This window comes from Ceratotherium simum, chromosome 23, assembly GCF_057802395.1.
Source record: "Ceratotherium simum simum isolate JZ-2026a chromosome 23, ASM5780239v1, whole genome shotgun sequence".
Taxonomy (NCBI): Eukaryota; Metazoa; Chordata; class Mammalia; order Perissodactyla; family Rhinocerotidae; genus Ceratotherium; species Ceratotherium simum.
This window is the reverse complement of record NC_141922.1, coordinates 43,293,874-43,437,114: the sequence shown is the minus strand read 5'-3', so window position 1 is coordinate 43,437,114 and position 143,241 is coordinate 43,293,874. Positions and strand designations below refer to the sequence as shown.

Sequence of the window (143,241 nt, the reverse complement as noted above, 5' to 3'; positions counted from 1 at the left end):
TGTAGCCATCCTAGGGGGTGCCATGTGGTATAGCATTGTGGTTTAAATCCACATTTCCATCATGGCTAATGCTGTTGAGCATCTTTTCGTGTGCTTACTAGCCATTTGTATATCTTCTTTGGAGTAATGTTTATTCAAATTCCCAAAGGAATTGACTTTCTTTGACAACTTCTCATTTCCTGCTGCTTTGTTGCTTTGGCTTGGCCCATTCCTGAATCTGGGTCATGGGATCTTTTCAGCTTAAACTCCCATTTACTAGTTGCCTTGATCTATTATTACTTATTTCAAATTTCTGAGAGAGGGAATCTGGCCCAGCTTGAGTTTTGGGACTAGGCCATTGGCCAGTCTAATAACAATAAACTTACTGAGCATTTACTTTGTGCTGGTCAGTATGCCCTGTGTTTTGACATAATTCTTTCGTTTAATCTTTTAACAACTTTGTAATTAATATTATTATGACCATTTTACAGATAAGGGTTATACAACAAGTAAATGTTGTAACTGATATTTAAAGCTAGATTTGCTCTCTTGGCTGGCTTCTGGCATTTACCCTGGACTTAAGGAAACTGGGGGTCTAGGAGATGGGGACTTCTTTGGCAGAACTGAGCCACAACTTCAGCCAGAAGCGGCCCCAGATTATTCTCAGCTGTGTAAGCTTTGTTCAAAAAAAAAACAAAAACCGAAGCCAAGAGACCACGCGATAGCTGCTGACGTGAGGGCTCAATGCGGCAATTCTAGAGCCTTCACGCCCTCTGAGAGCGGGCTGCAGTGTGCAGAGGGCCCCCTGCCCGGCGTCTGGGCTACTGCAGCAAGGATGGGCACACCTGGGAAGCGGCCCCGGGTGGGTGGACTGCATTGAGACCATGTCTCCGGAGTCGGTTCCGCTGGGAAGCATTCCGACCTTGGTGAGCATTTAGAGGAGAATACTGCTTGGCACCATTTATGGAAACCGAGTTGACAAAGGGATGGGAAGCCCGCGCCGGTCCCCAGCGAACACCTGCAGACGCGGGGTCGCGAACTGCTGGGGCAGCCACTGGCGAGGGGGCGTGGCCCTACGCCGATCGCGGGGAGTGGATGGGCTGCCGAGGCTCGCGGGCGGAGTCCTCCCCCGGCGCCCGCCGGCTCCGGCTGCCCCGCGGCGGACCGCGGCTCTGGGCTGCTGCCCCCGGGCCATGGGCCGTGGGTTTCGGCGGCTGGCGCTGCTCTGCCTGCTTCTGCCCCTGGGCACGGGAAGAAGGGAGAGGGCGAGCCTTGGGGACGGCAGGGTCCGCCGCGGGTCGGCGGCCCGAGGCGTCCTGGAGTTCTGCGGGCGATGCTCGCGCCCTTTCTTTGGGTCTCTACCAGAGGCGACAAAGTTCGCACGCGTTGTTTCTGATTTTATGGGGGCGATGCAAGTAGCCAGAAGTTTGGGGCGTAGCTACAAATACAAATGGAGTGCAGCGCCCGGGTCCCCCCGGCCCGGGCGCTCTGCGGTGCTGACTCTGCCCGAGGGGTCAGGAACCCGCGCTCTTCTATGCGCTCATTCGTTGTGACCCTCTCCCGGACTCGCCTAGTAGAGCTGGTCTTCTCTGAGGCTAACTCCGCTACAGATACTTAGAACTGCAGGGGCGATGGAAGGTCGGGGGTATGAGGTCTTGATTCCCTTAAATCAGTGTTCTTGAAGTTTTCTAATTGTGGGAGTGGGGGAGATTTGGCGCCTGCGTGGGAGCCAGGAAGGACCTGACGAAGATTTCAAGGCGCCCTGATGGAAATTAGAGGCAAACCTGGGCAAGAGACGCAGCCGAAAGGTAGGTCGAAGCCAAGTGTAGCCGTAGAGTGTAGACAGAGGGCGCCTCTGCCGGGGGAAGGTCTGGGGGCTCTGCCCGCCAGCTCTCTGGTTGCGCCCTGGAGTGAGGTCCGGAGTCAGGCTTTGCGATGCCCGAAGTTACGCTGTTTTGGAGAGCTGTCGGTACAGTACATTCTTCTTTTCTTTCAGGACACCAGGAGGTAAATGCTGCTTTGCTCACTAATTCAGGCTGACAGTAGCTGCGTCATTTTGGTGATTCTAGTTGCACGATTTTTAAAGGTGCCCAAAGTATTTGCGTGGGAACTGCAGTGTGTAGAGATACTAAGGAGGGTCACGTCATATTCATAGGCTTACAGGGTGGCGGGGAGGTGGGGGGAGTGTAGCCCGTATTGAGAAGTTGCCTGAAGTTTCATTCAATCAGTAAATGTTTATAGAGTGCCAGTTATATGCCAGGAGCCTGTTGTTGGGGCCAGAGGCAGGCTGCCCCAAAATATCCCATAATGGCATATTGATTATTTTGAATTAAGTTACTTAAGAAACAACCAATGCAAAAAGGGCATTTGACCCTCCTCTTTCTGTTGCCCCTGAAAGCAGGAAACAAATCTGCAATGTGAAATGTGCACTTCCTGCATCCTCATCACCAGAGCTGGAGAAGTAAGGGCCGAGAAGGCTGCATAAACAAACTTTGTTACTTCTTTACCAATATTTACTGCCCCAAACCCAAACTCTTTCTTACTAATTAAGCACCTAAACCTAAGTTTCTTTGTCCTGTCAAATCCTCACAAATTTATTGTCTCTTTGTCTAAAAAGATATAGAAACTGCCTGCTTTGTTCACTCTGAGCATCATTTTTTATAATCACCTGTGTGCCCATATTAAATTGGTTTTTCTCCTGTTAATCTGGTCTTGGGTCAATTTTATTATTAGTTCAGCCATAAGAAGTCAAGAGGGGTAGAGAGGGGTATTTTCCCCCTTCCCGGACACTGCAAAGGTGAATACTCACTTAAATTTCCTGAGAGCAGGGCTGTCCTGGTTCCCACTGTATAGCCTGACACAGAGTAAGTCTCAGTAAGTAATTACTGAAGGACAGAAGCAGGGAGGAAGGAAGAAAAGTGCTATTCCTGGTTCTTCTAGTCTGATGAAGAAGACAAATGTATAAATGAATCATGAATACGTCGTAGTAGGACATTCATACATCAGAACCATTAATATATTCTGATAAGGGCTATCTGGAAGAGCAAGGAGAGAGGTCCTAATTTTGCTGAAACTTCCTTTCAGCCACATGAGGAAGGTACCCAGAGTAGAGGATGAACAGGAATTTGACGAGAGGGACAGAGATTTTTAGTACAAGGAATAGTTTCTTTTTTAAAAAAAAATCTCTTTCTCTCTTTTTTTTTTAAGAAGGAATGGTTTTTATGTAAAATTGTTGAGGCATAAACCAGATAAAGGGCTTTTAATTTATATATATAATATAAATATATAAATAAATAAATATATACATATTTCCTCTTGTTATTCCAAGAGGTTTTTAAATAGTTTACATAAATATAATAGCACAAGATAAATGTAACTTTAAATAAGTGGGGGAGGAGGTCAAAATAGGGAAATGAGGATGTAGGAAGAGTTAGGTTATATAAGTGGTTTGGCTCAGAGAATGGACAAAGGAGTAGTAAGGGGAGAGGAGTGAGAGAAGGCTGCGTATGACGTGAGAAGGGGTCACACACACGCATGAATGCAGGTTTTAAAAAATGCTGAAAAAGGAAGAAGGTCTACAGTGAACAGGAATGTGCCAAGGTCCGTTTCCTGTTTTGATATTGTACTACAGCCCTAGGAGATGTCACCATTGGGAGAAGCTGGGTGAAGGGTACCGGGGAATCTTTGTATTATTTTTGTAACTTCCTGTGAGTCTATTATTATTTCAAGATAAAAAGTTTTATTTAAAAAAACTGTAGGGCTTATGGAAGAAGTACGGCTGGGACACAATCCTCAAAAACTTCATCAGTGACATTTTTTTAAAAAAGAGATAATAAAAACGGTAGCACAGTTTTACACATGTTAAGTGGTTACACAATTTATAAGTACTACAATAAATATGACACTTTACATTGAAAAGAAAGTATAATTTAACTCGCCTCCAGCTCTGCTTGTTGATACTGTTAGCTTAAGTATAATATGCAATGTTCGATTACAGTATATGCCATTCAAAGATGCCTTTTTTGTTCTGGAACTCCTCTTTTCCTTACCACCACCACCACCCCCCCCCAACACACACACTTCTGTTCCCTCAGCTTCTGCTTTTCCATTAACTCTTTTGGGAACTCACAATATGATGCCCATTGACTAATGCCCTTTGGTCCCGAAACCATTATTCAAGATGTGTCCCATGGCCCTGTCCCCATGTGTGAAGAGAACAGTGCCTACAACTGTTGCTTTTACTCCCCACAATTAGTCAGTTGCCAGTTGGTATAAACCAAAAAGTGTAGAAATCAGCCAGTCACATTCAACTGGAGCGGTTGTCCTTGTTTGTAGAGCTCCTGCTGGCTGTTTCCACTGTCATTTTAATCACCCTAAACGTGCCTGACTTGAACAGAATTACAGTCAGCGCTAGGTCCATCCTTTTGGCCATACTTTAAAGCTATTGTGGCATAATGTGACACAGTGAGGCTGTCTTGACATGAGTACAGCCATGTTTGGCCGCTCCATTGACCTACAGCCACCAGCACAAAAAGAAATACAAAGCTGCTTTCTGTGTGGTGGGAACTGGCCTTTCTCCCACGGAGAGAGTTGCAAGTTGTAACATTTCAAGGCTCTTGGAGCGTCATAGCCCGGAATGGACTGGCCATCTGTGCCGGGCTGAGACAATAACCAAAGAGAACAGTGCACGTACACAATTACTGGGCTGGGACGTTAGCCAGGGGGCTCAGTGCACGTACGCCACTGATAACCATTTGTGCATGGAAACACTAAATGCTTGCTCTGCAAACTCTGTAATTGCTTACTCTGAAAATTACTGATGGTATAAAAACTGCTGGAAACTAAGCCCCGGTGAGAGTTCCACCTGTGGAAGGGACACCTTGCCCAGGACGTGTGATCCTTGCCCAGCCGCGTCGATTGACAGGGCTCTCCCGGCAGTGGGGCGTGGATGTTGTGAGTAACTGATTTGATGTGAAGTAATTGATTTGATATGAAGTAATTGATTTGATGTGTTCTCTTTTCGGTCAACCTGGTGTTTCTCTTTCCGGTTGATTTGTGTCATTTCTCTTCAGCTGATGTGGGTGTTTTCCCTTTCCAGTCGGGCTGATGTTTTTTTTCCCTCTTAATATTTGACCTATTTGGATCTGTTTGCAGACTGTTGCCTTTACTATCCTCTATATAATAAAATATACCTTCGGTCCATTTGTTTGGAGTGGAAAGTGTCTTTTACGTCTCCGATCGAATCCCCGAACCTCTTATAACATAATTGGCGCTGTGAGCAGGATTCGATTAAGGAGATGCCTTTCCTATTCAAACGAAAGGTAACTGAAGCCAAGGTGGAAGGGATTCCAGGATGGGAGGACCCTCCCTTTTGCACTCTGGCTGGGGAGTGGGCTCATAGGTCAGGGTTATGTGAAGCTTGGGATGCTCGTCTGCGACGATTTGAACCATTGGATGTGACCAAAGCTTTGCAGACGGTGGAAAGGAAAGCGAAAGATGATGTTTCTTTTTTGGCACGGCGAGGTTGGTGTTTGTTGACTGCTTATCGCCGGGCTATAGAAGATAGGGATAAGATACAGACAGAGAAGGCACTCTCGGAAAAAGAAAATTTAGATTTGCAGTCTCGCTTGGCTATGATTCAATGTCAATATCTTGCACTGGGAGATCAGGCTCGTAACTACCAAGCTATAGCAGAAAAGGCTGCTGTGAGAGTTGCCAAATATAAATATAGAAAGAGGAGAGGAAAGGTAAATGAACGAAAAGTTCATATGGCCATAGCATCGGCCGGTCCTAAGTGGGACCCGGACACATGGGATGGTGATATCTGGGATGATGATTCTGAAACTGATTATGAGGAAGAGGAAAAACCGCCCAAACGCACAGAGGCACGTCCTCTTCGCCGGCGGCGGATGGAAATGGATGGTAATCATCCTGTAAGGAAAGATGTGATTGAGGATTTTAACCAACAAGAAATTTCTGATATTTTAGCCCGGGCTACACAAAAGCCTGGAGAAGCCATCATAACCTGGCTTGTTCGCCTATATGATATGGGCGCTACAGGAATTAATCTGGATGCAGGAGATGCTTTTAAATTTGTAATTTTGTCCAATGATCCAGTAATACGGGGAGCTTTCAGAGACTGGAGCATGAATGCTCACCCCCCAAATGATCGTGGACAAGACACTGATGGTACAACTTTATTGGCTCTTGCAGTAAAAGGAGCTCAAGATAAATACCCCACGGATGATATGTGGCCAGACACTAATAGACCCTGGTATACTTTAAAAGATTGTGTCCAAAAGATGAGAGAAGAAACCATGAAACGGGCTGTGTTTCTGGGGTGTGGTGAAGCTTTAAATGAAATGACTTTAAGTGTCCAGGTGCAAAACAAGTTGATAAAAACTGCACCTCCGGCATACAAACAAATAATTACAACCCTTCTCATGAATGAAACTGAAAGCCCTATATCAACACTTGCAGATAAGATTATGCAGCTAGCAGACTTGGGAGACTGGCAGACAACTGAAAACTCTCCAAGAAGAGAAAAAAGAGAAACATTCGTTAAAAAAGATAAAATAACTCGAGGTGATATGTTTTTGGCCCTACTCCAGGCAGGAGTACCTAAAGACCAGATTGATGGAGTTGACACTAGAGAATTATGGAAACTATATAAAGAAAAAGGGCTGAATGTAAAACAAGTGAACAGAAGGGACAGTATAGAGAATGCTTCCAACCCAGTGCCTACTGCACCTAGTGCACCACCTCCTCCCTTGGATCCTCTTCTTGCTGACTTATGTGATTGAGGGGAAGGCCAAACCTCTGTATCGATTAGTGCCACTATAAGAAAAGATATTAGACCACATGTACCAATTAAAATATTTTGGAAGAATGGATCTACAGCTAGTGTGAAGGCACTTGTAGATACAGGGGCAGAGGCCACCCTTATCTATGGGAATCCAACTAAGTTTCAAGGTACATCAATTCTGATAACTGGATTGGGAGGAAAAGAAATCCAGGCAGTTACCACTAATCTTTCTATGCAAATTGGGCAACTACCCCGGCACACATATCTAGTTATGATTGTACCAATACCAGAATATATAATTGGGATTGATATTCTAAAAGGATTGACATTAAATTTGGCTGATGGACAATACCAATTTGCTATTAGAGCTTTGTCTTTTCATATTAATGCTGTAATTGTGGGATGTTTGCATCATGAAGTAGAAATTCCACCTGCCACGCAAGTGATCAAAGACAGTATCGCATCCCTGGAGGACAACAAGAAATATCTGAGACCATAGAAGATTATTTGGCTGTAAAAGTCCTTCGCAGAGTAACTACAGCCTGGAATAATCCTATCTGGCCTGTTAAAAAAGGTGATGGGACATGGAGAATGACTGTAGATTACAGAGAGCTCAACAAAGTGACTCCGGCTATTCAAGCGGCCGTCCCTGATTTGATTACTCTTATAGAAAAAGTGCAATGTTATCCAGGCACTTGGTATGCAGTCATAGACTTGGCTAATGCCTTTTTCACCATACCTATACCTAAAAGTGTCCAAGAACAGTTTGCTTTCACGTGGCTGGGACAACAATATACCTTTACTAGACTTCCTCAGGGATATGTGCATAGTCCCACTATCTGCCATCGACAGGTTGCTGAGACATTGGCAAAGGTACCTGCTTCTGATGATGTCCAAATAGTACATTATATAGATGATATTATGATCCAAGGAAATGAAGAAGAAAAGGTACAACAACAGTTAGAAAAAGTAATGGACACACTTGAGGTGGATGGATGGAAAACTAATCCAGCTAAAATTCAGGGCCCGAGTTCAAATGTTAAATTTTTGGGAGTACTTTGGAATAATGGAAAACAAGAAATTTTACCTAAAGCCAGACAAAAGATATTAGATTTTGCAGCACCTCGTAAGAAAAAGGAAGCACAAAAATTTATTGGATTATTTGGATTTTGGAGGGCACATATTCCACATTTAAGTCGGCTCCTTGCACCTTTATATAAAGTTACCAGGAAAAAATATGAATTTGAATGGGGAATGGAACAAAAAGAAGCTTTTGAAGCAGCCAAGCATGCTATTCAGACTGCTTTAGATCTATGGCCAATTAAACCGGGACCCATTGAGTTACAGGTAGATGTCATTGATCAGTATGCCAGCTGGAGTCTATGGCAAAAACAAGGTGCCCGACGTTATCCTCTGGGATTTTGGAGTCGCAAGCTTCCCTGTTCCAGTGAAAGATATAGTCCTTTTGAAAAACAGTTGTTAGCCTGCTACTGGTCTCTAATAGACTCAGAAAGCCTTACCCTGGGACATGAGGTAATTATGCGACCTCAAATACCCATCATGCAATGGATTCATAGCATGCCTGTTACTCATAAAATTGGACAAGCACAAGAATTTAATATTATCAAATGGAAATGGTATATTCAAGACCGGGCCAAACCTGGCCCAAAGGGGTTGTCTCTATTGCATGAACAAGTGTCTCAATATAGCAGTGAGCCAACTGTGTCACCTAAGACTGATATAACAGAATCTCCTGTTAAATGGGGTGCCTCATATGATCAATTGACTGAAGAACAACAAAACCATACGTGGTTTACAGATGGTTCTGCCAAAATGATATCAAGCTCACGGAACTGGAAAGCAGTTGCCTATAACCCATCCACCCAACAAACAATTGTCACCACCGGAGATAATATGAGTAGCCAATATGCTGAACTCTATGCGGTGTATCAGGCACTTCAACAAGAACAGGGGCAACAATGTCATATATATACTGATTCGTGGGCAGTGGCACAAGGTTTGACAACGTGGATGCCACAATGGAAAAAACATGATTGGAAAATTAATGGGGAAAGAAATTATGGGAAGACATATGGTTATGGTGTCAAAACACTATTGTCACTGTATTTCATGTTGATGCTCACAGTTCTTTAATTTCTGCAGAACGAAAGCATAATTCTCATGCTAATCAGCTGGTGCAGATTCGTGCAACGCACAACCCAGGCTTAGCACAATGGGTCCACGAAAAGAGTGGACACTTGGGAGAACAAGCGTCATACAGGTGGGCACAACAAAGGGGAATCCTTGTCACTCACGATGATATTGCCACTGCAGTACAACAGTGTCAGTTATGCCAACAGTTAAATAAACGGGGAGTTCCACACCCCTACCAAGGTCATATCCAAAAGGGATTATTTCCCACCCATACCTGGCAAATAGATTTTATTGGACCATTGCCAAATTCTTGTGGATATACTTATGCCTGCACTGCTGTTGATACATATTCTGGTTATTTATTGGCTATACCAGCTAAAGTGGCCACCCAACAGAGTGCCATAAAGTTATTAGATATAATCAAGTTATATTATGGAACACCAAGGCAAATTCAGAGTGACAATGGTTCCCACTTTACAGGTAAGTTGATTCAAACCTATACCAAGGAAAATTATATAGAATGGATTTATCATATACCTTATTACCCCCAAGCTGCAGGCCTCATAGAACGAATGAAGGGATTGCTTAAACAACAATTGAGGAAACTCGGTCATGGCTCATTAAAGGGGTGGCACAACCATCTAAGTACTGCTCTAAATATGTTAAATAACAGGCCACTAGGCCCTAATGAGACTCCTCTGTCAAGGTTGTTACCAGCAAAGATTACAGAAGTGGCAGCCGCCACCCATGAGTTTATGACCTTAACCTATTGGCTCCTGACTCAGTCTGCTAAACCGCCTTTTCGTGCCACGGCCGAAGCGGCTGGATTAGATTTATCTACTGTTCATTCTATTCAATTGCCCCCTAAGAAGCAGTCTATAGTCCCTACTGGGATAGGGGTACAATTTCCCAAAAATACCTTTGGTTTGTTAAAAGGACGCTCTGGACTGGCAGCAAAAGGTATTGATGTACTAGGAGGAGTTATTGATCCAGATTACCAAGGAGAAATAAAATTTATATTATATAATGGTAGTGACACAGTACTAACTGTAGAGTCTGGGGAACGAGTGGGACAATTATTGGTGCTTCCCCTCCTGACTCCAAATGTGTCACAAGGACAACCTCCAAGTGAATTAACTAAAAGAGGAATGCAAGGATTTGGGTCTACAGATGGATGGAAACCTGGAGCAAAGGTGTGGGTGACACATCCACCCAATGCGGCTCCACGTGCCGCAGAAGTAGTGGCCCAAGGGCCCACTGCAACGCTCATAGTAATGTATCCAGGAAATGAACAATTATATCATGTTCCTAAAAATTCTGTTTCTTTGCGTGAATAGATATTCCTGCTGTGTTTGCTATGCTGTGCTGCACTTCCATGTCTGCTGCAGACCTACATGCCAACTAATGTCTCCGTAGGACAGCCTTTGACCCTGCACTGCTGGACCAACTGCTCTACACCAGTGGGACCTATAACCTGGACTATGAATGGCCGAGAAATTTGGTCTCAGAAACATCAAGCAATCTCTCAGTATAAGCCTATATCTGACCAGTCACGGAGAACTAGTTATAATTTCTCTATTACCCTGCCTTCTGCTACCCTCCGTGATGGGGGCTGGTCTGGACTTCTGCAAGCTAATTTGTTAGGCCTAAGTGTTATCTTATCTAATGTTATCTTTGATGCTGTACATGATTTGCAAGATCAAGTTAATAACATTTCATATTCTAAGGGGTTGTTTGATTGGTTACCTTGGGGTTTGGGTCCTTTATTGCGAGATAGTTTTATAATTATTGTAGTCATTGGATTTTGGATTCTTGGATGTGCCTTATGTACTTGCGTACAAAGTTCATTGTCTGTGCATATGGTGTCTTATGGTTAATGGAGACGGCCACGGCCGAATATGTCTTGACATGAGTACAGCCATGTTTGGCCGCTCCATTGACCTACAGCCACCAGCACAAAAAGAAATACAAAGCTGCTTTCTGTGTGGTGGGAACTGGCCTTTTCCCCGGGACTGGCCTTTCTCCCACAGAGAGTTGCAAGTTGTAACATTTCAAGGCTCTTGGAGCGTCCTGGCCCGGAATGGACTGGCCATCTGTGCCGGGCTAAGACGATAACCAAAGAGAACAATGCACGTGCGCAACTACTGGGCTGGGTCGTTAGCCAGGGGGCTCAGTGCACGTATGCCACTGATAACCATTTTGTGCATGGAAACACTAAATGCTTGCTCTGCAAACTCTGTAATTGCTTACTCTGAAAATTACTGATGGTATAAAAACTGCTGGAAACTGAGACCCGGGGAGAGTTCCACCTGTGGAAGGGACACCTTGCCCAGGACGTGTGATCCTTGCCCAGCCGCGTCGATTGACAGGACTCTCCCGGCAGTGGGGCGTGGATGTTGTGAGTAACTGATTTGATGTGAAGTAATTGATTTGATGTGTAGTAAGTGATTTGATGTGTTCTCTTTTCGGTCAACCTGGTGTTTCTCTTTCTGGTTGATTTGTGTCATTTCTCTTCAGCCGATGTGGGTGTTTTCCCTTTCCAGTCGGGCTGATGTTTTTTCCCTCTTAATATTTGACCTATTTGGATCTGTTTGCAGACTATCGCCTTTACTATCCTCTATGTAATAAAATATACCTTCAGTCCATTTGTTTGGAGTGGAAAGTGTCTTTTACATCTCCGATCGAATCCCCGAACCTCTCATAACAGAGGCAAACATATGTTTTTAAGTGTACTTTCTTGATAGTTCTGGTTCTGTAGAAAGCTTAATTTCTCGGTTGCCAATTTGGGGAAGGCACAGGGTCTGGGTGGAGGTGTGTTTCTTTTTGGAGAGGGTGCGTGCTAGTCTGATGTCCACTGTTTGTTTTTTCAGATTCTTAGGTTCTAAATGCTAAGTATGCAGAGATTTATAGCTGCAAGGGTAACTTTATTGCACATACTTAGCTCCTCACACGAGCTGTGGCCAGGAGAAATGGTTCTGTGGTTTAGGAAGTTCAGCCTCCCATGTTGTCAGCCCCTGAATTTGAGGTCACAGCCTGGATTGTCCACATGGGTTGAAGGGAGGAAGTCAAGGTATGTGACCTTTGGAGTCAGATTATGGGTTTGGGTGTTTCTTTAAAAATCTCAGGAAGTGGCTTTTTAAAAAATTTTGCAGAAGTGGGCAGGCTGCTTTTAATTCTGCATGCACTTACAGTGAAAGAAAAATAATGCTGAGTGTTGATTGTTTCTGGTTGCTCTCACTAGGGACGAGTCCCATTGCAGTAATCACAACAATGTTAACATACACGAGACTGAGCAAGCTCTGTGCAGCCCGCCCTGTCAGCTTTATGTGCTTAATCTCCTTAATCCTCCACACAGTCCTGCGGTGGATGGTTTTAGGAGAGATGAGATGCTTTCCCCAGGGTCACAGATCCCTACCACCTTCCTCTCCAAACATACACTTTTATCTGGGCACTTTCTCTTTGGCTTCTCTTGTAAGAAAAGGTTTCCAAGGAGTTTAACTTGTGGTCAAAGCTTAATTTAAAAAAAAACAAAACCTTTTTTGAAGGGAGCAACAACAGCCAATATTTTCCCTAGAGTATTAAAGTTGGCTGTTGAAGTGTGCTACTAGAGGTTCTCGTTTCCTGGTACTCTCATGCTTTTATTTGGGTGAGCCTTAGGAAAAACTTTGTGTGGAGGGATTGATTCTTGGGAAATTTGTCTTCACCCCTTATTTCCCCCTTTACAGTCTCCCATTCGAGCAGGTAGCAGGATGCATGATGCATTCTTTGGTGGGGTGGGGAGGGCACTGGGCGATTCTCCCAGTCAGGGAGACGCCTGCTTTGTGCTAGGTCTGGAGGAGGGCAGAGCCTTGCCTGGCTGAGTGGAACACTGGTAGGGACACTCTGCTTGGCACGGATGCCACAGAGCCAAGAGCTCATGTGGGCTGGAATGAGACAGACATCATGTTAAGACCCAAAGCTTGACACTCCCCTTGGAAGGTGAGTGGGAGCCCCAGGAATGACTGGGGTTACATCTTCTGCGAGCCTGATGGGATGGAGTCTAGAGTCAGATGTTACATCGAGTGAGACAGAGATTCATACCGGTTATATGGGTAGACTTTTGTAGAATATGTGAAATTAAATCAAACTTCTTTTAGAAGTCCTACTCTAATCACTGTGAAATAGCCAAAGTTGAATTACCTAGCCTCATGCAGAAGGAGAGATCTTTGTCCTTGAAGGGAGGTGTAGAGTTCAATTCATTAGTTTACGCTCCCATTATGTTCAAAAGTTGGTGCAGTGGGCAACACAAGAATGTTAACCAAGTCGGCAGGAGGCGGGGGATGGGAGGGAGCAGGTAGGAACTCATTTTTCTGGGAACTTACTTGTGCCAGGCACTTAGCCTCACGTCCCACGTTGTGAAGTAGGTAGTGATACTTGTGTTTTACAGATGAGGAGACAGGGGGCTCAGAGAGAGCTTGCCCGGGTCTAAAGAACTGGTCACGAGGGTGGTGGGATTTGACGCACAAGCCGTGCTTGCTGCCCTCGCGGAGTTTATGCTGTAACTCTGGGGTTGGACATTTACGGTGGAAACAGAGACTGATTTTGCAGCCTCAGTTAACCATGTGTGGTAAAGGCCCTGGCCCGCTTCTCCTCCTCCTCATTGCCTCCTCTCTGAAGTCTTCCCCCACTCTCAGATAGCAGTCTGTTCTTTGCTGCATGTTATAGGTTGAAATGTGTCTCCCAAAAAGATATATTGAAATCCTAACCTGTGAATGTGAGCTTATTTGGAAAGTCTTTACAGATGTAGTCAAGCTAGGATGAGGATATTAGGGTGGGCCCTATTCCAGTATGGCTGGGGTCCTTATAAGAGCAGAAGGCCACGTGAGGACGCAGAGACACACAGGGAGAAGGCCATGTGAAGAGAGAGACAGATTGGGCGTGATGTGTTCACAAGCCAAGGAACACCAAGGATTGCTGGTCATTACCAGAAACTAGGCAAGAGGCATGGATCAGATTCTCCCTCCGAGCACTCAAAAAGAATCAACCCTCCCTGCCCACGCCTTGATTTTGGACATCTAGCCTCTGGAATTGTGAGAGAATAAATTTCTGTTGTTTTAAGCCATTCAGTTTATGGTATTTTGTTACAGTGGCACTGGGAAACTAATACACTGCATTCCCATAGCAATTGGTAACGTGAGGCCCTTCACACATTTTCTTGTAACTGAAGGCTCATCTATCTCTCCCTTGGCTAGCCTGTGAGCTGAATTGGTCTTCAGGTGGTGTGAGGGTCTTCCCTCAGTCCTGTAATCAGAGACTTTAAGCCTCATTTCACCTGTGGCCCTGAATAAAATGGCAAAAACTAAGGCTCCTCTCAAGGCTAATGCCTTCCAAGGGGACTGGGGGTAAGGATACCAAGGAGCAGGAGGTGGAGGAAGTGAGCCCCAGCGTGTGGGTGCTGTTGGCCCCTTTCTGGCTTCTTTGGCCCTGAGAGTGGGAGCAGAGGGTAGGCTGTGGCCGGCGCTGGGCTGGTGGGCATCGTGGGGGTGCCTGCAAGACCATCTGTTACCGGCTGCACTCGAGGTGCCTGTGAAATGGGGCCAGGGTATGTATGCACGTTTATTTATTTTTTTTATTTATTTTCCCCCCAAAGCCCCAGTAGATAGTTGTATGTCATAGCTGCATATCCTTCTAGTTGCTGTATGTGGGACACGGCCTCAGCATGGCTGGAGAAGCAGTGTGTCGGTGTGCGCCAGGGATCCGAACCCGGGCCGCCAGCAGCGGAGTGCACGCACTTAACCGCTAAGCCACAGGGCCGGCCCTGTATGCACGTTTAAACTCGGCCAGAGGAAAGGTACATGAAATTGTTTAGGTCCTGCCCATCTTCCAAACACTTGGCCCTACCTGTGGGTTTCAGTGTTGGACAACAGGTTTTTAAGCTTTCTATGTGACTTGAAAAGATGTTTGGGGAGCTAAGGACTGATTTGTAAGAGGACTATCACTACTGGAGTGAAATAAAAAGTTCTGCTTTTCCATTAAAAATCATGACTGAAGACTGGAGCAATAGAGAGAAATGTACGCGTGCTCAAGTTACACACCTGTTCAGGAAAAGTACATGAATGAAACCCTGGAAGCGTTTCCCCAGGACAGCAGTGGTGGTTTTCATGTAGGGGAGTGTGTTTGCCCTCTCCTTGATTGATTGCGCACCTGCTAGTGACAGGCACAGCCCTATGCCAGGGCACAAGGTTTACGTGCAAGCAAAAGACAGTGAGTGAATGGACTTTTAGAGCTCCTGGTCCACAGGAAGGTGATGGGAGAAGAGGGATATGAAACGAATATGAATAAAAACCATCATTAATGTAATGGAGTAAATGCAGGATTCTCTGCAAGTGTAATGGTGGGGAGGGGTGCATGACCTAGTTAGGACAGAAAAGGGTCCCCAAGGAAGGAGCTTTGGGGCTGAGATCTGAAGGATGGGTAGGACTTCCTGACAGAGGAGCTTCCTCTATTTCTGGTGCATTTTTGCTGTTCTAGCCTGTCCAATGAAGCAGTTATCTGTAGGCAGACAGTGTTTAGATTTATAGTGTGATGCTGGTGTTTGTAAATGATAACCAATAACCATGACCTAGCTGGTATGGGAAAGAGGGCCACCAGTGCCATTTCACTCTCCCTGAATGCTCTGTAGGAGGAGTTGAACGCTGATACAATTGTGTTCTGAGAATTTTGATGTTTTGGTTTGGGATAGGTTTATTTGAAGTCAAGGATTTCCTTCCATTATACCTTTATAATTTGAGGTTCTGATCTTATTTAAAAACCAAACTGTTAAGTTAAAATATAAATAAAAAGGAGACATTTGGTTTCTTCCCCTTCTGTGATACCGGAAAGCAGTGCATGGTGGGTCAGTACACCAGGCTCCCTGTCAATGTGGGAATTCAGTGTCACCCAGGACTGCTGGGCCGTGTGCTCAGCAGAGGTCAGCTATATCCCAGTTCTTGGAGAAGAATTTGGAGGCTGGATTTTAATAGTTGTGTGAAGGACAACAGACAAATTAGCATGGGAGTGGGAGTCCCTGTCCCTTTCCGAAGGTGATGGAAGGTGAGCATCTTCAGAAGAGCACCTTTCAGAGGGTGAGCACTTTCTCACCACGTGAGAGAGCCTATTCTGAGAGCCATGTTTTCTCCTGTGTATATTTCTGTCTTACCAATGCTGTATGATGTATATGAACAGATTTATTTAACAGATTTAAAGGTCAGGACCCTTTGGTTGCAAGTGACAGAAATTGAGCTTAGATTTGCTTGAGCAAAAAAGAAAGGTATTTGTTTTTGTAATAGGGAATTCTGAAATGGAAATGCCTGCAGGGAGATTTGGATCCAGAGTTTCCACCAGTGTTTTCAGGACTCTTCCGCCCTCCCTCAATTTCTCAGTCTGTTACCACTGCCTGGCTTCATGCTCAGTCAGGCTTTCTCCACATCATAGCCAGGTGTCTCCTGGAGCTCCCAATTCTAGGGAAGGAGGGAACATCTTTCCTAAGAGCCCCTGGAAAAGTCCAGAGAGTGGAGTGCTTGGCCAGGCCTAGGCATTTGCCTTCCCCTACACTGGTTGTCAGAAAAAAAAGACTAAATTTATAAACAGTAAGTCACTTTCCAGACTTTCGTGACCTTTGCATTTAAAAAATATATATTTGGGGGATTGACATTGCCAACTTTTTATTTTGGTACACAAGGACACTAGAAAAGATAACCATCATGTTTTATCAATATCATTTTGTAAGAGAAAGAATATTTTAACTCTGAAAAAGGAAAAATATATAATTGATACTGGCTCAATACAGGGTTGACGTAAGGGAAGCCATATTGTAGTGGGGAAACCATATTGTAACTTAGAATGACCTCTGACTAACTCTGGATTTCATGGCCCCTCACAGCTGCTATAAGTTGATAACTTTGTTCTTTTGAGTTCCTTAGGAATGTGATGTGATGACCCCCGGGCAGGAGTCTATGCTGATAGCCATCATTAATGACAACTGAAAGATCAGGGTAGAGGGCATTGCTCCGGTCTCTGATGCATATCAAGTAAAACAAAAGACTATCAGGAACTAAGACCAGATGTCTGCCCCCACCCTGAGACCAGATGCCTCCCCCACTCGGAGACCAGCCCCCTATATAACTGGCCTGTAGTCTTTGTTCTGTAAGATGGTTCTTTGAGACATTAGTTGGCCATCTTCCCCCTTGCTAGCAAGCTGTAATAAATAGCCCTTTCTTTTCTACCATCTTGCCTCTTGACGATTGGCTTTTGTCTTGGGACGAGCAGATCGTGCCCTTTGTGCAGTAACATAATCTCAGAGTTTTAAAAATTAATATCATCCATGTCTTTTTAAACATGCTCACACTTTCCTCTATCTTCTTGAACATATGGAATATAATTATAACAAGTGTTTCAATGTCATCGTCTATTAATTCTATCACCTGTGTCTTTTCTGGTCTGTTTCTATTGATGAAAAATTGATATTTTTCTCTTCATCATGGGAGGCATTTTCCTGCTGCTTTGAATGCAGAGTGATTTCTGATTGGATGCCATATCTCCCAGCTGAGGCTGATCCACACCGATGATACTGCCCATCAAGTTCTCTTGGTTTGGCATAGACTGAAAAAACTGTGAAGTAAGTGACACGTAAAGAAAATAAATTTGAATTTTTAAATCCTACTCAGTTTGAGAAGTACAATTATTTTTTACCATTTTAATAATTTTTAAGGGTACAGTTCAGTGACATTAAGTACATTTACATTATTATGCAAGAAATACAATTTTAAGAGTAGCAAGCCCTTTATTTTATATGACTAAAAAAATTCAAACATCAGATTTAAGCAATAAGCACAAATAATAAAAGTACACTTTGGTTTTAATTTATAGCCACTTTAAGTAACAAGCAAAAGAGACAGCAGGACACAGAGCCTAATCAAAAAAAGAAAAGGAAGGGGAGACAACAGAGGGTTGGAGAGGGAAGAACTGACCTAGCAGGGAAGGTGAAGGAGGGTCGTGAAGCACATGTTAGATGAAATTATTGGCACAAAATACCCATAACCATTCTATAGATAAGAGAGATAAGGTGAGTTTTACCTGAGCCAAACTGAGGATTATAATCCTGGAAGGCAGCTTCCACAAAGGAAGAAAGTGTTCCAGGGAAGCATGGTTTTCAATACAGTCTTATACCTTTTTAGAACAAAGTACATACATTAATCATGTCCAGGATACATATTAATCAAAGTTTCAAAGAGGTATTCAGTTACAAATTAGCAGGTCAACATGACCCTGATGTCCTGGAAAGCGATCTTATCTTCAAGAGTACTAGTATGGGCGTTAGCGATACTGGAGGCTTAGGAGGGGAAGTATGCATTCTTATCTTTAAAAAGTGCATACTTTTACTTTGAGATAATGTTTAGTGCATTCTTTAATGGTTAAAGCAGATATACAATGTATGTTTGATAGACCATAAGTCAGGCTTCTTTAGTTCAAGCTGAATCAGTTTTGAACCAGAATAGCTACCCCATATACCTCAATATGTGAAAATCTCTTGTCAAGATCAAGCACTGGTTCTCCAACTTGGCTGCACATTGGAATTACCTGGGGAATTTTTTAAAATACTGATGGCTCAGGAGCTTGAAAGTCACCACTCGGTCCTAACAACAAGTAAAAAGCTGAACAAGCTGGAAAATCAACAACGCTTCTTAGATCCGTAAGAGATGTTTTGTAAGTGAGCAGAAGTGAGGCCATCTTGTTACACTAAATGGCCCCAGCCCCTCCTCTGTGTGACTACTCGCTGTGCTGCATGTACTCCAAAAAGTTCACATGCTCTCCTGATTTATGGCCTCCACTTACGTATGTACTCCCCAACAGCTTGATAAATTAAAAACTTTGTTCTATGAGTTTCTCTCCAGGAACAGGCTGACCACAGGCAGGAAACACACCTACAAGGTATCCATCACAGCTGACAGAAGAATGGAACAATGCGATGCCTGGAGCCTGTCATGCTTGGAGACCAACCTCCCTGGACCCCCTACTTACTGCCCATTTTCCCTATATAACTGCCTCAAGATTCTGTAATCTTTGAAGATGGGTTTTTGAGACATTAGTCACCTGTCTTCCGATTTGCCAGCTAATCTCATTAAACTTTGGTTCTCAATCTCTAACTCATTGTGATTAATTGGCTCAGATCGCGGCAAGCAGAGCAAGCCCATTGCTCAGTATCAGTGAGGTCACAGACCAAAGTACTGTTCCCAAAATTGGAGAGACCAACAGGCCAGGAAAATACACAGAATCACAACCTACCTGAGCAGAAACTCAAGAGGTGACACCTCACCCGGGAACCAGTGCAGGGGTAGGAAAATCTGAACTATAATTGATGAATTGCTGGAAGCTCAGAGTAGACAATTCTGAGAATTAAAAATTTCAGGTGGACCCAGCCATGAGGGGCCCACACACTTTTGTGAGTTTTACCTCCAGGAGCTCGACAAGGTTCCCACAGTAAATATCAGACAAAAATCCCCTTGTGCTTTTGTGCTTTTGGCAAGGGCAGGGGAAAAGAAACCGTTTTGAAATACAACAGAGCACTCTGTTTTTCTGAACAAGGTCTGCCCTCAGGAGAAACTGTTTAACCAGAGTTTAACAGCTGGGTTTTATCAGAGCCTAACTGACCAGGGAGAAGGGAAATACCCAACCCCAGTCCACTCGAGCCATCCTGTGCCACCTAAGTGGGGGAAAAGTGAGAAGCACTTGTGAAGTTCACAGTCCAGGGGCATAGGCTCACTAAAAGACTGAGAGACCCAATCATAGTCTACAGAATGCTTATGCCCCCACACTCACCTCACCACCACATTGCTAAAGGCCTGTTTATAGCAATTCCTTTTACCTAGTAGATTATGCCTGCCTATCAAGAAAAAACTGCACGACACAGAGCCAGCCCTGATGGCCTAGTGGTTAAAGTTCTGCAGGCTCTGCTTCAGCAGCCCGGGTTCAGTTCCTGGGCATGGAACCACACCACTTGTCTGTCAGTAACCATGCTGTGGTGGTGGCTCACATAGAAGAACTAAAAGGACATGTAACTAAAGTATACAACTATATACTGGGGCTTTAAAAAAAAAAGAAAAAGAAAAAATTACACAACGTACTAAAAGGCAAACAACACAGTTTGAAGAGGCAGAGCAAGCATCAGAACCAGACATGGCAGGGATGTTGGAATTATCTGACCAGGAACTTAAAGCAACTATGATTAATATGCTAAGGGATCTAATGGATAAAGTAGACAGCATGAGGCCAGCCCCGTGGCTTAGCGGTTAAGTGCGTGCGCTCCGCTGCTGGCGGCCCGGGTTCGGATCCCGGCCGTGCACCGACGCACCACTTCTCCGGCCATGCTGAGGCCGCGTCCCACATACAGCAACTAGAAGGGTGTGCAGCTATGACATACAACTATCTACTGGGGCTTTGGGGGGAAAAAATAAATAAATAAAATCTTTAAAAAAAATAAATAAATAAAGTAGACAGCATGTAAGAACAGATGAGCAATGTAAGCAGAGAGACTGAAATCCTAAGAAAGAACCAAAAGAAATGCTAGAGATAAAAACACTGTGACAGAAATGGAGAATGCCTTTGATGGGCTTATTAGTAGACTGGACATGGCTAAGGAAAGAATCACTGATCTTGAGAATACATCAATTGAAACCTCCAAAATATACAAAGAATTTTGAAAACAAACAACTCAATTAAAAAATGGACCACCAAAGATCTTAGACTTCACCAAAGAAGATATACAGTTGGCAAATAAGCGTATGAAAAGATGCTCCACATCATAAGTCATCAAGTAAACGCAAATTAAAACAACAACGAGATACCACTGCATTCCTATTAGAATGGCCTGAACCTGGAACTCTGACAACACCAAATGCTGGCGAGGATGTGGAGCAACAGGAACGCTCATCCATTGTTGGTGGGAAGGGTACAGCACTGTGGAAGACAGTTTGGCGGTTTCTTATATAACTAAACACACTCTTACCATACAGCTTCTTTCAACAAAGAGTTAAAAACTTACATCCACACAAAACCTGCACAGAGCGGCTTTATTCGTAATTGCCAAAACTTGGAAGCAACCAAGATGTCCTTCAGTAGGTGAATGGATAAATAAACTGTGGTCCATCTAGACAATGGAATATTATTCAGTGCTAAAAATAAGCTGTTAAGCCATGAAAAGATACAGAGGAACCTTAAATATGTATTACTAAGTACAAGAAGCTGATCTGAAAAGGCTACATACTGTATAAGTCCAGCTACACGACATCCTGGAAAAGGCAAAACTATGGGGACAGTAAAAAGATTGGTGGTTGCTGGGGATTGGGGGCGAGAAATAAGGAAGGATGAATAAGCAGAGCACACAGGATTTTTAGGACAGTGCAACTACTCTGTATGATACTATAATGATGAACACATGGCATTATACATTTGTCCAAACCCATAGAATGTACAGCACCAGGAGAGAACCCTAATGTAACTATGAACTTTGGGTGATAATGATGTGTCATTGTAGGTTCATCAACTGTAACCAATGTACCACTGTGGTGGAGGATGTTGATAATGCGGAAGGCTATGCATGTGTCAGAGCAGGAGGTACATGGGAAACCTCTGTACCTTCCCAATTTTGCTATGAACCTAAAACTTCTCTAAAAAAAATAAAGTCTAAAAAAAAAATACTGATGGCTCCATTCTACATGCTGAGATTTTGACTTAACCTAAGCACTAGGAGTCATAAAATCTCCCCAGGTGATTCTAATGTGCATCAAAATTTGAGACCCACCACTATAATATATGCATCAGAATCACCTGGAGAGTTTGTTGCAACACAGCTCATTGGGCTCCATGCACAAACTTTCTGATTCAGTAGGTCTGGGAGGGCGTGCGGTCTTAAAATTTGTACTTCTAGCAAGTTCTCAGGTGATGCTAATGATGCCAGTCCAGGAACAACACTTTGAGAACCACTCACTGTATTAGAGTAATGCCAGTTAACTATTTTTTCTACCCAATTGCTCCTACGTCACACACCAACCCCCTGATAACTAGCAGATGACTCTCTTAATTGAGTTGTATCACCCAGGAAGAGTACATTCAGTCTAGGAAAGCTGTGTCATGAATAAGGCTCTGTTTCAAAGTAGGGAGAAAAATTAGGAAAAGACATTGGGAACATTTTTCCTCATTTATTTCTCATAAGGTGAGTGTAAGGGTTGGGTAATGCTGGGACAATGGAAGGGTGAGGCTGAGAAAGCGTCACTCCCTTTGAGTTGGTCAGTCCAGGAACCAACTCCATCACCCAAAGGTTTTCTCTTAAATTGCATTCTTCAAGGAACACAGACTGATTTCTGCCCTGCTGAACACGTTCTATAATTTCCACATTCCATGGTAATAAGAGTCGGGTATGGTGCAGTGCTACAGCCACACACTTGGGTGACATGGCTGTGATTCCATGGTGCCCATTTCACTATCCTCTGAAACATTTCAGCGATGCTCAGGAGCAATTCCTTTCTTTAAATCTAAAATCACTTTTTGCTAGAGAATGAAGTTGTGGAGTTAAAGTGTGTTTTATTAGTTGGCTCATTTGCTTTCATCAGGTCTGTCAAAATGCTTGCAGGAAATCAAAACTCAAGAGACCAGTGTTGTGTTTATTAGGCCAAGAGGAAAAGTTGTAAAACCAGTTTTCTGATTTGACAATATAATAATGCTGAGAAACAGTCTTTGTGTAGTTTTACATTAACACAAATTTATTTCATCAAGTTTTCATTTTCCTCTCCAGGAAAACTAGAAATCAAATTAACACGACTGTATTTGTTATCGATGTTTATGTAATGAATTACCCCAAAACTTAGTGTCTTAAAAACATAAACGTTATCTCATAGTCTGTGTGGGTCAGGAATTTGATAGTGGCTTAGCTGGGTGTTTCTGGCTCAGGATCTCTCATGAAGCAGGGACAACAGTCATGAAAGGCTTGACTGGGACTGGAGGGTCTTCTTCCCAAATGGCTCGCTCACATGACCGTGGGCAGGAAGCCTCGGTTCCTCACCATGTGAGTCTCTTCCAGGGACTGCTGGAATGTTGTCAAAATTGACTGTAGTGGAGCCATTTTAAAATGGAATCAGAGCTGCCTTTCCAGAGAAACTGCCTTGCTATGTTGAACCTTGGACAGGGCCAACCCTTTGGACTGGGCCAAAATGGCAGTTGTTTCACAAGCAATTGTTTGAGAAGTCAGTGGGAGAATGGACATCCTGATCACAAAGACTGAGCATCGAGGACTTTTTGAAGATAGAATCAATAGTCAATGTTTAGCCAAGCCTAGCTCTCTGCCTCTAACTCCAATTAAAATTCTTTGTAATACAACCTCCCTTCTTTGCCTTTAAAAGCCCCTGACGTTTACTCCCTAGTGGGACACTATTTGGGTTTCTACCTGAACCTGTGCTCCCTGAATTGCAATTCTTGAGACCCTCAAATAAACTTTTTGCTTCTCTTGCCGTTTATGCCTCTTATTCATTGACAGTGTCCTTCACAACATGCCCAGCGCTGAATCTGGGAGTGAAGTCTGAGTCCCTGGTTCTCCAGAGGAGAGTTGGGGTGCTGTGGCCAAAGAAAGTTCAGTGGCTATTGGGCATCAAAAATGACCAGTACTCATGCCAGTCTTTCTCTTTGTACTGCAGGCATCTAGCATAGCAGGTAGCACATTGCAGACATTCGGGAAATGTCTTTTGAACTACATATAAGCCCTGCCCTTCGGGAGACCAAATCTGGAGGAGATGACGAGTAAACATACATTTTAAATACAGTGTGGTAAGTACTCTGATAGAGGAGGCTGTGGAAGCACAGGATGGGGCTCGTGACACAGGCCAGTGGGGAGAGGATCAGAAGAAGCCATATCTGAGCTGAGTCTTAAAGTCAGCCTCGTGGTAGTGATGTGTGCTCCAGCAAAGGGCCATGAGGATGAGAGAGGGTGGCACCACTGGAAAGCTGGAGGGAGGTCCGCGTGGCTGAAGCAGGATATAAGGAGTGGGGACCATGGCAAGACCAGAGATCAAAGAGATGGGCCAGATCTGACAGGCCTTGCATGCCTGGTTGGGGACTTTGTATTCAAAGCGATCTGAATAATATTAGAGAAAGATCTATGCTGGCTGGATTCAAGGAGAGTGGGGATGTGTGAAAATGAAGGCAAATGAACCAGTGAGCTGGTCATTGAAGCACCTGGGTCACATAGGATAAGGGCTTTAACTGAGGCAGAGGTAGCAGCATTGGGGCTGAAGACAAGGGACAAGAGTAGAGAAAGAGTAGAGAAGAAAATCTGTCCAGTCTGGTGTGGCAGATACTGCTGATTGTCTCCTAACTCCTGTTCTCCTCTTCTTGCTTTAGAATAGAATAATACCTCTGAGTATTTTACCTAGGCACATGGTTACCCAGAATCCTGACTACATTTCCCAGCCTCCCTCACAGGCAGGTGCAGCAGCCATGTGACTAGGTACTGGCTGGTGGGATGTGAGAGGAAGTGGTGTGTGCAACTTCTAGTGTGTCCTTAAATGAAGTGGGGTGTCCCCTTCTGTGTCCCATCCCTCTTTCTTTCCTTTTTTTAAAAAATTAATTATTGAGGTCATATTGGCTTATAACACTGTGTAAATTTCAGGTGTACATTATTATATTTCAGCTTCTGTATAGACTGCATCATGTTCACTACCAATAGTCTAGTTATTATCCATCACCATGCATATGAGCCCCTTTACCCCTTTCACCCTCCTCCCACCCCCTTCCCCTCTGGTAACCACCAATCTGCTCTCCTTATCTATGTGTTTATCTTCCACGTATGAGTGAAATCATATAGTATTTGTCTTTCTCTGTCTGACTTATTTCGCTTAGCATAATACCCTCAAGGTCCATCCATGTTGTCACAAATGGGATGATTTTGTCTTTTTCATGGCTGAGTAGTATTCCATTGTATATACCACATCTTCTTTATCCACTCATCTGTTGATGGGCACTTGGGTTGCTTCCAAGTCTTGGCTATTGTGAATAATGCTGCCATGAACATAGGGGTGCATATATCTTTTTGATTAGTGATTTTATGTTCATTGGATAAATACCCAGTAGTGGGATAGCTGGATCATATGGTATTTCTATTTTTAATTTTTTGGGAATTCTCCCTACTGTTTTCCATAGTGCCTGCACCAGTTTACATTCCCACCAGTAGCATATGAGGGTTCCATTTCTCCACATCCTCTCCAACACTTGTTATTTCTTGTCTTTTTTAATTATAGCCATTCTGATGGGTGTGAGGTGGTATTTCATTGTAGTTTTGATTTGCATTTCCCTAATATTAAGTGATGTTGAACATCTTTGAAAATGTTCCATGTGTACTTGAGAAAAATGTGTATTCTGCTGTTTTTGGAGGGAATGTTCTATATAGATTTATTAGTCTATCCATTCTAGTGTTTCATTTAAGGCCACTGTTTCCTGGTTGACTTTCTGTCTGGATGATCTATTCATTGATGTAAACAGGATGTTCAAGTCTCCTACTATTATTGTGTTGCTGTCATTTCTCCCTTTAGGTCTGTTAATAGATGCTTTATATACTTTAGTGCTCCTGTGTTAGGTGCACCAAATATACAGGTTATATATTAATAAGTGTTATATATTCTTGGTGGAATATCTCTTTTATCATTATATAATGTCCATCTTTGTCTCTTGTTTTTTTTTTTTTTTTGTCCTGAAGTCTGTTTTATCTTATATAAGTATGGCTATACCCACTTTCTTTTGCTTGCCATTTACTTGGAATATCATCTTCCATCCCTTCACTCTAAGCCTGTGTTTGTCTTTAGAGCTGAGATGTGTTTCTTGGAGACAGCATATTGTTGGGTCTTATTTTTTAATCCAGCCAGCCACTCTGCATCTTTTGATTGGTGAATTCAATCCATTTACATTTAGAGTGATTATTGATATGTGCAGGCTTAATACTGCCATTTTATCTTTTGTATTTTGGTTGGTCTGTATTTCCACTGTTTCTTTTTCCTTGTATTTCTGTCTACCATTTCAGTTTGGTGGTTTTCTGTGATGTTTTTCTTAATTTTCTCTTTGTTTATGATTTGTGACTCTGCTCTGATTTTTTTGTTTTGTGTTTACCATGAGGTTTGTATAAAAGATCTCATAGATGAGATAGTCCTTTTTCTGACATAGTCTCTTATCTCCATTAGCCTATGCAGGTTTTGTCTTTTTCCTCTTCCTCTTTTATGTTTTTGTTGTCAGAAAGTATTTGTTTTTTGTGTTGTGAGTGTGTGATCAAATTGAAGTAATTATTTTTGGTGCTTTCTTTCCCTGTATCCTTTATGTTATAATTAAGTGTTTATCAACCTGTTCTGATATAGAGGTGCAATTTTCTGAGTCTGTCTATTTATCACCTTGTAAATCTTTGCTTTTTTCTTTCAAGTAGGAGGGCCCTTTTTTGTGTGTGTGTGTGTGTGTGTGAGGAAGATCAGCCCTGAGCTAACATCCATGCTAATCCTCCTCTTTTTGCTGAGGAAGACCGGCTCTGGGCTAACATCTATTGCCAATCCTCCTCCTTTTCTTTTCCCCAAAGCCCCAGTAGATAGTTGTATGTCATAGTTGCACATCTTTCTAGTTGCTGTATGTGGGACGCGGCCTCAGCATGGCGGGAGAAGTGGTGTGTCAGTGTGCACCCGGGATCCAAACCCAGGCCGCCAGTAGCGGAGCGCACGCACTTAACCACTAAGCCAGGGGGCCGGCTCAGGAGGGCCCCTTTCAACATTTCTTTTAAGGCAGGTCTAGTGGTGATGAACCCCATCAGCTTTTGTGTGCCTGGGAAAGCTTTTATTTCTCATCATATCTGTAGGATAATTTCGCCGAATAGAGTATTCTTGGCTGATAGTTTTTGTCTTCAAGTATTTTGAATATATCATTCCACTTTCTCCTTGCCTGTAGGGTTTCTGCTGAGAAATCCTCTGCAAGCCTGGTGAGGGTTCTTTTGTAGGTTATTTTCTTCACTCTAGATGCCCTTAATATTCTTTCTTTGTCATTGACTTTTTTTTTTTTTGGTGAGGAAGATTGGCCCTGAGCTAACATCCGTTGCCAACCCTCCTCTTTTTGCTGAGGAAGATTAGTCCTGAGCTAACGTCTGTACCCATCTTCCTCTTCCTCTATTTTGTATATGGGATGCCGCCACAGCATGGCTTGATGAGTGGTGCATATGTTATTTTTCCTAATTGAGTCATATATTTCTCATAGAATTTCTTCATTTTTTAAAAAATCTTAATCCTCTCACCTCATCCACCTGAAACATTTCTAGATTTCTATCTTTGAGCTCACAAATTCTCTCTTCTATACTGTCTGCTCTATTTTTAATGCTTTCCACGTTATTTTTCATCTCATTAGTTGTGTTCTTCATCTCCAGAATTTCTGGGTTTTTTTAGAGTTTCAATCTCTTTGGTGAAGTACTCCTTCTGTTCTTTAATTTTATTCCTAAGCGCATTGAACTGCCTTTCTGAGTTTTCTTGTAACTTGTTGAGTTTCTTCATGACAGCTATTTTGAATTCTCTGTCAGTTAGATTGTAATCTTCTGTGACTTCAGGTTTGGTTTCTGGAGAGTTGTCATTTTCTTTCTGTTCTTCCATGTTACTATAGTTCTTCATTGTACTTGATGAGTTGATCCTCTGCCGGTACATTTGTTGTAGTAAACACCTTTTTTACTTGAGTATGGCTTTGCTTACTTTGGTTCTGAGCTTCTTCTGGTTGCGTTTGAGAGCCTACACTTTCCGCCCTCCACTGCCTCTGCTGGAGGTGTCGTCAGTGCCCTCCTTGTTCCACTTGTGCCTCTGAGGTTGCCAGTGCCTTGCTGTTTATGATGTTGTTGCAGTCTCAGGTGTTGCCACTGGGGTCACCAGACTGTGCCCACTTCTGCTGCTTCCAGGGTTGCCTGGGTCTCATGTTCCTCCGCTGGCTCTCTGCAGGCTCTCCACAGGCTGGGATGCTGTTGCTCCACGAACCACCTGTGTTGCTGCTCCTGAGTTGTCTGGGGGTGCTGGCTGCACCACTGCCAGGGGCGCTGGGTTCACGGGTGTTGCTGTCACTGTTGGGGGCCCAGGGACCCGGGGACTTGTATGCAGCCCCTGTTGCTGGTGGAGCCAATGTCAGGGGTGCCACCACTGGGGGCCGGGTCACTGATTCTGCTGTGGTTCCTGAAGCCTCTTGTTGCAGGTTCCACCTGCTACCACTGCTGTTGGGCAGAGACTAAGTAGGGAGAAGTTGCTGCTGCCCACTGGAGCAGACTCTGGTCTCTGGCACTAGCAGGTTTGTTTTGAAAACTCAGATCAGGGCACCCCACCCCAGCCGGGAAAATCTGAGTTTTGTATACTGTCCCCACTGTTGAAAAGATGGGGCCGCTGCCAGGGGAGAGGGAGAGGGTACACATACCAGATCTGCTGGGGGAGGGACAGGGACCAAGCCATGCCTGCTGTTTTGGCTCCCACAATCCTTGTTGGCAGGCAGGCACACTGGATCCCCTGGGGGACAGTCTGTGCCTGTTGTTTCTACCCCTGCAGCATCCACTTGCAGGCATGAGTGCCGGTGTGAGGATCCGCACCCTGGATCGTTGCTGCCAGGGGTGGGGGAGGGCTGCTCCCCTAGTTCCACCACCTCCTGGGGGTCCAGTTCACCCACCTTCAGATGTATAGATGCATGGATCTTGAGGCATCCTGTTGTGCTGTGTAGGGAGTCGTCTGTTGGTCAATGGATATCTGACTGGTTGTAACTTAGAGAGGAGAGAAAAAGGGAATAACTCACTCCACCACGATGCTGATGTCACTCCCCATCCCTCTTTCTGCTAGTTGGAATGTGAACAGGATGGTTGGAGATGAAACAGCCATCCTTCACCATGAGGTGAATACCACATGCTGAGGATAGCAGAGGTACAAAGACGAAAGGAGCCTGGGCTTCTGACATATTACCTCTGGGCATCTTTCCTAAGAGAGTTAAATGATATTGTGTTGATTGATTCTTGTTGTTTTTGGATTTTCTGTCATTCACAGCTGAACTTACTCCTAATTAATAAACTTGGGAAGGACCCACATCATTTATATATCTGACTTCCTATTTTGAAAGGAAACTCTTGAAACCATTTTAAATAGAGACAAATCTGCTATTTTAAAATGTTTGAGAGGGAATTTTCCTATGAAATCTCTTTTGCTTTCCAGTGTTGATTTTTAACAAATGTTTGATGTAAAGTGCTTAATACAGTGCCTGGCACATGGTCAGTGTAATTAATGTGAAATGAAATCACTGTCTGGAAGAGATATCTGCAGCATTACTCACAACAGCTAAGACATGGACACAATCTAAGTGTCCATCATATGGTGTATATATATATATGTATATGTATATGTATGTATGTATACACAATGGAATATTATTCAGCCATAAAAAAGAAGGAAATCCTGCCATTTTTCACAACATGAATGGACCTTGAGGACATTATGCTAAGTGGAATAAGTCACAGAAAGAAAGACATATAGTGTATGATCTTACTTATGTGGAATCTTAAAAAGTCAAACTCATAGAAACAGAGAGTGGAATGGTGGTTGCCAGGGACTGAGGGGTGGGAGAAATAAGGAAATGTTGGCCAAAGGGTACAAACTTTCAGTTAGAAGATGAATAAATTCTGGGGATCTAACGCACAGAATAGTGACTGTAGTTAACAATGCTGTATTGTATACTTGAAATTTGCTAAGAAGGTAAATCTTAAATGTTCTCACCACTCGCACAAAAGGTAACTCTATGAGCTGACGACCTGTGTTAACTAACCTTATTGTGGTAATCATTTCACAATATATATGTGTATCAAATCATCACATTGTACACTTTAAATTTATACAATTTTATTTGTCAATTATACCTCACTCAAGCTGGAGAAAAAAACCCTAGCATGATGTAACTGAGAAGAACCCACAGAAAATAAACATATATGTATTTTGCATTTCCAAGACTCTTCTATTGCACTGTCTCTAAATATTAATTAAATGTTTTTGTTTTCAAAAAAAACAAAACCACTGTGAAAACTGCTGAAGAGTAGGAAAGTTGTGATTAGCACCTGTGATTCCACAACTAAACTCATCCTTGTTAAGTCTGTGGAGATGGTTTATCCCAGGGTCTGACTTCCTCTTGAAGGGGGCAAAGGATGATTTAAAGTGAATGGCTTCTCCGGCACCATTGCCACCACTGGCCATTGCTTTCCTGGAACTAGGAGTGTGTGGTGGGCTCTAGGCCCCTGACAAGCGCAGCAGTAGAGGCCCGATTGCATCCGTCTGCATCTCGGTGGGTTCCAGGCCACCAGGGTTATGAATGTGACTTACAGTGTGTTTGCTCCAGAAAGCACACCGGAAGGAGACATAAGTGTAGCTGTCAAGATCCCCGAAGGAAACAGAAGGCACACTCAAATAGTTAATTGAAGAGAGGTGTGGGCGGCCCTAAGGGACCCACAGAGGATGGGGAAGTCCCCAGGGCTGTCACTGATAGCCCTGAAGAGGCAAGGAGAGAAGGAGGGGTGGAGGGGTGTTATCGGAATCTGGGGAGAACTGCAGCCTGGAAGAGGGGCCACTAGACAGGAGCCACTGCACAAAGTGAGGCACCACTGGAAGGGGGTGCAGTGGTGGTGGGCGGGGAGTGAGTATCTGACCTCTCCCCTGTCCTCTCCTCCTCCCGCCAGTGCCTCCCATTGGCTGAATCTAACTGGGAGCCAAAAACAAGGGGACTCCAGTTCTATAGTCCATAGAAATCAGCCTCTTGGCGTGCTGGGTGGGACAGAGAAGAGTGGAGAACGAATCTGTAGGGGCAGATGGAAAATAGTTGGCTCTATGAGTGAAAGCCAGAGTTCAAGATGAACGCTAAGTTTTTAGTAAGCAGTATGAAGTCATGCGATAGTTTAGGAAACAGTCTAATGTTGCATCCAAGGTCAGAGGACATCCAAATAATAAATTATTTATTTCTATTTCAAGATGTGGCACATTGAATAACTTTTTTAAAAATTTCAAATGTCTTTTTAAAGTAAATAACTCACTTTAATAAAAGCAAGGGCTTTGGAATCAGACATAGTTTTGAATCCCAGCTGCATCATTTCCTAGCCGCATGACCTTGGGAAAGCTCGACCCAGGGCCAAGAAGGGCACATGGGAGGCCACACGGGTGACTTCTCCTGGCAGCCCTGAGCAGCTCTGCCCTGTCTCCCCTGAACATAGCCCCTCTGGCCCCAAAACTCCAGTCCTCTCCAAGAGCAGTCATCAGTCAACTTGCGTTAGCCACTCTCCTTGTAAGCCCCTCTGGGAGGTCAATAGCCCAGGGTTTTTGCTGAGTCTTCAAGGCCTGTCATAAAAAGCAGCGCCCCCCATCTCATCCCTCCTGCTCCACTGGCAGTCAACTTTAACCACTTCTGCTCTTAGTAATTTTGGTGGTTGCACCCTCTGGCCTGTCGCAGGTCGTGATGCACCTCACGGATGATAATGACTACAGCCCAGGTTTCCAGCAGTCCATCTGCAGCCAGGAGAACATCCCAGAGCCCATCTCTACTGGAAAGTTCTTTGCTTCCAAGCAAAACCTTCTTTCATTTTAAGTGTTTTATTACCAGTCATTGTAGAGAAAAAATTGGAGGAAGCAAACCTATCAACTATGTCGTCCTTAGTCAAGTGATGGGCTGGTGGGGAAGAGGAGGAAGTCAGAGCTAGATGGGACTGTGACTGGGAGAATGGAAGGCAGCAGTGGGAGGGCATACCTAGAGGCTGACTGAGGATTGATTGATGCAGGCTGGTAGAGGAAGTGGTCTAGTGCTGTGAATGGCCCGAAGTGGCCAAGGATTCAAGGCAGCGGGACTCCTAGCCTCAAGTGGCTGCCCATCCTGTTGTGGCCTGGGCCCTGCCCTTGCCTGGGGATGGTAAATGTCGTGCTCTTATCAGACATTCATTCATTCATTCATTCAGCCAATTACTGCTCTTGTGCCTCTGCCAGGCCCTGGGCTTGGTGTGGGGTAGGTGTGGGTGGGCATGCCGCGGAGGTCAAGTGCTAGAAGGAATGGAGTGAGTAGGGGGGAAGACAAAGGTCCTTGCCCTTGAGGCACACCCAGCCACACAAGGTGCTGCGTGGTTTGGGTGTGGGAACAAAAGAGTATAAACAAGGAGTTTACTTTCTGCTCAGGGAGAGAAAAGTTTATTCACACGAAGACAGATGCCAAACGACACATAAAAATCAGAAAGCTGGAGGACTTGAAGGGCCCCTTGGATGATCGTAGGATTCCTTAGGGCTAAGACAGGGTCGGGTGGGGGTTGCCTTCTTTCCCTGCAGACCATATGACTAGAGCGTCACCAAAATTCTAGAAAATGCAAAAGCATCATTTCGTCTATTTATTGTTGGTGATTTTATTTAAAGTTTACGAATATTCTCGCTGTTTTATGCTCAATTTGTGTGTGTGTGTGTGTGTGTGTGTGTGAGGAAGATCAGCCCTGAGCTAACATCCATGCCAATCCTCCTCTTTTTGCTGAGGAAGACTGGCCCTGGGCTAACATCCGTGCCCATCTTCCTCCACTTTATATGGGATGCCGCCACAGCATGGCCTGACAAGCGGTGCATCCATGCGCGCCCGGTATCCTAACCCGGGGCCACCAGCAGCGGAGCATGCGCACTTAATCACTATGCAACGGGGCCGGCCCCTGCTCAAATTTTTAACATTTAGAGATGGAAAGCTTCATCAAGGCCCATTGACTTGAAGGGGAGGGTAGTGTAGCCTAATGGTCAGGTCCTGGGCATGAATCACGGCCCCATCACTCTCTAGCCAGACGACCTTGAGCCAGGTAGCTCCTCGGGGCCTTGGTGTCCTCCTCTGTAGGTGACACAGGGTAAGTGTTCAGCCAGTATGAGCTATCATGATTGCAGTTTTTATTATTAACAAAAGGGGCATTAAAACCTCAGCCTTTCAGCCTGATTCCTCCTCTAAGAAAGAAAGGACATTTTGACCCCAAAAATCTGATTCACCAGAAAATCTAAAATATTGGCATTGGGATTATTAACTGTGTCTTCTCAGCATTGTAGTTTATTTTTTGTGCTCTATATTAAAACAATAATATATGCCAATGAATTTGTACCTTGTGGGCTTCTTTTTCTGGGTCAAGTTCTTTCTCACTTACTTGTCCAGCAAACACTTAGTAAGCACCAATTATGTGCCAAGCACTGTCCTAGGCAAAGATGCAAAGACGATTAAGACCCAGTTTCTGTTCTCAAGGGGTCCATAATCTTGGGAGGACAGAGATGTAACAAACACCTGAGGTTCCGTGTGACAAATTCTGTGACAGGGATAATGTTGTGGCTCAGCACTGGCTCAAACTCGGATGTGATGAGCTGAGCTGTGCTTCAGAGACCCAGGGAAGGCCTTCTGGAGACCCCTCGCCAGGCCTCAAGGAAGGAAAATAATTGGCCTGTTAGGAAAGCTTTAATGTTTATTTTTTGCATGTAACATTGGGATATAGTCCCCACTGCTTTTCTTTTTTTTTCGCTGAGGAAGATTAGCTCTGAGCTAACATCTGTGCCCATCTTCCTCTATTTTGTATGTGGGATGCCACCACAGCATGGCTTGATGAGTGGTGCATAGGTCCAAGCCCGGGGTCCGAACCTGTGAACCCCAGGCTGCTGAAGCAGAACACATGAACTTAACCACTAAGCCACCGGGCCAGCCCACCCATTGCTTTTCTTAACCCTTTTTTTTTTTAATGACTAGCTCTCATATTCACATGAGTAAGTCTTACTATACTGTGGTGGAGTTATGAGAGAGGGATTCATTTTGTACAGAGGCACTTGGTGAATTATCCTCCTAGGGATCATCTAAAACACTTCTCTTCTTCATTTCCTCATAGCTGTAGTTCCAGACTGTGCCTCTGATTCCAACTCAGAATGTACACATGTCATTGAGAACGCTGATTTCTCCATCTCAGCCCTGGGGCAGCATCAGTTCTCTCAGGTGGCTGGACTTCCAGTGAGTGAGTCATGTGTCCGAGTCTGTTGTCTTAGTGATGGACAAGGTGCACCCCACAGACAGATGCTGCCTCCGCCCAGCTCTACATGGCCGACGTGGACAATGAAGTGCTGCATTTTCTCAGGCGGTGTGAGTTATGTCCATGACAGTGTGCTGTTGCTATGTAACCTGCTACTTTGCCTAAGTAAATCCATTTAATTCCTGTGAGAAGTCAATGCAATTTAAAGCACCACTTGGAAGAGGGATATTGGCTTGAGAAATGTCAGAGATGAGCTCAATACTGTGGATTCTTTCTCAGACCCCTCTTGCCAGTGTGGGGTCCTTGAAGACAAGGGGTCTCAAAGTGGTGTTGTGGTGGTCGTCATGGGGTGGGGGCATGCCTGTGAGCACAGAGAGCTCTGGAGCCACCAGGGGGCTAGGCAGAGGCAACGAGAGCCATATTGTGTCTCGTTTCAGTCTGTTTTCTACAAACTGATTCAGATTTCCTGCCCGTGTCACGTTTTCTCTCCCACTTTTAGGCATGTTTGCATTGTGTATAATTCTATTATCTAATATTTATTTAATGTTCTGTAGTCACTGAGCGCTGGTGATTTTCTTTTTCAATTATTTTTTGCCACATATGAAGTGCCAAATCAGCTTCTGTCGTGTGTTAGCTGTGGATCCCTGACAGCTGCTAAATGATTCTCTGACCGGCTCGTGACGCTTGTGGCTGAGTTCTGCTGGGTGGAATTCATCTGAGGTTCTCTCAATCCTAACCCAGGTCGCTGAGCATGTAGTTGGAATAATTGCACTTGCAGTTATCTTTATACATTTTACATATAAAGTTATTATATGCAGTTTATCTTTTATACATTTAAATGATAGTTTTATTTATTCTAGTGACTTCTGACAGAGTGCAGTTCAACAAATTCTGCTGAAAATATGCTCCAAGATGCTATGTCCCCCCTTTATAAATAGTTGAAAATAAGGAGACCTTTATATTGTATGCTTTACACAAGGTTCACTTTATGGGAGAAGCAGGAACATGTTAATGAGAGGCCAGCACAGGTGGTTTCCCCTTTCCTTGTTAGGCTAGGATGCGATGGCACTGAACATCTGAAGTCTGTGCCTTAGCAACACCCTGGCCTTTGGGAGGCCCTGGATGATTGTCTAGTCACCTAGTGGTGGAGCTGCCTGTGTGAGCTAATTCTTCCTGTAATTAAATAGTACAGATTGAAAGCAATCCATGATCAGTATAGAAAATCAGGAAAATACAGAAACCTATAAAGAAAAAAGTACAAAAATTCAAGTGGACTGAAGGTTATTGGGAAGAAACCATTTAAATGCAAACACACATGCCCCCTTCACCTTAAGGTTAATTGAGATCTTGATTTATTTAGCTGTGAACACAGAATCCCAGTGGTGGCTGTGCAGCCACCAATGACACTGTGCCAAGCAGTGTGACCAGACCCAAGAGGCTAAATTTCCTTTTGTACCAGGGTCATCCCTGGGCTTTTCCTCACTCTAAGGGAGAACCTTCCTGACCGTGGAGTCACTACCACTCACGGGAACGTTTATGAGCCCTGGGCTTCCTGGTTCATGAAGCCGGCTCAGCACCAGCAGGGCCACAACCTCCTCTGGGGAAAAAGCAGAGTCACTGCACGTGTCTCAGAAAAGCATCTGTGCCTGCAGCTTCCTGGAATCCTGGGAAGCCATAAAATCACCCAGGAAAACCACTGCTGGATCCCCCTGTGCAGAGATAGCCACTATTTTGAAATGTTTCGTATATTTGGGATACTTCTTTTCAGCCTCTTCAGAATGTGTGTATGTGTGTGTGTTTCAGATTTTAACAAAATTAGGATCATTCTCTGCATCCTTTTTTGTCTTGCTTTTTCGCTTTGTATTTTATCATGAGCATTTTTCTATGATATAAAATACTCTTCAAAAGCACAAATTTTAATAGCTATGCAATGTTTCATTTTGTGGTGAGAAACACTGCTTTAACTATTCCCCCTGTAGGACATTGTGATTATTTCTTTTACTTTTTTACTATTTGTTTTGCTTTTATACCTACCACTGTAATCGCATATCTATCCCTAAATCTAGAATCATCTCTTTATGATAAATTCCTAGATATGAAATGACTGGGATAAAAAGCGTACAATTGCTTTTCAAGATTTTAATGCGTATTATCAAATTGCTTCTCTTGAAGGTTGTAACGACTGTAACAAAAGTTCTGTGGGCAATTTTCAAAATTTCAGAAAGCCTAAAGTCATAAATTCATCATCTTTTTTCTCCTTAAGACTAAATTTATATCAACTCAACAGGGTAACAGCACCTGCCATAGTAGATCCTTGTATTAGTCAAGGTTCGCTATAGAAACAGAACCAATGGAATATATATGTATATGTATATACATGTGTTTATGTGTAGACATATATACACATATGTGTATATATATGTTGTATGTGTGCATATGTGTGTGTATACATATATAAACGGATAGGCAGATAGATAGATAGAGAGAGATTTATTACAAGGATTGGCTCATGCAATTACAGAGGCTGAGAAGCCCCCAGATCTCCAGTATTGAACATGTAGGTTCCAGGTTGATCTGAAGGCCTGAGAAGACATGTCCCAGCTCAAAGACTGTCAGGCAAAGTGAGTGAATTCTCTCTTGCTCAGCATTTTGTTCTATTGAGGCCTTAAATGGATTGGATGAGGCCCACCCACACTGGGGAGGGCAATCTGCTTTACTCAGTCTACAGATTCAAATGTTAATCTCATCCAGAAACACCCTCACAGACACACCCAGAATAATGTTTAACCGAAAGTCTGGGTACCCGGGTGGCTCTATCAAGTTGATACATAAAATTAACCATCGCAGTGCTCAATAATTTGCTTTTCTTCCCTCTTTCCCTAGATAAATCTTTCAAAATATGTGGTCTACAGAAAGAAAATGAAGGCCTTGGTGCTGACAAGATTTTTCTCCACTGCCTTAGGCTTAAGGAGTTGCCTCTTGATATTTGAGGAATTTTCCAGTGTGACGCCTGAAATATCCAAGAGCATGTCTCTCTAAGATTTTGTCTCTACTGGAAAAAAATATCCATTATCTACAGTTCATTGAAAAGATCAGGTTATGATATAAAACATTATATCACTCTGGGTTCTTGATTGTAGACAACAGAACCCAGTCTAGTTTAATTAGAAAGGGGTGCATTATAGAGTATCAGGCACCTTAGGGAATTTTTTTTTAAAGATTTAATTTTTTTAAGAGCAGTTTTAGGGTCACAGCAAAATTGAGAGGAACGTAGACAGATTTCCCATATACCCCCTGCCCCACACACATGCATAGCCTCCCCATTATCAACATCTCCCACCAGAGTGATACATTTGTTACAGTTGATAAACCTGCATTGATATGTCATTATCACCCAAAGTCCATAGTTTACATTAGGGTTCTCTCTTGATGTTGTACATTCTATGAGTTTGGACAAATATTTAACGACATGCATCCATCATTATGGTATCATACAGAGTAGTTTTACAGCCCTAAAAGTCCTCTGTGCTCTGCCTATTCATCCTTTCCCCTTCCTCATCTCTAAACCTTAGCAACCTTTTTTACTGTCTCCATAGTTTTCCTTTTTCAGGATGTCATATAGTTGAAATCATACAGTATGTAGCCTTTTCAGATTGGCTTCTTTCACTTAACAATATGCATTTAAGCTTCTTCCACATCTTTTCATGGCTTGACAGTTTATTTCCTTCTAGTGCTGGATAGTATTCCATTGTCTGGATGGACCACAGTTTGTTTATCCATTCACCTACTGAAGGACATCTTGGTTGCTTCTAAGTTTTGGCAATTATGAATAAGGCTGCCATAAGCATCTCTGTGCAGGTTTTGTGTGGACATAAGTTGTTGAAAGGAGTTATTGTATGGTAAGAGTATGTTTAGCTTTGTAAAAAACCACCAAACTGTTTCCTAAAGTGGCTGCACCATTTTGCACTCTCACCAACAGTGAATGAGAGTTCCTGTTGCTCCACATCCTCACCAACATCTGGTGTTGTCAGTGCTCTAGATCTTGGCCGTTCTAAGAGATGTATAGCAGTATCTCATTGTTGTTTTACTTTGCATTTCCCTGATGACGTATGATGTGAAGCATCTTTTCATATACTTACTTGCCTCTGTATATCTTCCTTGGTGAGATGTCTGTTAAGGTCTTTGGCCGATTTTTTAATTGGGTTGTCTGTTTTCTGATTGTTGAGTTTTAAGAGTTCTTCATGTATTTTGGACAACAGTCCTTGATCAGATGCGTCTTTTACAAATATTTTCTCCAGTCTGTGGAGAAAATATTTTCTTGTCTTCTCATTGTCTTGAGATTGTCTTTTGCAGAACAGAAGTTTTTAATTTTAATGAAGTACAGCTCATCAGTTATTTCTTTTATGGATCATGCCCTTTGTATTTTATCTAAAAACTCATCTCTATACCCAAGGTCACCTAGATATTCTCCTGTTATCTTCTAGAAGTTTTATAGTTTTGTGTTTTTACATTTAAGCCTATGATCCATTCTGAGTTAAATTTTGTGACAGGTGTAAGGTCTACATCTAGATTCAATTTTTTCATGTGGATATCCAGTTGTTCCAGCACCATTTGTTGAAAAGAGTATCTTTGCTCCATTGTATTGCCTTTTTTTTTTTTTTTGTAAGGAAGATCAGCCCTGAGCTAACATCCATGCCAATCCTCCTCTTTTTGCTGAGGAAGACCGGCTCTGAGCTAACATCTATTGCCAATCCTCCTCCTGTTTTTTCCCCCAAAGCCCCGGTAGATAGTTGTACGTCATAGTTGCACATCCTTCTAGTTGCTGTATGTGGGACGCGGCCTCAGCATGGCCGGAGAAGTGGTGCGTCGGTGTGCGCCCGGGATCCGAACCCGGCTGCCAGTAGCGGAGCACAAGCACTTAACCGCTAAGCCACGGGCCGGCCCCCATTGTATTGCCTTTGATCCTTTGTCAAAGATCAATTGACTTTATTTACGTAGGTCTGTTTCTAGGTTCTCTGTTCTGTTCTTTTGATCTATTTGTCTGGTCTTTCACCAATACCACACTGTCTTGATCACTGTAGCTTTATAGCCTTAAAAATTTTTGGGGAAGACTGAGAACAAGATAGCCAGGAGAAACAACAACCAGACGATAGAAGTGTTCTAGAATAAACCCTTCTGCCTCTGCTTCAACCTTAGGTTACATGCATACCCCTAGAAGGGAATCTGGGAAATGTAAATTTTAGCTTTTCTACAGAAAAGAAGCCACTAGGGGGCCGGCCCCATGGTGTAGCCGTTAAGTGCGTGCGCTCCGCTGCTGGCGGCCCGGGTTCGCATCCTGGGTGTGCACCAAGGCACCACTTGTCAAGCCATGCTGTGGTGGCATCCCACATAAAGTGGAGGAAGATGGACACAGATGTTAGCCCAGGGCCAGTCTTCCTCAGCAAAAAGAGGAGGATTGGCATGGATGTTAGCTCAGGGCTGATCTTCCTCACAAAAAAAAAAAAAAAGAAGCCACTAGAAGGTCACTGGGATGACAGATTGTAAATGCCACAAAGATGATCCAATTTTTAAAAAGAATTATGCATACAGATTAATAGAAAAAAGACTGGAAAGATATACAGGCTTTCCTTTCTTTAAATTTTAATTTTTTTAAGTTTCAGCTTTACTGAGGTAAAATTAACAAATAAAATTATAAGATATTTAAAGTGTACATCATGGTGAGTTAATATACATGTACATTGTGAAAGGTATTCTAGTTATTCTAGTTAATTAACACATCCATCACCTCACATATTTATCTTTTTTGTGTATATGAGAAAACACTGAAGTTCTATTCTTAGCAAATTTCAATAATACAATACAGTGTTATCAACTATAGTTACCATGTTATATATTAGATCCTCAGACCTCATTCATCTTATAGTCTTTTACCAATCTCTCCCTATTTCCCCCACCTTTTCCTTGATTTTCATGGTTCTGATATGCACTGGTGTCAGTTACCATGGTTTAGTTAAATAACGCCAGTCCACCAACAATACAGATAAATTTCATTTACCACAGTATATTAACTGTGAGTAATTGTATAAAGTACACACTTCACTGCCAGCTCTTCAGTCCACAAGTCACTAGTAAATAACAGATACATATCAGGATAAGTGACCAGTCATGTCAGTTCCTCAAAGTCTGTCTGTGATAGGTCACTGTGCATCTGTTATTCAGTTCACACACAGACAGCAAAGCATGAGTGATGTTGCCTCCTTGTTTCCTTGTGATAAACCCATGTGACATTTTACAGAGAAGGGTAACTGGAAGAGGGAATTGGTCAACAAAAACACAACTACAGCAAAGAAGCGAAGAGTGATAAGGTTTGAACCAAATGTAAATGAAGTTAAAAAATAAATACCTGACCATGGGAATAGCAACACTGCCACAGTTCAGAGACTCTAGATATGCAGTCAAAGGAACTTAGTGAATGTACTGATATCAATGAGGAAAGGTTTGTGACAAAAAAGATGAATGTCCCACAGGAGGTCACACACTATGAAAATATTACAAGATTTTTGGAGAAATCAGCAAGCTAATTCAAAAATTTGTATGAAAATTAAAGGGAACTAGAAGATCCAAAATCATTTTGAAAAAGAACAAAGTCTGGTAGTTGTGATGTGAAAGAAGCATGAGTATGTGCTTGTAGCACGATATACTTGGTTATTGTTTTAATAAGTAAGGGACTGTTAATATATGGGTATATAGTTTCTTCCATTAAGTTTGTGACTGTCATGTGTAGTTATACACTCTTTCTATTAATCAAGAAGAGTGTGAGGAACTATAGAAACTCAACATCATAATTCAATGATTCTAAAATGCACATTTTTCACATTTTAACATCTCTAAAAGTGGAGTGCATCTTATAATAAATGACGTCATAGATTTGGTGATATAGAATAATCTCAGAAACAGCAGGAACAGGGAGCGCTGATCAGCACCGGTGGGCACACACGAAAAGCAGCGTTCCGAGATTATGGGCCAGCCAGTGTCCTGAAGAGGATGCTAAGTGTGAAGAATTGAGTCCATCTCCCAGGAGAGGAAATCTCTACAAACCGTAGTAAGATGTTATTGCAGCAGAAATAAATTTGCAGTAATACAATAGTCAGAACAGTGTACCCAGGATGGTGGGTGATGCAAAGTTTGTTGTAAACTTTTCCTTCCAAGAAAACATATCAGTTTGCATAAATAAATGAATAAATAAGTAAATAAATAAAGTGTTTGCACACATACATATATACATATAAAAATACATACATCCTGTAAGAAAGGCATTAGCTTGAAAATCTTATCAGCAAGCGAAGGTCAAACATAAAAATGAGCCCAGACAGATGACTGCAGCTTGCCTTTGAATCACCTAAGGAAAGGCAACTAGTCTGGGTCCCGTCTCCAATCTTGTGACCTCAGAGGCTCAGAGATGATCCTCTTTCTTTTCCTTCTGTGTGGTCAGATTTCTGTTACTGCAAGGAGGCATGGAAATAAGTATTTCTATAACCTCAGCAAGGTAGCAACACAGATATAGTAACCCTAGGAAGACATCTGAACGAATAAATATAGGAAAAAAATGAAGAAATTGTTAGACCAGTGGTGTTAATATTTTAGAATACATTTAAGTATAAGGAATAATACATTTTGTGATTGTTTTGTTTCAACTGCTTTTTAAAGCATTTGAATCAGCCATACTAAATTTGTTAGTTGTAGTTCACAATGTTTAAGAGATTAAACTGTAATGAATATTTAAGAAAAGCTGGTTTTCAAAAATGTGTTTATTAGATATATAGATTTAATTACATAAGCATTATCAAAGTACAAATAGTAGTAAATGCTCCTCTCCAAGCACAAGAAATCCTTGGATGGTATAGAATCTTACCCACAAATACATGGAAGGGATTAGTACACTCAGTGTCCCCTTGAGTCAAAGGATGCTTCATGAGCAGCCCGTGTGTGACATACATTAGAGAATGAAGCCACCTTAAATCCTTGTAGGAACAAGGTGGAGGAATGAATGAATGAACACTGGAAATTGTATGCATCAGTAATCAAACAAGATGACTGAGTTTTTATAAATTGTAAAATTCCATCCAGAATCATTTTTCCAAAAATCACAAATGCCTAAAGGAATGTAGCCTATAATAGTAAGTTAGCTCAATTCTTAGTTGAGACTGACTGATTTCTGTCCTCACAACAAAACTCATGATGGTATTTGAACATTCTTCTTTCCTTTAGTTGTAAAACATTTCTCTCAGAAGATGCTGGTCTTAATACCTTAGTGGCTACTGTCCATGCTATGGTCCTGACAGTGGTGGCATTATACAAAATTGCAGGAGGAAATGAAGAGAGGAACTTTGATCTGGAGAGTCAGAAAGGCAGGGAAAAGGGCTTAAGAATGAGGGCAGAACACAGTCATACCCATCATTTTATTTGAGCCTGAAGACAACTCTATAAAAGCCATTGTTGTCCTTATTTTAGAAATGACAAAATAGGTTCAGAAAAATTAAGTGATTCCCACAGCTGTGCCAGAATTGAATCCAGAATTGAATATCTGGCTTCTTTCTAATTTAATGTTCTCTCATCTGTACCATTCCATGTGGAAAACTCAGAATTTAGCTTGAGTCTAGACAAATGTTTCTCAACTTTTTCTTCTTCCTCCTCCTCTTCCTCCTCTCTTCCTCTCTCCCCTCTCCCCTTTCTCCTCCCCCTTCCCCTCCTCCCCCTTCCTGTCCCCCTCCCCCTCCTCCTCCTCCTCCTCCTCCTCCTTCTTCTTCTTCTTTTCCCCCTGGGAGGAGCCTTTTTAGATATTCTTTTCAGAATGGCCTCCCATGAAAATTTAATACCACAGACATACTGTATGTCTGTTTATGAACTCAATGTATATTGTGCTTTATGCATAAAAAGATAATTTTGTGCCCCTCCAAGAACCAGTTTTCACTGCTTTGGAGCTCATATCACCCTCTTTGAGAATGCTTGGTCCAAAGAGCCAGGGTATCTCAGTCTGTCTCATATTGTCAATTTAGGGGAGAAGGTGAATGCTGCTGGTGTATTAGGGAGACACAAGGACTCCCACTCCCTGGGCGATCCTGCTGGGTCCTACTCACTTTCCTGGGTCATACCCCAGGAAACACAGTTTAAAATCCCCTCATTTCTAAAAGTCCAGGACCAGATGGCTTCTCCAGTGACTTTTACGAAACATTCAAAGAAGATTTAATACCCATCCTTTTCAAACTATTCCAAAAAATAGAGGAAGATGGAACACTTCCTAAATCATTCTACGAGGCCAGCATCACCCTGATACCAAAGCCAGACAAAGACAATACGAAGAAGGAAAATTACAGGCCAATATTGCTGATGAACATAGATGCAAAAATCCTCAACAAAATATTGGCAAACCGAATACAGCAATACATTAAAAGGATCAGACACCATGATCAAGTGGGATTTATACCAGGGACGCAGGGATGGTTCAACATCCGCAAATCAATCAACGTGATACACCACATTAACAAACAAAGAATAAAAACCACATGATCATCTCAATAGACGCAGAGAAGGCATTTGACAAGATACGACACCCATTTATGATAAAAACTCTCAACAAAATGGGTATAGAAGGAAAGTACCTCAACATAATAAAGGTTATTTATGACAAACCCACAGCCAACATCATACTTAACAGGGAAAGACTGAAAGCCATTCCTCTGAGAACAGGAACGAGGCAGCGCTGCCCACTCTCACCACTCCTATTCAACATAGTACCGGAGGTTTTGGCCGGAGCAATTAGGCAAGAAAAAGGAATAAAAGGAATCCAAATAGGCAACGAAGAAGTGAAACTCTCACTATTTGCAGATGACACGATTTTATATATAGAAAACCCTAAAGAATCCATTGGAAAACTATTAGAAATAATCAACTACAGCAAAGTCGCAGGGTACAAAATCAATCTACAAAAATCAGTTGCATTTCTGTATGCTAATAACGAACTAACAGAAAGAGAGCTCAAAAAGATAATACCATTTACAATTGCATCAAAAAGAATAAAATATCTAGGAATAAATCTTACCAAGGAGGTGAAAGACCTATACAATTAAAACTACAAGACATTATTGAAAGAAATCGATGATGACATAAAGAAATGGAAAGACATCCCATGCACATGGATTGGAAGAATAAACATAGTTAAAATGTCTATATTACCTAAAGCAATCTACAGATTCAATGCAATCCCAATCAGAATCCTAATGACATTCTTCATGGAAATAGAAAAAAGAATACTAAAATTCATATGGGGCAACAAAAGACCCTGAATAGCTAAAGCAATCCTAAGAAAAAAGAACAAAGCTGGAGGCATCACAATCCCTGACTTCAAAAAAAAAACATACTACAAAGCAATAGTAATCAAAACAGCATGGTACTGGTACAAAAACAGACACACAGATCACTGGAACAGAATTGAAAGCCTAGAAATAAAACCACACATATACGGACAGCTAATTTTCGACAAAGGAGCTAACAACATACAATGGAGAAAGGAAAGTCTCTTCAATAAATGGTGTTGGGAAAACTGCACAGCCACATGCAAAAGAATTAAAGTGAACCATCTGCTATCGCCATTCACAAAAATTAACTCAAAATGGATCAAAGACCTGAAGGTCTGAAACTATAAAACTCATAGAAGAAAATATAGGCAACACACTATTTGACATTGGTCATAAAGGAATCTTTTCAGATGACATGCCTACCCAGACTAGGGAAACTAAAGAAAAAATAAACAAGTGGGACTTTATCAGATTAAAGAGCTTCTGCAAAACAAATGAAACCAGAATCAAGATGAACAGACAACCCACCAGCTGGGAGAAAATATTTGCAAAACATATATCTGACAAGGGGTTAATCTCCATGATATATAAAGAACTCACACAACTGAACAACAAACAAACAAACAACCCGATCAAAAAATGGGCAGAGGAAATGAACAGACACTTCTCCAAAGAAGATATACAGATGGCCAATAGGCACATGAAAAGATGTTCAGCATCACTAATCATCAGGGAAATGCAAATCAAAAGAACACTAAGATATCACCTCACGCCCGTTAGAATGGCTATAATCACCAAGACAAAAAACAACAAATGTTGGAGAGGATGTGGAGAAACAGGAACCCTCATACACAGCTGGTGGGAATGCAAACTGGTGCAGCCTGTATGGAAAATGGTATGGAGATTCCTCAAAGAATTAAAAATAGAAATACCCTATGATCCAGCTATCCCACTACTGGGAACCTATCCAACGATCCTGAAATCAACAATGCAAAGAGTCTTATGCACCCCTATGTTCATTGCAGCATTATTCACTATAGCCAAGAAGTGGAAGCAACCTAAGTGTCCCTCGACTGATGATTGAATCAAGAAGATGTGGTATATATACAATGGAATACTACTCAGCCATAAAAAAAGACAAAATCGTCCCATTTGCAACAACATGGATGGGCCTGGAGGGTATTATGTTAAGTGAAATAAGCCAGAAAGAGAAAGAAAAACACTGTATGATCTCACTCATATGTGGAATATAAATCAACACATGGACAGAGAGAACTGTATTGTGGTTACCAGGGGCAATGGGGGTAGGGGGTGGGCACGAGGGGTGAAAGGAGACATGTATATGATGATGGACAAACAAAAATGTACAACCCAAATTTTCACAATGTTATAAACTATTAAAACATCAATAAAAAAAAAAGTCAAATACCGTATGAATCCAAAAAAAAAAAAAAAATCCCCTCATTTCTTTTGAAAGGCAGGTTATGAGACACAAATCATCCTTGGCCTTGGATAACGTCGCTGACCCGCAAGGAAATACGTCTTTCTCCTTCTATGGTAGAATTGTGAATTCTATTGTGAATTTTTTCTTGGTCCAAAGTTAAGCACTCTAGTACATTCTAGGACATTTCTACGGGAAATTCATCGCTGTAATGTTAACGTCACCTCATTAAGTTCATTATGTTAGCATTTTGAAACTGAAATCATATTGTGGCATTAAAATGAGCCACCTTTAGTAAGAAAGCAGACTCTTGAAAGAAGGAACGTCTCGCCGTCCTCAGAGGCGATGCCATTCTACTGGTTGAGACGCCTTGTGCAGGAGTGTGCCATGAAACGCTGCGTTGTACAATGAATGCCTTGTGGAAGCGGATAACTGAGGTGTCGCAGGGACAAAGCATCCTCACGAGTCTGTGATGTGTCTCCCACACTGGGAACTGGCAACAACGAGGTATGCTAGACTTTTAGGGATTACAAAGAACAGAATCCGTCATGAGCATGGAAAGAAATGAATCTCAGGGAATCTGAGGACTGGAAACTCTGGGCAGGCACAACACTGCTTAAAGTCTCTTTAATTCTAGACCCGGCAATAGGCCTGAAATGGATACTAAAAAATCCTCAGGCAGTTACCTACTCTCTCTCATAGGAGCTAAACCTGTTTTTTTTGGTTTTGTTTTGGGTTTTTGCTGATGAAGATTCGCCCTGAGCTAACATCTGTTGCCAATCCTCCTCTTTTTGCATGTGAGTCACCACCACAGCATGGCCACTAACAGATGAGTGGTGTAGGTCCGTGCTCAGGAACTGAACCTGGGCCGCCAAAGCAGAGCACGCCAAACTTAACCACTAGGCCACCGGGGCCGGCCTGAATGTGGTTTCTTATCTCTGCTTCTCTTTGCATGTCTTCTCCATTCTCTTCTCTCTGTACACCCACCTCCTCTGCTTACAAATGACTGCTCCCAGCCCCTAGTCCTCATGATCTTCCAGGTCCAGTGCCCACTACCAGCTAGCATTAATCTCTGGGCCCCTTAGTTCATCCAATGAAGGCATGTAGCAGAAGTCATAGACTGCTGGCCCGCCAAGGGCTGCCTGCTTTGGGGTCAGGTGACTGTCCCTGGCTCACCCAGGAGCCCGTGGGAGGCAGCAACACCTAAACTGTCAGGGTAGAGTACGGCAGGATCTCACAAATGATACTTCTACCCTCAGCACAGATGAAATCACCAAAAGAGCAAGGGATTTATTCCTAGTTAGAGCCAAGAGCTGGGTTCCCTACATGTTTGCAAAAGGGATGTGGCTCTTGATGGCAGTCTGTGCTGCTGGGTTGGTGTCATTCCAGCATCCAGGTTTCACTAGAGACCTATGACAGTCTGGTGGCTCCTCATCTCAAGTCCTGTGTTTTCCTCTCATAATATAGATTGCACGCATGGTATGCAGCTCAGTGGAAAACCTTTGCCTCTGAACAGTAAGAATTTGGAGTTTGCCATGGCCGTGGGCAGACAGGGCATGACAGGTGTTGCAACTCTCCAGCCTGCCACAGAAAGCCCCCTTTTTGCTGGGCGGACTTGTGGAGAAAGCATGAGTGCAGGTGTGTAGAGCATCCTTCTTTCCTGCCTCACTGCTAACCTTACCTCCAGACCGATGTGATGTGGCTCCCAAAGAAGGATAGGAAGGAGTTGTGTCAGTTCTGGTTTTGCTGAAATGGCAAACTGAATTACTTTTCTTTTGTGAAGATCCTACATGGATTTTGTTGTTTACTGGGTACAGTGAACTTCAAGCTCATTAAATGTGGCTGAGAACTCCCTTCCTGTAAGCTCTAGAAAAGTGCTTCTTGAACCACCTATGGTGAAGAACCAATTCTGTTTTGTGTTTTAATTTCCGACCCATTACAGACTGATATGTGGTCCTACTGTTTAGGACTCGTTCACAGCTCACACTGCATGTAGAACTCACCACCCAGGTTCTGCAGCACCTGACCACTTCTGTATGAGCTCAGTTAGACAGGACCACTGATGAGGACAATGTCCAATTGCTGTAAACATTTCCAGACTCCAGAACTTTCAATTCCAGAACTTCGCTCGATGCAGACCAGTAACAAGCAGTTTGTGGGCTGACACCAGTCTGCGGACCACACTTTAAATATCTCTGTCCTCTAATTTTGTGTGTATGAGGTCTGAAAGCAATCACCTTATTTGCCACCACATTCTCATTTGTTCTAGTTCTGAGCTTATCTGGATAAGACTTTGGAAACTCAGTTTATCCCATAATATTGAATGAAGTCAAGTGCTTGCTAAGAGCTGAGTTTCTGCCTTAGTCGCTTATCATTCCTCAGCAGCACGAGGAAATAGAGAGTAAACATGGCCTGCGGTGCCCTGGTTGGTATGTTAATATGACAGTTTTTTCTAGTTGCTGAGAATGTCAGTAAAGTTCCGGGGCCTGATTCTCAAAGTATACCTTGAATTTTTGCCCTGTATGCAGAGGGATGTTTATACTTTAAAGCCTTTGGTGTAAAGGTAGAGTACTTGGAAATAAAAACAAAAAGAAACACTAAAATGAAAGTTCCCATGACTTCTTATTCTCCAGATGCCCAGCTGACAGAATGGAAGTGACAGACCACCAGCTAGTCAGAAGGGCTGTGCCCCTTCTCCCTGTGAAACCTGGAAAAGCACAAATGGAGGTGGCTGTCAGGCCCAGTCCCCGACCAGGTTTGCCGCCAGAGAAAGTGTTATAAAGGAAAGTGGTGTGAGGTTGGCCAAGTGAAAGCAGAAAGACCTGAGGGACCCACCTCTGGCTCCATCTTAGCAATCAGCATATGCCTGCTCCTTTCTTAGGTAAATAAGGTCTACATTCAGCTGGGAATTACTCATGGATAATACAAAGACAGATGTTTGCGACATGGACACTGCCTTATAAGAGCTTGAAGTGCATTGCTGGTTGTAAATCCTAGAACGTAGAGGTGAATCACAAAGCATCTCAGGAGCAGTTTAGTGATGCTGTGGGTCAGACAAAGGAGAGGTGAAGTAAAGGTGTATAGCTCCAGTTTATAGGAATGCATTTGCGTGCATGTGAAATGTAGATGCTACCTGTTCAATAAAAGGATTTATTAGGTTAGCAAATTTTTTTGGGTACAGGGACCCAATAAAAAACTAAATCCTGCTCTTCTCACCCCACTGCCAAGAGCTTAGATTCTAGCAGGGAACTTAGACTGTTATGTAAGTAATTGCAAGGAGGTGAGATGAGTGCCGGCATGGGGATGCCCAGTGCGATGGCAGCATATAACAGCATGCCCACCTGGTCAAAGAGTCAGGGAAGGCCGCAGAGCAAGTTAATATAGGTATAAGGAAGTATGTTTGATAGCTATAGGACTCATTTATTATCTCTCTTGAAAGATCTATTTTTGGAAGTCCCTATTAAGATGTGAGTCAGTTGGGTGTAGCAGGATAGCTTCTATAAGGAATAGATGACTTCCACTCATAAGCATCATGTCATATTCCTTCTTCCACTCGGGGAAGTTTCAGGAAGAGGTGATCTCACACCACTGGTAGCTTTGGACACTACCCGCAAAAGGCCACAAGATGGCACTGTAACCATTAGCATAGTTCCCTACCCTCCAAAAAACTGAATAAACTTTTAAATTATCTGGTCATAATTGAATTGTATTGCATTGGCTTTTTAAAAAAAAATCTCAAATAAATGAACTGAATTCAAATTTATTTTTATTTATGTGATTCTGAGAGGCTCTTTATGAAAAAAACCTTCATCTTTAGGGTGCATAACAGTAATAATACCTCTATCCATTTTTTTTTCATTGTAATTCTAATTTCCTATAGTGTGTACTCAGCGGAGGAGGCCCAGATTTCAGAAGGGAAGAGTTTACGACCCACCTGAAGAACAAGAATGCTAGCAGGATGTAAGAGAAAATATTTTAAACTATCGTGAAGTAGGAAGAGGAAAATATGACCAGGTACTGCTGTTTATTATCAACATAAAACAGAAACTTCTTGAATAACTGGTGAACATGTACTGCATATGAACCTTGCAAGGTGCTCTGTAATTACATAATCATCACTGTAAAAATGTTTGCTGGAATTTCACTTATTCTTATGATATTACTAAATCTGATACCATCTCATTTGTGAATATTTCCTTGATCTAAAGTTACATATCTAGTACCTTTCAGGCCCTGTGACATCCTTCAGACCATTTGATTAATTAATAAATAACTACAAGCTTCCCTTTTCATTTCCCTTCCCCTTCCCATCTTCCTTCTCCAAGTGCAGATGTCAGCATCCAGCAACCAAGCAATTGGGGGCAAAGTGAGGGGGTGTTGTTGCCCAGGGAACATGCCTGGTGGTAGGGTTTGCCCAGAACAGGGCGGGAGCAGGGGTTGCTGGGAGGTAGGACTTGTACTTTTGAAACTGGGACAGTCCTGCCCAAACGAAGATGAGTTGCTCACCCTATTGGTGTCCAAGAACTTAAGTGGTCCAGGGAGGGGTTGTGGAGAGAGGGTGATGGAGGAAAAGTATGGTGAAATATTCACAATTGAGACATCCGAGTGAAGGGGTTGTAAGAGTTCTTTATATTGTTCTTGCAACTTTTCTGTAGGTTTACAACTATTTAAAAAACAAACAAAAAACCAACAGCAAGATATTTCTTGATGAAATAGAGTGGTAAGTTTGGGCTCTGGGATCAGACAAAATAGGGACAAAAATCCCTATTTTACTACTAACTGGGTGTGTGATACTGGGCAAGTCACTCAACTCCTCTGAGACTCAGTTTCCTCCTCTATAACATGGGCACAGTACTGTTAATTGTACCTACCTACTGTAGGGTTGTTATGAGGCTTAAATGAGATGATGTGTGTAAAATACATGGCACAGGGTCGGCCCCGTGGCTTAGCGGTTAAGTGCGCGCGCTCTGCTGCCGGCGGCCCGGGTTCGGATCCCGGGCGCCCACCGACGCACCGCTTCTCCGGCCATGCTGAGGCCGCGTCCCACATACAGCAACTAGAAGGATGTGCAGCTATGACAGACAACTATGTACTGGGGCTTTGGGGGAAAAATAAATAAATAAAATCTTAAAAAAAATAAAATAAAATACATGGCACAGTGCCTTGTTCATAAATGACAAATAAAAACTACATTGGCTATTATTTTTAATGCAGAAATGGGTTATATTCCCTTCTGCCAAATTTAGGAGCAGCCAATGATTCTACACTGGTAGAATTGTCAAAGCTTAAAGGAAGATGTGAAGAGAAAATGGAAATAGCCCATGAAGATGAACTATGCTTTCAGAAACTTAGAACAACTATTTAGTCCTCTTTTTAAAACTATTTAAAATAGGCATTATTATCATTATTGCCTATAAAATGCAATGAAGGAATTTATGCTTAAGTATAAGTTCTCTGGCCTGTAATTTTATTTGTGAGGAATAAGATTCTAATGTAAAACAGCTTATTGTTAGAAACAAACAACTCAGCACAAATGAAGACCAAAAATGTCATCGGGTGGCAGGCCGTAACAGAAAGAATGTCATTTTTTGGTACTTGCAGCAGATTGCTTCTCTTTCTGTTTTTCAATGTGGTGAAGTACTTCCAAGAAAAGTTTTAGTTGGAATATTAAATGCATTTAAAAACAGTATATTGTCTAATTATCATTTAGAGTTATCAGGTGGAAGGTGGCCCATTATAATGCAGCCCAAATCAGGGCTCAAATCCTGGCTTTACCAGGATTGTTTGCTGGGAGACTTTGGGGAAGTTACTCAACTTCTCTGATCCTCACCCTCTTCAGTTGTAAGCTGGGGTCATAATACCTACTTTGTAGGATGTCGACAGGATTAAATGAGAGCAGGAGGGTATGCAACAAATGCTCCATAATGGTTTGTTTCTGTAAGCCCACAACATTTGTCATGGATTTTGAGGAGATATCAAGAACCGTAAAAACATCACTATGTTTTTATACTTCTTAAGAATAATGTGTTTTGTTTAATTTTTTTTGAGAGTATAAAAACATTTAGAGAAGTACACAAAAAGGATATAATAGACATCTATGTGTTCTCATCACCCACCCAGAATTGACAAATGTTAACATTTTGTCATATTCACCTCAAATCCTTTATATAAAAGTAAATACATACTTATTTATATATAAATAATGTACTATATTATTAATAATATATAAATATTAAGCTAAAGTTGCAGTACCTGTGACCCCTCCCTAGCCTGCCCCTGTCCTGTCCCCTTCCCCTTCTCTCTCAGAGCCAAACACTGGAAAGATTTTGCTGTGCACACCTAAGTAAAGTAGCTTCTCAAACTTTTTGGTCTCAGGACCCCATTACATTCTTAAAAATTATTAAGCACCCCAAAGAGCCTTTGTTTATGTGAATTATCGGTATGAGTTACGTGAGCTATCGATAGTTACCATATTAAAAATTAAAACTGAGAAATTTTTAAAATAATTCATTTAAAAATAGAAATAACAAGCCTATTATACATTAACATATACTTTTTATGCATTTTTTTCTTTAAAAAATTTAGTGAAAGAATGGCATTGTTTTACATTTTTGCGAATCTCTTTCAGGTATGACTAATAGAAAACAGTGGATTCTCATAACTGTTTCTGCCTTCAAACTCTTACAATATGTTCTTTTGGTTGAAATACATGAAGAAAAGCTGGCCTCACATAGACATGTAGTTGAAAAAGGAGTATTTTAAGAGCTTTTTCAGATAATTGTAGATTTTCTTCTTTGATACTACATCAAAACTTGACAAAGTGGTGTTTTTTTTAAAGATTAGTTGCAATTTGGAATCTGCAATCATATCAGTTAACTTTTCAAACTCTGTTCTATTAAAATCCTTGGTCTGTTTTGCAGTTTGATTGGATCTTCTACCTATTCATTACGAAAATATTGATTGGTTTGCTGAGTTATGATGAACATCCAAAAGTTGACACATTTTGTTATACAATATCAAAAAATATATTTAATAATATCACCACCTATCTCAGCAGAAAAGTCTTTAAGCATTGGGAAGCTGTCAAGTTCACAGTTTTCCAGAATTCTAATTTTTACTTGAAAACTCAAATTTTATCATTGGCCACAAATACTGCCAGTTGTTTTCCATGAAGTGACAGGCTCACTTTGTTCATTTTTGAGAAAATGTCTGCAAACACCCAAGTCTAAATACCCATAACCAGTCTGTGCTCGTTCTTTATTTCATGAAGGAGCAGCTAGTTCAGCCCACAAATAAATATAAAGGAATTTAAATAAATCTAAAGGAAATGTGAAGAGCTCTATACCGGAAAAAACTACAATCATTGCTGAAAGATACTAAAGAAGATTTAAGTAGATGGAAATATATGACATGTTTATGGATTGGAAGACTCAATATTAAGATGCCAATCCTTCCCAATTTTTTCTATAACTTCAATGTATTTTTTAGCAAAATCCCAGGAGGATTATTTTGACAAGCTTATTCTAAAATTTGCATGGAAATGTATAGGACCTAGAATAGCCAAGACAATCTTAAAGATTGACTTTGCGATTTCTCCTTCTTGTTACCAGTTGGCAGATTTTAAAAAATTCTTGTATTTGAGAACCATCTCGTCATAATATTACATTAGTAGCTAATAAAAGTGATTCTTTGTTATTTGTTAGCTGTCTTAACTAATATAACGAAGCTCCTCTACCTGGGGTTTATCTGAGCTCGTTTTGGATTGCTCGTTTTAACTTTCATTTTGTTATTAAACCTCTACCTGAAGATGTGGGGAGGAAGACCTTCACAATTGTCACGTATTTCTTATTTTCTTCTTTCTATTTGTTTATTCCTTTCTTTTTCTTTCAGTTAGGGAACTTGTAGAGATGAGGTGAAGATGCTATTCCCCAGAAGGGGAGAAAATTCACGGGCACAGGCAAAATGTCGTGGCCAAAGCCATGCAGGGACAGGGCTGCCGGTCCCTAGAGAAAGAGGACTTAGAGAAAACAGAAGCCATCCAAAGGGAACCCTAAACTACCCACCAGCTGAGCAAAAAACTCTCCTGAGTCCAGATGCATCCTTTCTTCCTATTGCAGTGAAGACACGTCCACGTCAGTCAATGGCCAGCCCTGCATCAGTGCAGCTCTTAGGCACCCTGCCTTCAGAGATCATCTCCTCGCAATTCTGTCTTCAACTTTTCCCTCTCTAGATTTTTTTTTTCCAATTGAGATTTTTTTTGCTTGGGTTTCAGTTTTGGTCTTCTGTTTTTTATTGCGGTAACATTGGTTTATAACATTGTATAAATTTCAAGTGTATCATCATTATATTTCAATTTCTGCATAGATTACTTCATGTTCACCACCCAAAGACTAATTACAATCCATCACCACACACGTGCCCAGTCACCCCTTTTGCCCTCCTCCCTCCCCTCTTCCCCTCTGGTAACCACCGTCTACTGTTTCTCTACCATCAATATCTAAACATGTTCAGATCTTTCCTATTAAACAAGAAAAATAAGAAAATGAAGGAAAAAATTCCCCTTAACCCCACCCCCACTCTCAACATGCTCCAATCCACTCTCTACACAGGAGTCAGAGTAATCCGTTAAAAGATCAAACTGACCATGTCATCCCCTCCTTAAAGCCTTCCAATGACTTCCTGTTACTCTCAGAATAAAATTGCAAATCCTCACCATGATGTACAAGCTCTGCAGAACTAATTCCTCTCCTTCTACGCCTCCTCATCTTCTCTCTCCCCATCTCACGGGGCTCCAGTGCACAGGTCTCCTATCTGTTTTTGGAACTTGCTGAAACATTCTCACTCTTACACTTCCCTAACCTGTTCTCTATATTGCAGCTCTAATGGACTTGAAAAAAACAAGTCCAAAATCTCAACATGGCCTATGGGCTTTAGAGAATGTAGCCACTACCGACCTCCCTTTTTTTCCCCACAACATTCTACTCCCTTCTCTTCATAGTCTGGTTGGATTAGAATTATTTTGATTCCTCTAACATGCCAGGCTTTCTCCTACCTCAGGTCTCTATGCAAACACTGTAAATCTGCTTTGAATGCTTCCCCCCAAACACACTCGAACCCCAGCAGCTCTTCCTGCCTTCCTTACCTTAGGCAACTTCTACTCACTTTACAGATTTCTGCTGAACACTCCACACTCATCACTTCCATGTTCCTTTGCTCCCCAAACTAGGTTATCTCCTTGCTGAATGTAACATCCTATGCTTCCTCTTTGTCAGGATTCAGCAACTTTGGGATTCAGATTTAATGACTGACTTTCCCATTACACTGTGAGCTCCACGAGGACAAGGACCATGTCTGCTGTCATTTACCATTGTAGCCTTAACATCTGCCTGGCACAGAGTAGCCATTCTAAACATTTGTTGATTAATGTGTTCTTCTAATACCCAATATGTAAAATAAACAAGCTATAGTTGAAATAGGGGGAGATTAGCCCAGAGCCCTGTGTGCACACACCCCTTCAGACACACACACACACATACACACACACCACAGAACTTTTTTTCTGCTCTAAAGGGGCTCCAAAGAAACCCTCAGGCTCTAAAGAACACAGTTTGGGAATCATGTATTATACTAATAAAATCATGAGGGCCTAAATTCATAAAAGACCAATAGGGAGATTAAATAGTTATTTTCGTGGAAGATTTGGCACGTTTTATTCACCAGTTAAGCATAAAAAGCTTAGAGGAGAAAGGAAGGCTCCTGTATTTCTGACTCTAATGACAGGGTAGATGATCTGATCTGGGTCTCCACCCTCTATCTAGAGGGAATAGCTAAGGGACAGGTTTGTAGTTCATGTTAAAAATGTTGGGTACACACCACCCTTGAGGTGTCGAAATGGAAACGTCCAGAGGGTACTGAGTGTGTGGAGGATAGGTGTGCGCAGGAGAGAGAACTGCAGGAGCGAGGAGGGTGGCCCAGGGATGGTTTTTACAGTGAGAAGAGGTCTAAGAACAGGCTCCTAGGAAACACCAAATGAAGGAGAGAGGGAGGGGAAGTGCAGAGCCCAGAAGGACAGCTGTGCAGGAAGAGAGTAACAATGCATTCACTTTACTTGCACTTGTGGAGGAGCTATTTCCATTTACTTTTCCTAAAACTTTTCAAAGCCTTTCCTCTTCATTCTGGAAAAGACCATAAGCCATCCAACTTATCCTCTCTATCCAGTGTCGGAAAGAGTCTGGGTACAGTGAAAAGATCACCAGAAGCCCTGGTTCAGCCTCTTGTTTGTGGGAGACCTTGGGCAAATGAGGACTCCGGAATCTTAGTTTCTTCATTGGTTAAAAGGTGTAGAACAAGGTTGTTTATAGGAGAAAATTAGAATCAGGTATATGAAAATAATTTGCAAATCGAAGAGCACTAGATGAGATTAGCTGACATTTATAGATGTTTCTAGGTGTCAGACTCTGTTTTAAAAGCTTATTTGTATTATCTCATTTACCTGTATTATTTCAAGCTCTGCCTTTAATTCTCTTATCAACCCTAAGATTAGGCATTATTATTATCTTACAAATGATAAAACTAAGGTTCAGAGTAGCTTCACCTAGAGTTTACGCTCTTGAATACAGATGGTGTGCACGATCCATGAATAGACTTTTTTTCAATTTACATTGTTAATCAAGAAACACAAGAACATTACAGAATGGAGGTGAATGTAAAATGGGGTTAACAATACCTCTGGCAGGAATATCTAGAGGATTAATTAGGCGCTAAATATGGAGAACTAGTCCTGAGAAGTAGCAGAAAGGCTGTCATCCGTGAAGGAAACGGGCCGGGCACGTGGTGCCCAAGATAGCGGGGCGCATCCGCGGAGAGGACCCAGCTGGAGGAAATCTCAGAAATGAAAACGGAGAAATTGAAAGCACCGAAGACAAAGTTTTCCTCGGTCACAGTTGGAACCTGTAGTTTCACCGTCTTTTACGAAGTCATCGAGGCCCGCTGCAACCCTAGATGAGGCTGTTTCATTTTCTAGCTGAGAATCGCCCAGCGAAGTGCAGAGCCCACCCGCGACCCAGCTTCCCCCGGCCGTCTCTCCTGACAACCGGGAGGGGGCGTGGTCTTGGGATTGGTCCCGCCCTTTCTCTCCAACTCGAACAACGATTGGTCCGGAGGCGCGGCGGCGGCGCACCGAGGCGGATCCAGGAGCCGCCGCTCCGGCTAGGCCGCGCCGCCATTTTGGGTTGTGTGGGTTTCCGGGACGTGCCGACCTCCGCCTCGCTTCCGCTCTTTCCGCCGATCAGAAGCCTGGGGCCCGCGTCCGAGTGTCAGGTTGGAGCCAGGAAGCGCCCCTGGGGGTAGCGGCGGCGGGGGCAGGATGAGCGCGGAGGCGGCGGACCGGGAGGCGGCCACCTCCAGCCGGCCCTGCACCCCGCCGCAGACCTGCTGGTTCGAGTTCCTGCTGGAGGAGTCGCTGTTGGAGAAACATCTGCGCAAGCCCTGCCCAGGTAAGCGCGGCGCCTGCCGCCCGGGGGAGCGGGACGCGGCGCCGGGGGTGCCCGCCGGGCTCCCTCGACCCGGAGCCTTCTCAGCCACGAAGCTGCGGCCCGGGAGCGCGCCCCGGAGCCGAGCGCTGGCCGGGCCCCTCCCCTGCATTAAACATCCAGTGTGGGGGCATGGTCGTGCGGGGCCAAAGAAAAGCTCAGAACAAAGGCGCATCTCCCTCCGCCCCCGTACCGTTTGGGGTTTTAGCACCTGCGAGGCGGTCTTGGGATTGCTTGGGTTGGGGAGGCTGGGTCGAATCTCCTATAGAATCCCGGGCTGTGACCAATTTGGGCGATTAGGGAGAAATCCGCTCTTCTGGTGCTGATCCTGACGCTGATTAGTTATAGCTTAGATTCTTGTTTAACAGTTTTGTTCCTCAGCGAGGGGATTTTACTGACTCTTAATTATGTACCCCAAAGTTGGGCCGTAAATTAAGATGAGAAAATCTTTGAAAGGAGGAAGTGCTGTACAGTTGCAAGATGGTTATTGTATAATGATTATTAATGAATGCTATTAGGGAAGGAGGAAGAACTCCAGGCATTTCTGGAAAGAGATACTGGCCTGAAAAGGTAAGTTGTTTGAGTAGAATGTATTTTGCTGAGCAAGTTCGAATCCAGGTGTGGCTTGTTCAGTCTAATAGATGGCCTTAACTGAAGGAGACTGCTGTGCGAGGACTTAGTGTACTTTACCTGGGCGGTTTACTACCTGTATTATTTTTTTTAATTCGTTGCTTTTGACAAACATTTGTTGAGTGCTCCCTGGGTGCCAGGCACTGTGCTTAATGCTTTGCCTGTTATCTCATGTAATTGTCTTTATAATAATCCTGTGAGGTAGGTGGTGGCATCCTCTAGTTTGCATTGACAGAAACAGGTGCAGAGAGGTAACTTGGTGCAGGTCCCACTGATTAAGTGTTAAAATAGTAATCCTAAAGACTGGATTTGTTTTCTCTAATTGACATTGGTAATTGGCTCAAGTGGGAATCTGTAACCGTTGTGTTCTTCCCTGTAAAGTGCTTTCTTCTGCACGACTCTCTTATCCCTTCCGCCTTAGCACCCTTCCTGATCTTCCGCTTTAATCCCAAGCACACTTCTTATAAATCGTATTCCTCAGTCATTATAACTGCAGGGCTGTTTGGATTCCTTTTGTGGCCAAAAACCAATACAATGAATTCTTTTGCATCTTCATAATTAAAACTTAAATCTTAAGGATTTATTTTCTTTTAAATCCTAGATCCTGCACCGGTTCAACTTATAGTTCAGTTTTTGGAACAAGCTTCCAAACCTTCAGTTAATGAACAAAACCAAGTTCAACCTCCACCTGATAACAAGAGAAATCGTATTTTAAAACTGCTTGCTCTTAAAGTTGCTGCACATTTGAAGTGGGACTTAGACATATTAGAGAAAAGGTATGTAAGATGTAAATGAAATTTATTTTGAAGTACTGTTTAGATATCTTGGTTCATTTCTGTATATGCTCTTATGATATCTGTTTTTAAAATGAAGATTATTTTTCTGTGTATTCTTGGTAAAATATGCAAGTATTTTTAAAAAGGTATAAGAAAGTATTTGCATGTTAGGTGAATTTAAATCACCTCTTAAAGTATAAACTTGATGTTATCAATAATGAGGCAGTGTGTTTTTTTTCATGTGGTAAGTAGAGAAAATTCACACTTAAAACGATTTTAAATGTTTCCCTTTACTTTTACATATCTGAAGAAAATGAAAAAAGTTAATGATGGATGTTCTGTAATATTATAGATGATTTGCTATTGAATAATTCAGTTAGTTTTACTGGTCATAAATCAGTCACTATCTCCCAAACTAGTAAAATATCTTATTAGAATCAGTGTTTATTTGTTTACAAATAAATGCTTTCAAGGCTATGCTTAGAAAATGATTTGTTTCATCTCCTTCCCCTCACAATTTAAAAAGAAATACTTTATAGAAAATTTGGAAAAATTTAGAAAATGGGAAATAATAGGGGAGGGGAGAGAAGTATTTTTTTTTTTCTTTGTGAGGAAGATCGGCCCTGAGCTAACATCTGCCAATCCTCCTCTTTTTTTTTTTGCTGAGGAAGACTGGCCCTGGGCTAACATCCATGCCCATCTTCCTCCACTTTATATGGGATGCCGCCACAGCATGGCTTGACAAGCGGTGCTTCGGTGCGCGCCCGGGATCCGAACTGGCAAACCCCAGGCCGCCGCAGCTGGTCGCGAGAACTTAACCGCTTGAGCCACCGGGCCAGCCCCGGGAGAGAAGTATTTTTAACATTTTTGTGTAATTTTTGTTTTTTCCCTATATTTTTAAACAAAGTTGTGATTCCTTTATACTGTTTTGATTTTTCTTTTCATATAATAGAATATCATAAACATTTCCCCATTTTATTTTTTGGAGATAATTCCATTGTATGGATTATTTATTAACTGTTTCTCCATTGACAATCATTTAGTTTGTAGTTTTTCACTTTTATAAATCTTAATTATCTTTCTCCTTAAATTTTATTTGAATTTGTAGTTATATCCTTAGTATAGATTATTGAATTGGTGGGTTAGGTGTTAGAAACATTTGTAAGGCACATGGTACATATTGCCAGATTGCATTCCAAGAGTTGTACTAGTTTATGCTCTCACTAGTAATATTTAAACACTTTTTTCACCACCCATTCTCCAGCATTAAATATTAGAATTAAAAAAAAAATGTATTCTTTAATCTGAGGGGGAACCTATCTGTTAATAGACCAAAGGCATATGAACAGATAGCAATGTGTACATGAAAGTATGATGTATATGATACAATTGGAAAATTGAACACTGATTGGATATTTGATGATGATAAACAATTGAAAATTTTTTAGATGTGAAATTAATACTGTGAATATGTTGAGAGTTAATTGTTGGGAGATCTATTCTGAAATACTTATGGAAGAGATGATTTATATTGGAAATTTGCTTTACAATAATACGGGAAGGAGGGAAGTGAGTGAGTAGAGATGAAACAAGATTGGGCATCATTTGATAATTGTTGAAGCCAGATGATGGGCATGTGGGGGTTCATTATATAATTCTGTCTACTTTTGTATATGTTTAAATTGTTTTCATAATAAAAGTTTTAAAAATCTTTTAAAATTTGATATTTTCATATACTTTGAGACAGATTAATAAAATGGCCCTGTAGATTTAGTCCTTTAACAACATAATTATTTTCAGTGAAGATACTGAGTTGTGTATTTTGTGCTTCTCATACAGCTAACATGCAGACATGTACCTTTTGCTTCTTCCTTTTAAGTTTGTCTGTTCCAGTATTGAATATGCTACTAAATGAACTGCTGTGCATCAGTCAAGTTCCTCCTGGGACAAAGCATGTAGACATGGATCTGGCCACTCTGCCTCCCACCACTGCCATGGCTATACTTCTCTACAATAGATGGTTAAGTTCTTTCATACACGTAAAACACGTTGGGCAGCCTCTGTTTAATTGCACTCTGGCTCTCAGGGGTGTGCTTTTAAGGGCTCCTTATACTCCAGAGGTCTCTCAGAGGATTTGGGAAACTGTGAGTCTGATGGTGGAGCAAATTTATGACTGCATAAATGAAAAGCATTCTAATAAAGATGTGGATGATTTATAAAGCTTTTATTATATGTCAATTAAAACTTCAGATAGTTTAAAAAACAAATCTTCTAAGGAGTACTTGAAAAAAATAATTGAATCGATGTTTATAATGTATTCAATTTTCTTGTCTTTTCTCCAGGGCAATTAGGACTATTGTTCAAAGTAGTTTTCCTGTCAAACAGGCAAAACCTGGACCTCCTCAGTTAAGTGTGTAAGTCAGCAGATATGACCCTTACTTGGCACTTTTTTCATCAGACTTTTAAAAAAATTTTGCAAGTGTTTAATAAGCCCTGGTACAGAAGGAGAAGAGCAGAAATCGGAGGGTAGCAGGGCTGCCTGGGGGTGGTTTGGAGGAGTTAGAAGGGGGAGAGAGTCAGGTAGTGCTCAGGATGTCTGGAGCAGAGAGCTGTGAGAAAGAAGGGGAGCGCTTTGTGAATGTGTCTTCCAGCTTCAGTGTTAGCTGACCTGCTCTAAAGTATTAAGAGTTTTTCATTGAATTACATTTACTTGAAGAAGATATATTTGTTTTGTACATGAGAAAATTATTTTAAATAGGTGAATATGTAAATATTAGAGTAGAAAAGTTTGATCATATATAGAGTTTTAAACCTAATTCTTAAATTCCAGTTAGCAGCTTTCCCAAATTTGGAGCTGGAAAGCATAGTTTCTAAATTGATATAGATGAGCTTTTCCTGTCAGTAAGTTTTACTTTTAAATTGGGGTTTTTTTTTTTTTTTTATTCAAAGCAAATGAGAAAATAATGGTAAATAAATAAGCATCATTGTAATTGATTTTAGAAATAGCATTACAAACATTTTTATTTAAATTCACTTTCACTTTTAAGAATGATGCTGTTAAGTTTTGAATTTTCAGTCTTTCAAGTAACATTTGGTACTCTTCAATCATTTCTCTTTTAGTATGAATCAGATGCAACAGGAGAAAGAGCTAACAGAAAATATTTTGAAAGTGGTGAGTATTGCCTCAGCTACACTTTAACATCTGTGGGGCAGATTTAGTGTGTGCTTAGGTGCTTCTTCAGTCTAAGGTGTTTGAAAGTTGGCAAGATCTAGATGAAATGACATTTAGGTTTTTACTGTTAGAACATAGTTTGGTAATATTTGAAATTATACAGCTTTTCAGTGTTAATGAGAGAGTGCTTTACCACCAATTCTGTTGTCGAATATTTCACGTTACTTCAGCAGATACGAGAAATCACTCTTAGAGGTGATAGCTTTATATTTTATATTTTGTAAAAATTCTACAATAAACATGTATTATATTTTAAAATTACTTTTATAGTCATAAAAATACAGCAGTTATTTTTGAATTGATCTAGTTAATATAAAAGTAGAAATGTGGAAATTTCCGTAATTTAAAAATGCTCTCTGAATTCTTTATTTAATGCACCAAAGATACTGTGTAAAGTGCAGGGGCTGGGAGAGGAGAGGGAAGATAAGAAACAAGCTGTATCTATATAAAACAAATAGGCTGTAGTATTTTGAAGATGGAGGCAGAACACCTGCATCAGTTTATTTTTGTTATCTAGTGCCTACTAAAATGGCTGGCACGTTGAAGCATATAAACATTTCTTGAATAAATCAATGGAACAGTACAAGTCTTTAAAGCATTTTTCGTCATTAGCTTTTCTGTAGGAAAAAAGGATATCAATCTTTTCCAATTTATATTTTCTAATTTTTAATAGGAACTTAGAATTTTTTTTAAGTTTAAAATAACTTTATTTCAACAAATTTAATTGCACTCCTGCTGTGTTAAAAAAAAAATTTAATAGCTTAGTATACTAAGCTATTAAGTATCCTGTAAATATCTTTTGGTTAATATAGTCCGTTGTTGCCATTTTTGTATGTTAATAATTTGTTTATTGAATTTTTGTAGCTAAAAGAACAAGCTTCTGATTCTATTTTGGTACTAGAAGCAGCCCTTAAATTAAACAAGGATCTTTATGTCCACACGATGAGAACGCTCGATTTGTTGGCCATGGAGCCAGGCATGGTAAATGGAGAAACTGAGAGTTCTACTGCTGGATTGAAAATCAAAACTGAGGAGATGCAGTGCCAGGTACTATTTCAATATTTAATCAATGCATGGCAAATTTTTGGAAAATCTTATATGAGATCATTCTAGTATTTTTAATTAGAATTTATTTCTGCCTTTGTCTCTTTGATTTTGACTTAAGATGCTTAAAACTTTGCATTGTATTTAATTTGTAAATTTTATGAAACTTCACTTTAAATTTTTCTAAAATGGAAGGGAAATTTCATTTGATCTCGTCTCTGAAATAGTTTCCCAGTTGTATTTAGGAGACAGAGTTTAAATACTGAGAATGCTGTGAGTATGTAACTGATTTATAGTTCATTCAGATCATTATAAATCTAATCAGATCAAAAAGGAATTAACATTGTGCGAGACTTTGAAAAATGTAGGCCCCTAGAGAAAATAACTAGTTTGTCAGGGATCTTACTTTCTGTAACTCTGGGCCTTAGTTCCTTTGACAGCTTTTAGTTGATGTTTGTTGTTAGATATTACTTTGTGTATTCATATCTTCTGTATCCCTGCTGGATTGTAAACTCTTTGAGGTCTTTTTTTTCTTCTTCTTACTATTTTAATATGTATTTTGCATCTTCCTCCCTTTCTAGCACAGAACCTTGAGTATAACAGAAATTTTCAAGTATTCGATGATTGCTGAAAAAGGGCCACTAGGATAGCGCCTTTTACGTTGTATATTCTCTTTGCTTCGTTGTGAGTTGGCATGACCTCTTTAGTCACCATTCCTGAAAGGGGGAGAAGTAGCTGTGACAGGGTGTGGGGAGGTGCCTTTTCAAGTTAGCTGGCTCCAGAGTTGAAGGTAATCATTCTTTCAAGACCTAATGAGATGGAGGTTACAGTAGGAGTAATGAGGCATTGACAGTTGGTAACGTTTCTAAATCATCAATGAAAACTTGTATATGGGAGGGTTTCTGGTACTGTCGTATCTTATAATGGCTGAGAGTCTGTTTAAAAGTTGTTGGTAACAGTTCTGGTTTTCACAATATGGATGATATAACCTGAAGAACAAAACGCAGCTCTTATGAAACACCTAGATGAGCCAGGTAAACTTCATCAAGTATTCCTTTAATTATATAGCTGAGTCATAATTCCTGTTTTTTAATGGCAAATTAGTAGTAATACTCATTTCCTGGCATGTTAATATTTAAAGTGCATTCTGTATGTTACTTAAAATTTATCTGACTCAAAAAAATCTTTAAATTTTTTCTCAGTAAAACCAAAAGTATTACTGTCCTTCAGGGCAGCTTCGTGATCAGGTTTTTTTTTGTTTTTTTTTTTTAACCTATTGACCACCTCTTAACTATAGAAATTAAACTTGTTTTCATGGCTAGTCAGTCAGTATAGTAATACTGGAAAATACCTTTTTGCTATCTTGTACTCTCTCTTTGCCTGGAGAGGGGAATTATATGTAACTATAAATGTATGTGTGTGTATGTTTGTGTGTGCATGTGATGTGTATAAATCTCTCTCTCTCTCTATATATATATATACTTTTTTTTTTTAACTTTAGCACCCCTTTACCCCAGGTGGAAGGAGACTTTCTAAAATGAAAATCAGCCAAATGTTTAGTGTGGACCAAATAGTGCAAAGCAGTGTTCTAGAGGCTAAGAAGAATTAATTTTGATTTGTTGATCTGTAATGCATGTCAGTAAAGAGTAGTTGCATAGTGAGTACCAGAGACTATTATAGCTTAGGAGTTTGGTGGAGGAATAAGTATCTGTTGGCTGAGGTTGATTGGGTGTAAATGAAAATAAAGGCTGTGGAAGGAAGTTCATTTCTAGGATCTGATATGGATGGGGAATTGAGGAGACTGGTGTGAAAGAAATAGAGGAGAGTAGAGAGGTTTGGAGAGAGGTTAGTCCAGCTTCCGAGATCCTTGAAGATCAGGCCAAGGGATTTGAACTTTCTCTTACTTGGGGGAATAACTTGAAGACTTTTTAAGAAAGTCAGATCAAGAAGACTGATCTGTCAGCCATGTGTAGAATAAACTTGACAGGATATTAGTAGCCTAGGGATCTGGGTTCAAGCTTGGTCTCTGCCAGTACTTGGTTATATGCTTTTAAGTAGATGTGTCACTTTCTGGGCCTTAGTATTCTTGTCTGTAAAATGGCCCAGTTGAACTAAACAATCTGAGTCTTTGAGTTCTGCATTTGGTGAATGTAGGCATCAATTTAAGAAAGTTCTTAGAAATATATATAAATTTTATTAGAAAAAGACAACTGGAAATGTACTAATTTTATAGTCAGTAATTCAAATTTCTCAATATTTTGCTACAGTAGACATTTGCTCCCACCCTGCTTTGGAGAGACTCCCCACGTATCTGGTCCCATCTTCTATGTTAGAAGAACTCCCTGCCTTCTGAGACTTGGGGGGAGGCAAAGCCTGCTTCTATAATACAACAGGAAACTCCTAATACTAGTGTTATCCAGCTTTATCCAGCTTGAGGGCAAGCATGTCACACAGGTGTGACAGACAGATACATTTAGTTTAGATTGTGAATCAGGAGCTAGTAAGTCAGTGAAGTGAGAATGGTAGAGAATCCATTGTGATGCTGAAGAGCAGCAGCAGTGACAATGAAGTCTAGTTTCCTGGGGCAGCCCTGGCAAGAGGGTAGCTGCTGCTCCCAGTGTCTAGTGCTGGAGGCTGCAGGTGATGCGAGCTGTGGAGTCCAGGGTTGAGATGGCTGCAGTGGTGTCTCACTAGACCAGTTTTGGCTGTCGTGCTGGCTGCTTGCCTCTGCTGCCTCTTTGTTTTTCACGCCTGATTCTTTGGCCTTCCCAATAATTCTCTAGTCCACCTGAAATCTTATCAGTAAATATTTTCTGCTTAAATAAGTCAGAGTGGTTTCTGTTGCTTGTGACTAAGAACATCCATTGTTTCAATGCTTATTGCAATGTTTTTTTCCTATACGTGTACCTGTGTTTTGCTGAGATAAAGATAATTTTTAATTTTGTCAGCTCTTAAAAATGTTGATGAAAAATTACTAAGCAAATTGGTATTCATTACCATTTTAGGTGTGTTATGATTTGGGTGCAGCATACTTCCAGCAAGGCTCTACAAATTCGGCTGTCTATGAAAATGCCAGAGAAAAATTTTTTAGAACCAAAGAACTAATTGCAGAGGTAAGTACAGTTATAACAGGCCCATAAACAGTCCTTTAAAACATTTGTATATTTTTTGGCTTTAATTTTTCTCATGCTAAAAAAAACAATAAGTGTTTGTTGTAGTAACTTGGGGAAGTTCAAAAAAGTACTGAAGAGGTCTGGCTGTGGCGTAGTGGTTAAGTGCGCGCTCCGCTGCTGGCAGCCCGGCTTCGGATCCTGGGTACGCACTGATGCACTGCTTGTCAGGCCATGCTGTGGCGGCGTCCCATATAAAGTGGAGGAAGATGGGCACAGATGTTAGCCCAGGGCCAGTCTTCCTCAGCAAAAAGAGGAGGATTGGGGGGCCGGCCCGGTGGCGCAAGCGGTTGGGTGCGCGCGCTCTGCTGCGGCGGCCCGGGGTTCGCTGGTTCGGATCCCGGGCGCGCACCGACGTACTGCTTTGGCAAGCCATGCTGTGGCGGCGTCCCATATAAAGTGGAGGAGGATGGGCACAGATGTTAGCCCAGGGCCAGTCTTCCTCAGCAAAAAGAGGAGGATTGGCGGATGTTAGCACAGGGCTGATCTCCTCACGAAAAAAATAAAAATAAAAAAAACCAAAAAAGTACTGAAGACATTTTTAAAAATCCATGCTACTACTGCCTGGAAATAACCCCTTTTGCCATTTTCGCTTATTTTCTTCCAGTTTTTATTCTTTCTGTATGTTTTTATATAGTTAAGCTCATACTATATATACTATCTTGTATCTTTCTTAAATCTTTGAATAGACATTTTGAATGTATTCTATTATATAGATGTTCTGTGATTTCATATCCCTAATGTTTGGGCATTTAGGTTGTTTACTGTTTTTATGTATTATAAAGCTGCAGTATTTGTATCTCCAAGCATAAATTTTTGTTTGAATTTTAGATACTTTCAAGTTAAAGTCCTACAAGTAGAATTACCATGTCAATGGTTATTTTTTAAAGGCTGTGATATACTAAACCAAATTGCTTTCCAGGTACATTTCTCTCAGGGTGCTCCAATCATCAGTGAGTTTTTTTTTTTTTAAGTTGCTAATTTGATGGGTGAAATATAGTATCTTTGAAAAATTTGCATTTCCTTGATTCCTAGTAAGGATAAACTTTTTTGTGTCTTTATCATTTGCATTTTTCTTTCTATGGTTCAGTATCACTAGGTTTTTGTGTACCTGGTGCCTAGAAAAATTCCCACTTCAATCTTTCCTTTCCTCACCAGAGAAATTGATTAAATGCACTAGAGATTTACTTTAAATCTATTCTAAACCCATTGGGAATCCCCATTTTACTTTACCTGGGGAGCTGATCAGATGTCTAATTTTATGGTATTTCAGGTATTAGTAATTTAAAACTAATTTTTTAAATGTGTCTTTTAAAAAATTCTTCTGTTTTGGTAGAGCATTCCTATTCTTTCCAATTGAGTGAAGGTTGAGTTTTCTTTGCTCTCCCCCCTTTAAATCTCTGCTAAGTGTATGTATTTTTAAATATTTTAAGCATTTTTTTGCTGAGGAAGATTTGCCCTGAGCTAAAATCTCTTGCTAATCTTCCTCTATTTTGTGTCTGAGCCGGTCACAGCATGGCCGCTGATAGATAAGTGGTATAGATCTGCACCTGAGAACCAAACCCAGGCCACTAAAGCAGAGCATACCGAACTTAACCACTAGGCCACCAGGGCTGGCCCTTAAGCCTGTTTTTAGCAGTGTTCACTCTTTGTTACTCAATGTCTTTTTGTGTGTGTGAGGAAGACCGGCCCTGAGCTAACATCCATTGCCAATCCTCCTCCTTTTTTTTTCCCCTTTTTCTCCCCAAAGCCCCAGTAGATAGTTGCATGTTGTAGTTGCATATCCTGCTAGTTGCTGTATGTGGGACGCCGCCTCAGCATGGCTGGACAAGCGGTGCGTTGGTGTGCGCCTGGATCCGAACCCAGGCTACCAGTAATGGAGCGCGTGCACTTAACCGCTAAGCCACGGGGCCAGCCCCTGTTACTCACTGTCTTAATTGTTACACCTACTTAGAGTGATAATGTCTGCCTTGTGTATAATGGCCTGAAAACCCTAAATCAGGAGTCTGCAAACTTTTTTCTAAAGGGCCAGATAGTATTTTAGGCTTTGTGGGCCATATAGAGTTTCTGTTGCATATTCTTATTTGTTGTGTTTTTTTAGCTTTGTAGCTGTAAGAATCATTCTTAGCTCAAGCGCTGTACAAAAACAGGCCACAGGCTGGATTTGGCCCGTGAGCAATAGTTTACTGATCCCGGCTCTAAGCCTTTATCTTTTCATTTTTTATGGTTCTCCCAGCCCTGAATTTTCCATTAGCGTTTTCTTGTACTATTAAAATGCAATAAGTGGGTGCTAGACTATTGTTTCTAGTACGTTGGTGGATAATGATATATACCTCTTACTTTACAGATAGGTTCATTATCTCTTCATTGTACCATAGACGAGAAGCGGTTAGCTGGCTATTGTCAAGCATGTGATGTTCTTGTACCTTCCTCTGATAGTACATCTCAACAATTGACTCCATATAGTCAAGTCCATATTTGTTTGAGATCTGGCAACTATCAGGTAAGATGTGTGATGGGGACGCAGTAGTGTAGTTGAAAAGATTTGGAAGCCAGACAGAACTGAGATCAGATCCTTGCACCACTAGTTGTGTGATTTGGAGCAAGTCAGACTGTCAGCTTGGCTGATAAAATGTTGGTAGTAATTACCCCATTTCATAAGCTTCTTGTGAGAATCAAGTGAGAAGTTACAATTTATAAACTCTAAGGCAAAGCACTATAGAGATGTTGACTCATTGTTATTGATATTATCCTTTCTTGAAGGTACAGTTTGTCCATTTTAAGTAAATTCTGCAAGAAACTCTGTAAGCAGAACTTTTAACTTTAAAAATTACAAGTAGAGAACCTTTATTTTTATGGAGCCTAAAAGTCTTCTGTCTGATTTGAAAGTGTGGCCCTCTAGCCCGGCCTCACTGGCCACTACAGATATTGAGACTGAGGGAGAAAGTGAGCAGAGCGGTAGGCTTGGATGGTCTGTCACAGAGCCCACTTTGCAAGAGAGCCTAGTTATAGTTTCAATTTTACTCATGAAAAGGGCTGAAATGAGTCTGATGAGATTTTTATTGTCCCCTCTGGGTATATAGTTTTTAATTGAAATCCCTGGAAATTAGAATTTGTACTTTTAAAATCTTCATCGGAAAGCCTTCACAGTAGAAAGTGAACAGTGCCTTCATGTTATTTAATTCAAAAGAGGAGTCATGACATAATAAAGCTATAGTATACCTTTAGTATTGTGTCTCCAAATGGGCTTTTAGCCCAGCTTTTTAGTTCACTCTTCTCAACTAGAGTTTATTTTTTTCACAGAAAACAGAAAAAGAAAGTGGATAGTATTTCCTCTCCCTGTGTCTGGTCATTTTTTTCAAATTCTGCTCTGCCCTAGGGAGGAAAATTAAACTTTCTTAAAGATGGATTACAGGTGTAGACGAATTTATTAAGGCCTAGAGATCTTTCAGTTACATATCCCCAGTACAGGCTTATGGAAGGTGGGCATCAATTGTGGTAAGGTACAGAATCTTTAAGAAGCTTACTGGAGTGGTAAGACCTGTGCAGACAAGACCTTAGAAATATTACTCATAGGTTGGCACATGTTACTGTGAATATAATAAAGTGCCAAAATGTGTGAATTAGAAAGTAGTGTATAATGGATAGCTAGGAAGAGGAAAATAGCGATTTCGTTGCAACTCTGAAATTTATCACTTCAGTTATGTGTGCAGGAGTATCTTAGAAATCGTATTGAGCCTTTTATTTGAATAGGATTCTCTTTATTTGAACGCTGCAGTTTTTGTTTTGTGCTGGCCCAGCAGTTGTAGAACAGCTGTAACAAGTGTGTCTCTCATTTGGGACGTGGCCGTCCTGCCCTGCGCAGCCCTGCATTGCTCATGTTTGCTCTAGAGGTGAAACAGTGGTTGTGCTTTAGTTTTGAAACCACTTTGGTCGAGCAGCTGATGAGCTGTAACTGTTTCCGGGAATCCTCTTCCCTTTCTCCCCATGCTATCACCCTTTGTTTCTCTCCTCCTTTTCCTTTGCTTGAGAAAGCTGAGAAAAAGTCTGTATGTAATAATGTTGTGTGTATTTTCTATAATTCACTAAATAATATGTTTTAAACCATTTAAATTTATTAGAATAGTTTCTTAGTGTATGTTTTTTCCAGCTGAATTATTTTAAATTGTTTTCGTGTTTTAAAAAGTTTGTTGTATTAACCTGTGTTTAAAGTGGATGAGAAAAATTTTTTAAATTTCTCTCTAACAACATACCTGACTTGCCTCTTATTGATTGATTCTTCCCTCTCCTCTCATTTTTGGTCCATGATCTTCAGTTTAAAGAAAGGCGGGGCTATTTTTACCCCTAATTTTAAAATTTTAGAAAGAGAAGATTTTCCTAGTAAGATATTTTAATGATTTTCTTCAGCTCGTATTTTCCATTATAGAAAGACTTTTTAATTTTCTTTGGAAAGACTTTTTTAAAATAAAGAAACTTTGCCGTGATTTTTGAAATGGATTCGATTTCGTGCCTGTCTTGTAGGAGGTAATAAAGATTTTCGTTGAAGATAACTTAGCCTTCAGTTTGCCTGTCCAGTTCCGACAGTCAGTACTGAGAGAGCTCTGTCAGAAAGCTCAACAGGGGTAAGTAAGTAAATTGAAGAGTTTCTTTTTGAGTTTTGAGTAAAAGAGCAAATGTGCATTTTGGGTTTATCAAAAACACATCTCCAAATGACCTAGTAAGTCTGTGACAGCACTTTCACTTTTGTTAGTATATGGGAAATTAACAGCCAGAAGAGCCAATGTAATGTACATCTAATCCATTTTAAAAGTGCTGGAGAAAAGGAATTCTACATAGCAGAATTCGATTCTATTACCTAATCTGTAGCTAAATTGTCCCTTGATAAATTTAAAGCCTTTCTGTTCTGCTTTTTTCTCCCTTGACTTGGGTATTTACTAATGTGCGTGAATTTCCTAAAATCTTACCTCTCAAGAATAAATGGCTCATTCTTGTGAGTTTAGTTTTGAAATATATACCTTTCTTTTATTTAAAGAAAATATTGGTGGATCTACTTTTGTATTCTACAGAAATGAAGCTCTAGATGAAATCTGTTTTAAAGTCTGTGCCTGTAACACAGTCCGTGATATATTGGAAGGTAGAACAATTGGTGTTCAGTTTAACCAACTATTTCTTAGACCTAATAAGGAGAAAATAGACTTTCTTCTTGAGGTAAGAGGTTTTTTCCCCCTTCTGATGTATAATTTTAGTTTAAGCTTCCCAGTAACCTCCTCGGTGCCAAATCCAGCCCCCTTTATCTGTCTTTGTCTGACTGACTGCTCTGGCTGGTAGTTGATGCTGCTGACAGACTGTGCTCTCCTACCTTGTCTTCTCCTAGAGCTCTTTTCTAGTTCTCCGAGTTTCTTCTACACCCTTTATTGGATTCTCCTTAGTCCTTCATTGACGTCTCTCTTACTCGCCCTTTAATGTTTTTGTTTACAAAAGTTTTGTCCTTGGTTCACTCATCTTCTCATATCATTTTTTATTCTCACTCAAAGCTTCAATCACCTGTTTACTATACACTCCCAAATCCTACCTCTAGCCTCTCATGTGAGCTCTAGAATATGTGTTTCTACTGGATCTTTCTACCTCTTTCTTGAACAGTCTTAATGCAATAGACATTGAGAGAAGTATGTAAAGCACAGTTAATACCACTTGGTTCCAAAAACAACGTTGCAAACACTCTAGAAGTCCTTCTTGTCCTCTATCAAATCCTCTCTGCCTCCCCTTGAGGAAACTGCTGTCCTGTGTTTTGCAATAATCACTTGCTTGCTTTTCTTTATAGTTGTATCACCTTTGTATGCACCATTAAAGAGTATTCTTTAATTTGCCTGTTTTGAACTTCATGTAAATGAAATCATACAAAATATATTCTTTGTTTTCTTTCACTGAACATATTTGTGAGATCTTTTCAAGTTATTGCATAGTTTTTTTTTCCATTGATGTGTAGGTGTTATAACATTGTGTGACTGTCACAATTTATTTATCCATTCTTATGATGATGGACATTTGCGTTGTTTACAGTTTTGGGCTATTATGCTGCTTGGAACATACTTGTACATATATACTGGTGCATACATGTACCATTTGTCTATGTTATATACCCAGAGAAGGTGTATCTGCAATACTACTTTATAGTATCAAAGTGTTGATGCCACCAGCATGCCTGAGAGTTCTCATTGGTCAACGTCCTTGCCAACTCATGGTATTATCAGATTTGCCTGTCAGGTGGTTGTATAATGGTATCTTACTGAGGTTTTAATTCTATTTCCCTTATTACTGAGAAATTTGACAGCTTTTCATTTATTTTTTGCTCATATAGATTTGTCTTTTGAAGTACCTATTCCAAGTGGTATGCCTCATTTTTCTGTTGGGTTGTCGGTCTCTTTTTTTGGTGAGGAAGATTAGCCCTGAGCTAGCATCTGTTGCCAATCCTCCTCTTTTTTGCTGAGGAAGATTGGCCCTGGGCTAACATCCGTGGCCATCTTCCTCTACTTTATATGTGGGTCGCCTGCCACAGCATGGCTTGATAAGCAGTGCATAGGTCCGCACCTGGGATCCAAACCCATGAACCCCAGGCCACCAAAGCAGAGCGCTCGAGCTCAACCACTGTGCCACTGGGCCCTGCCGCTGATTTTTAAGTGTTAAACTATCTCGTCTGGAATAAACCCAACTAGGTCATGATCTTTTTTTCTTTTAATTGAGATATGATTGACATATAACATTGTATTAGTTTTAAGTGTATGTCATGATCCATTTTTAATATACATTTGGTTTGCTGATATTTTAAGATTTTTTTACATTCATGTGTGAGATTGATGCATCTATGTTTTTCTTTCTTTTTTGTATCAAGGTGATGCTTGCATCATAAATAAATTTGGGTGTGTATCTTTTTTCCTGTCTGGAAAAGTTTGTGCAAAAATGGACTCACTGCTTCTTTCAATGTTTGGTAGAATTTACCCACGAAGTATTTGGGCCTGGATTTTTTTTTTTTTTTTGTGAGGAGATCAGCCCTGAGCTAACATCTGCCAATCCTCCTCTTTTTTTGCTGAGGAAGACTGGCCCTGGGCTAACATCCACGCCCATCTTCCTCTACTTTATATGGGACGCTGCCACAGCATGGCTTGCCAAGCAGTGCGTTGGCATGTGCCCGGGATCTGAACCGGCGAACCCCGGGCCACGGCAGCGGAGCGCGCACACCCAACCGCTTGCGCCACCGGGCCGGCCCCTGGATATTTTTTAAGTTTGTTAATATTAAAGTTTTTTTATTTTTTCAGTGTTTATAGCATCTATACAGATGTCCCCTATTTCATGTTTTTAATTTTTAAAAAAATGAGGTGAATTTACACAACATATCTATTATGTTGCTTATCAGAAGTTAACACATATTCCGTAAGTTGTTCCATGGCACATGTACAATGTGTCTCTATTTGAATAAATAATTTATTATGGAAGAACACTCAACAATTACTTATCATGATAAGATCTGACATATGGCAGCAAACTTAATATTTATTTGTACAGTGAAGCAAAATTATTATAATGTAAATATATTGTACATACTCCAAGGTGCTCGGATGTGATATATACTGATAGGGTAATCTATCTCTCTGAGCATAGTACTTTTAAAATTGTTTCTGAGCATGGCAATTTTAAAATACTGTTATTCTTTTTTTTCTTTTAATAACAGCTTCATTGAGATATAATTCACATACCATACAATTTACTAACTTGAAGTGTACAATTCAGTGATTTTTAGGTTTTTAGTATGTTCATAAGTTGTTGCAACCATCATCTCAATCAATTTTAGAACATTTTCATTCCCCCAATCCCCCTGCAGCAGACCTTCTTGTCTGTTAGCAGTCAGCCCCCATTTTCCCTTAATCCCTTCAACCCCAGGCAACTCTAATCTACTTTTTGTCTATAGATTTGCCTATTCTGGACATTTCATATAAATGAAATCATCAAAGATGTGGTCTTAGTAACTGGCTTCTTTCACTTAATATTTTCAAGATTCATCCATGTAGCAGCATGTATTAGTACTTCATTCCTTTTTATGGCTGAATAATATTTCATCAAATGGGTATACTATTCAGTGTCTCTTTTGTGTGCCTATTCTTCAGTTAATGGACTTTAGGATTATTTTCACTTTTTGGCTGCTGTGACTAATGCTACTATAAATTATTCTTTTGCGTCAACATATTAGAGATTATTTGATAATTTCTTGAGGTTAGGGACTTTTATACTAATTATGTTTTATTTTGGCTTCTTGTAAGTAATATATAGGAAGAAATCCTAATGAATGAACTCAGAATAAATAATATGAGAATATTATTTGTAGATAAATAATATGTCCATAACTAGTTTCTGTTATTATTTTCATTGTTTATTGTTTAAACCTTGGTTACGTCCTTAACCATTGGTTCTATATACTTTAGTTATTATTGATCATTCTTTTCAAGTATCTAAGGTGAATCTTCTCTCACTTTTCTAACAGGAGCTACTGATTCTTAAAGTTTATCACACTGTATAATTTGACAACATGCTTTATAAATTCTGGGAGAAGTCTTCAGTATTCTAAATAGGTTATTCCTTGCTATGTATGTACAAATACCTGCAGTTATTGAAATGGTGACATTCCATTCCCCGTAATGGCTTCTTATTCTTTGGTCTCATCTCTTAAGTTATTTAAGCAAATCTGTGATTGATGTATGTGGAAAAAGGAAAATTCGGTTGTTTTTAAATCTAAACTTTTCAAATGGTAGTATATATTTTTTAAAGTACCCCATTCGGATAAAAATTACTCATATTCTTAGGTATGTTCAAGATCAATCAATTTAGAAAAAGCTTCAGATTCTTTGAAAGGAAACATGGCTGCTTTTCTAAAGTAAGTGCCTTTTTTTTTTTAACTTTGAACTTAGTCCTGTGAGAAAAATATCTTTTATTACTTTTTGGGTTTGTCATGCATATTTTATAACTAGGCAGTAACTGGTATTTGAGAGCAGTTATGTTTAAGTTTAGATTTGTGCAGCCACACAAAACTTAGGATCATATCAGTTATTCTTTTTGAAGATTTATTTATTTATTTTCCCCCCAAAGCCCCAGTAGATAGTTGTATGTCATAGCTGCACATTATTCTAGTTGCTGTATGTGGGACGCGGCCTCAGCATGGCCGGAGAAGCGGTGCGTCGGTGCACGCCCGGGATCCAAACCTGGGCCGCCAGCAGCGGAGCGTGAGCACTTAACCGCTAAGCCACGGGGCCGGCCCTCAGTTATTCTTTTTGTATATTGTGGGATTGATATCACAATTTTAAATAAGAACCAAAGAGAAATTTTTAAATCTATTTCAAACTCTTGTTTTGCAGTTTATGAAATGGTGGCTTTTTAAATGGTTTATTAATAAAAATTGGTTAATATGATTATTTACCTTAAACTAAATTATACACTTTTTTGTTTTGTAATATTTCTTACTGATCTAGGAATGTGTGCCTGGGGTTGGAAGATCTGCAGTATGTTTTCATGATTTCTTCACATGAGCTTTTCATTACATTGTTGAAAGATGAAGAACGAAAGCTACTTGTTGATCAGATGAGGAAGAGATCCCCTAGAGTAAATCTGTGCATTAAACCTGTGACTTCATTTTATGATATCCCAGGTTAGCTCTCTAGTCTGCTCGCTAAAATGTTGGCACATTTTGCCCCTCTATTATATTTGCTCCTCAGTCTATTTGATGATACCCTTTATTTGTTTTAGTTTATACTTATGCTAGTAATTAATAGAAATTTACTTGTCTTCCATAGTCATATTTTTGTCAAGCAGTTAAGTGCTGGGCCTCTTCTAAGTCTATGGTTAATGGAGATTTAGGCCTAGATACATAAAAGATTTTAGCTTGGGAAGTAGACCAAGGTAACTTTGCTGCTATGTTCTTGAAGGTAAAAAATAAGAGGCAGGGAGGGGAGTGGTCAAGAATCCTGAGAACAGAAAAAAGAGACAGGCTTTCATGCGTTTCAGCCTCTGTCACTGTGATATTGTCTGCTGGCTAAACATTCAGCTTTGGCAACATTGCCATTTTTGCCGTATTTATTTGATGTTTTTCATCCATTTTTGCTCTTACTATGTAAGTAGAAAATACAGTGCTCATTAATAAGAAACATAAGCTTCAAAACTTAGTATAGATGAGACAAAGAATTCAGTTGGTTTAACAAAAAAGCAAAATTTTAGCTGCTTTGAACCTCACTAGATTTAAGCTGGTTGACTGTCCAGTTGTAAAGGAAAAGAGTGCCATAAACACATAAAATGCTGGAAGTGCATTATTGGAAAACTGTATCTGAAAGCTGACTTGTGATTAGGGATTTTAATCATCGTTTCTTAGTTTTCTGGGAAGGCAATACCTACTCTTATTTTTTTAATTTTTTTTGTGAGAAAGATCAGCCCTGAGCTAACATCCGTGCTAATCCTCCTCTTTTTGCTGAGGAAGACTGGCTCTGAGCTAACATCTGTTGCCAATCCTCCTCCTTCCCCCCCCCCCAAAACCCCAGCAGATAGTTGTATGTCATAGTTGCACATCCGTCTAGTGGCTGTATGTGGGACGCGACCTCAGCATGGCCAGAGAAGCGGTGTGTCGGTGCACGCCCGGGATCCAAACCTGGGCCGCCAGTAGCGGAGCGCGCGCACTTAACCACTAAGCCACGGGGCTGGTCCGGCAATACCTACTTTATCCTCTCCCTTCAAAAAATACATATTCTTAATGTTTATTACTCAAAATTAACATTTCATACATGCTTTTGTTAATACATTATGTTCAAGACTAGGAGACTGTATAAGTTCAGTTTTTCCATATGTTCCACATAGTTCTTTCCATGAACCAGTTATTGATTTTTATCTTTGTTTATATTTTCATTATTTATTTATTAAATGCAGATATAATACAAATTGTGTTAGGTTTTCTGTATGAGGATGAAGTTAGTACATCATTCATTGTTAATGTTGAATCAGTTCTCAAGACGAAAGCTGCTTTTAACATATTTATAAGCATATACAATTTATTCTTAATAAATTATTTTCATATTTATAAGATTGTGTACACCTGTGAATTAAATCATTATTGAAATAGAAATCTCTTCTTCCTTTCTTAGCCTCAGCAAGTGTCAACATTGGCCAGTTGGAGCATCAATTGATACTGTCAGTGGATCCCTGGAGGATTCGACAGATTTTGATTGAATTACATGGTATGACTTCAGAGCGCCAGTTCTGGACAGTGTCTAATAAGGTAAGAAACCTCCTGTCAAGAACAGATAAGAAAATTGCCCTTGTTTCTGATGTAATTTAATAGAAGAGTTGTTCCCTGACCTTTTTGAGAATAAGGACTGTTTTTATTAGCAGTTTTAGGACCTTCATATGAAAGTAATTGCACTTTGAACATTCACTGACAGAGAAAATACAAAATGTCAAAAAATTTTTCTATTAAATCAGTAACTTCTAGGGGCCAGCCCGGTGGTGTAGCAGTTAAGTTGGCGCATTCTGTTTTGGCCGCCCGGGGTTCGCCGGTTTGGATCCTGGGCATGGACCTACTCACTGCTTATCAAGCCATGCTGAGGCAGCGTCCCGTGTAGGAGAGCTATAGTTCTACAACTATGATAGACAACTGTGTACTGGCGCTTTGGGGAGAGAAGGGAAAAAAGAGGAAGAATGGCAACAGATGTTAGTGCAGGGCCAATCTTCCTCAAAACAAAATCACTAACTTCTAAGAATAAGTTTACATTCCATTTATTGTCATAGAATCTATGTACATATTAAACATAGCTGTAAATATATGTATAAGGCATATTATCTATGCAGTCTGTAGCTAATACCTGCTATGTGCTTATGGAATATTTTTATTTTTGTTTTTTTTGTGTGTGTGAGGAAGATCAGCCCTGAGCTAAGGTCTGTTGCCAGTCCTCCTCTTTTTGCTGAGGGAGACTCGCCCTGGGCTAACATCCGTGCCCATCTTCCTCCACTTTGTATGGGACACTGCCACAGCATGGCCTGACAAGTGGTGCATTGGTGCCCACCCAGGATGTGAACCTGCAAACCCCGGGCTGCCGCAGCGGAGCGCGCGCCCTTAACCGATGCGCCACCAGGCTGGCCCCTATTTTTGTTTTTTAATACCCTCTTGAAGTATAAAGCCTACAGCTTGGAACCCATTCATTGAAACTTCTTTATAGGACATTTTTGGCTTTAGATAGTCTTTTAAAAATGCCAAGCTTACGTTATTTACCTATTTCTGAGGTTATGTGTTTAAAGCTTTCCTGCATGGAAATTACAAATGAAAAGAGGGTTTTTTTGGTAAGTAAGATTGGCCCTGAGCTAACATCCATACCAGTCTTCCTCAATTTTGTATGTAGGACGCTTCCACAGCGTGGCTTGATGAACGGTGTGTAGGTCTGTGCCTGGGATCCACACCTGCGAACCCTGGGCTGCCGAAGCAGAGCCCATGAACTCAACCAGTACACCACCAGGCCGGCCCTGAAAATAGCTTTTAAAACACCATTTCAGTGGAATGTAGCTAGAGATATAAAGGAAATAGCCCACAGATACTGAAGAAATTAAAGTAATATGGCAGTGCTTCTAACTAACTGCATACTCCTCCTTTACTGAAAATGTAGTAAAAAGTTAACCAGAAATTCATGTATATTTTATGGGATTTGAACATGCAAGTGCAGTGAAATGAAAAATTGCTCTGAACATTAGTTGGGCTTCCTTAGTATTGATATTGTTATTAGTGTTCATTTCTATTCATGAGGAAGTATAGCATAATAGTTGAGAGGGAGTTCTGAAACTGAGTTTGAATCCCAGCTCCATTCTTACTAACTATATAATCTTGGGCAAGTTATTTAATGTCTGTGTGCCTCAGTTTTCTCATCTGTAAAATGGGAATAATAGTATCTACTTCATACTACTATACTGAGGATCACATGAGTTAATATATATAAAACTCCTAGGGTTTTTTTTTCTTTCTTTTTTTCTATAGACCATCTTTCAGAAAGTTCCAATCCATTTAATTATTTATTACTGGTTAATTATAGTGAATGTTCATTTTGCTTAGCATTTCATTTTGGCTGTCATTTTCCTTTCTCTTTAAAAATGACCTTTCAATGATTTTTTAATGTGATTGAAGATTATTGAAAGATTCTTAGCTAGAGTCGGCTTTCTCTGTGTGTGTGTATTTATGTATTTTAATTTCTTCTAGTGGGAAGTACCTTCTGTCTATAGTGGTGTTATCCTGGGAATTAAAGACAATTTAACAAGAGATTTGGTTTACATTCTCATGGCCAAAGGTTTACACTGCAGTACTGTTAAGGTGAGTAAAAAGTGTGCATTAACTACTAGTTAAGAGTATAATCTACTAATTTTAGCGTGAAAGCTAGGAATCAGAATGTGTTACATTTTCTTGATTTTAAAATTGTAATCATAGGCCCAAAAGGATATTTGAAAAGGTGTTTTGGTTTGTGCTTTTTCCATTACTATAATAACTATTCCAAAATGGCCTTGGACATATGGATACTGCTCTATTCCTTTTTAAAAATCTAGAGAACATGAAAAGCTATTTGTATCCTTTAGGATTCAGTTAGTAAAGATTGTGTTCCAGTAGCGTAATTGCACAGCTAATAGTACCGTAAACTCTATAGGAAGGTTAAAGATAGCATTTAGAAGGGAGAAGTCCTGAACTAAACCGGAGGTTTAAGTAAGTTAGCTAGGTAAAGGGGGTGATATCATAAAAGCCCAAAGGTAAGAAATGGGGTGGTACACGAGGGTGCTGGAAGCAGTATGCTCACGTTGGAGTGTCGTTTGTTACGTGAGGTGAAGCAGATGATGAGGCAGGATGGGAGGTGAGACCCAACCTGTGAAGGCCCTGTGAGCTTTGTTAAGGTGGTTGGTTTTTCTAGACCAGCAGTTTTGCTAGAAGTCCAAAAGGTGGATGTCGTAGTTTTAAGGGGAGCAGTTCTCAGCTGTTCAACTTCTCTTTGTACTCTTTCCTAAAATTGATCTGTCTGAAAATACCCTTACAGTTGTCATGTTGTCATGTCATGTTGTTTCTCCATTCCCATTCCATTCTCTTTTCACAATTGTCCTTTTCCAGTTTATTTTAAAAGGAGGAGGGGAAGCCATACTGTAGCTTTATAGTAAGTTTTGAAACCAAATGCTAAGTCCTCTAGTTTTGTTGTACTTCAAAATCATTTTGGCTGTTCTAGGTTCTTTGCTTTTTCATATAAATTTTAGAATCAGCTTTTCAATGTCTATAAGAAAGCCTGCTGGGATTTTGGTTCAGATTGCTATCTATCTATAAATCAATTTGGGGGAGAATTGATATCTTAATATTGAGTCTTTCAATCCCTGAACTTAGTGTATCTCTTTTTTTATTTATTTTTTATTTTTTAATTTATTTATTTTTCCCCCAAAGCCCCAGGCGATAGTCGTATGTCATGGTTGCACATCCTTCTAGTTGCTGTATGTGGGACGTGGCCTCAGCATGGCCAGAGAAGTGGTGCGTCGGTGCGCGCCCGGGATCCGAACCCGGGCCGCCAGCAGCGGAGCGCGCACACTTAACCGCTAAGCCACGGGGCCGGCCCGATAGTGTATCTCTTTATTTGTGTCTCTTAATTTATCTCATCAATGTTTTGTAATTTTCAGCATACAAGTCTTACATGTATTTTGTTAGATTTATCTCTAAATGCATGTATGTTTTAAAATAGAAACAAAATAGAATTCATTATTCAAAAAGTCAGTATTTATACTTCAGCATCTCCTTAAACTTTTGATAAAAAAAAATTATACTTCTGAACTTAAAAATTTATGTAGGGAAGTGAATACTTATGTAAAACTGTTTTAAGAGGGAAGTGAGCAAAGAATCTTTTGAAGACAGTGCTCTAAACCAGTGGTTCTCGAAGTATGGTCCCACACCAGCAGCATTAGCGACATTTGGGAACTTGTTAGAAATGCAAATTGTTGGCCCACACCCTAGATGTACTGAATTAGAAACTGGGAGTGGGGCCCAGCAGTCTGTTTTAATAAGACTTCCAGATAGTTCTGATGCATGCTCAAGTTCGAGGACGGCTGTTCTAGACCAACACTGCCCAGTGGAAATGCCGTGCAAACCACATGTGTGATTTATAATTTTCTCTAGCCACATTTTGGGAAGTACAGAAAAAGTGAAATTGACTTTAATAGTATATTTTAACCCACTATATGTAAACTATCATTTCAACATGTAATCAGTATAAAAATTATTGAGATATTTTGCTTTTGTGTGTGTGTGTGCGCGCGCTAAGTTTTCACTCAAAATCCAGTAAGTATCTTACACTTAGAGCATCTCCCAGTTTGGACTGGTCACAGTTCACATGTTCAATAGCCACAAGTACCTGGTGGCTACCATATTGGACAACACAGCTTTAGACAATTGTGAGCTGTTGAGAAGTTTATGACAGGGGGTGTGTTGTTGGCAGCATTTTTTTTTTCCACCCCTAAAATAACTAACATTTATTGGGCATAGAGACTATTCTGCAATTTTAATATATGTTTATGCTTCACAGAAAAATTATGTGGAAGGTATTTTCTCGGTTTTATAGGTGAGAAGTCAGAGACTCAGAGCTATTAAATTGTTCAAGGTCACACAGCTACCAAGTGGCGCAAGTGTTAGAAAGGTTAGAAGAGAACATATTAGAGAAATATTTAGGAATTAAAATCTAGAATTGATTGCTAACTGACTTGCTGTGGAAGGCAAGAGGGAGAAAACAATTGAGGGTGATGCTCAGATTTTGCATTGGGTGTCAGAGAACAGATGGGGGTGCCAGCAAGTGAACGTGCAGAAAAACATTTTTGGAGGGTAGATTATGAGTTCATTTTTACGTGTGTAATTTGAGTCTGAGATTGGAAACATGAGCCTGAAGCTTGGGGAGTGGTTTGGGCTGAAGATACAGAATTGGGAGTCATCAAAGATCAATCAGGGAGAATATATAGAGCCTTAGGGATGCAACATTGGGTCTAAGAAAGAGGGTCATGATGGGTATGAGGACCAGATGTATGTGGAGTCATAATAGCCAAGGGCCTAGAGAATGTCAAGAAAAAGGGAGTGGACAGCCCTGGGATGCAGCCCCTCAGTCAGTAAGATAACCAAAAAGTGTTCAGTAGATTGGGTAATTAGAAGGTCTTTTTGAGTGGGAGACATTTCTTCATCAAGATGGTGGGTAGAAGCTGGACTGCAGGAGTGAAGGAGACGAGGAGAGAGAGAGAGTGAGTGAAGACTACTCGGGAAAAATTAGGAGGAGATGTGAGGAAGGGGCTTTGATTGTAGCTGATTTATTAGCCAGTCATGTGGACGAATAGGGTTGTGTGCAAAGATTTTAGAATGTGGAACCTTGTTGAAGAGTGTAAGGTCTAATTCTGAATATGTTAGGTGGAGAAGGGTGCTTGTCAGAATTTTACACTTAATGTATGTATAATATGTTATGTAATATGTGTAATTTATGTAACAACTTGTTATTTTATAATTTATGTAAAACTCGTTTAGTAATATAGCATGTATTTTATATTGATTGATTGTTTACTGGATGTTTTTTAAAAATTACCAAAAAATTAAGTATTTATTGGAATCAACAATACAGAGATGATAAAGAAAAAGATAATCTAGCCTCACTTCCCAAGATGACCAGTGTTAACCATTTAAATTAATCCTCCTGTTTGCTCTGTACTCATAAAGACATATTTTTTGACTCCAGAGGAAAGGTGATCCAGGCTGTTCTGTTATTTCTTTCTATAGGACTTTCCCCATGCTAAACAGCTGTTTGCTGCATGTTTGGAATTGGTAACCGAGTTCTCACCAAAACTTCGTCAGGTCATGCTGAATGAGATGCTGCTTTTGGATATTCATACACATGAAGCTGGAACAGGGCAGTCAGGAGAGAGACCTCCTTCTGATCTTATTAGTAGGGTGCGGGGATATCTGGAAATGAGGCTTCCCGGTAAGACTGTTTCACAAAGCCAGATTTCAGAAATAGAGTACTCAAATAATTCTGGGGGAAAATCTAAAAGAACATTTACTTGACATTTTATCATCTGTAAAAAAGTTATTTCAGGGGCCAGCCCAGTGGCGTAGTGGTTAAGTTCACACACTTCACTTTGGCAGCCCAGGGTTCACAGGTTCAGATCCCAGGCGCGGACCTGCGCTCTGCTTATCAAGCCATGCTGTGGCAGCCAACCCACATATAAAGTAGAAGAAGATGGGCACAGCCCAGGTCCAATCTTCCTCACCAAAGAAGAAAAAAAAGTTCTCTCCTAAAACCGTTCAGATGTGCAGTTCACTTGAGAACATTGGGAAAAATGTGGGAAACTATTCATTTTCTAGGATTGCCATAACAAAGTACTACAAACCAGGTGATTTATAATTTTTTTTTTTTAATTTATTTTTCCCCCAAAGCCCCAGTAGATAGTTATATGTCATAGCTGCACATCCTTCTAGTTGTTGTATGTGGGACGCGGCCTCAGCATGGCCAGAGAAGCGGTGCGTGGGTGCGTGCCCGGGATCTGAACCTGGGCTGCCAGCAGTGGGGCGTGAGCACTTAACTACTAAGCCACGGGGCCGGCCCCAAGCCAGGTGATTTAAAACAACAGAAATTTATTCTCTCTCAGTTCTGGAGTCTAGCTGTCTGAAATCAAGGTGCCTTCAGGGCCATGCTCCCTCTGAAGGCGCTAGGGAGGAATCCTTCCTTGCCTTTTCCTAGCTTCAGGTTGGCTCCTAGCAATCTTTGGCATTCTTTAGCTTGTAGCTGCGTCACTTCCGTCTCTGCTTCTTTCTTTACATGGTATTCTGGGGGGTGTGTGTGTGTGTGGATTTAGGGTCTGCCTTAATTCAGTATGACCTCATCTTAACTAAGGACATCTGCAAAGACCCTATTTCCAAGTAAGGTCACATTCTGAGGTTTCAAGTGGACATGAATTTTGAGGGGACACTGTTCAACACACTATAGAAACTATATTGCAATTATAATATACTCTATGGAAAGAAACAAAATGTCCTTGAAGGTATAGGTTGAATATTTCCTTATTACCATAATAGAAAGCTCTCAAAATGATTGCAAGTGGTCAGGAACTCACTTGTAGTCACTTTAGGAACAGACCTTGTGTGTCCAATTCTAAATGTAAATGTTATTAACAAAAAAGGCTTATTATATAAATTATCTATGTTATATATAAATCTTGCTTAGTTAAAGCAGTTTCTTAATTTTATGTTTTAATAATAGCATATTTGAACAATTAAGTCATACTGTACACATTTAATGCTGTAAACAGTAAAATTGAAGTGTAAAGGAAGGTGCTAATACTGTGCCAAAACAGAAATGGCTGCTGGCCCTCTGGAGTCTTTTCAGTTAGTTTAATTGCTACATTCTGGTTTCTAGCAGGAATTACAGCTTTTTAGCACTCTATAGATAGAATACCTTGGAGCTTGAACGCATCAGTGCCCTTAAGTATCATAAGAAGAATTGATCTGATAATATGCTGGCACTAGCTGTTGACTGACGTAAGCCACTGTGTATGTTTTCTTTTTTGCCAATCTTCCTCTTTTTGCTTGAGGAAGATTCTCCCTGAGCTAGCATCTGTGCCGTTCTTCCTCTATTTTATATGTGGGTCGCTGCCACAGCATGACTGCCGACGAGTGGTGTAGGTCCGTGCCTGGGAACCGAACCTGGGCTGCCGAAGCAGAGTACGCTGAACTTAACCACTAGGCCATGGGGCCCGCCTCTATGTGTTTTCTTTTTAAAGGTGGAAGGTTGGTTTTGCCTACATGGTTTCTCTAAAATTAGAAGCAAAAAGAATTTAAAAATCCTGACATTTATTGAGTGCTAACTACATGTCAGACGTTGTTCTAAGAGCTTTAGGTGCATGACTCATTTAGTCCTCACAGCAGCTCTGTGACGTAGCTACTTATTTAATTATCCCCATTTTATAAAGCAAGAAACTGAGGTACAGAGAGGTTAAGGAATTTGGCCAAAGTCACACAGTAGGAGAACTGTTTTGAATGTATCGGTCCAACTTAAGTCTGTGCTCTTACTCTTTGAAACAGCTGGAAATGCCTTTAAATAATTATAGTGTATTTGTACTACACTTTTGGCATTTAAGAAGTTTGGAGGGGCAGGCTCCGTGGCTTAGCGGTTAAGTGCGGGCGCTCTGATGCTGGCGGCCCGGGTTCGGATCCCGGGCACGCCCCAAGGCACCACTTCTCCATCCAACGCGAGGCCGAGTCCCACGTACAGCAACTAGAAGGATGTGAACCTATGACATACAACTATCTACTGGGGCTTTGGGGGGAAAAAAATGAATAAATAAAATCTTTAAAAAAAAAAAAAAAAAAAGAAGTTTGGAGTACACATCACTTTTTTCATTTTCTTTTTTATTTTTGGGCTAAGATTCATAGCTCTGCACATAATTTGTGTAAATTCCTAGTTTATTGAGTGTTCAGCTACTTGTTGTGCTATGAATAATGTTTAAAATGAGAAGGAAGGGGCTGGCTCGGTGGCGTGGTGGTTGAGTTCACACGCTCTGCTTTGGTGGCCCAGAGTTCATGGGTTCAGATCCTGGGCGTGGACCTATGTGCCAATCATGCAGCCATGCTGTGGTGGCATCCCACATACAAAATAGAGGAAGGTGGGCGCAGATGTTAGCTCAGGGCCAATCTTCCTCACACACACACACAAAAATGCACATTTTAATATTATGAAAATAAAAAAAAATGAACTTTAAAAAAATAAATAAAATGAGAAGGAAGGACTGTAATATATCATTAGGAGGAACAAGGAAACAGTTCCCACAGGTACAGTTCCTTGTCTTTGAGCCTCAATTACGGACTAAGTTACCTGAGTTCAGCAGAGACACTGGCTCCAATGCTCTTACAGCTCTGCACTCAGTGCCACGTGAGAGTCAGACTTGGTAGGATGGTCTCTCCATGGGTCAGGATTGGGTGGGGGGGGGTGTAAAAAGGTGTCATCTGACACCATCTTCTCCCTCCTTTTTTAAGGAACAGCGTTGTTCTCTGGTGATATTGGGCCAATTTTGAAAAAGTTAGATGCGTGTCCTCTATAGAACACAGACAGAGAAGCTCTCTTTTACGTGAGTTGACCTGGCTTTACCTTAACTTATGACAGAGTCAGCCTTTCAGTTATGATAGAAATAAGGGCTACAGAGTCTAAAACCGATCACGTCTTTGGAAGAGATTCCCTGAAGTTTTAATACCCTTGTATTAAAAGGTAGCTTCCTATTGAGACGTGTCCTTTTTTTTTTTGTGAGGAAGATCAGCCCTGAGCTAACATCCATGCCAATCCTCCTCTTTTTGCTGAGGAAGACCGGCCCTGAGCTAACATCCATTGCCAGTCCTCCTCCTTTTTTTCCCCAAAGGCCCAGTAGATAGTTGTATGTCATAGTTGCACATCCTTCTAGTTGCTGTATGTGGGACGCGGCCTCAGCATGGCCGGAGAAGCGGTGCGTCGGTGTGCGCCCGGGATCCGAACCCAGGCCACGAGTAGCAGAGCGTGTGCACTTAACTGCTAAGCCACGGGGCCAACGTGTGTCCTTTTTAATGTTCCTTGGATTTCAACAAAATTAAGTGTTAGTTAGGCCTACTTTGGCTGCCTGTTACAGCATATGACTCTACGCTGATGAATAATTGTATTGCAGGTACTTAAAGGGAAGTTTAATCTCCAAATCACTGCCTCTTAGGCTATATCAGTACTGTACTCCCTAGATTCTGATTCATCTTTAAGAACCATTGCCGTATTACTACGGGTGCTGGGTGAATAAAGGAAGCCTTGGAGTCAAATGCTGTGTGGTCTTCCTTTGGCAAAATGTGTAGCACTCAATGATGTGCATGTGTTTGGGATACTAATTTCACTTCTGTCTTCATTTCTTCTTTAAGAAGATGATGTAAATATGTATTTTTATATTCTTATGCCTTTTTGTCATCTATCCTTTTTTGGAATAAGGTGAGATACAAACAAATAGCCCGAAGCACAGTCCTTTTAGAAAGACTGAAAAGTATAGGTCCTCAAGAAGTTTAATAGCTCTCCCCCCCCCCCTTTTTTTTCTTTTTGTGAGGAAGATCAGCCCTGAGCTAACATCCGTGCCTATCTTCCTCTGCTTTATATGGGACGCGGCCACAGCATGGCTTGACAAGCGGTTGCATCAGTGTGCGCCCGGGATCGGAACCCAGGCCTCCGCCAGCGGAGCGCGCGCACTTCACCACTATGCCACAGGGCTGGCCCAATAGCTCTCTCTTTTTGAGTCTTAACATTTTTATTTAACATTCATTGGGATTTCTTTTTCTTTTTGCTGAAGTACGTTAAAACCTGAATATTATATTCTTTGAGCTCCAAAAAGTCACAACATGTTTAGTATTAATGTATATTTAATAATTATTTCAAGTGAAATAATGTTCAAAACAATTCTGAATGATTTTTTTCTCATTACTTTTTTATTTAAAATTGTTTCTCATATAGTAAATATTTTTTGAAAGAGTGAATGACTTGTCTCTTTTGAGTATTTATTACATTTTAATCAGAAAAATGACTTAAAATGATATGTTGTCAGATTTGTTACAGTTTTATTATATGGTTTACTTGTTTCTGTGCCCTAAATGTGCTAAAAGTTTATACCATACCATTTTGTACTTGTTTTGTTAGTGTGTTTATTCTCTGCTCATTTGAAGTATAAATTTCTAGAGGACAGGTACCAACTCCCAGACTTCCACAGTTGAGTGTTGGGCATCTAAAGGGTTCTTAGTAGATAATTTTGTTGCTTAATAGTGGGGCCCATGGCAGTCTATTGTTGGGAAACCTTAAACTTGCTAGAGAAAAGTATAAAATGTTAGGTTTTTTTTTTTGTTTTTGTGAGGAAGATCAGCCCTGAGCTAATATCCATGCCAATCTTCCTCTTTTTGCTGAGGAAGACCGGCCCTGAGCTAACATCTATTGCCAGTCCTCCTCCTTTTTTTCCCCAAAGCCCCAGTAGATAGTTGTATGTCATAGTTACAGCAACTAGAAGGATGTGCATGTGGGACGCAGCCTCAACGTGGCCGGACAAGCGGTGCGTCGGTGCGCGCCTGGGATCCGAACCCGGGCCGCCAGTAGTGGAGTGTGTGCACTTAACCGCTAAGCAACAGGGCCGGCCCCTAAAATGTTAGTATTTTTATATTTTCTTCATCTGTAACTATTGTTTTTAATTCGTTCAACTGAAATCTGAGCAAATATTTGCTTTGTTCTTTCTAATTTTATTTGTATTTGAATGTTATATTATTTTAATGTTATGGTGGTAATTCCAACTATTTTCTTCTTTGTTTTTTAGATATTCCTCTTCGTCAAGTTATTGCTGAGGAGTGTGTTGCTTTTATGTTAAACTGGAGAGAAAATGAATACCTTACACTGCAAGTTCCTGCATTTCTGCTTCAGAGTAATCCCTATGTAAAGGTAACTCATGTTTAATGTAAAAGGATTATTAGGATGGAATTATTGTACCTGTTTCTTTAGATCTGTACTGCTTAGGGAACTTGTCCAATTTCTGTGATACAATGTAAGATTGGACAAATGCTTATTGGTTTGTAGTTAAAAGTATAGTTTTTGATAATTCAGGCACTTAGTTTACCCTCCCTAATATTTGTTTCTAAAACCCTGTGGTTCGTGAGAATGCAAGCAAGAGTTTAGTTAACAGAGACAACATTTTGGTGTAATCCTAAGCTGGTGAGAGGTCAGTCAGCTTTTCTTGCTTTGATTGATATAATCAAACTCTAGTTTTAAGCTCTGGAATGCACAGTATACCTGAGCGTGACCCAGTGGAGCCATCGAGTGCACGTCCACCTGTTGTCTGTGTGAGCAGCTTCTCCTTCTTTAGAGCCTGTTTACTCCCCTGATTTTGATGTGCCTGATTCTTATTATTGTACGTATTTGTTATTAGTGATTATACCGATATGAAAGAATTCATTCAGTGAATTGATGTGAAAGTTGTTTATTTATTCTCCTTTCTTAGTTATATCTGTCTTGTGCTACTGAAAATGCTTCTGGGTGAAGAAAACATCGAAAATAAAGAGAGACTGGAGGTTTTCCCTAAAATTGTATCTTTTATGTGTTAATATTATATGTACCCTGAATAAGCAGTGCCCTTTTCTCCTTTTCTGGTCTTGTAGTTAAAAAAAAAAAAAACAAACATGTGATTTAATATTTCCTGTGTACATTTGGTCCTTCAGATTTCCTTATTCTGTTCTTACTGTTTGTATTACCTTTTGTTATTCTTCTTTATCTGCCCCCATCTCATCTTTAGTACATAGTCCCTTAAGTCGATGGCTATCTGGGAACTCGTGCATGCCTGTACCGCTTTTTTACACTTGTCTCTGGTTATTTGTTTCTTCCTCCTTGTTTCACGTATGTCGTTTTAAAAACTGAGCTCATTTCATTTTAACCATTTGAAGGTTTATTGATTTCTTTTGTTTTTTCCTCTTTTTTGGGTTCTTTACAATTGTTCATAAAAATTTGTCATACTTGAATCATCCTTCTCTTTGGAATGTCAGACACTGGATTTTATCTGTTTTTTTCTTTTTTTTTTTTACATTCATTAAATGTTTATTGAATGAAAGCTCTCCTTTCTTTCAGACTCTAACAAGTGGACAAATTGTGATCTTTTGAGATGAAACACATATTTTGCGTTTATTAACCTGGTTGGTATTCTTCCCCCTGATTTTATAGTATACAGAAAAGAGAAAATATGTGACTTAGCATTTAACCCACTCTCTAATTCTCTTTTAAAGAGAGTATTAAAAACATCCCCTCTACCAAAGGTGGCCATATTTACTAACACTCTCAAATATACCATTGTTTTGTTTAGTTTTTCTTGCTATCTTCTATCCACTGTGATATTCTGTTTCCCCAGACACTAAGCTCTGAAAAACTACTATTATTGTCACTAAAATATCTCAAGCATTGGGCTTTTGAGATATGTAGTTACCTGGAAAAATTTGGAGGAAGGCCAGGAACACTGCTAGAAGGAGAAGGAATTTGAAGTTGTCAAGGAACCAGGTCCACATTTTAATAAATGCCTGTTGATCTGAACTGGCACTAGGTCCTTTTTTTTTTTTTTTTTTTTTTTTTTTTTTGCTGTTTTAATAGTTTATAACATTGTGAAATTTTGGGTTGTACATTTTTGTTTGTCCATCACCATATAATGTCTCCCTTCATCCCTTGTGCCCACCCCCCACCCCCATTGCCCCTGGTAACCACAATACAGTTTTCTCTGTCCATGTGTTGGTTTATATTCCACATATGAGTGAGATCATACAGTGTTTCTTTCTCTTTCTGGCTTATTTCACTTCACATAATACCCTCTAGGCCCATCCATGTTGTTGCAAATGGGACGATTTTGTCTTTTTTTATGGCTGAGTAGTATTCCATTGTGTGTGTGTATATATATACACACACACACACACACACACCCCCCACATCTTCTTGATCCAATCATCAGTCAGGGAACTTAGGTTGCTTCCACTTCTTGGCTATAGTGAATAATGCTGCAATGAACATAGGGGTGTATAAGCCTTTTTGGATTGTTGATTTCAGGTTCGTTGGCAAGATTCCCAGTAGTGGGATAGCTGGATCGTAGGGTATTTCTATTTTTAATTCTTTGAAGAATCTCCATACCGTTTTCCATAGAGGCTGCACCAGTTTGCGTTCCCACCAGCTGTGTATGAGGGTTCCTGTTCGTCTACATCCTCTCCAACATTTGTTGTTTTTTGTCTTGGTGATTATAGCCATTCTCACGGGCGTGAGGTGATATCTTAGTGTTGTTTTAATTTGCATTTCCCTGGTGATTAGTGATGTTGAACGTCTTTTCATGTGCCTATTGGCCATCTGTATATCTTCTTTGGAGAAGTGTCTGTTCATTTCCTCTGCCCATTTTTTGATCGGGTTGTTTGTTTTTTTGTTGTTCAGTTGTGTGAGTTCTTTATATATTATGGGGATTAACCCCTTGTCAGATATATGTTTTGCAAATATTTTCTCCCAGCTGGTGGGTTGTCTTTTCATCTTGATCCTGGTTTCATTTGTCTTGTAGAAGCTCTTTAATCTCCCACTTAATTATATTTTCTTTAGTTTCCCTAGTCTGGGTAGGCATGTCATCTGAAAAGATTCCTTTATGACCAATGTCAAATAGTGTGTTGCCTGTATTTTCTTCTATGAGTTTTATAGTTTCAGGTCTCACCTTGAGGTCTTTGATCCATTTTGAGTTAATTTTTGTGAATGGTGATAGCAGATGGTCCACTTTCATTCTTTTGCATGTGGCTGTGCAGTTTTCCCAACACCATTTATTGAAGAGACTTTCCTTTCTCCATTGTATGTTGTTAGCTCCTTTGTCGAAAATTAGCTGTCCGTATTTGTGTGGTTTTATTTCTGGGCTTTCAATTCTGTTCCATTGATGTGTGTGTCTGTTTTTGTACCAGTACCATGCTGTTTTGATTACTATTGCTTTTTAGTATGTTTTTTTTTTTGTGAGGAAGATCAGCCCTGAGCTAACATCCGTGCTAATCCTCCTCTTTTTGCTGAGGAAGACTGGCTCTGAGCTAACATCTATTGCCAATCCTCCTCCTTTTTTTTTCCCCAAAGCCCCAGTAGATAGTTGTATGTCATAGCTGCACATCCTTCTAGTTGCGGTATGTGGAACTTGGCCTCAGCATGGCCGGACAAGCGGTGCATCGGTGCGTGCCTGGGATCCGAACCCCAGGCCCCCAGTAGCGGAGCGTGCGCACTCAACCCCGAAGCCACGGGGCCGGCCCCTATTTTTTTTATGTTTTTAGTGAACTTTCTGAGAGGTGAGTTCCTAATATCTAGAGTACTTGTGTGATTATGCCCAACAGTCTCTTCTTATTCTTCACTAAACTCGCACTTGGGAGAACTATTTTGTTCCAAGATAATCATTTCCACTTAGGATTGTAGCTTGTTGCTCAATGTTAAGACAGTACGGTAGCTTCTCCCTTTGATTCTCTTCGCAGTGAATTCTGTGGAGCTGTGCACCCGCAGAGATGGGGCACGTTTGAGGGCCTGCGATGTGGAAGGGCACAGGCTGTTGTGTCGTGGGTGCCTGACCTTGGGCTAGGGGATCTCACTGCTTCCTGCAGTCTTCCCATTGGCCCAGAAGGAGGAAGGACGTGTGGTGGCCTGTTGGAAGAGTCACTGAGGCATCACATGGTCTCGTCTGTGTTAGGGTTTTGTGTGCCCCTGTCCCTAGTTGGCCCCTTGCTCCTTTGTTAATGTCAATGAAAACAGAATCAGAAGTCTAGAATAAGGGATTGTATTTTGAAAATAATACAATTTGGAGTAGTTTTCAAACTTCATATTTGGTGTGGAATATATCTACGTATGCATTGGGAAAAGTCTAGAAGGATATTAACAATCATTATCTCTGGGTAGTGGAATATGAGGTGATTTTAATCAATTTTATTTTCTATTCTGTTAGATATTTTCTTATTTGAATATCTATTAATTATATAATTAGAAAAAAGAAAGGAAAAAAATCTTAAGCATGTAGCTAAAATATGACCTTTTGAAATAATGTAAAACTGTCTGGTCTTCCCCTTAGATCAGGATGGGAGACTGGAGTATATTGGAAAGTGCACGAGATTTATGGGCTCTTGGATTATACAAGACTAGCTAGGAGGAGGCGAGGGGTTGGTGGTAATAGTAGTAATAGTGTAGGATAAAGACCAGAGTGTTTAATATGGTCTACAAGGCCTTTTAAGGTACGGGAGCGTCTCCTTCCCCAGTTTCCTCTCCCATGCTCCTTGTCATACCAGCTCTGAGCTGGTGGTACAGAGTACTCACAGGTCTCTACGGCAATGCTTTCTCACGCTTCTGCGCTCCTGCACGTTACTCTGTTTGTTCACTTGGCTGGGATGCCCTTCCTGCTTTCTACTTTTTATTTCCTTTCTCTGCAAATGAGTAAATCACTTGCTCCTCTTGTTGCCTTTGTACTGTTGTACTGAGGACATATTTCTTTTATTGCACTTATACTGTATAATAAATTATTTGTTCACCTGTCTTACTTGTAAAACAGTGAGCTTCTTGAGGACAGTTAATGTTTATATTCTCAGTGCTTTACTTGATACCCAGCACATAGTAGATGCTCAAGAAATGTTTGTGGAATTCAATTGACTTGGGGCCTAAGACTTCTGAAAATTCTTACTTTTAAGTAAATTTACTTAATGTAGTGATTTTCAACTAAGCATGTGGTCCTTGACAACAGACAGTTAATGTGAGGCAAGGAGCTGCAGTAGCCTTGCATTGTACCGCAGTAAATAGCTGCATATATTGCAATCCTAGTTGTCAGAGAAGAGTATGTTCAGTAGGCCCGCAGGATGAAATGTTCCGCTAGACCATGGATCCTTGATTTCCATTCACGTAGCATAGCTAGGGTTTTTACATCATTTTCACTAGCTTTAGGAAGCACCACTGTTCTTGTAAATCTTCTTAGGTGTGGTCATGGAAGTGTAGTTATGTAGGAGATTGTCCTTATCCTCAGAAGATGCATATTGAAGTATTTAGGGGTGAAAAGTCATGTCTGCAATTTTAATATAGTTTAACAAACAATATATGTAGATAGATATGTAAAGTAAATATGGCAGAATATTCACAGTAAGTCAAGAATACAAGTATTTATTGAACTAGTCTTTCAATTTTTCTGTTTGAAGTTTTTTTTTTTTTTTTTTTTGCTGAGGAAGATTGGCCCTGGGCTAACATCTGTGCCCATCTTCCTCTGCCATATATGTGAGTCGCCTGCCACAGCATGGCTTGATAAGTGGTGTATTAGGTCTGCGAACCTGTGAACCCTGGGCCGCCAAAGTGGAGCATGCAAACTTAACCACTACGCCACTGGGCTGGCCCCATTCTATGTTTGAAATTTTTTATTGCAAAAAAATTTGGGGGAAAAGCACCAATTTTCATCTTTGTCATGATCCTGCCTGCTTCTTAAAGAAGCCGCCTTAAGCAATAGGACATCATTAAGAACATTTTCTAGGTCCAGGTAGGAAACTGAGTTTTCCTGATGAGCTTGAAATTATTCTTGCCGTGTCACCCTCTAAAAGAGCAATGATCTGTAAGATTTATTAAGAACAAAGGATAGAGGGCACTTCTCTTACTTTGAAATTATAAAGGGAGAGAAGTGCTGAATTTGGTATAAGGCTGTTTTTTTCTCTGCATTTTGGGCCTGTCTTCTCTCTGCCTTTTGCTTTCAGGCCTTCCACTCTATTTCTGGGTCCTTCCTATGTCTTCGGTCCTTAGGGCTGCCTTTAGTCAGATCACTCACTTTTAGGAATCTGTCCTTCCTTAATTCTACCCCCTCACATCAGCATTTGCTCTATCCCCAGTTGCTACCATTTTTCTTAAAGAAAAGTTGCTCTAAATCTTGTTCCCTTATTCTACCAACTTCGGTTTCCATATTTTTCCCTCATTTTTCATTAAAATTTTTTTTAATGATTAAAGTAGATGTGTGTGAAATTTGAGCACTATCTAATCTCATCTCTGGGCTTTTACCACAGTTAACATTGTGGTATATATGTTCTCTTACACACTTTTTTTTTAATGTGAGATCATACTATGTATATTTAGCAACTTTTTTTTTTTTACTTAATAAATCACATACCTCTTTGCATTATTTTGTTTTCATTAGACTGTATTTATTTTTGTTCTCATTAGACTAGAATTGTTTAGAGACAATGAGGTTTAGAATATAGTAAAACCAGAGGATCCTTTTCCCAGTCAGATTCAGATCTGTCAGTAGACAATGAGCTCTAAATGCCTCAGTGGTCGAATAGAAGGCACAGCATGAAATAATTATGCTTGGTATGTTTGGGCAATTATCCATCTTTATGTAAGTGTGCCTTAATAATAGAACTAATATGTATGACATTACAGATTATCTTTTGTGTATTTTCTGTTTGTTTTTCATGTTATAGCTTGGACAGCTTTTAGCCGCTACATGCAAAGAACTTCCAGGCCCTAAAGAAAGTAGACGGACGGCTAAAGACCTCTGGGAAGTTGTTGTTCAGATCTGTAGTGTGTCCAGTCAGCACAAACGAGGAAATGATGGCAGAGTTAGTTTAATCAAGCAGAGGGAATCTACATTAGGTATAATGTATCGGTATGTTTCTATCCGTTTGTTTTTTGAGTTATTTGTTTTTATACTATTTGTACTATTTCAAGAACGTCTACCATTATCCTTGTATATCATTAAGACGGACAATGGAAGAAATCTCTGGTGCTGATCTCTGATGTACTTGTCTGACATGGCCACTTTTGGAAATACCTTCTGTTTATATGTTATTTTAAGAGACTCTCGGTTAATCATTTAATATAATCAGTCTGAATTCAAAATCAACAGTGTCTGTGGTAGAGTAGTACTGAAGATGTTACATATGATTAAAACGGGAGAAATTTTATTAGGTTAGTATGACAGTAGAATATTGTACTCTTTTATATGTGCAGAACTGGAAAGTTAGGAATAAACCTTCAACTCTAGTATACTTTCTTGATTTTATTTTTAATTTCTGATATTAAATGTATATACAAAAAATTTTTTTTGTAGGAGTGAACTGCTTTCTTTCATCAAAAAATTACGGGTAAGTTTTATTAAAAGTTGATCCAACTACTATTGCTGATTTTTTTAGAATATGACTAAAAAATATTGAGTGCTTAAATATTGATTATTTAAATGCTCTGTTATTGTGCTTATTATCTTCAGTGATCATTTTTGAGGATGAGATAAGTCTGATTGGAGAAATTTATTTTTCATTTACCTTACCATGTTTTAGTGACTAGAACTGGTATTTTTTAAATTGTAAAGAAGTCTTCATAATGGGCTAGATATATGAGGCCTAGCTTTATTTTTTGTTTTATGATAGGTTTAATATCATATTTATTTACTGGGTATAACTTAGACTACAACCTTTAAATATTATTTTAAGGAATAAAAAGTCAATTTTTTTAGAGGTAGCTGGAAGTACTAGTTGGAAAGAGATCTATTAACTCAATTTCTAAAGTCACATGAGGACTTGAGCACTATAAACCAGACACCTAAATATGGTAATTTTTGTGTAAATTATGTGCTATGATTTCTTTCATGAGATTAAAAATGAAGTTGCTCTTTAGTGTGCTCTAAACTAAAGTAGATGGTAAATTTCAAAAGGGTAAGAATCTTTTGAAAGAAAATATTTGGTATCCCTGAGCTTGATGGGAGAAGTATTAAAATATGTATAATATTTAAAGATTCTGTGTTTTCTTTCTCATAGGAACCATTGGTTTTGACTATTATTTTATCACTCTTTGTGAAACTTCACAATGTTCGGGTCAGTATTTCATAATTCCATTTTTAAAAAATCTTTGAGAAAAATTTCCTTTTAAATCACTTTTTTTTTTTTTTTTCAAAGGAAGACATTGTGAATGATATTACAGCTGAACACATTTCTATTTGGCCATCCTCCATCCCCAAGTAAGAAGTATTATAACTTACATTTTAGTAAGTTATTAATGTATTTGGAAACCATCCTGACTGATATAGATAACTTGGAATAATTTGCTTAAAAGGCTACAATTTGTTAGGATTCTACAGCCAACTTTATGTTTCTCTATAACAGTAATTATCTTCCTAAAAATTAAGATTAAAGCATAACTCTAAGAGCTAAGGTATACCAGCCTTAGGTAGAACAGAAGATCTCTGCGTAGTCCTGATTACTTGTCAGTGGGTAGAATTAGAAAATCGAGGCTAATGAAAGCATGACTTTCTATCACGTTTCCAGCATGTTCTCTTTTACAAGTATCTATTTGAAAATCTTGTGTTTTTTTATAATTCTTTGTAGGTCTCTTCTACCACTGTGATTATCAGAGGCTCCCAACCCCTTTTAGTTGCCTTAAGAAGTTCTTTAATTGCTTTAAGAAATTTTCGCTCTTACTTTCATCAACTGAGAATCACAGTAGATGATGGGACAATTTGTTTAGGGGAGAAGAAAATGTTCTTTTTTCTAGAAGAAGAAACCATTTATATTTTTCTCTTCCCACACATAGCAACTTCACATTCAGGAGAGTCCACGTGTTTCCTCACAAAAGTTACTTTTCCTTCCCTCCCCTCCCCTGAAGTCATCTTCTTTCTTTGTGCCTGAAGGGCATGTCTTGGCCTTATTTTATTGTTCTTAGTGGCATCTTTGAAGAAGAAAAGATTTTATTAGGCAGGTAAGCAGGCAATAGGATGAGGGTAATTTGCTTCCATCTTAATCTTAAGAGATTGGAAGGAGTTCTGTGTCTCATATAGGCATTTGGAGGGTCAGAAGTGGGTGAGTGACCCTTCCCTCTACTTACTGAGGCTTGTTTCCCAAAGGAGCACCATGCTTCATGAAGCAAATGTGCATGCTCTACGGCATTCTAACTGCAGATTGTTATGTAAAATTTGGTATATTACATAGCCATCCAAGAATCAGGTAGAGATCATTTTGCCTTTTTAATTGACGGTTGTTAACACCTCTTCGGTGTTACTTCTTTGGCCTAAATTTACTGTAAACTTATGATTGATGTTAAGTGTGTGTTTATAAATGAGGCAAAAGAATGGTTTACCATAGGGGCCCTGAGCCAGACTCGTCAGGTTTGAGTCTCAGCCTCTCTACTTATCAGTGTATGACCTTGGGAAGGTTGCTTTCTGTGCCTGTTTCCTCATCTGTAAAATGGGTATAAGAATAGTACCTACCTCCACATTGTGAGGATTAAATAAGTTAATACATTTTTTAAGCTAGGTGTTTAGAATAAGCACATAGTAGGCTTAACTATTGTCTTCTTGATAAAATTACTTGAATGTAAATTGACCCAGAGAAAATAAAATGTGACTAAATGTTGGACCACATAAAGTATTTCTGTTGAGCTCTTAAGAGTCTTTATTGACCGCAAGAACAGTGTGAGAATGGCATGGATTAAGTATTATCATTTTAAAATCGATTGTTTGATATGTAGATAGAATTTTAAGACTTAACATTTTGTAAATTTCTGTAAAATATAATCATAAACCAGTGTAACTCATTTAGTTGTAAATAAATGGGTATTTGCTAATAATACCACAATTCCTTTCTCACTGTACTGGGAACAGTGGTGAGTTATGTTACAGTCTAACCCCTCAGGGCAACAGAAGTGCTTTGTCAAAACTTGACCTTGTAAAGGGGAGAGCGGGGACATGAGTCTCATGTGTGTCTGAATCCAGAGCCTTTGTTCTCTCCCCCTGTGCCTTACTGCTTCCTGGAGGTAGGAGCTGTCGGCTGTGTGTTTTGGGTGCTGGCCTGGCTTTTATCCTTACAGTTCCGTCTTCTAATTCTGTATCTCAAGACTTCCAAGTTTAACCAGGCTCAGAGCAGCCGGCCCCATTTCCTGCCCTTTGTTTGCTTCTTTACTGCTGCTGAATGCACTGAAGTGGTACATCTGCCACAGCTAGCCCCTAACCCTGTGAGCGCCAGTGAGGCATCTGATCCAGGGGAGTCGGTTACTCTTATAGGAAGCCACAAGGTGGATTTAAGGCCACACAGCAGTATTAGTGTTTGAGCCCTTGATTTTTGTGGCTTCTTCTAGATAACAGAACTTAAAAATTGTTTGGGGAAATTTTATGAATCTTTTAATTTTATTGGCCCATAATTGTGCATAAAAGCAGAGAGATCGGGTTTTATTCTACCACTTTTATATGCTCTGTATTGTAAAATATTTAAAGATACTTTTATTTGAGAATGGTCTAGTGTACCTTCTTTGGCATTTTGGAGAAAAAAGGAAACAAAAATGAAATTGTTTTCAACCCCTTATAGAAAGTTAGCTTATCATACTTCCTCAGACTTCATTGTTTGTGTTTTCCCAGACTTTGTTGTTTTGATAGTTTTTATATATTCTAGTAATATTTAGCATTATATGTGTGGTCACCTAAATTTTGGCTAAGTCTTCTTTTTTTTGTTTTTAATAAATGTGTATGTGGAATTTGAAGTCGACTGTTGAAATAGAGGTTAGCGTTCGTTGTCTTTCCTTCAGCCTGCAGTCAGTGGACTTTGAAGCTGTGGCAATCACAGTGAAAGAGCTGGTCCGGTATGCCCTCGGTGTAAACCCAGACAGCCATTCCTGGCTAGTTATCCAGGCAGATATTTATTTTGGTAAGTGAGATATATGGCTCCTTGGTGTTTTGTTTTTGTAGCACTTTTAGAAGTGAAAATAATGAACCCCGTATATCTGACACCCGGCTTTAAAAGTAATAGACTCATAGCTGGTCTCATTTCATCTGTACCCTCACCTACATCATCCTGCTCTCTCCTGGATTATTTTTGAAGCAAGCAGTTGCCAATTCTAATGCTCATTTTCACCCTAGCCCCCAAAAGAATTTATCATCAAGATCCTAATATCTATATTCAGAATAGATTTACTGATCCTAAACTACCTCAGTGTTGTTCTGGTTGTGTTATCCCTAGGTCTCTGGTTTTAATCTGCTTTTGTGAACTCATGAAGTAATTCCTGACTCTTCACAGAAGAGCCCCCATCTTTTGCCAACTGTTATGTCTAATGATAGGTAATTCTTGCTCTCTGCTTTCTGCTTTAGCGACAAATCAGTATTCCGCAGCTCTTCACTATTACCTCCAGGCGGGAGCTGTCTGTTCTGATTTCTTTAATAAGACTGTGCCCCCTGATGTTTATACAGACCAGGTAAGTTGTCTTTGTGGGCTTGCTTTCTTCTTGTCTACCTTTAAATGTTCTTCCTGGGCCCCTTTTTGGGTGAATTTATTCATTTCCATGTATGTGGTGGTAACTCCCAAATCGCTTGCTCCAGGCCAGATTCCTATCCTTATTGCCAGTGCCTGTAGATCACTGCTGTTTGATTTCCCTAAAGCACCTCAAGCTCAACCTGTCCACAACTGAGTTCAGCGTCTTACTTTACTAGTCTCTCCTCCTGATGACCTTCCCCAACATACACACTCCCACAAAAACCCAACCAAAATACCAAACTCCTTTGCTTAACCATTTGAGTTGACCAAGCCCAAATCCTGAGTGTCATCCTCTTTTCTTTACTGGCCCTCCCACCAGCATCCAGTCAGCCTTCAAAGCATACTGAGTCTACCTCCTAAGTCTCGAATTTTGTTCTTTTTCTTTCGATATGCATTGCTCTTTCCTCTGGTTTAGGCCACCAATATCATAAATAAATGGCCTTTTTTCAATACTTTATATAATAAATGACTTTTGAAATAAGATTTTAAAGCTTTCAGTAACTAGTTTTTTTTTTAAAAAGAAATCCTGTTTTTTAGAGCAGTGTTAGATTCACAGCAAAGTGGAGTGAAAAATGCAGAGTTCTCGTATACATCCTGTCCCCACGCATGCACACCCTCCCCCGCTATTGACGTCCCACCTCAGAGTGCTGCAGTTGTTACCATTGATGGTAACTAGTTTTTGAAAATAATCAGAATTCTGTTTTTGTAGGTAATAAAACGAATGATAAAGTGCTGTTCTTTGCTGAATTGCCACACACAGGTTAGTTTATAATATTACGATGTTAGTTTATTTTCATGTATATAGAATTTGTGATAAAGATGAAGCATTGGACCGGGAAGTAGCTTTTATTTTCTATATCATTGTTGCTTAAATGTATGGTTTAAGAATTTGGCATATTCTTTAGATTTTTCTTAGTAGTTTATAGAATTTTAACTAAAATGAAAATATGAATTAGAAAACATTGGTCTTTGAACCTTCTAAATGGAAAAGAAGCATTTCGTATACGTTTTCTTATATTTGAGTAGACATGTACATTAGTCGTTAGGAAACGCAAATCACCACCACAATGAAGTACCACTTCACACTCACTTGGATGGCTGTAATTGAAAGACAGAGAGTAAAAAGTGTTGGTGAAGATGTGGAGAAATTGAAACCCACATATGTTGCTGGTAGGAATATAAAATGGGACAGCCTGTTTGGAAAACAGTTTGGCAGTTCCTCAAAAATTTAAACACGGAATTACCATATGACTCAGCAATTCCACTCCTAGGTATATAACCAAGAAAATTGACAACATATGTCTATAGAAAAATTTGTACATGAATGTTCATACGTCATTATTTGTAACAGCCAAAAAATGGAAACAACCCAAATGTTCATCAGCTGATGAATGGATAAACAAAATTTGGTATATCCCTACAACAGCGTAGTATTCGGCCATAAAAATGGAATGAAGTATTGCTACATGCTAGAAGATGAATCTTGGAAGTATTATGTTGAGTGAAAAAAGCCAGATACAAAAGGCTTTATATTGTATGATTCTATTCATATGAAATGTCCAGAACAGGCGAATCTATCGAGTCTAGAGTTGGAATATAGATTAGTGGTTGCCCGAGACTGGGGGGAGGAGGAATAGAGAGTAACTGCTAACAGTTATAGAGTTTTTTGAGGGAGGATGGGGAATGAAAATGTTTCAGAATTAGGTAGTGGAGATGGTTGTACAACTTTGTGAATATACTAAAGACCCCTGAATTGTGCACTCTAAAAGGGTGAATTTTATGATAGGTGAATTATATCAGCTTAAAAAAATTTGAAAATATTTTTTAAAGAGATCAGTGTTATGACCTACATACCTGATTGAAATGGGTCTTCTATGTTAAGCAGACTGTTAGCCTAAATTTTGCCAAAATGAGCTTCTGTACTTGCCAGCTATGAAAGGTTGAATTGCATGTTCTGTATGTCCTTGACACATGTTTGGTAGTTTTCCATTCCCTTCAGTTTTCTGAACTGGCTTTTTGCCAGCTTCTCATTCAAATAAACAGAGCTCTAAAAATTTGTGATTTAGGTCACTGATGAAGAAAATATTGGGCAGACAGACACTTGTGTAAAGGTTTTCGTAACTAAAATTGAATAGAATCCATAAATATGAGCTGACCCACTCAGTATGATCTGCAAAGCCTCTTAAATTATATGTTCTTGACATAAGAACCATTAAAAATTACACCTTCAAGACCAGGAGAGTTGTCATTGACACTGCTTACATGAAATCATTTTCAAATCTTTCTTTGTTTATGTAGGTGGCAATTTTATGTCAGTTCCTCAGAGAAATTGACTACAAAACAGCTTTTAAATCACTGCAAGAACAAAACAGGTATGAGTGATTTTTAAAATTAAGTTGAAATTTTTCTGCTCAGGAAAAAGAAAGTAACAGAATTCAATTTTTCAGTCATGATGCTATGGACTCCTACTATGACTACATATGGGATGTGACCATTCTGGAATACTTGACTTGTATCCTTTCATCAACGTGGGTAATGTTAGAAGAGCTCATTTCTGTAAATGAAGGAAGTGTTTAGTATTGTGTGTTTTCTAGATCAAAACTGAGACAGAGTTGAGATTCTGTCATGGTATTTAATAGTATCAGATTTATTATTCTTAACCGATGCACTTAGATCTTCATCATAAAAGAGGAGAAACAGATAAAAGACAAATTGCGGTAAGTTACTTGATGCCTTTCTTCAGTGGTATAATTTCCCTAATATTAAACCACTGTTAAGATTTGGACCAACACAAAAAAGATTTTGTGTGCCTAGTTACTGCCAGAATTTGGTTATCAATAAGTGTTTACTTCTTAAAACATCGTATTTTGATAATAGGAGTTTTTACATCTACTTTATTTTATTTTATTTTTTTTATTTTTATTTTTTGTGAGGAAGCTCAGCCCTGAGCTAACATCTGATGCCAATCCTCCTCTTTTTTTTTTTCTTTTTGCTGAGGAAGATTGGCCCTGAGCTAACATCCATGCCCATCTTCCTCCACTTTATATGGGAAGCTGCCACAGCATGGCTTGACAAACGGTGCGTCAGTGCGTGCCCGGGATCCGAACCTGCAAACCCTGGGCTGCCGAAGCGGTGTGCGCGCACTTAACCACTTGCACCGCTGGGTCGGCCCCTCATCTCATTTATTTTATATTAAAATGTTAGATCATGTGATCTCTCTGCTCCAAACCTTTAAGTGGTTTCTCATCTCACACAATGTCAAAGTCCTTACCATGGCTTACAAGGCTATATACGACTTAGTTCTAGCTAGCTATCCGATTTTCCCCCTTGCTAACTTATGCTACACCAATACCCCTGCTGTTCTTTGAACATGCTGAGAACATTCACTACTGAAGGGCCTTTGAACTTTTGTCTTAATTTCCCTCAGGTCTCTCCTTAAATGTCACCTTCTTAGTGATCATCCTTTCCTGACCATCTTATAAAATAGCAATGTCTCTCTTCGTTTTCCCTCCAATACTCTTATGCTCATTTCTCCTTTAAAATTTTTCTCCACAGCACCTCTTTACATCTGACATACAATATATTTACTTATTTATTGGCTATTTCCCCATGAGAGTAGGGACTTGGTTTTGTCATAGCTGATACCTAGAATGGTGCCTGACACATAACAGATGCTTTATAGTTACTGAATAGATGAATTATTTATTTAAATTTGATTTATAAGCCAAAACATTATAAATTTTATGGCCATTTTTGCCTAATATTTGCTAAAAATATCACCATAGATATTTTTCTCTTTGCTCTTTCACTCCTGTTAATAAAAGTATACAGGCACACCTTGGAGATATTGCAGGTTCTGCTCCAGACCACTGCAGTAAAGCGAATATTGCAATAAAGCAAGTCATGTGAATTTTTTGGTTTCCCAGTGCATATAAGTTATGTTTACACTATATTGTAGTCTGTTAACAGTGCAATAGCATCATGTCTAAAAAAACAATGTACATACCTTAATTTAAAAGTACTTCATTGCTAAAAAATGCTGACTATCATCTGAGCCTTCAGTGAGTCATAATCTTTTTGCTGGTGGACGGTCTTGCCTCGATGTTGATGGCTGCTGACTGATCGCGGTGGTGGTTACTGAAGGCTTTGGGGGGCTGTGGCAGTTTCTTAAAATAAGTCAGCAGTGAAATTTGCCACATTGATTGACTCTTCCTTTCACAAATGATTTCTCTGTAGCATGTGATGCTGTTTGATAGCATTTTACCCACAGTAGAACTTCTCAAAATTTGGAGTCAGTCCTCTTAAATTCGGCTGGTATTTTGTCGACTTAAGTTTAGGTAATATTCTAAATCTTTTGTTGTCATTTCAATAATCTTCAGAGCATCTTCACCAGGAGTAGATTCCATCTCAAGAAACCACTTTCTCTGCTCATCCATAAGAAGCAGCTTCTCATCCATTAAAGTTTTATCATGAGATTGCAGCAATTCAGTCACATCCTAAGGCTCTACTTCTAATTCTAGTTTCGTGCTATTTCCACCACATCAGCAATTACTTCCTCCTCCGAAGTCTTGCACCTGTCAAAGTCATCCATGAGGGTTGGAATCAACTTCTTCCAAACTCCTGTTAATGTTGATATTTTGACTTATTCCCATGAATCACAAATTTTCTTAATGGCATCTAGAATGGTGAATCCTTTCCAGAGGGTTTTCAATTGACTTTGCCCAGATCCATCAGAGGAATCACTATCTATGGCAGCTGTAGCCTTACGAAATGTATTTCTTAAATAATAAGACTTGAAAGATCAAAATTACTCCTTGATCCATGGTCTGCAGAATGGATGTTGTGTTAGCAGGCATGAAAACAACATTAATCTCGTTGTACATCTCCATCAGAGCTCTTGGGTGACCTAGTGCATTGTCAATGAGCAAGTACTATTTTGAAAGGAATCTTTTTTTCTGAGCAGTAGGTCTCAACAGTGGGCTTAAAATATTCAGTAAACCATATTGCAGATAGATGTGCAGTCATCCAGCCTTTGCTGTTCCATTTGTAGAGCACAGGCAGAGTAGTTTTAGCCTAATTCTTAAGGAACCTAGGGTTTTTGGAATGGTGAATGAGTATTAGCTTCACCTTAAAGTCACCAGCTGCATTAACCCTTAACAAGAGAGTCATCCTCTCCTTTGAAGCCAGGCACTGACCTCTCTCTAGCTATGAAAGTCCTGGATGACATCTTCTTCCAATATAAGGCTGTTGCATCTTGTTGTTTAGTGTAGACACCTTCACTAATGATCTTAGCTGGATCTTTTGGAGAACTTGCTGCAGCTTCTACATCAGCACTTGCTGCTTCACCTTGCACTTTTATGTTATGGAGATGACTTTTTTTTTTTTTTTTTTTTTTTTTGCAAGGAAGATCAGCCCTAAGCTAACATCTGATGCCAGTCCTCCTCATTTTTTGCTGAGGAAGACTGGCCCTGGGCTAACATCCGTGCCCATCTTCCTCCACTTTATATGGGATGCCGCCACAGCATGGCTTGACAGGTGGTGCGTCGGTGCATGCCCCAGATCCGAACCTGCAAACCCCAGGCCACTGAAGCAGAGCTTGCACTTAACTGCTGCACCACCGGGCCAGCACCTGGAGATGACTTCTTTCCTTAAACCTCATGAACCAACCTCTGCTAGCTTCAAACTTTTCTTCTGCAGCTTCCTCACCTCTCTGAGCCTTCATAGAATTGAAGAGAGTCAGGGCCTTGCTCTGGATTAAGGCATTGTTGTGACTGGTTTGCTGTTCTATCCAGACCACTAAAACTTCCCCATATCGGTAATAAGGCTGTTTCACTTTCTCATCATTCGTGTGTTCACTGGAGTAGCACTTTTAATTTCCTTCAAGAACTTTTCCTTTACATTCACAACTTAGCCAACTGTTGGCTAACTGTTTGGCACAAGAGGCCTACCTTTTGGCCTATCTCGGCTTTCAGCATGCCTTCCTCACTAAGCTTTAACCATTTCTAGCTTTTTATTTAAAGTGAGAGACATGGAAGTCTTTCTTTCACTTGGAACACTTAGAGGCCATTGTAGGGTTATTAATTGGCCAAATTTCAGTATTGTTTTGTCTCAGGGAATAGGGAGGCCCAAGGAAGAGAGAGATGTGTGAGAAGGAGAGAGGCTAGTCGGTGGAGCAGTCAGCACACACACATTCATTCGTGGAGTTTGCCATCTCATATGGGTGTGGTTTGTTGCATCTCAAAACAATTAGAATAGTAACATCAAAGATCCCTTATAACAGATCACCATAACTAATAATAATGAAAAAGTTTGCAATATTGCAAGAATTACTAAAATGTGACACAGAGACATGAAGTGAGCAATTCTGGTGGAAGAATGGCACCAATAGACCTGCTTGATGCAGGGTTGCCACACATCTTCAATTTGTGAAAAACGCAGTATCTGCGAAGCACAATATAGAAGAGCGCAATAAAATGAGGTATGCCTGTATGCTATTAAGTGTCTTATAAAGCTTTGTACTTGGACTAAATTGTACAACCATTATTTAGAGGAAACAGAATGATAGCATCTTCTTGAAAAAACAAGAGAAAGGGCTGGCCCCGTGGCTTGGCGGTTGGGTGCACACGCTCCACTGCTGGCGGCCCGGGTTCGGATCCCAGGTGCGCACCGATGCACCGCTTCTCCGGCCATGCTGAGGCCGCGTCCCACATGCGGCAACTGGAAGGATGTGCAACTATGACGTGCAGATATCTACTGGGGCTTTGGGGGAAAAAAGGAGGAGGATTGGCAATAGATGTTGGCATGGAGCCGGTCTTCCTCAGCAAAAAGAGGAGGATTAGCATAGATGTTAGCTCAGGGCTGATCTTCCTCACACACACAAAAAGAAAAACCCAAGAGAAAAAAGAACATGAAGCCAGCTCCACTTGATTGGAGGCTTCTTATTCTCCCATTTCCAATTTATCCAGGGCTGGAAGGCAATACTGACATTTCCCCAGTTCCACTATGTTGTTTCCAAACGATGTCTGCTTGTGTATCATTTTTTAAGCCCTTTCTCCTTAGCAGTTTATACCTCCCTCCCTACTAGCTCATCTAATCAACCTCCTGGTTATTCCTCTACATGCATCAAAAAATACGTGATCAACTTATCCAAGACCCCTAGCTTTACAGGTTCCATTATCACCTTTACTCTGCATCAGCCGCCCGTACCCACAGCCACGCCTCACCATCAGTCAGAATTGTTCTACATAAGATCTCTCTGCCAGTAATCGATCCCTCTCTTACTTCCTGGCTCCCATGTTCCTCGTGATCAGCGAGATATTTCAAGTTCATCACCAGTTTTTCGCCAGTCTGTCCGACTCCCCCCAGCTTCCCTTCCTTCCCTCCTCACATGGAGTACAGCAAATACCAGTCAGTGCACTCCCAGAGATAGTGATTCAGTTGGTCTGAAATGAGGCCCTGGAATCCAATTTTTAAGTTTCCCAGCTAGTTGTGATGACAAACCAGATTTGAAACTCCTGCCATCTGTGGTTGACTGTCAGACTACTCTGATCAATATCTTGAGCATCTTTGCTTTTTTGTCCTTCACCTCACCTGGACAAGTCCCAACCCTGAATCAGTTCAAAAATTTATGCCTTTTTTCCCCAAGCCACTGAGTCCTGTTGGAAAAAGTCCTACAACCATATCAACTGGTGCCAGTACCAAACCATGGTCTCCAACCTTAGCTGGCCCCTTAGCTCTTGTTTTACCTGCCAGTAGTCAGTGGCCTACATTCTTTTCAGGGACTGTTTTAGACTTTCCCCCTGTTAAGCCCCCTTGTCCTCTCTCTCCCTTTTCCATTTTCATCTTCCTTGCCTGTGTTTAGAATAGACCAGAAAAAAGACTGACTAGCTCCTGTCCTTATGGAAGTTATAGTCTTGGGAATTGTGGCCCTGTGAGTGCCAGCTTCAAATTCCTGTTTCAAGTCCCTGCTTTCCATCTTTAGTATAATCTACACCTGTACTCGTCACTAAGCCCACTCCTTTAGTCAGTAAAAGGTTATGCTCTTCCTTGATGAAGGCAAGCTTTTATGCTTTTGATTCTGTCCCTTCAGTGACCTTTTAATTAGTTATCTCCTCTCCTATATTGTCAACCTGTCCTATAGCCTATAAACTATTTTCTTCTTTTTTTTTTTTATAATTTTATTTATTTATTGCCCACCCCCAAAGCCCCAGTAGATAGTTGTGTGTCATAGCTGCACATCCTTCTAGTTGCTGTATGTGGGACGTGGCCTCAGCATGGCCGGAGAAGCGGTACGTCGGTGTGCGCCCGGGATCTGAACCCGGGCCGCCAGCAGCGGAGCGTGAGCACTTAACGGCTAAGCCACGGGGCCGGCCCTAAACTATTTTATTCTTAATAAAAATTTTTCTTGACTGTACTTCCATCTTTTTCTCATCCCTTCTCTGCCTAGTTTTCTTTTTTTTGGTGAGGAAGATTGGCCCTGAGCTAACATCTGTGCCAGTCTTCCTCTATTTTGTATGTGGGATGCCACCACAGCATGGCTTGATGAGTGGTGTATAGGTCTATGCCCAGGATCTGAATCCACAAACCCTGGGCTGCCGAAGTGGATTACATGAACTTAACCACTATACCACCGGGCCAGCCCCTGTCTAGTTTTTTGAAGCTCTTTGACCCAATGCAGTTTGACTTCTGTCATCCCCACTCTTGTCTGTTCTCTCAAGGGTCACTAAATGCCAAAGCCAGTGGATACTTTTCAATCCTTATCCTATTGTTTACATCTCCTTCCTTCTTGGAATTCTTTATTCCTTTGGCTTCCCTAACATCATTTGTACTCAATTCTTTTCCCTTGCTGTTCTGACTTTTCTTTGGGGGTATCTCCGTGTCTACCCCTTAAAACTTGGTTTTCCCAAGAAGTTAGTCCTTGGGTTATTTTCTGATTGCCCAACGTTCTCCCGAGGTCATCTCATCCACTCATGGTTTTGACTATTGCTCACATAGGATGTATCATTTCTTTCAAGTATCTGGTCCGTTCCAACTTCTGTCTTATACTTTGGATATAGCCAGTTGTCTTTGGGATATTTTGTTTGAAACAACTCTTTAGTTTTACCCCACTAACCAGGTTTTTCCACATGCATTCATTTATATTGAAATGGCATCATAGAGCAATTCCTGTTACTCCCTAATCTGATGACCATTTCTGAAGTCTTATCTCCCTTCAAGCTACATACCAGAATAATCTTTATTGTTTAAAGAAATTCTAATTTTTTTTAATCTAAAGGTAGACTATCTTTTAATCGAAAGGTAATTCTCAGGTCCTAAAATATGCTCTCATGAAACACTCCATGGTAGAATACTACTATGGATTTTTAGTAGGCTGAGTTATTTCTTTCTGGGGAAAGAAATGAGTCACTATATGATAATATAGTGCTGAGCAACTAGCTATTTTTGTACATTAAAAAAGTGAAGCACTGAAACATGAGTTTTGATTTTTCAAACCTCTTTGTAGGAGCCCTAGCTGTAAAAATGTGTCATGTGTCAAATTATAATGTAGAGTTTATTTACTTAATGTTACTGAAGATAATTCCATAAACTGTGGTTCAGCAATTGATCTTTTCCTTAGGAGTGGCTTTTGTCAGTCTTTATGTTAATTTATTCCATACCTCTTAGCATTTACAATTAGAGGTTCAGTTAATCATTAAACTAACTTTATCACTGTTAGCATGTAGATAGTTTTATATTATGTATACTAGCAAGATTTTATTTTGGACTAGACCTCTAAATATCACTTTTCTGTTTTGGAAGATCAAAGCTATTGGCCAGACCGAATTGAACGCAAGCAACCCAGAAGAAGTGTTACAGCTGGCAGCACAGAGAAGGAAAAAAAAGTTTCTCCAAGCAATGGCAAAACTTTACTTTTAAGCAGTTAGTTGTTTAACTTTTAAACAATGGGCTAAAAATAAACAGGATTAAGTTTATATAATACATATGTACATATTTAGTGGTGTTTTCTTTTCAGACAAAATACGGAAACATATTAGTTTAAAAACAAAAACTATACAGAAGACTTCATACCATAACAATAGCTTAAATTTATGTCTTCAAAGGAAGAAGAGATTCACATGTCTGGTAACAGAATCATTTTTCTAATTAAATCCACTTTTGAGGCTGAAGTCTTTTTTAAAAAAACTGATTTAAAATATTTAAGTAGCTAGTCTATATACAACAAGTTCTTGTCAAGTTTTTTTCTTTTTCATAAATAGATTTGTAGGAGGCAGTATACATTTAATACTTTTCTGCCTTAAGCAAATAGAAATTTAGAAGTTTAGGTCAAGTGTTAAGCTTTATCACTTTGACACTGTCCTTAACTCATAATGTAGGAATTTTAAAAGGACCTTAACAGTTTTACAAACATAAATAAAGCCATAGTCACACTAAATTAAAAAAAAAAAAATCCTTAGGGATATCTTAGAGTAATAAAGTGACTTTCTCATATAAATAGTTTGAAAGGGTACTTAAGTTTTTCACCCAAATTGTGATGTACAAAAAAGTTATAATAAAGCAACCTGTATGTCAAAGCCCCAAGTGGGAGCCACAGCATTTATCTTGTTTATCATTTCTTTGGTATTCCCACTGTATAGAGCACAGTTTAAACACCATGTTCATCTAAGCCTTACTGGTTAAAAATGTTATGGCAAGGCAAATAAACTAGTTAAAAAACATTAAAGTTCACCATTTGTAAAAATTCAAGTTTTATAGTAGCTTGCTACAGCAGCTGTAGATAAATTAGTCACCTTATTACAAAACTAAACCTTTGTAAACAAGTGTAAATTTTATTTTCAAGAACCAAATTGCACTAGTTAGGAGTGTATGAATTTTGAGAATCTAAAAACTAGATTCAAAGCACTGTATCATTTAATGTACCCTTTAAGGTAGCACTTATCTAGTCCAAAACTCCAATGATAAAACTCCTAGTTTATCAAGATAAACATAGTAACACTGGATCAAAAAAAATTGGTACAGCATAAATCGTGGCTGGCTTCTATTCAGTCACCTTGGGAATGAAGTCATCTCCGTAAACAAGTCCTACTGTTTCTTTAAACAGATTTCTTAGTGCCAATTTTAAGTGGTTTTTTTAAATCAAAGAATGGCAGTGAAACTTCTGAATTGGCTAGGACAGTCACAGCACTATTTTCCTGTAAAACTTTAATAGTTCAGTTCTATGAAATTCTATCCAATACTTGGTCAATTTCAACTTGTTTGCTTAGTTAACTTCTTTAGTGTTTTCCTGGTGGCTTTTCAGTGCTCTTCGGTGGTGTCATAATGCCTCCGTTGCACACTGGTGACAACTGCCCCCCCTTTCTGAAGGTGTTTACATAATTTACTTCATCCTATACATGTGAAGAAATCATGCAGAGATTAACAAGTAAGATAAAGCATTGATATAGTAAAACAAAGTCAAACCAGACTTTTAGGTACTAATTTGAGACTACTTAGGCTTCTAATATAATGGTCTCTTCATGTCTTTGCAACTGTGACTAGTCATATTCTAGAGGTTCAATAATTTGAACTGCCTTTACCTGCATTTTTTAAAACTCTTACCTGGACTACTGGCGTTGATTTTGAGACACTTCACAAATCTTGCTTTGACTTTCAAGTTATTAACTTTTCTACATTTTGAAATCTTTGTCCCTATTAGGACTTTGTCTCCTTACCATCTTATGTAACTGTCTGAAGTATTATTCCATAGTATCCTTACTATCAGTTTTAGTGACTTACTAGATAGTAAGACCAAAAAACCCCACAAGAAACATACCAGCATAGCCAGATAATTTGTATGTGTCTGGATATTGTGTCTGTCTTCCATAGAAATCTTCTTAAAAATTTTCAGCTTCACTGGACTAGTACTTTTTACTACGCTGACAAAAGGCACCATCCAATCTACACATTCTGAAATGTTGTCCCATTCCAAACCTAGGGAGAGAAAAGTTAGAAAAATATGAAAGTTACATCAGAAACTATCTAACGTATGCCTGATGTATTGTTCCTGCTTCCAAATTTAAAGCTAGTTATTTTAAAAAGAAACCAAAATGAACAAGATTAGCAAGTCAAAACAGATTATCACTCTCAAACTATGTTTATAATGTGACTGTTTTGAGGGAGAAGGACTTTGAGTTTCTTAACCAGTACCTTCTACACATGAAACTGAAACTGTCAAAACCCAAAGAACTCTTAAAGCAGAGCTATAATCATGTTGACTAACTTCAAATGGATTTAAATTTCATTTGACCTTATTTTTTTTGTTTCTGGATATACATTGAGGACTAGAAAGTACTTCTGACAGAAGAGAAGGTAATCAGTAAACTGCTAAATTCTTTCCATTAAATTTTTAAACTCCTGCTTAAGCAGGTTGCTAAAGTTCATAAACAGTCCTTTTAAAAGTTGCGAACAGGTAAGAAGATAACAAAATATAGTATCTTACCTGAGGCTTTCTTAACCACTTCAATAGAGGTAAAATGGCACAAGGCAGCAGCAGCCAGTATTCTGTACTGGAACTCTAACGAGTCGATGGCTAGAATACACAGATCTAAAAGCTGACAGAGGAAAAAGCAAAACCACATGTATTTAGGAGAAGGATGAGTAGTACATGTTGCTACTCAATATCAGCTAACATTTTAGAGCACTTATGATGTGGGACCATGTGCCAAGAGTTGCTAAAACTACAGGGATCCAAAGATAAATAAGCCACCACCCTGAAGGAAGTCGAGTCTTGGGATTGTAGGTCAGGAAGTGAACAGACAAGTAAAGGATTGTTATGATGCAATATGATGTGTAATAGTAGAAAGGGCATCTAATCCAGAAATGAGGAAGACAGGGAATATGTCTGCTGTTTAAATGAATCTTAAGACAAGGTCACCCGGAAGATTGGCAGGTAGAGAATGTTCTAGGTATAGGAAACAGTATTTGCAAAGATAAATGAGAAAGTATTACTTTCCTTTGGAATTCAGTTGGGAACATCTAAAGTAAAAAATATGAAATAAGCAAGGAGTACCTTGCCTTCATTCCTTATTTTAAGAAAAAGGAGGGGGTAGTTGGAAGAGGCATGGCCTAGATTAGATCATAAAGGATCTTTAAGAAGTCAGAACTTTATTGAAATTACTGGAACATTTTAAATCATGAAAGTTACATTTTAAGAATGATCCCTTAGGGACTGGCCCAGTGGCGCAGCGGTTAAGTGCGTGTGCTCTGCTGCGGCAGCCCTGGCTTCTCGGGTTCGGATCCCAGGTGCACACCGACACACTGCTTGTCAAGCCATGCTGTGGTGGCGTCCCATACAAAGTGGAGGAAGATGGGCACGGATGTTAGCTCAGGGCCAATCTTCCTCAGCAAAAAGGAGGAGGATTCACATCAGATGTTAGCTCAGGGCTGATGTTCCTCACCAAAAAAAATGAATGATCCTTTAGACTATGGTGAAGCAAATACACAAGAAGAGAACTTGTTCTGAATAGATTAGTTAAAAGGCAGCATAATCTAGGCAATAAGAGAGCCTAACAGAGCAGTGGAATGGTGTAAAAGGGCTACATTTCAGAGGCCCGAGGTAACACCTCTCCAGTGGAATAAAACAAATCATGTTTGCCCCATTGGTCCAGAAGGTAAACATGAGTAGAAGAGTTGGAAATGAATTATTATATACCTCTAGAAACTGTTTCTACATTGTTTATCAGCTTATCAAAGGTTTGCCCTCTCTATCAAAAGGGTATAGCTACCTATAATAATTTGGGATGCTGGGAATTATGATGGAAGAAATTAATAAGCCTTCATTGGGAAGCTTTACAAAATGAACCGATTCCAATATATTTACTGGTTGTCTAGCTTTAGTGTTCTAGATTTAGTGTTCATGATATGTTTACTACATTTAAAACACAAGTTAAATTTCAACCTTGGTTACTTAAAACCCATTCCAAAGTACAGTTCCTTCAATTCCATATGTAAGGTCTTCACTGAGAATGTAGATTTTCTGCACTTATCTATGGCAGTTACAGCAGCCTTAAGATACTACTTGTAAGAAGTAGGCAGGAAAGGATGGCACCCTCCTCTTTTAATTAGTTACTTTGTTAGAATATTTATCATCTGCTGGCACAGGCAAGTTTCACTTGAACTTAAATTTTTAAAAAATGTTATAACTCAATAAGGTGATTTTAATTCTAATATGTAAAATAGGTACCTTGTGTATTCAGATGTTAAGAGAGTAAGATAATCATACAGAATAATTTCATACCAGTATAAAGCCTGAAGACAACTGGCTGAAAAATACCTTTCCTCATTTTATATCAAAAAGAAGTATTTAACTTACTATTTTAGACTCTTAAAGAGTGAAAAATACTCATATTTAAACTGAAAGTTTAAAAACTGTTTTCTAGAATTATTAAGCAACATAAATGTTGGGAATAGAATTTTATGATTTAGAAGTTTTGTTCTAGTCAGTCGAGTGAATTTAATTCAATATGCTGTCATTTTGTTGTATAGCCTAAGATTATAAATACACTGAACAAAACCAGTAATTAACAATAACATTAGCATATATTCAATAAAAATGTCAATACCTGAGCTATTTGAATGAACTTTTCCTGAGAATACTGAGGTAGAAGAACTTTAGGAGCATCTTTAAGAGCATCAACTTGGAGGAAGAGATTTAGCCAGGAGATGATTGTTACAGGACAGAGTTCCCATTTTAAAGCCTGTTAATTAAATTAAAACGCCTGTTAATAAATGTAGTATATATACACCACATTATACAGCTACTTTCTTGAGTAGTGATTTAGGAAACTTTCCCTGCTGTAGGTGTATTTCTTCCTGGGAGTTTTATTATTCTCACCCCTTTTATTTGTATTAAAAATATCATAGACACCTCAGCATCTGAAGCTGCTTGTTTTACAGCCTGTTACTGATACAGACCCCTTTATTATTCTCTGCTTGTCTTTACTTACAAAGTTCACTGAGCCTGTTATTCATTCCTACTTTTCTCATTTCTTGCAGCCCATGGTCTTCCAAATCTGTTCTCTATTGAAACTGCCCTTTTAATTGCATTCAATGACTCCACCGCTAATTCCACTCAGATCTTCCGAGAAATGATTCTAGACTTTTTCCTTTTTTTGGTGAGGAAGATCGGCCCTGACCTAACATCTGCCAATCTTCGTCTTTTTGCTGAGGAAGACTGGCCCTGGGCTAACATCCGTGCCCATCTTCCTCCACTTTATATGGGACGCCGCCACAGGATGGCTTGACAAGCAGTGCATCGCTGCGCATGCACTTCCCTGCTCTGTGCCACCAGGCTGGCCCCTAGACTTTTTCTTTTTTTACGTGATATCCAGTGGCTCCTGGTCAAAATGTGAAAGTTAGAAAAGAAAAGGACAAAGAAGCCCTGGGATTTGACCGTTTATAAGAAGTCTAAAATAATTCAGAGAGAACAGTCTTAATGCCTGTAGGGCTGCCTAGGGAATTCTGTCTTCCCATTACATCCTCCTTATACTACACTTCAAATCTGAATCTGGATAACTTAGAACAATATCAACATGCCAACAAGATCCCACTTCTAACAGTTATCAATCTGAATGTTAATAGTTTGTAAACAATTTATAATAAATTTATAATTCATATTATAATGTACATAGTTTATAGATAATTTGTAAATGGAAGTCATTGTGTTTTCTTGTATGTCCTATTTATAAACCCATGATGTCCAAATTTAATAACGTACTTTCTAATAGGTAACATTCACCCTTTAATCTCTAATTTAAGGCCTGATTAATCACCTCTATGTTTCTCTCCTCCACCTTTTTATTAATAGCCCCTTTCTTTGCATATAGAAAGATGAAAAAAGGCAGTGAAATCATTCCGTATCTGTTAGAAGAAGGGGAAAATCAGAACTAAGATTTGAGAATCATTCTTGGAATTCATTTATGTACACATGCTATGCTAACTACCTATATATTTTAAAAGTATTGTCCTTAATCACTTTTAAATTAAGAAAGTAATATATTCTCAATATAGGAAACTTGAAAGATAACAGAAAAATAGAGTTTACAAGTTAATTCCCCTCCCATCCATACCATTGTTAATATTTTGATGCATTAACCTCTTAGAACTGGATCCTAATACTAAAACTTCAGTTTTGACTACTTACATTGTAGTCTTTGAGATTCAGTAATAACTACTAAGTTACTAAATTGCAACTAGAAATAATAAAGATATAATTATTATTACCTTTAATATAATGAGTTCCATCCTTAAGATATCCTCTTCACTGCAAGCACCATCAGTGACATAAGCAAACTCTTGGAGCTTAGGAGCATAGATTTCCTTTAAAATAGATTTTTAAAATTAGTATTAAGCAACAGTTGAGATTGAGATGAAAACAAAAGAATTATAAACAAACCACATACAGGCTTCATTTTTAAGGACCGCTTCACAAAGTGATTATAGTCATGCATTGCTTAACGACAGAGATATGTTCTGGGAAATGCGTCGTTAGGTGATTTCATCATTGTGTGGACATCATAGAGTGTACTTACACAAATCTAGATGGTACAGCCTACCACATACCTAGGCTATATGGTACTAATCTTATGGGACCACTATTGTATATGCAGTCTGTCGTTGATCACAACGTTGTTATGCAGCAACGTGACTCTATAAATCTTAGTAAAATAATTGTCATAGCCAAAGCAACCTTACGTTTAAATATATTTTCATATCTAGATATCTACATTAGCTAACTATATTGACTGAGACTTATTTTCATAGAATTGATCTTGAATCTCAGTTAGTAAACAACTAGAGTATTTTAACCAGTCATTTCAGTTAAAAAACAAAAAGCCAAACTTGTATTAAGATTGCCTAGTATATTAGACCAAAACAAGACACTCAAGAAATAAGGTCTAGAACCTGAAGACATTTTCTTTGCCCCAGTACAAAAGTATGGTTAATCAAAAAGTACTTTGTGCAGTTTGGCTGATGACAGGTCTGTCTGAATAGTCCAGAGAAGAACTACTAGAATGATCAAAGGAGGAGAGATGCGTGCACAGATAAGAACAGACTAAAAGATCAGCATTCCAGTCTAGAGAGATACCTGAAACACAGTCTGCTTTCATGTAAGGATAGACTGAAAACAAACTTATTCACCAAATTTGGTAGAATTTGGGGATAGCCCTTACAGCTCAAAAGACAAATTTGGAAACAATAGAAAAAATAAACAAATGGGACTACATCAAACTAAAAAGCTTCTGCACAGCAAAGGAAACCATCAACAAAATGAAAAGACAGCCTAACAATTGGGAGAAGATATTTGCAAACCATACATCTGATAAGGGGTTAATCTCCAAAATATATAAAGAACTCATGCATCTCAACAACAAAAAAACTAACAACCCAATTAAAAAATGGGCAAAAGACCCGAACAGACATTTCTCCAAAGAAGACATACAGATGGCCAACAGACACATGAAAAGATGTTCAAAATCACTATCAGGGAAATGCAAATCAAAACTACAATGAGATATCACCTCACGCCCGTCAGAATGGCTATAACAAGACAGGAAACAACATGTGTTGGAGAGGATGTGGAGAGAAGGGAACTCATACACTACTGCTGGTGGGAGTGCAAACTGGTGCAGCCACTATGGAAAACAGTATGGAGATTCCTTAAAAAATCAAGGATAGAACTACCATATGATCCAGCTATTCCACTGCTTGGTATTTATCCAAAGAACTTGAAAACACCAATGCGTAAAGATACGTGCACCCCTGTGTTCATTGCAGTGTTATTCACAATAGCAAGACTTGGAAGCAACATAAGTGCCCATCAAGGGACGAATGGATAAAGAAGATGTGGTATATATACACAATGGAATACTACTCAGCCATAAGAACGATGAAATCCAGCCATTTGTGACAACATGGATGGACACTGAGGGTATTATGCAAAGTGAAATAAGTCAGAGGGAGAAGGTCAAATACCGTATGATTTCCTTCATTAAGTAGTAGATAATAACAACAATAAACAAACACATAGAGAAAGAGATTGGATTGGTTGTTACCAGAGGGGGAGGGGGGAGGGGGGAGGGCGAAAGGGATAATTTGGCACATGTGTGTGGTGATGGGTTGTAATTAGTATTTGGGTGGTGAACATGATGTAATCTATGCAGAAATAGAAGTATAATGATGTACACCTGAAATTTATACAATGTTATAAACCAATGTTACTGCAATAAACAGAAAATTAAAAAAAAAAAATTTGGAAGGAAAAAAATATACTAACGGAAATGAATGCGTGATTCACAGCCCCTCTCCTACCTTCAACATGATGCAGGCTTCAAAAATTTAAGATGAAGGTATTAATGATATCCATAATGTATTGTTTAAGAAAAGTAGATTGAGATTGTGTGAAGGAAAATCTCAGAAAAGGAATTGCCTTCTATCCTGACACCAACATCAGACACAGAAATATTAGTCTGGATATAGACCATTATTGTAATCCAACATAGTATTTATTTCATTTGATTGACTGGTTTTCAAAGACCATTTTATTGAATCCAAATACCATAATTATGTATATAGAGACAGCATAGGTATATTTTGTTTGGTAGAATGAGCCATGGAGTATTCCACCTAGATATGAATTCCAGAATCTAAACCAGAGATTTATAATACGCTCAGATACTACAAAGGGAACTATGATATTTATCTTTCCTCTAAATCATAATGTTCAGAAAACGTATTGAAAAAAACCACTCATCTTTCCTAAGGAGTTAATATCAATAGTGGTAGTAGTCTCTGGGATTAATGTGTTGATTTTAAAAAGTTTGGGGTAAATGTATCTGTGGATAAACTTTGAGAACTTACCTCAAGTTTGGAAGCAATGAATAATGAGGTAATTCCAATGAGTTGAAGCATATTTTTATTTATATCCTTTTGTGTCAACATAAATCTATCAAAAAAGTCTTGTGCAAGATAAAACGTTTCCCTATGAAGTGTGTATACTTCACATACCTAGAGAAGAATCAAAACATTTAAATATTCCATAAATTTCTCTAAATTACAAAGTTATCTCTTAGCATACTAGACTTGAGAATACTTTTAAGCCCAACTTTGCTTTCTAGGGTACCAAAGCTAAGATGAGGGGGGAAAAAATTAACATGTACTAATAGGATAAACAAATCCACTACTGTCCTCATTTACTTTTATTAATTTTATAGTTTTTTTCACATGGACTTAATGTATTTATTCCCAGATACATTTAGACTTTTGCTGACTATGAATGAGAACTTTTTTCTATTAATTTCCTAATTGTTTATTGCTGATAAATGGCTAAGTTTTCATGCTTAGTTTATATTCTTACTGATTCTAACAAAGTTCCAACTGATTCTCTTCATCGTTCTAGGTAGACATTTAACTACAAAACATTCCTTTCAGTGTGTTTACCTCATTTTTCATGTTTCACTGTACTGGCTAAGAATTACAGAAGAAAACTGAATGAATAACATTGGTGATAGACAAAATCTTTGTTATCCCTTGTTTCTGACTGTAATAGGAGTTCCCCTAATGTTTCATTAGTGTTGTTATTAATAATAAATAGCATCTGTCATTTCCACACTTATTATAGGGAAAGCTTTTAATTCTCAAAATAACTCCATGAAGTAGGGACCATTATTTCCATTTTAAAGATGAGGAAACAGAGGGATAGGTACATGAGTTTCTAATAAAGTAAATCTCCTATTCCTAAGTTTACTATGTATTTTAAAATCAGGAGTGGATATTGATTTCAAAAAATGTCTTTCATATTTTTTGATTTTGATTTTCATCCTTTAAACTATTAAGGTAGTAAATAGATTTTCAAATGTTGAACCATCTTTGCATTCCTAGACTGAAAGAATATACTAAGACAGAGTTTAATGCTCTGCTGGATTTATTATATTCTATATGGTTTTGCATATATAATTATTTACGGAAAAATATGAATAAATTTGATAGACAACCACTGGATCAAAAATCAGTGTAATGTAAAAAGGAAAAAAATAAAATCAACATAATTGTACTTAAGTTGCTTCCATGATCACTAGACACTCAGAAAAAGTCAAAAACCCTACTACCTTCTTGTACCCACATGATTGAAATATAATCTTCCCTTCTAGTTAGAATAACGGATAAGATGACCTGACTCAAAAGGACAACATTTTGTAGTCTTAAAAACTTCTGATAGCTTCTGAGATCTACTCTGCCATATGTTACTCCACCAAAAGGTCTATAGTCTAGTCTCTCAGAATGCATCATCTCTATCTTAAAGACAGGGAAACTACAGAGCAAATATCCAAGGGTTGGAGGAAAATCAGTTTGTCATCAACACAAGTAAGCATTTCCTCAATGATAATTTTAGAGACGCTTTTAGAATTATTATCCAAAGAAAGGGAATGCACCTAAACAAGAGAGAAAATTCTGGCACAGATCTTTAGGGACTTCAGGATCATTATTATTCCTTTAGATTAATGGTACAGTGTATTTCTGAAAGGACTAGAAATATATAATAAAGGGAAGCTACATGGAGCCTGGAGGGCTTAGAGCTTCTGGATATTCAAAGCCTCCTTATCACTTAGGACACAGAAATCAGGATTCCAAATCGTAATTTGATTTTGGTGACAGAAAAGGACTTCTGAGGGCCCTGAAGCCTAGTGTTGGTTCTTCACTCTGCATAGCAGAATTCAAAACCTTGTCAACTATATATTTTGTTCATCTTGAGTAGCCTTGACACCTAGAACAGTACTTGGTACTCAGCAGTACCCACAGATACCAGGAATTCTGACTTGGGTTTGGGTTGTATGAGATGTAGTGGCTGTGTCCTCATGATTTTACTCTTATAAAGTAGACAATCATTTTCCATTTTGGTACCATCAACTACAATAAGTATCCCCAAAAAGATGGCTGCTGGCAATGGATAATATATCCTGAGGGCACATGGAAAGCACATTTATGTCTAAGTATTTTTCCATCATACAAAGGAAATTTGTATTATTAGAACATACCTCTAAAAGCCAGTCTAGAAGTATTGACCTCATCTGTGGTTCCAAGTCAGAATGCAGAACTTCAAAATGTTTATCATGAACGTATCTGGTCTCTTTTTTTAACATGTTTAGCCAGACATCCGTTGAACATCCCCAGCTATGGAAAGGGGAAAAAAGGAATAATTTAATTGTGTGATCTACATAATATACAAGCTATCTGTTTTACAAAGAATAAACTCAGCTTTCAGACATTGAAATCTAACTTTCACTTAGAACTTGGAAGGAGAAGCTCTTAAGGTAAATTAGGAAAAAATTGCTACCTTAACTTTTAGAAACCTTTTCTTGAGCACGAAAAAGTAGAAGCCTGAAATTATACAGCAAGAACTTGAACTATGATAATCTAAATTGATGGATTTCCAAAGAGGGCTTTCTAGTCCTCATTTATTTATAAAGGTTCCTTTTTAAGATAATCATGTTTTCTCAAGAGCAACACTAAAAAGGTAAATATTTCAAGCATATGATCCCCAGTAGAGACAAGTCTCAGTCATGTCCAAATAGATCATCAATAGTAGTCACCTATAGTGGGAGTAAGGTGAGACAGAGTATGGAGAAGAAGAGGGTGAGTTTAAATATCTGAGTCCATTAATTTGCTTATTAAAGGCAAATAAAAACTATGACATTACATGTTTTGTATAAGCTGTACCTCTTAGTCATATTCATTAACTAAAAAAAGAATTAAGTACAGACCTTACTAAGCTTGGTAAGAAATAAATAGGGTTGACATATCAAATGAAAATGCTGTACATGTTAAAATGCTTCCATCTTAACAGTTTAGATAAATTTAATTTAAACTCCATTAAAAAGGTGATTCAGTTCTTCTGATAAGGCTCAGCAAGCAAATGAAAATAACTTTATAGAACCAATGTTTTAAATACTCATATCATTTGCAAATAGCAGTACTCTGAGATAAAATATACACTTAAATATTAGTAAAGCAGTTTTTTACAAGTTTTTCTATTCTATAATGCAGGCAAAAATAACTCAAAGGAGTACCATATATTAAATCAGTACAATTTTAATCTTTGACATTAAATTACTGAAATCTTTCTTACCTTAAGTCAGGCAAAGGTGAAGGATTAATAAAAAGATTTTTAAATCTGTAATTTGTAAATCTGGAGAAGTCACTTGTTCCTATTTCTTTGTGGGGTGTTTCAATGATAATGCAAGGACTGATCCCCCCAGATAATACAGGTGGCCAACAATTCTGTCATTTAAAAAAAAAATAAAAAGAATATCTATTCATGCAATACAAAACCAGCTTTTGTCTTGGGTCTTTCATAAATGGAAGCTAGTATTTCTAAACAGTCTATAGTTTTCCACCAAAGACCACTGTTAGCTAACGTTGCTGACAATCTAGTTAATTCAACATTCATATTTTATGAATAAGCCATATAGCTCATATCAGTCTTCATAAAGAGTAACAGGATGTTTTAGACAACAAAAAATTCTGGAAATACAATGAAGTATTGGGGGAAGGTAGGAATAACAATAAAATGCATCTTTAGTCAAATACTAATCACTTCCAAGATTATAAAATTGAAGTTCTCCCTGTTTTTAGCAACAGTTGCAAGGGCACCTTGTTTTATAAAAAGCTTTTTTTTCCCAGTTAAGCCTGCTCCCTTACTTTAGAATACTTGAAGGCACAACCTTAAAAATGGAATCAAGTGTAATCAATTACTTAAATACTTAAAGGACCCTTTCCCCAATCAATGCTGCTTTCAAAGAGAACCAAAGTGTTTTCTGTATAACACATAGGAAAGAATAGGTAGCACAGGGCTGGGTGCCAGTCTGTCAGTGACTTCAAATCCTATTTATGTCCCAAGGAGCAGCTATTAGGACCCTTCACTATAGTCAGAGAGGGAACAAAGAGCAGTACATTGGACAGATTAGGCGGGCCCTGGTGCACCAGGCAGCTCCAAGAGGGAGGGATTTACAAAGAGGAACCAGCTGCTTCAAGGCAACTTACTCTGCAGCTGTAGTAGGATTCAGGCACATACAAACTACCCCAAGATAAGCGCCTTCCTGCTGACCTCTAGGGGCATTAAAAGTAAAAGTGTCAGGAATCTTTCTATTGCCAAGCAATAACCCAATTCTATTCTTATTTGTCCTGCATTTGTTTCCCTCAAATCCACCCAGCCCAGTTCTGCATTACCCTAATCTCATACTGGTGTTTCTTGGTGACCTTCTCCTCTTTCCTTTTTTTGACATCCTGGAAAACAGAAAAGACCATTGGTAAACTAAGGTCCCAGCAAGGAATTTCCTATCTCTCCCTCTCCTCTTAACTCACCTGGGCTGTTTTTCTTTTCTTGGCCTGAATTATCTGGGCGTCTTGGGGGGAATCCGTCTGGCTGGGCTGGGGCTGCTGCTTAGCTTGTAAACGGCTACTACAGTAAATTTTTTAAAAGGAAGTTTAATTAGTAAGTCATGAGTTTCAAAGGCAGCAGCTAACTTTGAAACATATCTCCAAGACAAATAACGTTACCTGCGTCTTGACATTCTCTTCTTTCAGGTGTATGCAACCTCTGGAGGGGAGGTAGGAAAAACCAGGGTCAAATACATTGTCATCCATGTCTCCAAGTGCCAGTTAGACGCTGATTCAGAAGTTACAGCCAAGTCCCTCAGGAGACGGCCTGAGCCATTTTACCATGCTGTCTTCTGCACTGTGTTAGTTATTTCATGGTGTTAATTTTCGACACATGCCTGCATTTCCTCAACTGAATGGTCAGCCAATGTGCAGCAAGTGTCTTCAAAAATTTACAAAGCACCCTCAGCACCCGGAACGCTCAGGGAGGCAGATCTCCCCCAAATGGGTCTTTTTTGCGTCCTCCATCCTGTCCCCCGTACACCCCGAGTGGGGCTTGGGTAGCGCCCCCACTTCCCCCCTCCCATCCTGGACGAGCCGCGGGGAGAGGGGGTTGTGGAGGCGAAAGGCTGTGGAGAAGCCGGTTCCGCGCCAATTTGGAGAGCGGCGCCGGCGGGGAAGCAGAGGGCGGAGGGAACTGAGACTTGTGTCACGTCCTTCAGTCTCCTTTCCCTCCTTCCCAGCCTCACCGGGCTCTGCCTGTCGCTTGAAGGGGCACCGGGACCCCGACTCCAGATGGGGTGTGGGAGTGAAGGAAAGAGAGCTAAAGAAAGGAGGAAACTGGGCTGGTCGGGGAGCTTTTCTCCCCGTGAAGGGCACCCAGACCCCCATTCTCTCTCCCTAGGGTTAGCTCCCCAAATGGGGCTGGGAGAGAGAAGCCCCTAGAACGAGGGGCTTTTCCGTGGCCTCCCACTCAAGGGCATCCCTCCATCCCCCGCCGCTTTCCCGGCCCCCTGCCAAGAGTCCTGACAGGGACCGAACGCGGGGACCCAGGCCCCAGCCGCCTAGTTCTCAGCCCTCCCACTGTTCCTCCCCCAGGCTCCCGCCCGCGGCATGATCGGCTCAGGGGGCTTTCTTTCCTCCCGCATCCCACCCTGCGCCCCGCACCTCCTCACCGCCAGACCCGCTACCGCTCGGCTCTCAGCTGGCGCCGGCGCCAACCCAATATATAGGCCGGGCCAGGCCCGCCCCGCACGCATGCGCCTCAGCCTGACACCTCCGGACAGCGCGCTCCCCTCCCCCGCGCGCCCGCCCGCGCCCGCCCCGCGGGCCCGCGCCCCGCGCCCTGCCCTCAGTTCGCTCCGGCCAACCCCGGGGGGCTGCAGGACCCGCTCGCCCAGGCCCTGAGTCCACGTTCACCTGCGCTCCACTTCGCCTGCCTGCGCGGCCCGGCGGCGGGAGGGAGTCTCTCAGAGGCTCCTCCTCCGCGGCTCGGCTCCCTGCCGCTTGGCTGCCGCATCTCCCGCCAGTACCTTCCTGTCCCCTCCCGCCTTCAAATCCCGATCGCAGGGGCGTCAGGCCGCGGCTCATCCCCGGCGTACGGCCAATTGGTGTCTGCTTGGGCGAGCACAGAGTGGCCAGGAAGTGGCCATCCTGCGGCGCATCCTGGCTGTCCCGCCAAGGCCTGAAGGAACCGGGTGCTTTCCTAAGAGGCGCGGGGACCAAAAGGGCCCGCCCCTGCGGGAGGAGCGCAGCTTCGGCTGGAGAGCTGGCCAATGGGAGGCGAGGACGGCAGCACAACGTGGAGCGGCTGCAGAATGTAAACACAGCCCGGCGCGCGTCCGGCCACGTGTGTCCCCCCGCGCCACCCGTCGGGCCTGTGGGACCACCGGGAGCGCTGTGGCACCCCAGGGCAGCCATGCTCCGGGATGCCTACTTGCACTGTGCTGCAGCCCGCAGGCCGAGGTGCGTATCAACCGTGCTTCCCCGCTCCCTGCCCCGCCGACCGGGCTATCCTCCCCGTGGGTGGGTCACTCTGCACCCCGCCGCCCTGCCGCTGCCCGGCGGCTTCCCACTCTGTAGTCCCCGCGCAGGAAACGCTCACGCTCTGCTGCACCCTCCCTTCCTGTCCTCCCAACCTGTAATTCCGGGGCCCCAAGGGTAAGACGCCTCTCCAGAGCAAGGCCGAGGGCGGCTTTCCCCTTCCCCGCGAGAGCACCGGCTCTCCAGGGGCCGGGTCCAGCGGGGAGTACCGTCCCACCACGTGCGGCCCCGGGCCCGCCCGCTCGCCCGCCCGCCGCGCCCCGCCCCGCCGCCGCCAGCGCGCCCTGCGGAGCCCGCGCGAGCTGCCCGCGCAGGAGGGAGCCGCCCGCCTCCGAGCTATAATGGGAGGAGGCGGGTCCGATGCATTTCCTTCTCTTTTCCTCCATATCTAAACTTAGGGGCACCCTAAGTAGGACATGCCGATGATACTCCGCGAACAGGTTTTGCAGCGAGAGCAGCGGGGCGGGGGACGCCTCCAGGAACAAAGACCCCCGGGGTGGAGGAGCCGTGCAAAGGCTTCCTGGAACCCGCGGCACCCCTCCGGGCGCGGGCCGGCCGTGTGCGTCCCTCTGCCCTGGCCCCGAGTGAGCCGCCGGGCTGGCCCCGCGTCGCGGCCCGGCGGGAGCCCTTCCCGAGATGCACCAGGCGGCGGCGGCGCCGGGACAGAGCCGGGTCCCCGCCCCGCGCCTTTTGTGCCGCGGCGCCCGTGCGGGCCTCAGAGCCCCGAAATAACGAGCGTTCCTCGGGCCGCCCGGGCCGGCAGAGTCCTTTTTCACAGTTTCTCTTTCGATTCTTACAACAGTGTCGTGACACCGGCAAAGTAATTGTTTTTCTCCCAAATTTACGCCTGAGGAGATAGTAAAAGTCTTGCCCAAGGTGATATAGATTCAGAAGAGTCCCAGAATTTTGTCAGTCCCAAGAAATTTCACACCATTTATAATGCTTCTGATGGCTCTCTCCTTAGGGGAAGCGTTGCCTCCCTTTTGCAGTCACCTCAAAACGTTGTTAGGATGCAAAGGTTAGAAAAGGGAGGTCTTGCAGCAAGTGCGTGTTACCTGAGCGTAAGCAAAACTGGTGGCCTAAATGAGTGCATCTGATAATCAAAATATACTGAAAACCAGGGATGTCTATTAACATTTGTAGGATTAATCTTGGAGTATTATATGCCCAGCATTGGGCTAACGAGTAAATTACTTGTAAACAAGACACTGTAATTATAGGAATGAACTTTAGTCAATGCCCTTGAGTATAAAGTGAACCGAGTGCAATCATCGTGAAGGAGAAATTAGAAACAATCCGGAGTCCTCTTTGTGTGGACACGAACAGGGTGAATTCTGCCGTATTCCAAGTACCTGGTCAGTGGTCAAGTGGAACTAAAAAGAACCTGGGTTTACCTCTCAGATGGACCGAGGTTCCAGTCCTGCTCTGTTGCAAGTGCCCCAATGCCTCCAGAAAAGATGCAAGATACTAATTTTATTTTTATTATTCTTTTTTTTATTTTTTGTGAGGAAGATCAGCCCTGAGCTAACATCCATGCTAATCCTCCTCTTTTTGCTGAGGAAGACCAGCTCTGAGCTAACATCTATTGCCAATCCTCCTCCTTTTTTTTTTCCCCAAAGCCCCAGTAGATAGTTGTATGTCACAGTTGCACATCCTTCTAATTGCTGTATGTGGGCCGGGGCCTCAGCGTGGCCGGAGAAGCGGTGCGTAGGTGCGCCCCCAGGATCCGAACCCGGGCCGCCAGTAGCGGAGCGTGCGCACTTAACCGCTAAGCCACTGGGCTGGCCCAGTGTTACTTTATCGTGTTGCTCAAATTGTTCTAGCTTTGGCCAGGGTGTTTTTAATACTTTTTTATTTCATGGGGCTAATTTGAAGTTAAGCAAAAATGAATACAGGTAAATGATAGTCAGTATTTCTCAAATCATAAGAAATAAAACATTTTTTCCCATTTGATTAAATTTGCTTATTATCCCTTAGCCAAAACATATCTATAGAAAAAATATCCATCCAAATTTTAATAATGGATTACTCATTAGACTATTCCTTTTATTGCCTCATCAAGGACATTTTTCAGTAAACCGGCGTTTTTTAATGGTGACTGGTGGTACAATGACTACTAGTCTAGTTTGGTGCCACCGCCTTGATCTATGCTAGGGCTCCAACAGTTTAAAACACCATCGCGCTTGCATTATCACAGCAAACAATAACATGGTTAAAAAAGGCAAATGCCTTAATTTTATTATGTAAATAGTTTTGACTTTGTGGTCCCTCTGAAAGGGTCTTTGCGACCCCCAAGAGGTCCATGGACCACACTTTGAGAACTGCAGATCTAGTTTCCAAACCAGAATGCTGGGAGTCATCTTAGGCATTCCTTTCTTCTTTTTTCTGAGCTCCATGATTACAGTTAGCACTTCGTGAGTAAAACGATGTGCTAAGCTCTACTCTAAGCTTTTACATTGTATTAACTGCTGTAGTCTTCCACCAACACTATGAGATGGGTACTATCACTGTCATTCCTGCTTTCCAGATGAGGAAGCCAAGGCACAGATGTGCCCAAGACTCAGAGTGGAGTCTGATCTAGAGCCTCTGTGCTATGCCGCCTCCAGGTACCACGTCATTTCCAAATTAATCCTCTTTTTACCGTCTGCCTTAGTTCAGGGCTCGTCTCTCCTCAATTAGTGCACTAATCTCCTAACTGGTTTTCCTAACATGTGTTGCCCCTTCTAATCTGCCTAGTAATGTATTGCCAAAGCTGTCTTTCTAAAGCACGTATCTGCCCACGCCGACACTGCCCTGCTATGGATGGCCTTCGGTTAAAGGCCAAACCCCTTAACGCACAAAGCCTCTCACATCGGGAAATCCAACTGCATGCTGTTCTCCACACCACCTGCCCTTCTCACGTGGACCTTCGCACTTGCACCTCTCGTTCTGCCCCCTCCACTGCCTTGCCCCAGCTAACTCCCATATATCCATTTGTACTCAGACACCACCTCCTCTAGAGAGCTGTCCTGCCCTGCACTGAGGCAGGGCTCTCCTTTGCCCTTCCTTGCCTCCTCACCCCATGCTTGCCCCTACCACTGCCCTTACCAGGCTGCAGGGAGCTCCTGGGGGTGGGGGCTGTCTCTTTGATCACTGGAACCCTCATGCCTGGTCTGGGGACTGCAGCCTGCTTTGTGGGATGAATGGAGGGGGCAGTGGAGGCGTGCTCACTGGGAGCGGCCCTCCTGACCAGACTCCAGGGAACACTGCCTTGAAAGAGCTTTGCAGCTGGCATGTTGGAGTGCTCAGCAAGGTCACGGCTGAGCGCTACCCTCTAGAGGCAGAGCTGTTCCTGGCCTCTGGGATTCCAGAAGCACCAAGGAGTCTAGGCAGGAGTGCCTGGCTCTGTGGGAGCTGCCCTTGGCCGCCATCTCAAGGGAGGGGGCCCTTGAGAAGGAAGGCGTCTTAGGGTGTGAGAGCTAGAGCTCCCTAGAGAGGGCCAGTCCTGCTCCCTCAAGGTTTGTGTACTCCACAGTGCAGAGAAAGAACAGGGATCAGCAGAGCAGAGCTGGAAATCCAGAAACTCTGGGTGGAGGTTGAAATAGGCAGGAGGGTGCAGGGCGGATCAGCCTTCTCTGGGCCAGGCACTGCTCTTGTTAACTGCAGGGGATATGGCAGTTAACAAGAAATGGTCCCTGTCCACAAGAGCTTACTTTCTATTGGGGTGGAGGATTGAGAATAAATGGGTAATGAATAACTATCATTAAGCACTATGGAAAAGATAAAGTGATAGAGGGAACTACTTTGGCTCTAGGGGATGGGGGGGATCTGGAAAGGACTCTCAGAGGAGGTGATATTTTGTCTAGTTCATTCATTAATTCAACAAATGCTAGGACACAGTAGTGAAGCAATCAAAAATTCCTGCCCCCTCAGAGTTTAATTCTGGTGGAGGGCGGGCATAGAAAACAACAAACATGTGTCAGATAGTAATAAGAACTAAGAGGGAAAATAAAAGCAGCATAAGGGATGTGATGGGAAGTGTTATATTAGACAGATGTTCAGAGAAGACCTCTCTGGTGTGACTTTTTTTTTTTCTTGTGAGGAAGATTAGCCCTGAGCTAACGTCTGATGCCAAGCCTCTTTTTGCGGAGGAAGATTGGTCCTGGGCTAACGTCCTTACCCATCTTCCTCTGCTTTGTATGGGATGCTGCCGCGGCATGGCTTGACAAGTGGTGTGTCAATGCACACCTGGGATCCAAACCTCTGTAACCCGGCCACCGAAGGAGAACGCGGGCACTTAGCTGCTGTGCCACTGGGCCGGCCCCTCTGGTGTGACATTTTGAGCAGAGAACCATGAAGTGAGAGAACAAGCCTTGCAGATGAGGAGGAAGAACATTCCAGGCAGAGCAACATTAAGTCGAAAGGACCTTGGCATATTGAATGAACAACAGGGAGGTCGGTATGGCTGAAATGTAGTAAGCAAGGGAGACAGTGCGAGGAGAGGCAGCAGGAGGGACCACTGAAAATGATCCAGGTGACTGCTGTGTGGAGAGTGGACTCCAGCAGGGAGACGGGTAGTAGACTAGTGCCATCCCGGTGAGAGATGATCGTGGCTCAGAACAGGGTAGGGTTGATGAGAAGTGGTTGCATTCAGGGTATGTGTTGAAGGTGGAACTGAAAGGATGTGCTGATGGATTAGATGTCCAGGACAGAGACACCACAAAGGTAAGCACCTGGATGAATGGTTGTCGCTTATTGGAATGGGGAAGTGATGGGAGGAGATGCTTTAGGGCAGAAGGAAATCAAGAGTTGGTTTTGAACAGGTTAAATGTTAAAATTATTCCCCTACATTTTATTATGAAAACTTTAAGCATTCAGCAAAGTAGAAAGGATTTTATAATGAAAACCCGTATACCCACCACCTAAATTCCATCAACATTTGCTGTGCTTACTTTATCACAGTTCTATTTATCCATCCCTCTATCCAGCCATCATTCCATCTTATTTTTTGATGCATTTCCAAAAAAATGGAGGTATCAGTACACTTCCCCCTAAATACTTTAGGATGTATAGCATTAACAGAGTTCAATATTTGTTTAGTATTTTTTCTTTTGTGGTAAAACTTACTTTCAGTGAAAAGTGCAAATCTTAAGTATACATTCTTGGTGGATACACTTGTGTAACTGAAACTCCTGTTATGGAATACTTGGACATAACTCCAATGTTATGGAACATTGGCATCACCTTCAGGTAGTTTCCTTTCCATGTTAATCCCCACTTCCACCTTCCTAGAGGCAGCCACTGTTCTGATTTTTTTCCACCATAGATTGGTTTTACTATTTCTATACTAGAACTTTATATTATATATAAACTTTATTATATTTATATGGAATGATACATATATACTCTTTCATGTCTAGCTTCTTTCACTTAACACAGTGTTTTTGACTTTCACCCATGCTGTTACATGTATCAGTACTTTGTTCCTTTTTATTGCTGAGTAGTATTCCATTGTATCATTTGTTATTTTTTAGTTTTTGGCTATTATGAATATAGGTGCTGTGAACATTCTTGTTCATTTCAGTTTTTCTCCCTGCTCTTAGGTGTGATCCCTGCTCCAGCCAAACCAGTCTACCACATCCCAGGAACTGATCCTGCACATTCCTTCCTCTGTGTTCCCTTCAGGGGCCTCTTTATGGTAGCCATTGATTTTGGTGACCCAGCATGTATTTCTCCCTCTCCCTTTCTAGTGTCAGAACCTACCCACCACCCACCAACAGGATAGGTACATAAACCCAGCTTGTTAATCATGGTGCCCCTTCCCTGGGCAACAGTTTCAGGGACAGCTAAATGGTCAAAGCAGAGGCAGAGTCCCTCCCTGAAATGACCATATTCATTTCTTTTGGGTATTATATCTAAGAGAGGAATTGCTGGGTCATAGGGTAGGTAATATGTTTTAGTTTTATTAAACAAACAAACAAACAAAACTGTCAGACCTTTTTCCAAAGGTCCATCAACAAAAGAATGGGTAAATACATTATGGTATAGTTATATTATAGAATACTGTGCTGCATTTAAAATGAAGTAGAGCCACATATATCAATATGGATAAATTTCAAAAACATAATGTTTGGCAAAAAAAAAAAGCAAATTGTAGATAGAAACCTTTAGTATGTTACCATTTGTATAAAGTTTGAAAGCATGTGAAACAAATATTACATATAGTTATGAATATATACTTGTGTAATAATAGCGTAAAAGCATGCTTTGCAAAAATAATCATTGATTTCAGGATAGTGGTATCTCAGGCAGGGGGTGGGGAGACAATTGGGATCAGAGGGGTTCATAATGGGCTTCAACTAGATCGGTAAAGTTGTATTTCCTTAAAAATATCTGAGGCAAACACTGTAAAATGTTAAGATTTTATAAAGCTGGGTGATGGATACATGTTCATTATACCAATCTCTGTTCTTTTTTGGTTCTTTGATTGCTAACTTGTCTGAGGAACTTCTCCTGAAGTGTTTATTTCATTTACTCTCTTCGCCCCTGCTCTCTGCTTCTGTGGGGAGTTGAGATGGGGCTGAACCAGGAGGTGGGCCCAGAGCTGTTCGCTCCACTTCTGAGTCTCCCTCTCAGGACTGCCGCAGTTCAGAAAAAGCTCCTTAGAGAGCCAAGGAAGAGAGTCCTGGCGGACAGGGCTCCTGTGACCTGCTCCTGATTACTACAGCCTCGCAGATGACTCCCAGCCCTTCCTTCCCTCCTCGTTCCTAAATTTAGGTCTGTGATCTGGGGCAAGCCCTCCCGCCAATCCCAGGTCCAAACCCTACTTAAAATTGAGCTATAAAAGAATATTTGTTCTGCTCCATTGTTCGGGGTTTTTCTTCAGGAACGCACACTGTATGTTTGAGCAATTACCTTTGCCTGTCTTCTCTATCACTATCACTGCCTCTCTAGTGATTTTCATTCATTTCTATTTGATTTTCTTCACCTTTATTTCTATTCTTTGTCTTCCACAGTGTCCCTTAGAGTGGTGTCTCCTCTCTCGTAATTTGGTTTTCGTTTCTGAAATGTTTTTGTATTTTTCTTATGCTTATTTTCTACACCTGCCCGCTCCTGTTTCCTGTCCCGTTGTCTATCACCTTCTTCGCCTGACCATCCCTTGAGTTATTTCTGCTTTGTCAGCTTCCTGCAGAGCTGGCACTGCCTCGTTACATTTTTTAAAATTCATAATAGGATGTTGGGTTAAAATTTTCTTCTGCTTTGTGGCAACGTTTCTCTGATGAGTTTTCTCCGTCTGCAGGGAAGTGTTGCTACTCCTTTCCAGATTTTTTTCTGACTGTACCTTTGTATGAATGTTTTTCTTAGAGTGCCTTTGATTGGATGTTGAGTTACAACTTTTTATCATTTATTTTTGAATGAGTTGGATTTTTCTAAACCAACTATTAGCAAGAGAAACCTGTGTTGGGAGTGAGGAAGCTTTCCTGGTGAGCTTTCCCTGTTTCTCAGCTCAAGGGTCCCCCTTCTGCCATTATAATGATGTATACTTTCTTGACTAGCCAGGCCTCCTCTGAATTGAGGATCCTAACCTGCCTTTAGGATCCTCACCTAGATTCCTACATTTAGGCCGGAGTTCCCGTGGTTCCTTCCCCAGCTGCTGATTCAGAGGCGTCCTGCCCCTTCCTGCCAGCATGCTCCTCTCTTTCCTAAGCTGCACCTGTGAGTCCTCCAGGCACTCACGGGATTTATTTCTTCCTCTCCCGTGTGCCTGCTGTCTTACTTCTTAGTCCTGCTCACAGCCGTCTCCACCCAGGCTGAGTCCTCTCCTCCTGGGGTGGAATTTTCGCTGGGGATTGCTGGGACCTGCACCACCTGGACTCTTGTGCAATTTCCAGTCTTCCCTGTGGCACCTGGTAAACTGCACGTTATGGTTTACTGTGCCAGTTTGGGGGTGACACTACACACGTGAAATTTGTCAACTTTCTTGCTTCCTTGTTTCAGTGAAGATGTAAGTTTATAGGTATTTCACACCTGCATTCTTGTTGCTCTGAATGGTTTTCAGGAAAATTGGAAAGATTCTGAACAAAGCTGTTACCACGTTCCCATCAGGATGGTCTAGAGTCCTTAGCCAGGCATTCAAAGCCCTCCACAGTCTGGCCTCAGTTTTTCTCCCTGCTCTTAGGTGTGATCCCTGCTCCAGCCAAACCAGGCTGCCCACCATCCCAGGCACTCATCCTGCACATTCCTTGCTCTGTGTTCCCTTCAGGGGCCTCCTTATGGTAGCCTTTGATTTTGGTGACCCAGCATGTATTTCTCCCTCTCCCTTTCTAGTATCAGAACCTACCCACCACCCACCAACAGGGTAGGTGCATAAACCCAGCTTGTTAATCATGGTGCCCCTTCCCTGGGCAACAGTTTCAGGGACAGCTAAATGGTCAAAGCAGAGGCAGAGTCCCTCCCTGAATCTCCCTTCCACTAGAGCCAGCTGAGAAGCCTGCCACTTGCCTCTGGATGTTCCTCTGGAGGAACATCCTGTCTTCAAAGGAATATGGTGACTCACACAGAAAGCAGAGAGACAGAGAGGGAGAGTTTCCTTGTTTAAGTCCTGGATCCACCCTGAGGTGCCTGGTACCATAAGCCAGTCCATCGGTTTATCTTGAGGATAAACTCTGAATCGGTTTTGTCATGTGCACCTGAAGGAACTGTCCCACATCACGCTCTGTGTAATCGGAACTGCCTGGTGATTTGTCTGGATCCCCCCAGAAGCCCTTTGCTGCAAGACCTGTACTTGCTCACCCTTGGGTGTCAGTACCTAGCATTGTGCCCGGCCAGCGTGGGCCAGTCAATAAATATTCAGTTGAAATTACATTTCTGCCTTTCCTAATTCTTCCCATCACTCAAGGCCTTAGACTCCACGTCCTTCCTGAAGCCTTCCACATCAAGAGAGTGAGTCTATAAAATGTCCAGGACTGTGCCCAGCACAAAGCAGGCTCTCATCAGAGCTGCATCCTTCTCCCCCGCTGGTTACTCGAGTCAGAAGTGATGTCTCCCTCCTTGGAGCTCCTTTGTTTCAATCAGATGGCATCTGCTCGTACTCTTATATTAGACTTATTTGCATTTCTCTTTTAAATTTTCAAATGTGAATTGTAAATGCCAGGAAGCAAGGACCTAGCACAGTGCCTCATACAAGAGAATCTGCGGTTGTTGATTATACAGCTGAATGCATAATGATCAATACTTTCGAGGTTAGATGGAGGCTGGTAGTTCATTATTGGCTGCAGGAGTCCTTATGTTAAGTGAGTCACGGGGTAGAGTCAGAGGAACCTGAAACAAGGGTTTGAATCATACTTTTGCAGACTGCGTGAATGCTGTTTTACAATCTAATTAAGCCATAACTGACCACAGCTGAAAAATAGCTGAGATTATCCCCTATGCCCCATGTCTCACTACTTGGTGTGAAGGCTGTTAACTTGTCCAAGCTGAATAATTGGAATGAGAAATGAGGCATGAGGAGAACAAGTCCGAGTTTATGATGCCTTCAGTTCTGATAAGGGGAAACTGAGTGTTGCCAAGAGAAGAGGCCGGAAGCTCTGGGTCCAGAACTATGTTTCGTACCTCTCACATCAGCCTCATACTTTTCTTTGGCTATGTCTTCCATATATAATTAGTAATAGTCTGACTGATTCAGCCTTTCTGATAGAATGTAAGGTCCAGAAGGCCAGGGGCTTGGTCACCTGTTCAGTGTTCAGTCTCCCAGTACTGAAACAGTGCCTGTCCTTATGCGTGGGGCCTGGTGGGAGCTGTGTACACAGTTACTGAATTTCTCTCTCTGCAGTACTGGATACAGTGATTCACCTTTTATGTATCTTGCTAAAATATGTATATGTCCAGATTTCCTTATCTGATGCAGACTTTAAAAGAACATTTTCAAGTCCAAGTCCCAGGATGTCAGTGACCTCAGTGTCTTATTTACTAAAGTACCTCTAGTGCCTAAAACAGGAGACACTGTCAATATCTATGGAATGAATCATGGAAGTATTTGATTAGTGAAGTTAAACTGAGCGAAGAAATGGAAATGAGTGGCTCAGATTTAACAAGAATTAAATGCTGCATTTAACACCTTAGAGTTTATAAGTGCTCTCACAAATACCCCCTCACTTGAATCTTGCAACAACCCTGTGAGTCTTATTTTGTCAGTTTTACAGATGTGGAAAAAGGCTCAGAAGAACTAAGGGGCTTGTCCAAGATTATGTAGCTTGCAGGTTGGGACTTGAACCCAAGACTTGACTACAAATTTTATGATCTTTCTCCTTTTTCATGGATACTAATTGAAGGTGAGACAATTTTAATAGAAAACTAGCAACATTTTATAATTGGAATGATAGAATCTTAGAGTTGGAGGTGGCCTTACACATCCAAATTCCAAACCGATCCCTCATTTTTCAAAATAGGAAAATAAAGTTTGGAGAGTTTCTATGATGCATCCAAAGGCACACCTCCAGCTTAAGAAGTAATTACACTGAAGCTGGCTTCTCCACTTACTGCTTCTGGTTTATCCTCAGATTGCACTCTCAGCTGGAGAGTGGACTGAGTTTGCAGGAGACCAGGCTGCCCTCTACTTGCCTGCATCAGAGGCCCCTGAGAGCCTGGCCCCTTTCTGACAGGAGCGTGGCCCTTGCTGAAGGAAACTGGGTTTTTCTCTCTCCCTCTTTCTGTCCTTACTTTTTCCTTCTTTCTTGTTTACCTTGCAGGTGAGGGATGAGGGTTGTGGAAGAGGCATCCAGCCAAGGGTCCCTACTCCCTCCCCTATAAGATCTGGTTTTGATAAAGGTCTTTGAGTTTGAAAGTTAATAAAAATAACACCACTTTACTTTCCATTTATTTACTGTTTTTGAACTGTTCACACCTCAGAGCCCAGTTTTGTTTTTCCTTCTTTCTCTGATGCCCTCTGGTATAGATCCTGCAAGCTGAGGGTTCACAGTGCACAGAATCTAACAATTTTGCCTCTGTCCGGCAGGAATGGTTTTACCAGGCCTTAGAGAAATAGATTCCGTTGTTTGGCCTTGCATGTCACTCTTTCTTGATGAGTCAAAACCTGACAGCAGGAGAGCTCAAACCTAAATTTTACCAGTAATCAAAGAAATGGAATGAAATACCTTTTTTCAACCATGAAATAGGCAAAAATTATAGAGATCGATAATATTTTGTGCTGGCAAGAGGGTGTGAGAAAATGAACACTCATACATTGCTGCTGTAAATATGAAGTGCTGTACCTTTTGGGAATGCAGCCTATCTATTAAAATAAAAAATACAGAGCTTACAGTCAGTAATGTCATTTTGTTCATTTATCCTGTGGAAATCAAGGTTCCAGTTTGTAAAGTTGTATGTTCAAGAAAGTTTACTACAGCTTTATTTGTGATTGCAAAAACCAAAAAACAATTTGAATTTCTGTCTGGAAGTGTTGAATAAATTATGGTTTATCTGTAACACAAAATATATCATGCAATTATTTTTTAAAAAGTAAGAGTACAGGGGCCGGCCCGGTGGCGCAAACAGTTAAGTGCGCACGCTCTGCTTGGGTGGCCCGGGGTTTGCCGGTTTGGATCCCACGCACGCACTGACGTACCGCTTGGCAAGCCGTGCTGTGGCGGCATCCCATATAAAGTGGAGGAAGATGGGCATGGATGTTAGCCCAGGGCCAGTCTTCCTCAGCGAATAAAGAGGAGGATTGGCAGATGTTAGCACAGGGGTGATCTCCTCACACACACAAAAAATAATAATAAGATTACATGTGTCAGGGGCCGGCCCAGTGGCGTAGTAGTTAAGTTTGTGCTCCGCTTTGGTGGCCCAGGGTTCCTGGGTTCGGATCCTGGGCGCAGACCTACGCACCACTTGTTAAGCCATGCTGTGGCGGCGTCCCATGTACAAAATAGATGAAGACTGGCACAGATGTTAGCTCAGGGCCGATCTTCCTCACCAAAAAGTAAATAAATAAATAAATTTTTAAAAAAAGATTACATGTGTGGACTTGGAAAGCTGTTTATGAATATATCATGTGAATATAGTGATAAAAGTTGAAGGGTAATATTAATGGAATGATCTTACTTTTGGGAAAAAGAAGGAAATCTTTACATGTGTGTACACATGTTATGAATTTGGAGAAAGAAGTGGCAGGATACCATCTCAGCTGATAAAATTTGTTACCTCGAGGGTGGAGTTGGGATGAGGAAGGAGACATTAACACATCTGGATTGTTTCACATTTTACAATCAGCATGCATTGATACTGTGATTTTTTTGAGAAAACATTTTGAGAGAATGGGTTTGAGAGATAGAAACTAGATTATAACTCACCTGTCTGTCACTTAATAGTTGTGAGAGGTTTGGTAAGTTGCTTAACCTGAGTCCTCATCTGTAAAGGGAATCATATCTACCTCACAGTGTTCGATGAAAGGAAGTATACAAAGCATGTAGCACATTGTAATCCTTCTATAAATGTTAGTTTCTTTTTCCTTCTACACAAGCAATTAGGAGTAGAGTATTAAAGATTTTATTTATTTATTTTTTGCCCCCAAAGCCCCAGTAGATAGTTGTATGTCACAGCTGCACACCCTTCTAGTTGCTGTATGTGGGACTCGGCCTCAGGATGGACAGAGAAGTGGTGCCTCGATGCGCACCCGGGATCCGAACCCGGGCTGCCAGCATCGCAGCGTGCGCACTTAACCACCAAGCCACAGGGCCGGCCAGGAGTAGAGTATTAAAACACATGCAAAATGTGTTGGCTGTGCTACCAGTGTGTATCACCCTGATGTTCTTAACCTGCCATTGGCCTACCAAAGAGGTGGATTAGTGTCTTTCTGGAAAAAAGTATCCAGGAGATAATCCCTATTTCCCTCCTTAATCCTTATAGAGACAAAGTAAGCATAGTACACAAGGGTGCCTTGGCCCTCCAGGGGTTATTTACCTGGTACCTCAGTTATTAGTAACTCAGCTGAGAAGTAGGAAGGAAGAAAGAGGGCCTCCGAATAGCCAAAACAGACGTCTAAAGTTCAGGCTCTTGTGGATCACTTATTCTTATTTTAGACAACCCAAACAAACTTTCCCAGCCCTAGCACAGTAGCAAGGATGCTACAGCAGGCACCCTGAGAGCAGCCAGGAGGGCTCAGCCTGGTCTGAGCCCAAGGGTGCATGGAAGACTAAAACGCAAACACAAGAACTCAGGAAACTGGATGGTCTGGGGCCAGGCCCTGTTTTCACAATGAATAACTGATCTTCATAATGATGATGCTGAATTACTAGAGAGAAATAAATTCATGCTTTATATAATCTTATAAACGCCCCTAACTAGTGTGATACAGTCTAGAAATATTACCACCAGAGATGATTAAACTTTTTCAGTTTTGCTGCTTAAAAAGTAAGTTTTGTTTTTGTATGAGTGCCGGAATATAACAGAGATCTTTATTCTACGAGGGAAAGATAGAGTAGCTGCCTGTAGTTAGAAATCTGCATAGCCAGGTGTGACAGGCGTTAGAAATTGTTCAAAAAGGATCTTAACCTGGAACAATGGAATGATTTTCTACTAGTGCAATATTTGCTTTCTGACTAAAATAAGGTCCACAGTCTATAATCCAAAATCCTTGGGGCGTGATGAGTTTTGGAATTCAGAATTTTTCAGATTTCTTGAAAGGTAGTATGTATGCATACTGTATGTTATGTAACAGCCCCAGCAGGGTCTAAGGCAGCATGTCATAATCAAACATATTAATATTTCTACAGTGAAACATTCATTAGAACAAATAGTGTGTAGTTTATTTAAATAATATTAACCACTAAATGAAATAGTGAGATAAAAATAGATTGTAAATACTCTAGTAGTCTTATTTCTGAGAAAACACTTTATAAATCTTTAAATATATGCAGCTTTGAATTCAGCTAAATATGCCTGTGCATACACACACCGTGAACATCTGTTACCTCTGGTAGCTGAGGAATCCCAGAGGAGCAGAACCTCAGCGCCTGTTCCCAGCAGCAGGCTGGAGGTGGCACCTGATGACTGCAGGAGCAGGATTAAGGGCAGGACTCTACTAGGGGCCCTTTTTAAGGAATTTTCCCTGTGTCAAATGGTTCATTAATTTAGGTTTCCACCTAAGGAGTCCCTCTTAGTTTTGAAAACCACCATGAACTCATGTTCATTGATAAATGTGCATGGTTCAAGGCCAGCCATTGACTGATCACACATTTTCACCATATCATCTAGGGATTTTTTTCCACCATGTGTTTACAATTTCATCTTCATCATCACTATTATCTTCATTATTATCTATATTTAAAACCATTTCACACACCCATTAAGATGGCGACTATCAAAAAAACAACAAGTATTGGTGAGGATGTGGAGAAATTGGAACCCCTGTGCACTCTTGTTGGGAATGTAAAATGGTACAATCAGTGTGGAAACGAGTATGGTGGTTTCTCAAAAAATTAAAAATTACCATATAATCCAGCAACTCCACTTCTGGGTATATACTCAAAAGAATTGAAAGCAGGGTTTCGAAGACATATTTGTGCACTCGTTTTCATAGCAGCATTATTCACAATAGATAAACATGGAAGCAACCCAAGTGTCCATTGACTGATGAATGAAAAAGCAAAAGGTAGTAGATACATACAACGGAATATTACTCAGCCTTAAAAAAGAAGGAAATTCTGCCATATGCTATGATATGAATGAACCTTGAGGACATTATGCTAAGTGAAATAAGCCAGTCACAAAAAAGACAAATACTGTATGATTCCACTTATATGAGGTACCCAGAGTAGTCAAAATCATAAAGACAGAAATTGTAATGGTGATTGCCCGGGGCTAGGGGGAGGGAAGAATGGGGAATTATTGTTTATAGGCATAGAATTTCAGTTTTGCAAGTTGAAGAGTTATGGGGATGGATGATGGTGATGTTTGCACAAGAATGTGAATGTGTTTTAATACCACTGAACTGTACACTTAAAAATGGTTAAGATGTTAAATTTCATGTGTATTTTACCACAATAAAAAGAAGAAAAACATATGTGCACACAAAATCTTAAAAAAAAAACAACGTCAGCTATTTCCCCACTCACTCATGCACAACAGGAGCATCACTGTCTGTGTGTGACATTTCTTTGATGTCAGCTTTATTTATACTTGTAGCTGATAAACTTTTGGCATAAGGTGGTCTTCTCCTTAGTGATATGAAATCCTTCAAAGTCTTCATCTCTAGACTTGGTTTCAAACATCACTGTAAGCCGAAAACCATGCCAAGCATTTTTTAAAGTAAACTTTTAATTTTGAAATAATCTTCACTTTACAGAAATGTTGCAAAGATAGTACAGAGTTCCCATGTACCCTGCACCCAACTTCCACGAGTGTTAAATAACCATGATACATTTGTCAAAACTAAGAAATTAACAATGGTATAATACTATTAACTGAAGTCCACACTATCAGATTTCACCAGTTTTCCCACTAATGGCATTTTTTCAGTTCTAGGATCCAATCCAGGATACCCCATAGCATTTAATCATCATGTCTCCTTAGTCTCCTCTAGTCTGTGGCGCTTTCTCAGTCTTTGTTTCTCCTGACCTTTGAGCTTTGGAGGAATGCTGGTCAGGTATTTTGTAAACTGTCCCTCAATTTGAGTTTGTCTGATTTTTCTCATGATTAGCGTGTGGTTGCACATCATATCAATGCCAAGCTTTTTTTTTTTTTTTTTTTGGTGAGGAAGATCAGCTCTGAGCTAACATCCATGCCAGTCCTCCTCTTTTTGCTGAGGAAGACCGGCCCTGAGCTAACATGTATTGCCAATCCTCCTCCTTTTTTTTCCCCAAAGCCCCAGTAGGTAGTTGTGTGTCATAGTTGCACATCCTGCTAGTTGCTGTATGTGGGACGCGGCCTCAGCATGGCCGGACAAGCAGTACGCCGGTGTGCGCCCCGGGTTCCGAACCAGGCCATCAGTAGTGGAGCGCGCACACTTAACTGCTAAGCCACGGGCCGGCCGCCCCCTCCAAGCATTTTTAATACTGATTTATCAACATGGTTCCAAGCCTTAGCAACTGCATTAATGGCATCCCAAAGACTGAACCTTTCCCAGGAAATCTTTGATTCTGAGGCCCTTGTTAAAGGGCAGCAAGTAAGCGCCTTGGACAGTTTTTGTTTTGTTTTTTAGGTGCTTTTACTTGTTCTTCATGGAGAGTAACATTCCACATTGGCATCATGAGAAGTTCAGGATGGGCGTGTGGAGCGCTCCTCTGGGAGCAGTGAAACCTCCCAGTCCTTCCTGGCAGGCTGCCTGTGGTGAACTCCCACTGCTGCGATGAAATCGTTACTGACCACTCACGCAGTAGTTCTCTGGCTCCCCCTGTTTTATTTGCGGAGCAGAGCCCAGGTTAATTATGTTTACCTCTTGAACATCTTGAATGTTGCTCTTTCCAGTCACTGCCAATTTTATCTAACGTGGCCAGCAACAGTGCACACCCCAAACACCAAAACCTGTGGATGCTCGCTCATCATCATTGTTGATGTTTTTCCAGGAATGTAGCTCCAGGGAAGAGCTGTTCCATCAGCATTGTCAATTTGCCCAAGAATAAGTTTTTTTATCACACATGATTTTATCAAATTCATCAATATAAATTTCTGATGCTTCCTGATCATTAGAAGCTTTTCCACTTGATTTTCAGATTATTTTACACAGTGATGCTTCTTCGATTTCTGTAGCCAACCTAGTGAATGCTCACACACACCTTCAAGGTTCAGTTCTTCATGGTATATTCTAGCTATATTGTAGTTATACATTCACTTCTTGTTGAATCCACTCAATCAAAACATGGTCAAGATCTTAAATTTTTGTCCTATACAATGTTTTCTTATTTTTATTAATTCTTGTTCATCGTCACTAAAAAACTTAAATAACTTCTGTTTCTTTAAGTCATATAAAGTAATGATTCTATTCCATAATCTTCAGTAAAATGCCTCATAGACACACCAGGATCAAGCTTCTGTAATCACCTCATCTCTGTGCTATTGTTAATGAAAGATGCTTCTTCTTTTTATCTTCTCACTATTACCAGAGGGTATCTTGGACTCTATTTGATGTTTTCATGGTTACAAAAGAACAACAACAAAAAGCAAGCAAACTCCAGCACTCAGCAGATATTTGGGGAGGAATGTTGTGACACAACTAAGTCTTAGGTCAGTTCAAGCCAGGTTTTGCTGCAAAATAAGTTTTATGCCAAACTTATGGAATAAATTTTGGTTTTAAGAACTTTTCAGACTTAGAATTGCAAATAAGGAATGTAGATCTAATTTTTTGGAAGAAATTTTTTACGTAATGAAAAAAATATTAGTTCCCTGATACATTCATTAAGAAATGTTTCCTAAGCACCTAGGACAGTGACTCCCCTTTTTTTTTTTTTAACCAGAGACCCCTTTAGCCTTGGAGCGATGTATATACAACTGCCAAACAAAGGTTCTGATTGGCATGGATAACCAGCTTAACCACATTGAAATGATGTCATTTATAGAAACAACAAATATTTTGATTTGTATATGCATTCAGGTTATACATAAAGTTTATTAGCTTAATATATATTGAAGTTCAAATATATATATTGAAAATAGCATAGATTCCTTTTACTAGTTTTACCGGAAGTCCAAGGGTCTTAGGCTGCAATCTGCCACATATATCCCAGGCACTGCGCACAAAAATAAACGTACAGGCCTTAAAAGCA

General features: G+C 40.6%; 3 protein-coding genes across 7 annotated transcripts; 2 read left to right on the top strand and 1 right to left on the bottom strand.

The window, feature by feature from the left end:
* Positions 1–57,039: 57,039 nt before the first annotated feature.
* On the top strand, positions 57,040–110,031 carry INTS8 (integrator complex subunit 8). 2 transcript variants are annotated; one of them, XM_004431178.3, is made up of 27 exons: positions 57,041–57,307; positions 58,575–58,749; positions 60,629–60,769; positions 61,092–61,163; positions 61,870–61,921; positions 62,846–63,028; positions 66,031–66,138; positions 68,543–68,698; positions 70,717–70,817; positions 71,262–71,403; positions 75,048–75,118; positions 75,711–75,886; positions 77,367–77,500; positions 79,463–79,573; positions 83,030–83,231; positions 88,600–88,721; positions 95,243–95,427; positions 95,872–95,905; positions 96,575–96,631; positions 96,713–96,774; positions 99,330–99,448; positions 99,889–99,992; positions 100,761–100,811; positions 102,350–102,423; positions 102,499–102,563; positions 102,725–102,768; positions 109,850–110,031. In XM_004431178.3, the coding sequence occupies exons 1-27, from the start codon at positions 57,178–57,180 to the stop codon at positions 109,964–109,966; spliced, it is 2,988 nt and encodes a 995-aa protein (XP_004431235.1). In that variant the 5' UTR covers positions 57,041–57,177; the 3' UTR covers positions 109,967–110,031. The 2 variants fall into 2 exon arrangements, with proteins under 2 accessions (XP_087303766.1, XP_004431235.1); XM_087447640.1 differs by lacking the exon at positions 60,629–60,769 and having other exon boundaries at positions 57,040–57,307.
* Positions 110,032–110,857: 826 nt separating this feature from the next.
* Positions 110,858–125,111, bottom strand: CCNE2 (cyclin E2). 4 transcript variants are annotated; one of them, XM_087447643.1, is made up of 12 exons: positions 124,993–125,111; positions 123,641–123,680; positions 123,446–123,542; positions 123,311–123,367; positions 122,211–122,362; positions 121,120–121,255; positions 118,946–119,092; positions 116,309–116,404; positions 114,649–114,783; positions 112,527–112,638; positions 111,861–112,018; positions 110,858–111,435 (listed from the first exon to the last, which is right to left on the bottom strand). In XM_087447643.1, exons 2-12 carry the CDS (start codon positions 123,652–123,654, stop codon positions 111,322–111,324), a joined length of 1,218 nt encoding a protein of 405 aa, XP_087303769.1. In that variant the 5' UTR covers positions 123,655–123,680; positions 124,993–125,111; the 3' UTR covers positions 110,858–111,321. The 4 variants fall into 4 exon arrangements, with proteins under 4 accessions (XP_087303769.1, XP_087303767.1, XP_004431236.1 ...); XM_087447641.1 differs by having other exon boundaries at positions 124,880–125,000; XM_004431179.3 differs by lacking the exon at positions 124,993–125,111 and adding an exon at positions 124,636–124,653.
* On the top strand, positions 124,574–132,772 carry LOC147914015 (uncharacterized). Its single transcript, XM_087447122.1, has 4 exons — positions 124,574–124,814; positions 124,869–125,425; positions 128,031–128,109; positions 131,086–132,772. The coding sequence occupies exons 1-3, from the start codon at positions 124,574–124,576 to the stop codon at positions 128,082–128,084; spliced, it is 852 nt and encodes a 283-aa protein (XP_087303248.1). The 3' UTR covers positions 128,085–128,109; positions 131,086–132,772.
* Positions 132,773–143,241: the final 10,469 nt, after the last annotated feature.

What these genes read in the sequence shown, in the direction of transcription:
- LOC147914015 (XM_087447122.1), top strand. Translation starts at nt 124,574, where the DNA reads ATGATCGGCTCAGGGGGCTTTCTTTCCTCCCGCATCCCACCCTGCGCC. An exon ending in CGCCCCGCGCCCTGCCCTCA is followed by an intron (nt 124,815 to 124,868) that starts GTTCGCTCCGGC and finishes CCAGGCCCTGAG; the next exon opens with TCCACGTTCACCTGCGCTCC. An exon ending in GCTGCAGCCCGCAGGCCGAG is followed by an intron (nt 125,426 to 128,030) that starts GTGCGTATCAAC and finishes CCTGCTTTCCAG; the next exon opens with ATGAGGAAGCCAAGGCACAG.
- INTS8 (XM_004431178.3), top strand. Translation starts at nt 57,178, where the DNA reads ATGAGCGCGGAGGCGGCGGACCGGGAGGCGGCCACCTCCAGCCGGCCC. An exon ending in TCTGGACAGTGTCTAATAAG is followed by an intron (nt 77,501 to 79,462) that starts GTAAGAAACCTC and finishes AATTTCTTCTAG; the next exon opens with TGGGAAGTACCTTCTGTCTA. An exon ending in CTGATGTTTATACAGACCAG is followed by an intron (nt 99,993 to 100,760) that starts GTAAGTTGTCTT and finishes CTGTTTTTGTAG; the next exon opens with GTAATAAAACGAATGATAAA.
- CCNE2 (XM_087447643.1), bottom strand. An exon ending in TTCTAGACTGGCTTTTAGAG is followed by an intron (nt 119,093 to 121,119) that starts GTATGTTCTAAT and finishes ATTCTTCTCTAG; the next exon opens with GTATGTGAAGTATACACACT. An exon ending in TCATTGCTTCCAAACTTGAG is followed by an intron (nt 116,405 to 118,945) that starts GTAAGTTCTCAA and finishes TCTATTTTAAAG; the next exon opens with GAAATCTATGCTCCTAAGCT.